At 39.7% G+C, this 121,085-nt stretch overlaps 3 protein-coding genes across 10 annotated transcripts; all 3 read right to left on the bottom strand.

Annotated features, from left to right (window-relative positions):
- Positions 1–8,129: 8,129 nt before the first annotated feature.
- On the bottom strand, positions 8,130–63,740 carry LOC149005472 (uncharacterized). 8 transcript variants are annotated; one of them, XR_016175455.1, is made up of 10 exons: positions 63,401–63,740; positions 63,195–63,302; positions 62,723–63,081; positions 21,808–21,867; positions 17,180–17,277; positions 16,632–17,076; positions 16,350–16,532; positions 16,137–16,229; positions 15,970–16,047; positions 8,130–9,786 (listed from the first exon to the last, which is right to left on the bottom strand). XR_016175455.1 is itself a non-coding variant. In XM_089167686.1 (4 exons), the coding sequence occupies exons 1-4, from the start codon at positions 63,725–63,727 to the stop codon at positions 21,810–21,812; spliced, it is 852 nt and encodes a 283-aa protein (XP_089023812.1). In that variant the 5' UTR covers positions 63,728–63,740; the 3' UTR covers positions 17,356–21,809. The 8 variants fall into 8 exon arrangements, 4 of the variants coding, with proteins under 4 accessions (XP_089023812.1, XP_089023813.1, XP_089023815.1 ...); XR_016175454.1 differs by having other exon boundaries at positions 16,350–16,550; XR_016175456.1 differs by having other exon boundaries at positions 8,130–9,331; positions 9,558–9,786; positions 16,350–17,076.
- A 33,729-nt stretch (positions 63,741–97,469) lies between these two features.
- Positions 97,470–99,397, bottom strand: LOC149005473 (uncharacterized). The gene is made up of 2 exons (XM_089135917.1): positions 98,725–99,397; positions 97,470–98,344 (listed from the first exon to the last, which is right to left on the bottom strand). The coding sequence occupies exons 1-2, from the start codon at positions 99,395–99,397 to the stop codon at positions 97,470–97,472; spliced, it is 1,548 nt and encodes a 515-aa protein (XP_088992043.1).
- An 18,910-nt stretch (positions 99,398–118,307) lies between these two features.
- LOC149005474 (uncharacterized) lies at positions 118,308–119,228 on the bottom strand. Its single transcript, XM_089135918.1, has one exon. The coding sequence runs from the start codon at positions 119,226–119,228 to the stop codon at positions 118,308–118,310; it is 921 nt and encodes a 306-aa protein (XP_088992044.1).
- Positions 119,229–121,085: the final 1,857 nt, after the last annotated feature.

Consider the following 121,085-nt stretch of genomic DNA (forward strand, 5'->3'; position numbering starts at 1 on the left):
TTCGTATTGGAATCGATGGTTCTTATCTATGGATGGTCGATCTACTATTTCAAAGATCATTGAAGCTCATTCAAATCAAAATCGAAGGCTGTTATATATGTTATGGTTCAAACCATCAAACCATAATGAACTATCCGAATCGAACTAAGGGTTTAAACTTGACCCCGAATAATTCACGTGACACTTCTCAGTTGGGAACTTCTCAAAAGGATGCTCGCTGAGAAGCGGGTATTGTGGTGACACCAATTGTCATAGTGGCACTTCTCGGCTAAAGTAACGTTGAGGGGAGATCCAACGTATCTCTGCCCAAATGTCAATCACAACATTAATTTCAGTATTGAATGCACCAAGAGTCATTAAGTGCTCATTGCTGGCAAGGAAGCTTCTCATTCGTCCAAAACCATCCTCGAGTGCAATGTCCTCACGTTTTGTCTCCTCAATTAGGGATTGATGTCACATTATTGTTAGTTTGATGTTGACCCTTTGATTCAATGGTGAAATCTCAAGCTGTCTAGTAGATCAATCGATTAGCTTGTTGATCAAGTTTCCATCAAGAGGCCATCTCCACCCTTCATTCAAATGCAAGGAGATCGTAGGGCTACGGGGTGTCTACTCTCCTCTGAGGTATGGAAAGCTATATATGTCATCATTATGCATGAGTGAAGGGTAAGACTTGAATCTCCAACCATTACTCTTCTGCAATTACTCCAAAAGACATTCTCTTCCTTGTCTTCTTGGACATTTATTCCTCTAGAGGAGCACTCTGGTTTTTTGATTGAGTGACTTAATCATTGGAGGCGGCTTCCTGTCCCTAGAGGCAGCCCACTCTTACTCTTGTTTTGTCTCCAGGAGCCAAGTTTGGACTAAGAACGAACCAAGGTGCCTATAGTTCTCATTTGAAACAGCATTTGGTGTTGTCTATGGGAAACGCTAACAAAAAGCCATCAATAACTTTTCCCCCTGTTTCCATAAAAAAAATTGTTTAAAAAAGAAACATGGCAAGAGAAAACTCAGGTGATCAAGGTTCTAAATCCCAGAAGAACCCTGGTGTTAAGAAAAAGTGGGCTAACCACAAAGGAGGAACCTCAAAAGATACAAAGGTGCTTGTGGGGCATGAACGCCTACCAACAACTACAGAGTTGCATGCAAAACTCCCTACACAAGGGATTACTCCCACTTCCATCCCAGATCCTGTATAGTTGATGGTACTGCAACAAAAGATGTTAGAGGTGATGAGTTCCTTCCAATCAATGGTGAGCCAGTGGAGCCAGCTCTTGCTTCCTTCTGTCCCTGCTCTTGTCTTACCTGGAAAAGTGATTCCTTCCCCTGTCAGTCATAATGACAAGGCTCAAGGAAATGAAGCAAATGCGCTTCTCGCTCAACAGGCAAAGCGCAAAAGCAAGGGAAAGGCCAAGGCGGTGGAGGAAGGAGGAAACAGATTTGTCTATGACAAATTAGGGATTCATGTAGACAAACATTCTTTACCTAGAACCGGGACAAAGCTACCTCATACTTTGAAACCTTGACGAGCATTAAAGGAGCGTGTAGCTGAGTCCGAAGGTCCCTCACTTGACGATAGGATCTCCAAAGCTTCAACATTTGATTGAGATGAGAGTTTATATCGTCAGGTCCAGGACATGAACAAACGTCTATTTCAACTAGACAAGAAAGTCCCTAATGAAGTTTAGCTTGTGCTAAGTCAAGATCCGTTTTTACTAGAGATTATGGTAGCACCTTTACCAATAGGCTTTCGTACTCCCTTTTTTACAGTTTATAATGGGACCACAAATCCCATGGCACATATCAGTCACTTCACATCTATCATGGCTATGTCTGGAGGAGGGGACGCCGTCAAATGTAGATGTTTCCCTGCTTTATTGACTGGACTAGCTACAATATGATTTTTTCGGCTATCCGAACATTCCATCCACAACTTTACGGAACTGGGATATGCCTTTGTGGCCAGATTCAAAAGTGGAATTAAGAAGAATAAGACAGAAGACAACTTGCTAGCTCTTAAGCAAGGACATTCAGAGTCTATCCGAGACTTCATCACTAGCTTCAATAACATCTCTATCCTTATTAAGGATCTGGACAGTAAAGTGACTTTCACGAACTTCAAAAGAGCTGTAATTAACGAACAGTTGGTTGCCTTTATTGTCGAGAAGAAACCCAAGACATTAGCTGAGTTGTTGGACTTAGGGTATGAGATGGCCACGGTAGAAGAGGTTTTGGAAGCAAATCGAAGCCATTATAGGGATCAAGATAGGCCTATCGTCTGAAAGACCCTTGAGTTGAATTCTAGGCCAAGTTTTCAAAACAAAGATCCAAAGCCTAGGTAGGAATGACGTGCCAAACAAGTGATGGAGGAGGATGAAGAAGCCTTTACCCCTTTAAACAAGTCATGATCTGTTGTCCTAATGCAGATCCGAGATTCTAAAGATTCTGGGTTGTTGAAAACCCCTAATAATACATGCATGCCCCCAAAATAGGGCTGACATGTAAAAATACTTTCAATACCACAAAGACAAAGGGCATCAACTAATGACTGCCGCATGTTGAAGGTGGAAATTAAAAATTTGATTGCCAGAGGACACTTGAATTAGCATGTGAAGGCACTCCTCGTGGGGAAGTGTGAAATCCAGCCCAAAACCTAAATTAAACACCCTAGTTGTTTTGGATGAAGAAGAACTTGTTTGATGTTTGACCTTGAAGTTGGACCTTGAGTATGGTGTTGATATGTTTAGAAGGTCCTAGGAAGTCAAGTCGGACCTCTCCCTTAGTGTAGATTCGAAAACCCATAGAAAATTGATGATGGAATTCCCTACTTGAAGAGCTTGGTTGATTTAGAAAAGAGAATGCACCTTGATGAAGAGAAGATTGGTTGATGACCTTAGAGCATGGTTAGATATGATTTAAAGCCATTTTCCTATGCTAGGTAAGTTATAGTTGTTGTGTAGAAAGTTTTGTTTGATTCCGATAAGAGAAAGGCCCTCAAATCCCTGTTTTTGGCTATGTTGTCAACCTGGGTCGACTGGCTGGGTCGACTGGGCCATGCTACCCACCCACTCGACTCAAGCAAACAGAATTCGAGCAGAATCTTCTGTTTAGGTCCTTATTGCTATATATACCTCATAATTTTGTGTTTTTAGTATCCCTAGCCTCCAAAACACCTAGAGAACGAAGAAAACTCATCTCCAAGCCTCCATTGGTGTGGAAGAAGATCTACATTCAGCTCTCAAGCTTTCTCTCTTGTTCTTCAATCAAAGGTTAGTATTCAATCTATTATGCTATTGATTCATTCTTACTAGAATCATTCTCTTCTCTGATCTGAGATTATGAGGAAGATATTGCATCTCTGCAATCATATCTTCTACAATCTCTTCTCATTCTATATGCTATGATTTCATATTCATTCTCTACATGATTTCTTCTTAAACTATGATCATGTTCTTATTTTGATTTCTTCTAGCATATTAGATGCATCTCTATGATCATTCTTACTCTTGATTTACTGTATTCATGTACTAGAATGAGATCTCATCATCTCTAGTTCATCTCTTTCATTCATAGCTTGTTTTCAATGAAAACCATGTTGTTTTCCAAATTAGAAAGTCTTGTTTTCCAAAATAGAAACTATGATTCTAAATTAGTAAGTAATGGTTTTAATGGTGGTTTGATGTCTAAATTATGCTTTTTAGTCTTAGACTACTGTGTTAGACAATCTCTCCAAGTTTTGTCGCATTCCGGTTTGTGTAGCATAGGTTTCGGATCAAGATTCTCTTTTTATTTTCGGATTTGCTTTTGGGCAGATTGCCTGGGTCAAATGGAGTAGTCAACCCAGCCAATCAACCCGCATTGACAGCAACTCTGTTTTTGATCCGTTTTGACTCCAATCTTTTGGAATCACTTCTTATGACCTATACATGTTTTGTCAAGCTTGTCTAGGTGATTTTGGATCTGTTCTCTGATTTCTTATTTGAAGACTATAAGTTCGGATTACGAGGTGAGTATTCCAACTCACAATATGCCTATTTACATGTCTTTATGTATTATGACATGAATGCATGATTTAGCTACTGTTATGTTAGTTTCCATTATGATATGAATGTTGTAAGTACAGTAGGATCTTATTTCCTTATTTACTTTATGTACTTGATCATGAATGAATACTTATTCATGTATGTTTCTTATTCATTTAATCTTGTCTTATTATACTCTTCTATTTGATGAGATATCTGTCGTGGATGATATGACTGAATTATGATTGTGATTGTTTAGGTATGATTTGGGATTGGGGAATGTCCTTTTGACATTTCTGTCCTTGGACATCATTGGGGATAGTATGGGATATTTCCAATGTTGCCCTTTGACACTTTCCCGGATTATTGGTTGTCATACCTAGGACTTGTCTAGCAGTGTTTGGCTAGGATATTCCCTGTTATATCAGACCCGATTCGAAAGGGTATTGAGACCGAACGACCCATGGTAGCAATGGGGATTCATGGGTGCTCAAGACCGGTAACCAACCCATGAGGGGACATGAATCACATTGTGGGGGCCATTTATGGGTAGGGTTGCATATGGATAGACTTGGGCTCATGGGCACTTAAGACCGAAGACCGGTAACCAACCCGTGAGAGGACATGAGAGCTTCTCGTTTACTATATGTGGATGACCTATAGGGTTGATGAGTCCGTAGTCTGGGACTATGCTGACTCTAGTGTGAAGGATACTGGAAAGGATCGCCAGGGGTGAGGAATGGACGTATCCGGATCTGAGTTGATATGACTAAGTAGAAGACTTGCATTGGGCTAGGCTTTACCTTGACATGCGCCAATACTTAGATCAAACGGTTATGTGAGAGAGCGGTGACTTAACCCCCAGCCATGGATTGTCCAAGATGGATGAAGGACCCTTTGCCAACCGGCGTTGTGAGATGAGACCTACCCAAAGAAGTATGGTGCTATGACTTAAAGCATGTCTGCCAATAGAGATCAGCATACATATATAGAGTTAGAAGCATATTTGCATATATTGTTTCATATCATTTCATATATGTTTGTTTGTGAATGCATGTGAAGATGCTTATTGTGTTTGGATTACTTACTAAGTTCTTTTGAGCTTAGCCTTCGGGGGACTTGTTTTTAGATGACATTGTAGGTATGAAAGAGAACCCGTACACCAGCACGGAGAACCTTTTTGTACATGGTACAGCTCCAGATGTCCTTGGACAAGGTAATGAACAGCGAGGCAGCCAACACTCGGATTTGGGCTGCACTGACGACTCCTATTGATGGCAGCCGGCATCGTCTTATTCGTCGATGGGATCGTGCGCTAGATGCTGATCTGAAGCTTCAAGAGCATGACCCTAAAGTGAAGAGGATGAAGACTGAAGAAGAAGAAGAGCCGACTGAAGATGTTGATTAGATTCTCTTGTTTCTTCTAGGCTTTTATTTTACTTGTATTAGCTTAAAGCTTGCTTTAGATTTCGATCTACCTTTTGCATATGTTGTGGGGTATATTTCCGCTATACTCTACAGTTGTCTTTTGATTTGGTATCTTGTTATTCCGCACTCTGATATTCTTTAGTGATCTTTCTGTGATCCTTTCTTGACTTTTATTGTTAACTTTTTAGAATACAATGATTTGTTCTTGCTTTTGATTATGTTATTGTGCTAAATGGATATGATCGTTCATAAACTTGATCTTTTGGGCTGTGGATCACTCCCCCCGGGTAACCCAGATAGGGTATAGGCTGGGTGTATTTGGGCGGGATGTGACAGGAAGCCTCCCCTCTCCCAAGAAGACGTAGTAGGACTCCTCCTCAAGATAGGACCGAGTCAAGAGGAAAAACACTTGTCTTCTAGGGACAAGGACCTTCCCAGAATTAATACTATATTCGAAAGGCCCACTCCCAAGTCATTAAGACAAATCAAACAAGGAATATGTGTCATAAGCATTGTTAAGCCCCCAACAATGACATGCTTTGTTTAAAGTGAACCGACCACTTTTGCTGAGAAGGAGCTAATTGATGTCCACACCCCTTATGAAGATGCCAATGTAATCAATGTTAGGTTGGCAAATCACATGATATATAGAGTCCTGGTTGATATTGGATCGTCAACAGACATTTTGTCTCTAGATGGTTTCCGACTGCTTAAGATTGACTAGGAGGCACTCCAACCAACTGCAACCTTGCTCTATGGTTTTCTTGGAAGTTCCACAACCATAGAAGGTAACATACAATTAGATCTGGCGGTGGGATCGTTCCCCTAACAAATGACTTGGCCCACCATGTTTATGGTCGTACGCAACTTGTCAGCTTATAACATCATTTTGGGGCGCCCAACACTAACGGCAATGGGAGCTGTAATCTCTCCCAGGCACATGATGTTTAAGTTTCCAACCGCTGAAGGCATTGGGGTCTTGAAGATTGACCAAAGGCAATCTAGGACATGTTATGTTAATTTCATTAGAAAGCAACCGACAACTCCAGTTGTAGGAATGACTCTCACTGTTGAAGTGCATGATGACAGAGACGAGAGCCTAATGCAACGAGGAGAACCAATTGAGAGATTGCAGAAGGTCCCCTTGAACCTCATTCATCCAGAACGTGGAACCAATATTGGTTCGGAGCAGCAAGAAAGCTTTAAGCAAGAGCTAACAACCTTTTTAACCCAAAATACAAATGTCTTTGCATGGTCAGCTGAAGACATGCCATGGATTGACCACAACATTGTTGAGCATAGCTTGTGGATCAACGAAGGAGTTGCTTTGGTGGTTCAAAAAAGAAGGAATTTCTCTACTAAGAAGCAGTAGGCTATCCAACTGGAGGCCAAGAAGCTAGCAAGGTCTGGTTTCATCTGTCCAATCGAATGCCCTAAGTTGTTGGCAAATGTGGTAATGGTGAAGAAAGCCAATAGAAAGTGGAGAATTTATACAAATTATACAGATCTTAAAAAGGCTTGTCTAAAGAACTGTTATCCACTACCTCGCATTGATATGTTGATAGTTTTTGGGGGTTTTTTTATATATTTTTTTATATCTAGAATGAATTAGATCAAATTGAAGGTACTTTTAGGACCCTGTTGCTACCAATTAGATATTCCCAAAGTTTCATTTCAATTCGACTTCGAATCGATGGTGAAATATTAATTTTTGCCGAAACTATGTTGAAAACAGCAGGTTTGAACCTAGTTGACAGATTAGGCTTTTGGGTGATTTTAGGAACTCTATTAAAATCCAATTGATTTCTAATTTGCGTCTATTAATCTTTTACCATGATTAGGTTTATTTTGATTACAACCATCGACTCGTGAGTGTGACTTTGTGGAACTTTGGAGAGCTTATACTAACTAGAAATGTGAGGAATATACTTAACATTATCTTGCATGTTTAATTATGTTAATTAATTTTCATTATTGATATCTTGCCTTACTTTAACATTTATTATCTTGTGATTATGTGTGGGACTTTACACTAATGAGAGGTAAGAAAATATGTTTACTTCTATTTTTCAATATTCTTTGAATGGTGATATGAGAATGTATGAGATGGATAAGATTGGATGGATTGAGTTTTTCTTTTATTTTTTAAATCTTAAATTATTGATATGAACGTATATAGATGATGTTGATAGATTACTCCTTTTATTTTATGTTGCTAACTAGGGTTGTGGGTTTGCCCATTACCCTAGTGACCTTATGTGATTGCCTAGATTGTGATTTAGGAATAGGGAATGCCCTTTTGGTGTTTTTGTCATTAGACACCAGAGGAGGTGGTATGGGACACACATTCCTATGGTGCCTCTCAAAAATAATTTTTTAAACTTTATTTATTTATTTTAACATTAATTATTATTTGACAACATTCAATATTTCTCTTTTTAGGGGGTAAAAATATGATATTTTTGTCTTCCTCATATATTTATTCCTAATTCATTAAATTACCAAGGCTTCTCTTGTGCTAACCATGCCATAATTTAGGGGGACTAAATGAGTTAACAAAAACCAACATTGAGCCATTTTCATAATAACACACTTAACTAATTCTAGGTCCCTTGATGCATATCAATTTATCTTGATTGCATTCCCAATCAGTGGATTCCAACGTTGTGGATTCTCATTCTTGCTTGGCTCCTCCTCTTTGTAGGTTTTTTGGATACAATGAACTCCTTGGAAACTTGGGTTGCCAGCTTTGTAAAGTTAAACACGATGTTACATATATATATTTTTTTAAAACTAAAGAACAATCGGTAAAATTTTTTAACCTTGTGAATTTTCCTATTTTATTTTTTCGGTCCATAATAGTGTTAGAAGCAAGTACAGGAATAAATAATAAGCTACAAGAAAATCGTTTGAAGTGACACAGTTACATTCATCGAAGGCCTGTAAATGCATGGTTTTGTAGGAAAAAACAATTCAATATAAAATTAGAAGAATTAGGGACAGACTTAAAATAGCTTAAGAGAAGTGGTAAAAAAAGACACGTATAGCTTAGGCCTTCTATCTAGCATGGCTTAAAATAGAGGTTATTAGAAGACAAGGATGCATGTAATCAACCCTGTTTACTTGGAACAAGGTTTGTCATTGTAATTGTTGTAATAATATTAAAAGCAATTAATTATGTGCCAAGGATCTTATGCATAGGATATTAGAAAATGAACGATGTTTCATGTAATTATATAATTATTAAGGGAGTTTTTTTGTGATTTATATACAGATAATTAATTAACTAATTTTTTTACACATCTAATTCAACTGGCTATCAATGTAAAGTGCTCTCTCTCTATGAACGATTAACATAGATATAGATACACCATTAGATATGCATTGGTGTTTTACTTATTGGAGTTTGGTTACATATTTGTGAATTCAAAGAACATTAGAGGCATTCAAGTAAAAGAAGAATCACAATATAAAAATTCGAAAGGAAAATCTTTTACTTGTACATCTCTTTCTCATTAAAATGGAATACATGTGTTTTCTATTATCTAATCAAACAATGAATTGAATCAAAAAGTAAAAAGAGATCCCATTGATCCCAGTTAACTGGTTATAATCCACAATTGTTTCTTTATGACCAACAATAGTTATACTCTTGGCATTGTCATCCTTGGAGTAGCTATTTGGATTTCAGTTGCTCGACCCATATTTGATATCATTGTCTTGTTCATAAGCCCTTTTGTGGAAGGCCTAACAAACTCCTTCATGACAGCTCCTTTCCCCATTGCTAACACAGTATATCTTGGATGCGCTTACCCCCATCAGCTGTGTTTTCTCATCTTCTGAGCATTTATTACATTCAATTTCTGGTGTGTCCCTGCATACTGAAAGAAAAAGTAACACACCAGAGTTCCCAGGATGAAGAGAAGTAGACCGTAGGCCATTCACATATGCATCTAAAATGATGAACCAATTTGACCACACTCGAAGAACCTTAAAATGATGAACCAATTTGACCACACTCGAAGAACCTTCAGAACCAGGCAAAGAAAATGTTGGCACAAAAACAAGCAGACCAGCAAGTTCAGACATAATTTCCAAGGAATATACCTTAAGAGCCTTGGAGTGATCCTTCCTGAGATGCTATAGTACAGATCATTGAAGCACTCTATCATTGTCTTGTTCATAAGCTGTTTGTGGAAGGCCTAACAAACTCCTTCATGACATCTCCTTTCCCCATTGCTAACACAGTATATCTTGGATGCGCTTACCCCCATCAGCTATGTTTTCTCATCTTCTGAGCATTTATTACATTCAATTTTTGGTGTGTCCCTGCATACTGAAAGAAAAAGTAACACACCAGAGTTCCCAGGCTGAAGAGAAGTAGACTGTAGGCCATTCACATATGCATCTAAAATGATGAACCAATCTGACCACACTCGAAGAACCTTCAGAACCAGGCAAACAAAATGTTGGCACAAAAACAAGCAGACCAGCAAGTCCAGACATAATTTCCAAGGAATATTACCTTAAGAGCCTTGGAGTGATCCTTCCTGAGATGCTATAGTACAGATCATTGAAGCACTCTATCATGTCAGGTAAGATTGCCTCCTAGTTTTGTATGGTATGCAGATGCATTCCTTTTGGGAGTACTACTTTTATGGAATATATTAGAAACAAGAATGGGTATGGCAAACTTTGTAGGGATTGGGGTCTCCTTATGTGTCAAGGATTCAATAAACAAATATAGGAACCAAGATAAAAACATAAATCCTAACAACGTAACTAGTAGGGGAAAAATAAATGCACTAAGCATTACCGAGAGCAAATCCATTACTAACAGGAGTCAAACCAAGCACCATGAAATCCAAGCTTTAATTGGAAAACAATACCTCGCATGCAACATCAACATTACCGAGAGCAAATCCATGGCTCTTGACTTTTCCCCCTTGCTCACCCACCACCCTCCCCCAGCACCTCCGTCCATGAAACCCTTACCTTCGACAACCACTACAACTCCCCTATCCCTCAACCTCCACCACTACCTTTAACGCCCTATTTTCCCATCCTTCTCCATCCACTGCCGAATGTACCCTATCCTACATCCCTCACTCCACCTCCGCTCCTTACGCCCTCGTCCATTGCCCCTCTGCTGCAACCAAATCAGGCATTCTCCATTGGAAGTTGTCTGTGATCGGCCAATTTCTTGGTCCTTGTCCCCCTCTCAACATTGTCAAGACCTCTCTCTCCAAGAAATGGAATGCTCAAGGCTCTCTTGAAGTTTATTCCATTGATTTTGGCCTTTTCCTGTTCAAACTCCCCTCCGCCTCTTGCCAAGCAAAAGCCCTTGATGGATAACCTTGGTTAGTCGGTAAGTCTCTTGTATTTACCAAGTCTTAGGAACCTTCTAAGCCCTTTCACATAGTCGACTTCATCTCCATTCCCCTGTAGATCAACCTCCCTGTGCTCCCCTTGGAATTATGAAACCTTGACTGTCTTAGCCACATTGGCTCTGCTCTTGGTCGCCCTCTCCGTGCTGACCCAAAAACCCTAAACCTACAACGCCTCTCTTATGCTCGCATTTGTGTGGAAATCTCTGCTGACAAGCCCTTACCCCCCTGTATTTTTCCATTGAAGATGACCTTGGTCTCCACTATGATCAACTTCTTGTTAACGACTGGATACCCAATTGATGCAATACCTACTCCTTTTTTGGACATGAAGACTCGAACTGCTTTGCAACCTATCAAGTTTATGCAACTCCTTCCCCTATTTTGCCGCTATCGTCACCGTCATCAAAAGTGTTCATTCATGTGCCATCTCAGTCTGCGCCGAAGCCAATGGATAAAGACTTTATGGATTCCCCTGTTCCCAGTGCCTCGCATCTCATCATCGATAGACTGGATCTTTGCTCAATCAATGTTGTTGATAGCTCTCTTGTGCCGCCTCCGGTAGCGAAAACCTTACCAGGGAAATAGAAGACATTAGAAAAAGCTTTTGATCTCGTCGATGCCGCCAGTAAAGCAGATGATTACTCCTATTTCTTTTGTGTTGTTGCTGCCGTCGACGTCAAAACCCAATAAAAAAAAGTCTGTGTTGCCTCTCACTATAAGAAAATGGAGCTATGGGGCGTTTCCAAAACACCGCCATAAGTCTAAAAATGCTGTTGTAAACCTTTCCCAGCGCTTCAAAAACGCCACAAAAAACACCGGCAAAAGCACTACCGTATTGTTATGACTGCACTGAATGCAAACGCCAGTGATGGTCACTTACGACAGCACATTTACTAGTGTTTAGGAAGTGCCATTATGGGGTTCTATTTGTGACATTTATTAACCATTGCAAATGAAAAGGAAATGCCATTATATTGCCGGCATTTCCGAGAAACGCCGGTAAAAGGAATTTATTGCGGCGTTTATGAAATGCCACTGTATGCATTTTTGCCGGCATTTTCTAAAAACACCATTAAAAGTCACTTATTGTGGCGTTTGTAGACTTTTTCCAGCGTTTATAATAAACACCACCATATGTGACATATGCTGGCGTTTACAAAATGTCGGGATAAGTTTTTTAAATTAATTTTTTTTTTTGGTTTCCAAAAAGCCAAATTCAGTTTTGGTGAATTTTCTATTTCAATAGTATTTAAACCAAAACTCGCCAAATTTCGACAAAATGTTTTACCGTAACTGCACCTGATAAAAGAAATATCTCTTAAATTCAGTGGAGGAGTTGAGTATTTAAAATTTGAAAAATCTCATGATTGTCATTTCAGCCAATCCAGATTCAGGAAGCTCCTTCATATCCAATACACACAACAAATGTGATCTTGACATCCCAAAGAACTAAAGTGAGAAATTGAGAGTCGATAACACTTATAAGCTTTCACTGGGAAATGCAACAAAGAATGAAGAACCATAGCCAGAACATTTAGATGGATTATAATCTGAGAGTTTCAACAAACTAAACTGCTTGTTAATCATTAACTCATTAACTTGTAGTTAGGATAACAAGAGTTTGCACCTGAGTGTCAATCAATGACATACTGATTGGACTAGATCCATGAAGAACCACAAGTAGTCCTTGGGGCTTTTTACTCTTCTACTAATAAACAATTCCTCTAGAAAATAAATTTCACCAAAGTTGCAGGCCAATCCAAATGCAGAACTACCTCAGCACTCCTTTTTTCTCTTCCTCCAAGCTGAGCACCTTATTTTCTTTCTCTGTGTGTCCTGGATTCTCTTTTTGAATTCCCATTAACTGTTTGACGGTTTGACCCTGACTCTCTACCATGGCAACAACCTTCTCTAATTCTGACTTATGCTTTTCCTGGGGCTTTTTATGACTAGCTTCCACTTTTTCCAACCTTGTTTCAAATTCACAGATTATTTGGTTTATAAATCTTACTTTTCTGTTCTCTCACTCAGGTTCCCTTCTCAGACACTCATTTATCTCATCTTTGATAGCTATGTCACTCAGGTACAATTCTTCCACATGTTTGATCATTTTGTCCACATCCTGAATATTACTAAGTGATTCCTGGTTCAGATCTTCAGTTGTTTATATTCTAAAGTTAACTTGCAGATTTCATCCTCATGTTCTTTCAGCAAATTCTGCATAATATCTGAAACCATCCTAGTAAATTCTATGTTCTTATTCTCCTGAGTCTGTCTCCCTGCAGCTTCTTGTCTTTCTCCTGCAACCTGCAATTCCAACGGGATTTTCTGGGAGTGTGAGGACTCCAACTCCTGCATAACCTTAACTAGTGCTGTTAAAGCCATAGTTCGAGCTAACTCTTCATTCCTGTTATCTTCCAGTCTCTTTAAGATATTAGAAATCTCATATCGTACTTTTCATTCTCATTGAGAAGGTCCGTCAGATCCTGTTGAATAACCCCACATTAACTCATTATCTCTTAAATAGGACCAGAGCTCTAAATAATTTAAAATAGGCATACCCAATGCATGACACTTCCACCATCGTGGTGTCTGGTAAGGTCCTAATGTAATGCAGCATTACCCCTGCAGGCTGTTCCCATGCTCAAACCCATAACCAGGAGATAACCCCAAAAGGACTTTTGATCATGAAAACTATACAATAACTGATGCGAGAAGGAAAGTAACCATCCCACATAAATAATGGAAATAAGGTGCATATTATATTTAACACAATACTCTTTAACTATTGTTATTCTTCCAACACAATTTCAACCAGAAAGGCCAGCAAGCCTGCTGCTAGAGTACCAAGCCCTCTATTCAATCCTTTACAAATGAAAGAAAACTATTAAGATGAAACAATTTAGTCTAATACAAGGTTAATCAACATGAAAATCAAATAAATAAACAAAACAAATAGAAAGAAAAATAAAGGTGTCCTCTTAGATTGACAAAAACAAAGTGAATGTCTTGCACCAAGAACCAGCTGAACTAAGTTACGCAAGCATATGAAGAGAGTTCTGCATTGGCAACAACATTTGATTGCATTCTAAAGCAATAAAGTCTTGATAGGATTTGAAGCCTAAGTACGTAGACTTGTCTTTAACCATACAACTGAAATCAAATAATTAAACAAAGCATGTTGGAAACCTAAGCACCATAAACTTGTCTTTAAACAACTGATACCTAAGTAAACAATGCACACCAATATCCTTCACTTGGGGATTTCATTAAGAGAAAATACATATGCTGAAGTGTCTTTAATCTTACCATTGATATCTACTTTACAGTATTGATGAAGGTGTCTGTAAATACTCATTTTCAAATGAACCATCTCATAAGCCAAAAGAAAAATGAAGGAAACACCCATATAGCACTATAATGAGAATGAAATTCTCTATGGAAGTGCAACAAGTAATTGAAGGAAGCAGTGCTAGAACAGGGAAAACACCAAATGTGATTCTCTGCTTCACAATGTAGACGTTCACCACATCCAAAAGCAGAAACTAATTTTCAATTAGAAAAACATTACATTAACAAGAAGATACTAGCATCAATTATAGTTGGAAAAACCAAATTTATTTACTCAAGTAGTTTTTTAGAAACTCAGTTACTTGGTCTGGTCAAACCTGGTTTGATAGAGTCATGTTTTTATTTCTTGACAATATAAAACCTCCTGTGACAAGCTTCTCAGCAAACTAAGAGAGACCAGGCATATATTTCAGACAAGTTCAGGGAACCCTTACCAAATTTGAGGATTTAAGGATATAAAATAGCTCTGACCATGCTCTGTTCTTATCAAATTACATAGTTTAGGCTGGGCAAAGAGTGTTCCAGAATAGAGGAATAGTTTACTCAAGTTTCAGCACTTCTTCTGTGTAAATCAATAAATACTTAAGAATCCAAGTTGGAGCAAGATAACTCAGCCATAATAGGATTCAACTCTGCACTGAGCAGAGTCAATGGTATGAATACAAAAATGATTGATCAGCAAACTAACAGAAAACAATTGCTTACCGAAAAATGTAATGTTAAAACATAAACCAAAACAGAAAATGTATAAAAGAACTGACCTGAAAACTGAAAATTAAAACCAGAAGTTGAGAAGATAGGAAGGAGAATATGACTCTGAAATCAACACCAGTCAACCAACTAATCACACCATAAAGTCTAGACTGAATAACAAGAGAAAATTACTCTGGATCATCATAGAATCATAAGACAAAGATGCAAATATTATTCAACAAAACACGGGGCAGGCAAGAGCCTCACAACAATAACAACTTCTTAGCATCTTAAAGATCATAAAGAAGCATCACATGGCATTGTAAGGCCTCAGTAGGCAAAATGACTAAAAGATCAAATACTCAAAAATTCAGATCATAAAATAATTACCACATTTCTTATTGTTTGGACTTTGGATGTTGTCAGACAAAACTAACTGAAAAGAACAGATGCAAAGCAGGTAACAAAAAGAAGAGGGCTCAGGCAGACAGTGCATGGGAATTTTCTATCAGGTTGGGGTCCTATATTGCCAAGAATTCAGCCCATATAAGGTCACAATGCAAGTCAAAGAAAGCATTAGGATTGAACAAGACACCAATTCCCTTCTCATTTCTCTATGCTTCCCAGCCTACTACCAAAAAAAAAAAAAGAATCATTAATTAGTTCTTACTATTCATATACAAGATGGAACCAAACTACTTACCAAATAGGATGTTCTTCCATCTCAAGGGAATACTCATGTATTCAGTCATATCAATTTTATTAAGCTTTTCATTTGTCCTTATTTTTATTTGTTCATTCATTCTCTTGTTACTAATGTCTCTAATGGTGAATGGCAAATGTATTCTGGATTTTAATGAATGGCAAGACCCAGGGAATGTTGGATTCCCCACAGCTTCTGCAAAACTTATACCAAACCAAATCAAATACTATTTATTAGTTACTAACTTGTCTTCTCTCTTTATGCCCATTCTTCTCAACGATGGCATCAACATACAAGCTCGATTTAGACAAGAGGAATAAATTGAAAGACTTAAGGTACAAAGAAGAGACAAGAGGAAGAAGTTTATGAAGATGCAAATAACCTTCAAATTTCTGTGGATTCCGCAGTCCAACTCTAGAAAGGACCTCAATGGTCTAGTAACATCCTCACTGTCAGCCCTCTAAACAACCAAACATGACAAAAGGAAAATGAATTCACATCTATTGATGATATTATTGAATTTTCACAAGATGTGAATAAGAAACTTACCATCTCATGTGCAAGTTGTGCAAAACTCTTCCGACCAGTTGTATGAGATACATTTTGTTTCTCTCTTCTGCTTTTATTCTTTGCAGATATTTCCTACCATATATCAAACTCATGATTGTCATATATTTTATAAGTAAATGGGTAAAGGAAAAATAGAATTCTATTATGATAAAAAAAGATTAAAATCACAGGACTACTTAAAAAATTGTATACCTTCCACTCTTCAGATGTCCACCTAACTTTGAGGTACTCCCATTGATTTGCTGAAACCTCTGTGGGACTAGTAGGACGAGGAGCATCATAAATGTTCGCGTAATTTTCGTTTGTCTCTCAATAATTTTACCTTAAAATCCCACCATGCATGGCCTAACTTCAAAAAAATGTGTCGACCTTCATCTGACACATTAAATTTATCTTAATAAAGAAGATACATTAGTAGATGTCAAACCCCATGAATTAATAACATAAATAAGATAACAAAGGATGTCATTGTACCTTAAGTCTGGCCCCACGCATCTAATTTGTGATGTAATGGAACCTTTCTCCAATCTGGATAGTTCAATGGTAACCTGATTGGATCCCTAGCAAGTATCTTTAAGCAAGGTTTAAAGTATCGGTATCGAGTATCGTGTCGGTCAGGTGATTTTAAAAGACGTATCGTCCTGTATTGAGTATTGTATCACTTTGGCTAATGTATTTTAGTGTAATTCAATGGAGAGACGTATCGAGATGTATCGTATCGGTTGGGTCAAATATGGATACGTATCGGCAAGTACCGTATCGTATCGTGGGATACTTTAAACCTTGTCCCTAAGTACGTGGACGCCTCACTGTTATTTTTCCCAACCATAACTTTGTCTTCATCTAGACCCACATCTTTCTTCTCGACACTTTCATTGATTTTTTTTTCCTGTGGTACGCCCTCGCCCTCTTTTATGCCCTACATTTGAAAAATGTGACAACATTAGTGTCTATCCCAATACAAGTTACAACAATCATTTTAAGTATGCTTGAAATTGAAAAGTAAAAATCAAATATTGTACCTGAAGAGGATGCAACCATACCATGGTCATCGTCGCTTTGGTGTCGTGGTCCAAAGCATTTTTATAATCAGAATCTTCATAATTCTCATCCATCCTCACTTAAATTAACATACATTGGAACAACATTAATAATCATGAACATTTCAAAAAAATAGAAAATATAAACACAATCTCAATACAAGGAATAATCAATAAGTCATCATTTAACAAGAGTCTATGTATCCAAACAATAATCAGTTATAAGACCATCAATATCCAACACAAAATATAATACATGTTAAGAATTATAGATCCTCACACTAAGAAATGAAACTAGCTAGAACAAAACCATGAAGGGAATATATGAAACATACATGGAAAACCAATTTTACAGCCTTGCTCAAACCAATCATACGAATGAAACACTTAGTTGTGTTTTAGTATACATTTCATTCCAACAGGGAAACTAGATAAATGATCTGAATGAGCGAAGTTGGGAACAAGTTCAACATATCAATAAGAGAATGTCTGCTGAAAATTATAATCTAATCCGATGGCTATATCAGCACATATACACTAATCCTAGTACTAGGAGAAATGTAAAACAGTAAATTCACGGGTTTAAGGTTGTGAAAATACTGGAAGGGGAAAGGAAAACAAGAAAAAAGACTCATCAGAGATAAATGGAACAGCTAAAGACTCATATTTGTTTTTGTAGGTCTTTGGTTGTAAATTGCAAATTCTGTGGAGAAATCAGGAAGAGAAATAGCAGAACTACATAGATATGACCTCTGAGAAGGATATCTTCGGCCTTTCAGGACCTTGTTACCTTACTACTGTTGATTGGTAAAACATTTTCCTTACACAAATGGCTTCTCATTTAGGACTAAAATGAGGTGACAACTCTTTTACTTCTCTTTGAGTCACTGCTGCTAACAGGAAAATATATGTTTAAGTAGTGCAGCTGGAGCTTTGAATGTTTGGTTGCTTACAGGAAATTTTTTTGGTTTCGAAGGCATGATATCTGTTTAGAAAAAATCTTTCTTAGTACTAACGCAGTTGCGTTTCACTAGAAAGGCTTTTCTTAGCTGTTAAGGCAGGGACCCAACTGCTTGCCTGGTTCATGATCCTTCTGCTTGATGTCTTTTTTAAGTATAAAACAGGAACCTGATGCTGACTCTTAGTTGGAAAAAGTTGGTTTTGAATTGAGATTTGATGATGACGACTGAAACCTAGCTCTCTTTTTTATGTTTTTGCAAGATAGGTACTCTTTTCCAATGGAATTGAAGATGAATGGTAGGTTATCTGGGTAAACATGTCAAAACCAAGAAGTGACTGGGCAGGCTCAAACTTTGCATAACTTTTCAAAGTTAATAATAGCTTCATCGATCTTCTTAGCTTTATATAAGGGATGAGATTAGTATACAAGAATATGACTCGGTTAAGTGGGTTAGGAGGATATCCCAGCTTTAGATTTTTAACTAGCAAAAAGCATGAAGCACAACATAATTTCTTAGTGGCCCAATTTATATCCAAGCACCTCCTCTTCACTCTATATATACACCATTAAACCTTCCTCCCCCAGTCTCAAGTTGCAGCCTAGGAGTCCCTCAAGATACCCAGTTCTTCCTGAAAACACATATCCAGCATCTCTTCTGCCCAGAATTAATGATTTAATAACTTAATGATTTAAATCATTTAATAACTTACTTGATAAAGTAAACGAATCATTATCTTATTCTTACCTTAATATTTGTCGGGATCAGTTCCTAATCTTGTTTATTCTAAACTCTGTCGATTAACTCATAACAGCTATTTAATGAGAGCTGATAAGGAGGATTCTCTGGGTGGGAGAGGTGAGATGGAAATTAAGGAACTAGATATATAGCTTTTAGGGCCAGCAACGGGCACCTGGGAATCTGGGATGGGATATTCAATTTATATCAATCTAGGGAACCCAGATCGAGGAAGATGGAACTTCCTGCTGGGTCTCCATGTTGATACGGATGGATATACAGAATATATGGATGGCTTAATTATGTTTGGAACTGTAGATATCTCATGTTATACTGCTACCATTTATATACATATATAACTTTCATCCAAGGATTAATGATGTTGTCTTGTCTTTCGGAGCTAACTAGCTAGCTAGCTTCATGACATATATATAGTAATTGGCAATAGTTTAGTTGGAATGTAGTGTAGCAGCTGTTGATTCCTTTTCAAGTCTGAGAGGGAAGAGGGGATCTATACAGGGGTCGTGGGGTTATGATTACAGGGGTCGTGGGGTTATGATTACAGAAGCACTGTTAACATCTTTGGTGGTCATTGAAGGGAATGTACAGAGAGAGAACTGATCGTTTGAATTCAGAACAAAAGTTCTGATTATTCCTCTTCATTATTTGTACAGTTTTCATGCTTTTTCTCCTTGTATGAATGTGGATGCCAATGGGTGAATGGGTAGGTGGAGATTGAATACTCTAAACCCCCGAACCAAATCATGAATGCAAATTTCAACTGAATTTCCAAAGACGGATGTAACAAACAGAAGATATGCAAAATGAGATATAGTGAAATAAACAGCAAGCCATGCGTTTATGCATACATTTTATTAGATAGCTGTCCAATGTTGAATCAATGACTGTTTCCATACTACAACAAGATTGGCAGTATAAAAACAAATCACCAAGTTTCATATGCCACAAATGCATAAGCAATTATGATCATTCGGATTGAAAAATTAGGAAGGGATAAAATTCACACCTAATATATAATATATGCCAAAAGATATTAAAAATACTCAAATTTCCAGAGTCTAAGCAAAAATGGCTATTCTAAATGTTATCCCTCAAGCCTAAGCCATGCATAATTTTTCTAGCTGAAGTGTAATAGTCATACAAACTTGAAGGGGTTGTAATCCTCTTCAAATTTCTTCACTTGTTTCTGGATATCATTTGACAGAACAGAATTGAAGAAACAGAACTACTAAACACATGGTTGTACTGAGAGAAGACTGGAATTCATTTAGTTCAAGTAATCAAACAGTTAGATTAGTTTTCATATTCCGAGAAACCAAACAGTTTTACCAGACCAGATTGTAGAAGTTCAATCAGGAAGTGTCAGTTTGTAGTCAACAAGGAGAAGAAATACTGCTCCATATTTGGTTCAGCTCTAAAAACTTTTTAAAAAACTTCATTATTATTCTAGGCTATGAATGGCAAGTTACATATTCACAGATTAATGGTTTTCTCAACAAAAATGGGAGCTCTAAAATATTAAAATAGGAACTAACCTACACTGAGTTATTTAGCCAATGTTCTTAGCAATAAAAGATAGAAACTTCCTAATCTGAAATTAGAAACCAAGAGTAATGGAAACTACTAAACTCTATAATCCAGCCACGTGCATGAATAACTAAAATAGAATCTAACTTTTAGAATTAGGAATGACATAGAACTTGTAAATGGGGGTTCTAAGGGCCTTCAGGGGCAAGGTTTTGGATCAATGGTAGGTACAGTAGGGAGGGTGATTCCCTTAAAAGCTTATTAAATTTTGATGGACAGAATGGGACAACACCATACTTGCAGGTGTTAGGCAGTTGGAGCTTAGAGTTTAGGACTTTACAAAAGACTAGGACTAGTATGGGGTTCGTATTGGTCTGCTGTGTGGGGGATTGGTTGCTGGGTTTGGGGAAAAATCTAATGGCCAACAAGGCTAATTAATAAACTAAGGTTCAAATGGGTAGCTGTAAACAGTAAATGAGAAGGGGAAAAGGAAGAGGTAAGAGAGAAGGATGGAGTGAGGACTGTCTACGTGGTCAAGTTACTCAACCCTGACCCAACTTCAGCAGCTTGGATATGACTCACCAAGGAGTGTTACTTGGATATTTGTTCACCAAGTCAGTCTGGATATTACACAAAACCAGTCCCACAATGAAGGCAGCATCAACAGTAAAAGCAGCAGCTCTGGCAAACGGCAATAATTCTACTATTCTTCTGTCCTTTACCCGACCATGATAGGGGTTGAATAGGGCCCCTGAGAGCCAATTACAACTTACAAGAGTCCAGTAATACAAATTTTTAACTCTTGCCTAGGACTGAGAAGCTAACATTCAGGGAATTAAAACCAACTCAAAACAGAACATAACTCCAGCTACATGCATGAAGCATGAAGGGTCCTAACACAAACTAAGAAATATTATTAACCAAGTCTGGACATTACACACCACACCAGTCCCATAATAGAGAAGAAGGCACCAACAGCAGCAGCTCTGGCAAACAGCAATAATTCTAATATTTCAAGTCTTTTAAATAAGGGCTTCGAAAGCCAAATTACAAGCAAAACTCCAGTAGTAGGAACTTTTAACTCTTAACAACCTAGGATTCACAAGGTAACATTTAGGGAATTAAAACTAACACAAAACAGAACATAACTCCAGCTATATGTATAAGCATGAAGGGTCCTAATACACACTAATAGGCATACTGCCCTTGGCTTACATTTAGGGAATTAAAACTAACACAAAACAGAACATAACTCCAGCTATATGTATAAACAGAAGATTGCAATCACAGATTTCTGGTAATTCTGCCATTTCCTTACTTCGAACAGAGAGTAAATTAGATGAAAAGAGAAAATGAATTCCATACCTTTACGAACTAGTAGATCTTCTCTCCTCCGTATACTTGGTCAGGCTTCCACCCCGATCTCTTTGTAATCAGATAAACGAAAACTTAGCAACAACACCAAAGAAAACCATAAGCAGAAGAGAGATGACCAAATGAAAGCAAACTATCTTCTGATTCAGCGAACAAAAGAGTCAAGCAAATTAAAACTATCTTCTGATTGACCAAATGAAACCTCTGAACAAGTTCAGTGATCCAATCACTGATTTCAACCTCGAGAGAGATTGCAAGCTGGTATGCTAACTCACACATCTCTTTTAAACCAGAGGGATTGCGAGAGAGAGCGCAAGATAGAGGGATTGTGAGGGATTGAGAGAGAGGGCGAGAGAGCTAGAGGTTGGGCAAGAGCAGCCTTTTCGTTTTTCGACTCAGTCTATCTTCCCCAAAGTGAAATGTAGGCACGGGCTTAGGCAGGAGGAATTAGGGAAACGGCGCTAAAAGAGAAACAAACGCAGTGAAATGTGAAATGCCAGGGAAGGAAGTGAAAGGGACATACAACGGCATTTGTAAAAAACGCCGTTACAAGTGTCATAGGACGGGGTTTCCATAAAACGACGTTACGAAGTCCTATGCAATGCGAAATGCCAGGGACGGAAGTGAAAAGGATATACAATTACAAACGCCGTTACAAAGTCCTATGCAATAGGAAATGCCAAGAAAGGAAATGAAAGAGACATACAACGGCATTTGTAAAAAACGCCGTTAAAAGTATTGTACGACGGCGTTTCCAAAAAATGCTGTTACAAACTCTCATACGACGGAGTTTCTAAAAAACTCCATTACAAAGTATTATATGACGGCGTTTCTAAAAAACGCCGTTACAAAGTGTTACGACGGTGTTTTCAAAAAACACCTACAAAATCCTATAAAATGCGTTACAAAGTCCTATACAATGCCTTACTAACTGACACCATAGGACGGCGTTTACAAAAAAACGCCGTGACAAAGCAATATACAACGGTGTTTCAATCAAACGCCACTATATGTAACCATACAACAGCATTTTTATAAAAACGCCATTATATGTTCACATACTACGGCATTTCCTTAAAACACCGCTATATCTTTACTCAAAGTGCCACTGTTCATCCCTTTTCTTGTAGTGTCTTTTAGTGCAGATTCCTAGTGAAGCTTCTATTTCGTCTTCTCCAGTGTTGTCTGCCTCTGAAAGCCCCTCTGATCTGCTACTACCATCACAAAAGCCCTCTTTGCCGCTGGATTCTTCGCTGCCATCTAACATCGCTGCAATTGCTGTGCCTCATCGCCAAAATGAAGGGTCTTTGCCTCCTTGGTCGTTGAATCCCTCTGAGCATCTGAGTTCAAACTCTCTTGCTATCCAGGTAAGTATCCCTCAGAGCGAAATATTAGGTGTTTCACCTCCAAATCTAGATCCCTTGACTCGATTTGGAAGGCTATTTGTTTTGAGGTCTCATCTAAGCTGCTATCTCTTCCCCATTCCCCGGTGATTGACTCTCCTAGGAATAGGCTGATTGTTAGTTCTTAGAGTCTCACCTCCCCTTTTAGGCCTCCCTCTCCTTAGGCTGTGGCCCTACCCCCCCCCCCCCTCTCTTCCCCTTGTATTTTGCGTTGTTGTCTTTATCTAATTATTTATTCATCCAAAAAAAAAAAAACATATTTGTTGTAGAATTTCCCATGTTCTCTACACCTCCATTATTTCCTCCTCCAATATTCATCATCAATCTTGCAATACCAAAATCAGAAACCAAAGTAGTCATTTCATCATTAAGGAAAACATTACTTGGCTTCAGATCACAGTGTATAACTTTAATTGGTAAGTGGTGGTACAAATAAGCAATTCCTTCAGCAATATCACTACAAATATTTACCCTCTGTATCAAACTCAAATCTGAAGAGCCTGAACACAAACCTGTTCCTCCAACTGAATTTGGTGGATAAAGATGGCTCTCCAGGGTCCCATTTGCCATATAAGGAAGAACAAAAGCCTTAAAATTTGGTAAATTGCAAGCAGTTATGATCCTCATCGGGTTCTTGTGACGAATCCTCTTCAGGACTTGGCATTCTCTGTTGAAGCTCTCTGTAGAATCTCCTGTTTGCAACTTTAGCACTTTGACTGCTACAAGAGTCCCATCGCCAAGAACTCCTTTATAGACATGTCCATAGCTACCTGATCCTAATTGCCTCTCCTCATCAAACCCTTTAGTAGCCTCTGACAGTTCTCTATAAGTCATTCTAGGGAATTTAGATCTCAGTTCTGGGGTGGAGTCCCTGAAAGGTTGTTGTTTACTATAGTACAGCATTCTTGTGATCCGCCTCAATCCAATCACACAACCTACTATGGCTAGGAATGCAGAAGCAGATATGATGATACAAATCATGATCAGCTTCTTACGCGAATGGACTAGTAATTTTTCTTTGTACGGAAAATGCGAAAGCCTGGAGCTGATCCACAAAGATGTTTGCTGCCTAAGAAAGAAAGATTTGTGACCTTGTTGAAGACTCCACCAGTAGTAGGTATTGAGCCATCAAAGTCATTATATGAGAGATTCAATAGTGTGAGACTAGGACATCTACAGAGGCTTTTCGGAATCCTACCAGATAAGCTATTGTTTGAAACATCAAGTACCACAATGTTTTGAGATTACCTAAAGATTCAGGAAGCTGACCTTCAAAATAATTATAGGACAAATTGACTAGGGAAACAGCAAACAGTTTGACAATTGAGGGAAGATGTTCCCAGACAGATTGTTTGCTGACAAATCTATCTCTTAAACTGATTCCATCTTGCTGATTTCAAGTGGCAAGTTCCCTTCAGTGGCAATCTGTATACTTCATGCTTGTTACCGAACAACTCAAAACGTTCAGTTAAGCCTGGTTCAGATCTGTTCCACTTTGCCAATGGGCTCATAATCTCTGGGTGGTCAGTGATGAAAGTAGGATTAACAAATGACTCCTCCAAGAAATGGCCTACAAGCTGCCAATCGATAAGAAACATTGTCATTCATTAACTGAAGTACCAGTAACGGAATTGAAAGAACATCGCACATGTTTTACAATAATGGGCACCCAACCAGAATCATCAAAGAATTGGTTGTGAACCAAAATAGAAGGAATAGTCTGCAACATTTCTTTCGTAGAGCAATTCACAAAATGTGGCTCAGAAATGAAGCTTACTGAAATGCAGATTAGCCAGATGTCTTTCATGGCAGATTAACTAAATTTTGGATCACATCTTTATGGTGAAAACTTGGTTCTGCATATTCAGTAGACAAAGAAAGTGGCAACACTTGGTTGATGATGGTAGTTGTGCAGGCAACCTAGGGCTTGGTATTCTATAAAGAACCAACAAGGGAACTATCCTGTCAGAATTCCTTGGTTCATTTTGGAACAGTGGGTTCAATGATGGCTGAAATCAAAAGAATAAAAAATCTCCTTATCCAAGGTAGGTTGAAAATCATTATGATGGGAATTCAATCATAGCAGAAGATGGCTGCATTATCCCTTTGGTGGTTCTTTTTAAATGAAAAATCACCCCTTGGGTAGATCTTGTTAGTACTTATGGTGAAGCTAGGTTCTTACAATTTTATGGAACACAAACGAGTAGTAGTCTGAGGTGGGGCGCATTTGACATCAAACTCTGTGCATGTATCCAGCAAATATTTGTTGGTTTCCTCACTGGAAAGGTCTTTTGGTATGCTGAGGTTGGCCATCTTCTCCAATTCTATTATCATGTTAATCCTTCTGAACTGGTTCAAAAACTAGATAATTTATTCCTACCTCAAATTTTTGTTCCAAATATGAACTGCATAAAATTAAAGGTTCACTAAACTGACTTCCCAAGAAATCAGCCCAAATACCTGAAACGTGGAGTAAGTAAAGTCAATTTCTATTGGATCATAGTCCAACCCATTTGCATGGTATCGAATTTTATAGCCCCCTGTCAGCTCCTTGACCATCCCTATCTCCATTCAGTTGAACTGAAATGAAAAGCCGAAAAAGAAAAGTTGACAGACAAAACAAACCAAATAGTTTTAAATCACTAATGTATTTACACTTATGCCTCACTTTCCACTTCAACATTTTCTCAGTTAGGTCCATCAAATCATTGTAATCTGCATAAGCCGTATAAAACTCACATGTAGTGAATTCAGGATTATGGGTCAAATCTATCCCCTCATTTCTAAATTGTTTTCCTATCTCATATACACGATCTAATCCACCAACAACCATCTGTTTTATATACAGCTCAGGGGCAATGCGCATGTACAGCTTCATGTTCAGATCATTGTGATGGGTAACAAATGGCCGAGCTGCTGCTCCACCCGCAATCATGTTCATCACTGGGGTTTCAACCTACGGTAATACTCTGAAAGATAAAGAACAGTAAGATCCCAAAAAGAAGAAAAAGAAAGAAATAAATAATTCAGAACAATGACATAAAAGAGAACAAGAACCTGCGAGTTGGGTATATCTGCTATTCCACAATCCTAAAAGTTGGTTAACCCTTTGGGTGGTCGCATGTAGTTTGTTTCATTACCAAAATCAGGGGAGACAAAAAAAAGAAGAGTTTTTCTTCTTCTTTTTTTATTCTTTTTTATTTGGTGGGGCAGGGGGGGCGTGGGGGAGCAGAGACCAAATACAAACCTCCAGGAATACACAATGATCAAGAAATTTTCTAATATATGAAATAATCTTAATCGGGTCCTAAATATCTGTCGAACCTCTGCATTCAGCATTGAATCCAAATACCGTTGACGGTATTGACTTTCCTACATTGGTGTGGGGGGGGACTGAATTGACAGCTGACATAAAATTTTTATTTGATTCCATAGCATCCATAACTGAAATCATTAGGGATACACATGCAAGAGGAAATAAATCCTTTGATGCAGCAAATGGAACAGTAGAACATGAAATAAATGTAAGCCACACTTTAAATAGCTTACTCAGCCATGCAGGAGAAATTAGTTTGGTATCAAGAGGCTGTCATCATTTTAAAAAAATAAAAAAATAGACTTTCATTTGTCTCTAGTCATTCTACTTGGAATAGGATACATAACAACAAGCCTTGTTCCAACTACATGGGGTTGGCTACATGGATTCTTGCCTTCCAGTTAGCTTTGTTTGAGGTCATGCTAGATACAAGGCCTAAGTTATGCATAACCTTTCTCACCACTTCTTAAAGATTATCTTAGGTCTGCCCCCAGCTCTTCTAATTCCTTCAACTTGGATTACATGACTTCTCTGTCAGGGGGATCTATAGGCCTCCGTTGAATGTGGCGGTGCCACCTTAAACAACTTTATTGTAGCTTATCACTTATCGAAGCTACTCCCAGGCCAACTCTAATATGATCATTCTTGTTGTTATCCTTCCTAGTTTTTCCACTCATCCATCTTAACATCTTCATTTCTACTACATTGAGTTTATCTATATGATGCTTTTTAATAGCCCAACACTCTGCACCATATACCATAGCCTGTCCAATGACAGTCCTATAGAATGATCCTATCATTTTTCTCTAGTCTTTCCATTTAGAATAGGATACGTAAATGCCCAAAAAAATCTGGCCTTGGCACAAATAATTTTGAGCCCCAGTGAGAGAATATAGATCACTATATTGGTCCAAAGTTAAGTGTTTTCTAATGCACAGCAACCCCATGGCAACCCTTTGCTATGATTGAAAACCATTGAGTCTTAACAGTAAAAATTCCAGTCAATTAAGTTAAGATTAAAATCAGAGTTTCCACTTATACCTCACTGCGCAACAGGAGAGGTTTATTGACGAAGTAATTAAGATTTATTTGCTAATAAACATGAGCAATCAAGTGGTCAATTGCTACTCATCTGGTTTATTTTTCCCATTGGATAGGCAAGGTAATATAACAAATAAGACTGCAGCGTCTTTTTACATAATTCTGCAAGAGGGAGAACAATTTAGTCTCAAAAAATAGAATGAAGATCACCACCAGAGCCATCATTTCACCAAAGTCTCTCCAGATCAAGATCATAAAGGAGCTGTCATGATGAAATAATATTCAGTGGTGTACTCTTCCACTTGAAGATATTTTATAAGCATTTTTAGGAACAAAAAATAGGTGTAAACTTTCACCAACCACCAAGGACCACACAACCCCCTTGACTTCCCTCTCCTATAAATTCTTCTTCTTCAATTAAATTTTTTTTTTGGGAGGGTGGGGGGAGAGGTGGTTGGGATGGGTACAGTCCTTAATATATTTTACTAGTGCGAATGCAAAGATTAATGAAAACATCCTTTAATTTTTCTCTCAAATAACCAAACTAGAAAAAGCATCAATTAAAGGTTAAACTAAACTAAATACTCAAACTGCTGATGTAGAGGGAGCTATTTTGGGAAATTCTTATTAGTAGATTTATTCTCCTTATAACATTTTTTCAAGATAAGGAGCACTAATTGCAATAATGTAAATTATTTAATGCATAAATAAGATTGAAACGGAATAGATCCTAGCAGAATGAGACGCACCGTCAAGATAGGAATTTAATTTCTAGAAGCGCTAAGGTAAACTAGATACCGGATCCTGTAAAATATATTTTTCAAGATTTCTGACATGTCTTGGGATCCAAACATCAGTTTTCTGTAGACAATTGAACAAACAATCAATACCAACAATGTCAAACTACTAGCAAGCACGACATCAGCGTACAAAAAAGAAGTAATTTTCTTTGAAGCTTTGTTCACCTGCACATCAGGATTATCAGCACCAGGACCCGCTTTTTGTCTTGGCATCATATGAAGACAATGGGATAGGACAGTAAATGACCCAGGGAAAATACTCAACTCTCCTATGTTACTCTTTCCTGAAGGAAATTAGCCAAATAGATGTAACCACTTCCCAAAAGCAAAAATATGTCTAAACTTCACAGTGACAACAACCGCCGATAATAATCAGATGATTATTGCAAGATGCAGCCAAAGAATGCAATAATCCATGAAACACTAGAAGGAAACAGAAGGCCAGCCTCAGTTGAAGGTTTAGAGTATGGGGGAATATCTAATAAGGGGGACAAGGAAGAGACAAGGAAAGAGTCAACTCGTCTAGACGACTTGACAAGGCAAGCAAATAAAAAAAGAGGACATTGGACCTGTGTTACACATAAATCCATCTCCAGGGCAATGTGTTTGTTGCTGTAATGGACTTCTTAATGGGCATAGTTGTCATGGTGATTAAGCATTCTGAAGTGATGGAGAGGGTAACAAAAATTCTAGTCAACACCAACAAGGCATCAACTCACCCAAGTCATGCATCTCCTTTGTAACCATGACTGAATGTCTTCCACAAAACAACGAACCAAATTGACTCTCATGGATCTAGTGACTGTTGCATAAACTTAACTTGGGTCTTCATAATTCAGTTGGACCACTATCTCTTTCCCATTATAAAAGTCAGTGAGAGGTAAACATCTAAAACTATTATTAAGAACTAAGAGAATGTATAAGAGAATTTGAGGATAACAACCAAGAGACTTTATGTTCTACTCTTGGATGTGTTGGGAAAAAATCTTCAGGATTAAGCTGTAATCTACAGACCTGGAAATCCAGAGACACCAGCAATTAGGGGTGCAAGTTTGGCCCTGGCGGCCTTGACCCGCCTAAGCCAGCCCTGACCCGCCTAAGCCAGCCCTGAGCCCGAATAGGGCTTGGGCTAAAGATTTTGGCCCTAAGGGCGGGTGAGGGCCAAAATATTCTGGCCCTGAACTAGGGCCAAGGGCTGGCCTGGGATTACTCTCTGGCCCGCCCAGCCCATCCCAGCTCGTACCTGATTTTGGCCCTAATCTTGGCCCTGATTCTGGCCCCGATCTTGGCCCCGATTCTACCCCTGATTTTGACCCTGATCTTGGCCCTGATTCTTGCCCTGATTCTGGCCCTGATTCTGACCCTGATCTTGGCCCTGATTCTGACCCTAATCCTAGCCCTGATCTTGGCCTTAATTTTAGCCCTAATCTTGGCCTTGATCTAGGCCCTGATTTGAGTTTGGACCCTCCACCCATATGGAAAGGAATTAATTATAATCCACATGGGTGAATATTTGACACCTGTCAAATTTTAAAAACATGATCATGTTTTGTAAAAAAATTAATAAAAATAAATTATTTCTTCATTACCAATGTAGTAAGCATCCACCTGATTTTGGCCTGATCCTGACCCTAATTTTGGCTCTAATCTTAATGTTAATTTGACCCTGATCATGTATTAGATTTTTACCCTAATCTCAATTAACATTGATATAACTATAAGTCTTGACTTTGAACTTTAGTCATTTTGATAATATTAGACTATGAGTTAACTTTTTATATTATTTTTAAGATAATTTTTATTTTTCGAATTAAGTCATTTTTAGTTCCAAAAAATCATTTTGGACTAAGGCCAGATAATATATTATAAATAATAAAAGTTAGTATATAGAGAATTAATATCTAACAAATCCACAACCCAACTTCTCATCATGAATATTGACATCTTTCTTTTGCCTCCAATGTGATATTTCAAAGAAAGGAAAAAAAAAACTTATTAAGGACAGATAGTTATGTTTGTAACTAAAATATAATTTTCTTTAACTACGAAAAAAATATCAATACTAAATTATCGTTGATTTACTTTGAAAGACCATAACGGATCTGTTATGGTTTGAATTTGATTTTTGAATTCAAGTTTTTGAATTCAAGTTTTTTATTTTGAATTCTAATTTGAATATTGTAAACGAATCTTGTACAACAGCTATGTTTATTTATAAATACATAAGACTTACCCATCAAGGTAAGCAACTTACTTATCAAAATTAGAGTTTTTCTTTGCATTCTTTCATGGTATTAGAGCTAAGGTTTTGAGATTTTTTTTTTCCTTCCCCCAAAACACTATATTTTCAATGGCCACTGCTAACACTCCATTCCCCATTACCAATCTCTCCAACCTTGTATCTGTCAAGCTTAATGGAGCAAATTATCTCATGTGGAGAGAACAATTAGAATCCATTTTTATTACCTGTGATCTTATGCATCATCTTGATGGTACTAGATCAATGCCAAATCAAACTGTCACTAGTGGAGAAACTCAAATGCCGAATCCAGCATTTCAAACCTGGAGAAAGAATGATCATTTTGTTCGAGCATGCATCAATGCCACCCTCACACTGTCTCTTTCTTCTCATATTCTTGGCTTTCAAACTACGAAAGATGTATGGGATTCTCTTAAACAACTTTTTCAACAACAGTCCACTGCTCGAAGGACTTATCTTCGCAGTGAATTGTAGATGATCAATAAAGGAACGAGCACAATTACGGACTATCTTCACAAAATTAAGTCCATCGCTGATTCCTTAGCGGCAATCAATGACAAGGTAAATGATTCTGACTTGGTAGCATATACATTAAATGGTCTTGGTTCGGATTATCTCACTTTCATCATCACTATGGAAAATATTACCCCACCCGTTACCTTTACCGACCTAAGGGCCAAACTACTTACTCATGAGCAACGGTTACGCCGCAGCTATGGGAACAGCCAATTAATCTTAACTGATTACCATTCCCCTACTGCATTACTTGTTACAGATCAGCCTAAATTTAATCGGCCTAATAATAGTACTAATTCCTATCCACCCAACAACCGAAACCCACCTAGATCTGACTTCCAAAATTCATCAAATGGCCCTCCAAGATCTCAAAATTCCTATAACCGACCAAATCGAAACACCTTTAATACTAATTCCTTCAAATGTCAAATATGTGCTAAGCAAGGCCATTTGGCCAATAGATGCTATTTTCGTTATGCCCAAAGCCGAAATAAGTATAATCCACCACCTCACATTCCTTATGCTGGCTTGCATGGTACCCAAAATACCCAACACATTACACCACAGAATGATGCACAGTGGATACCGGATTCAGGTGCTACCAACCATATGTCATTTGATCCAGCCATGCTACATCGATCTACCACTTACAAATGAGAAGACCAAGTTTCAATTGGTGATGGTAAGAAACTCCCTATAACTCATATAGGCTCCTCAATTTTGAAAACAAATTCAAGTTATTTATCTCTTAATGACATACTAATAGTTCCCCAATTGTCAAAGAATTTAATTTCCATTTCTCAACTTACGTCTAACAATAATAGTTCTGTTGAATTTTCTCCATGGGGTTTCAGTGTTAAGGATTTGAAGTCAGGCATCACTCTACTGAAGGGTCCAGTCAAAAGATAAATTGTATTCTTTATCGACCAATGCTGTGCCTCCTTTGGCTCTTTATGGAAATAAAGCTCCTTCTGATATTTGGCATCACCGGCTTGGTCATCCTTCTTCTACAGTACTTACTCATTTGAGAAATAGTGTCTTATTTAATTCCTTTGAAACACTTGGATCCAATAAAATTTGTGACGCTTACCAACTTGGCAAACATCACAAATTACCATTTTCTATTTCAGTTAGTCGAACTACTCAACCATTACAGCTCATTCATTGTGATTTGTGGGGTCCCACTAAAACTTTGTCAATTAGTGGATTCAATTCATATATTATTTTTGTTGATGATTTCAGTCGATTTACTTGGTTTTATCCTATACAATTTAAATTTGATGCAATTGATTGTTTCAAGCATTTTAAAAATATGGCTGAAAACTTGCTTTCTACTTCTATTAAATTTTTTCAAAGTGATGGAGCCTTAGAGTTAACAAGGGGAGCTTTCAAAAACTATCTTGATGAATGTGGCATTGTATCCAGGATTTCAAGGCTTCATACTCCAAAACAAAATGGAGTTTCAGAAAGAAAACACAGACAAATTACAAAGATGGGTTTATCCCTTCTATTCCAAGCTCACATGCCCAAAGAATATTGGTTAGAAGCCTTTACTCTTACTGTCTATTTAATAAACCGGTTACCTACACCGGTATTGCGAGGAAAATCTCCTCATGAAGCATTGTTTGGCTTAAAACCAGATTATTGTTTATTGAGAGTTTTTGGTTGCCTTTGTTACCCCAACTTGACACCCTACAGAGAAGACAAATTATCGCCAAAGTCCAAGGTTTGTGTCTTTCTTGTTTATAGTCTTTATCACAAGGGTTATAGATGCTTAGATAAGGACACTGTTAAGGTATATTTATCTAGACATGTTATTTTTGAAGAAAAGGAATTTTCCTTTTCAAATTCCCTATCACACCAATCATCAAACAAACCACTAGTCGAACTTATTTCTCTACCTGTTTTCATCCACACAACCCACCAAATGTACCTCCACTCACTTCACATTCTTCTTCACCTATTTCAACAACCAACCATCACAAACAGACCCTACAACATCCTTACCAGCCATATCAATGGCAAATCCAACCCAAAATGTTAATCAATCCCCACCAACAATAGACCACCCACAGCCCCAACCATCTCATCCTATGATTACTATGAGTAAAACCAATTCTGCCAAACCAAAAACCCATCTCTCTTTACTCACTATTAGACACCCAATACCTCAAACCTTTCTTACCACCATCTCCAACATCCCAACAGAACCTAAAACCTACAAATCAGCCTCAAAAGACCCAAAGTGGATTGATGCAATGCAAAAAGAATACAAAGCCTTGATAGACAATCAGACTTGGAACTTGGTGCCTTACTCTAAGGGTATAAATATTGTAGGTTGTAAGTGGGTGTACAGGATCAAGACAAAAAGCGATGGTTCCATTGAGAGATACAAGGCACAATTAGTTGCCAAGGGGTTCAACCAGTAAGCAGGAGTGGACTTTCATGAAACATTTAGTCCAGTTGTAAAGCCAGCCACCATTCAAACAGTATTAACCGTTGCACTATCAAAGTCATGGCCAATACATCAACTTGATGTGAAAAATGCCTTCTTGAATGGCAACTTAGCAGAAGATGTTTACATGGAACAACCACAGGGGTTTGTTTCCACATCTAAACCAACACATGTTTGTCATCTACAAAAAGCAATTTATGGTCTCAAGCAAGCTCCACGAGCTTGGTTTCACAAATTCAAAACATACTTACAAGGAGAAGGTTTCAAACAAAGCGTGGCAGATTCTTCCATGTTTACACGCAACACCCAAGGTACAATGACAGTATTGTTGTTATATGTAGATGATATGATATTGACAGGAGCCAATAACGCTGCAATTCAAGAGGTTATTCAAAGCCTAAGCAAAGAATTTGCAATGACAGATTTGGGACACTTGCATTACTTCTTGGGAATTGAGGCTAATCGAAGTTCAGATGGTCTTTTACTCACTCAAAGTAAATACTCCATCGATTTATTAAAGTCTACAGGAATGGAGACTTCAAAGCCATGCACAACCCCAATTGCAGTTGGAACAAAGTTATCATCAACAACAGGTTATCCCCTACCTGATCCAACACCATATAGACAATCAGTAGGAGCCTTACAATATTTGACGATCACTAGACCAGATATCTCCTATGCAGTCAATCAAGTGTATCAGTTAATGCAATCTCCCACAGAAGATCATCTGCAAGCAGCAAAACGTATTTTACGTTATGTCAAGCATACTATTGGTGCTGGTGTTCTCTTGAAACCAACCCAACTTTCTTTCATAGCTGCTTATACTGATGCAAATTGGGCAGGATGTCCAGACACACGCCAATCAACTAGTGGGTTTTGCACTTTTCTTGGGGATAATTTATTATCATGGTCTTCCAAGAAACAACCTACAGTATCTAGATCAAGTATGGAAGCTGAGTACAAATCCCTTGCCATCACAACATCTGAGTTACTATGGCTTTCTTATGTTCTACGTGATTTGCAGATGTGTTTACTTAGGGCTTAACATCACAAGCTTTCTTCAAGCATAAAGACAAACTCTTGCACCTGCCAATGCAGATTTTGAGGGGGGATGAAAGACCATAACGGATCTGTTATGGTTTGAATTTGATTTTTGAATTTAAGTTTTTTAATTCAATTTTTGAATTCAAGTTTTTAATTTTGAATTCAAATTTGAATATTGTAAACGAATCTTGTACAACAGCTATGTTTATTTATAAATACATAAGACTTACCCATCAAGGTAAGCAACCTACTTATCAAAATTAGAGTTTTTCTTTGCATTCTTTCATATTTGTTAACAAAGTTTTGAATATGATTTTTTTTTTTTTTTTTTTTGAATAAGGATATCAATGGGAGGGGTTTTCAATTTCCATCACCAAAGTAATGGGAGTGGTTTTCAATTTCCATCATCAAAGCAATGAGAGACTTTCAAAGATCAATATAGAATTATGGAGTATGAACTTATTTATGTTTAAAGCAACACTATCAACTTGTTGACTATTTTATCATTTTGTATGAGCTTGAATCATCTTATATTTCTATGAATTTTATTTTTAGTTTACTTATGATACTTTTATTTTTATTTTTATTATTATTATTTTATGAATTTACATTTGTTATTTTAGGTCAAAGAATATGACCAATTAAGGCTAGGGCCAAGATAGGGTCAATCAGGGCCAAAGACAAGGCTAATTAGGGTCAAGGTCAATTAGGGTCAGGGACAGAGTCAATCAAGGCCAATTAGGGCTAGGGACAGGGCCAATCAGGGCTAATTAGCGTTAGGGCCATTCAGGGTCAGGGCCAGGGCCAACCCATCCCAACCCATCCCAATTAGGGCCAATTAGGGCGAGAATGGGCTTGGCTTGGCCCTGTAAGGCTTAGGGCTAGGGACAATAATCCTTGGCCCTGAACTAGGGTCAGGGAGGGAATGGGCTCAGATTATAACATATAGGGTTGGGCTTGGGATTGCAAAAGCCCGGCCCAGTTGCAGCCCTACCAGCAATGTCACCACGCATCACACCAGAATGAAATCTAGAAAATTCCACTTCGTCCATATCTGAGTACCTGTTTAACAGCACAACAACAACAACAATAATAATTAAATAAAATTCCACTTCAGAGATGACTGCTTATTTGCAACAAAGTTACAATTTGATAACCAAGAGACATGACAACTCTAGACATTAAGATGAATATGCCATTCCCTAATGTTCCCTAACACAATGGGGCCTAATTAGGAAAAAAGCTAAATCTCGGGGGGGGAAATCCCCTTCATTATGAAGCATATTCAAGCATCAAGCCTAGGCGTCCTTAAAGGGGTCATGATCAACTTCCGATTTTTTTAACAAAAATATTTGTCTCCTGAAGGTACAATATTTCCTATGCAGTGGCCAATGATGTATGCAAATTATATCATTTATTCCCATTTTTTTTCAAAGTTCAAAAGAAACAAAATTCTTCAAGACAGAGAAGTAAGAAATTTGTCTATCTCCAGCTCAGCCAGGAATTGCTTCATGCTTTGCTCATTTTTCGTGTCCGTTGTTTTTAGAACAACTTAGACTATTAAAGACTTAAGAGTAGCTTGTTTTATTGTTCATAATACTACAAGAATAGTATTGAAGTTTTTAATCACTAGAACTTGCACGGTTTTTAACTATTGATTAGCACCAAGCAAGTTGGTATATGCTTGAAGTCTTCTTAGGTTCCTTATGTTCCCTATTTCTTGGGAACTAGCGAGGAAAAAGTAGGCTGATTGCGATGTTGAACCCTTTGATACCTCAACAGAACAAACTGAATTAAATGATGCAAACTCCTTCAGTATCTGGTTGTAAAGTTGTGTATAACTAGGAACAAAAACATGCATCAAGATTTCCACACCTCAAATCCATTCCTTGATCATGCATTCCACATTACTCAATTCCATCCTTAGCATATCCTCATAACTCAGTTTCTCTACTTCAAGAATGAACAAGAACTCATCCACAACATCTTTTATGCTAAAGTGAGCCTCTCAACACTCTTGATCGTATTTTGCTATGACTGTTGAACTGGCAATGCATATTAGGTCAGGAATTAAAGACAGATGGACGAAATCTATGATAAATTCCTCGAAACCCTTGGAAGTACTTGTTCTTCAGCGTGAGTAATTGACCAAGTTATCTTCCACTGAGATGTCAAATTACATATGCAAAATCTGCTTCACAAAAACAGAAGGGTTTATAGTCACAATCAAAGGTTTGTCTCTTCTGCAAAAGAATGCAACTGGCCCATCGTCATGTTAGCCATCACCATTTGCAAAACTGTGATCCGAGTTAATAAGCTACATTGCTTTATCTTCAATCAACGCTATAGCCCCCCTCACTTTCCCTCAATCTTCAGACTTCCTCCCAAGCTCAAATATAATCAGAAGATTCTCTTGGACTGGATTTCCATATAAACTGATAAGACTCCTAAGTTCCAACTAGCAATCTTCTCCTGAACAGTCAAGACACTTTCCAATCTCATTATCTCCCCTCTTGCTTTATGACAGCAGTGTCATTGTAGAAAATCAATAATCTTTTTCTTTTTATGAGAGAAAATCAATAAGTTGTTCCAAAATTTTCTTCACATAATCAGTTGAGTTCCCTAGATCATACCACATGCCCTTACAATTTGATGTGTCACTGCAATGCATCATCATCCACTATTAAGTAGGCATGATGAAGTTTCTTTTTGGGGTGGGGGAGGGGGTTGGTTAAAAAAGAACATCCCACTACAGAAGGCAGTTCAAGATTGATCATACATCTCCTTTTGAAAAGTTGATCCAAGACTGGGAGTGAAGGATTACTTCCTGCTGAGAGCAACCTTCTGAACTCTCAGTCCAACTTAGAACCAATCGATCAAGACATTTAAACAAACTTCTTTCAATTTTTAGATTCCCAAATCAGAATATCCAATTTGTAGGGTATTTAAACTCTCAAACAATCCTAACACTTGTCAAAGCCTAAATGGACTCTATCAGTCTATCTTCAACTCAATTGAAACATACTCTATTCTATCTTAAATCAAAACAGAAAAACAACTCCAACTCCAATAGGACTCCACCTTCCTACGACTAACCATCAATAGAAGAAAAATTGAATCCTTTTCCCACATGTAACTACATCAACCTGCATCACACCAGAGGTTGTTTTCAAGCTCTAAACCCATAGCCAACAGGTTGCAGAGCAACCAAACCATTGTGCAAAGGCTCATGCATAAAACTGACAGCATAGAAATAGAAATAAGTTGACCCATTCAAAATAGATCCTCCCCCCCCCCCCCCCCCATTAGCATGCATATTGAGAGGAACCCCAGTGAGGTGTTCGGGATCCATTTCACAGTATTAATGAGTGACAAATAGTAACAGAGAAAACTTTGAGGGACGTCTCTTTTCCAATCCCAAATCAGTGAAAGAATGGTATATGGAAATGGACCATGGGGAAAGAAAGTGTGCAGAAATAAAATCAGTAGCCTAGAAAAAAGTGTCAAGGAGAGGAGGAAAAAAGAAAGAAAGATGGGACCTGAACCTAAAACCCTCTTCAGACACCAAGCGTAAAGCTGAACCTGATGCTCTCTTCCTCTATACTCCCTTGCCATCTATGGCTTTCTGAATATGGTCTGGTGAGGAGGGTGGAGCATGACAGCGGGTGATGCAGAGGTTGCAGACATCATCGTCTTCTTCCTTTAAAAGACTTGTTCGAATGGTGAGCTTTTCCTTCATTAGGGATTTTTGGGGGGAAACTACATTGGTACCTGATATGACCCGATATCAACAGAAGTGTAATGGAAAAATTATCACACCATGATAATAGCTATCTCCAAAAGAATCTCAAACAAAACACTCTACTAGCAGTAGGTGAATCCTACGGCTACCCCAGAGCAAGAACTCTCACTCAACTTCCCAATTAACTCCCAAAAACATGTCTCTTCTACTCTTCCTTCCCCCTATTTATAGCAATTAAGTTCCTATAGTATTATTTAACAAAATCATCCCAATTTGAATAGGACTCTTCAAAAGTAACCTAAATTCGAATAGGACTCTTCAAAAGTAACCTGAATGTAATATGACTCTTCAAATCTAATCCTAAAAAGTAACCTGAATGCAATAGGACTCTTCAAATCTGCCAATCATTTCCTTCCTAGAATTTAGGGATTTGCTTTCCCTGTCGAGTGTAGACTCGTGATACCAGGGGCTTATCAATACTTCCCTCCAATAGTTTCACCTTGTCCTCAAGGTGAAAATCTGGAAAGTGGGACTGCATTTCATCATAAGATTCCCAAGTATTTTCACAATGAGGCAGTCCTTTCCATTGAATCAAAACCTCCAGCATCCCTTGAGTAGAGAAACGAATGTTGAGCAAGGCTTCGGGTGTGAGCTGCAACTCGTTGTTTCCCTGCAAACAAGTTGGAAGCGGTTGTGGAGTAATATGCTGCCCAAGTGCCTGCTTCAACTATGAAACGTGAAACACCGGGTGGATCCTTGAATCATCAGGTAAACGTAGACGATAGGCAAACTGGTCCTACTTGCTCAATGATCTGGTACGGCCCATAGAAGCGATGGCTGAGTTTCTCATTGGGCCGTTTGGCGAGTTTTTGGAAGCGATAAGGTTGTAGCTTAAGAAAAACTTCATCCCCCACTTGATAATGCACCTCCTTACGCTTGGAATTTGCTGAAACGCACATTCAATCTTGGGCCACCCGCAGATTTGTTTTGAGGTCATCTAACACTCGATTACGCTCCCGAAGGAACACACCAACCTCATCAACTTTAGAACGACCATCCTCCCAACGCAAAAGAGAAGGGGGGTCTTGCCCGTACACAATCTGAAAAGAGAGTCATTTTAGTGGCTGAATGAAATGTTGTATTGTACCAATACTCTGCCCACGGCAACCAATTAATCCAGTCCTTCGGTTGGCGAGCGCAGAAACATCGTAGGTAAATCTCAAGACTGCGACTTACCAGCTCCGTTTGACCATCCTTTTGGGGATGGTAGGCACTGCTGAGCTTGAGGTTGGTGCCCGCCAATTTGAAAAGCTCCATCCAAAAATTACTGAGGAAGATGCAATCTCGGTCAGAGACAATGGTTCGAGGGAACCCATGTAAGCGGATAACCTCCTTGCTAAATGAGGTAGCCACATCCTTGGAGGAATAAGGGTGTGAAAGAGCAATGAAGTGAGCGTACTTGGATAACCGGTCAACTACAACAAGCACGGTATCTCCACCCTTAGTCCTGGGTAACCCCCCAATAAAATCCATGCTAATATCCTCCCAAATGCGATCCGGAATTGGCAGTGGTTGAAGGAGTTCAATGGGTTTCATGGCTTGATATTTACTGCGTTGACAAGCATCACAGCTCGCCACAATATCGCGGACAACAGCCTTCATTCCTACCCAGTATACCACCGCTACTAATCGCCTGTAGGTCCTAAAAAACCCTGAATGTCCACCCAATGGGGTAGAATGATACTTGGACAATAATTTAGGAATTAGGGGGGATCCTTCAAGGATGACTAACCTGTTTTTATAGAGTAATGTTCCTTGTTGGAGATGATAGTTAGGATAGTGTTAGGATCCTTTCATCAATGCCTGAATAATCTTCTGGTAACGCTCTGAGGCGTGAACTACCGCATCTAAACCCTCACTTTCCTGCCAATTTGTTGTTGTCATAGAGAAAAGTTGCTTGTCACCCTCTGAGCGTCGCAAGAGAGCGTCGGCGGCTTTGTTTTCGCTGCCCGGACGATACAGTATCTCAAAATCAAATCCCAAAAGCTTCAAGACCCACTTCTGTTGATCAGTAGCCACAATGCGTTGTTCCAGCAAATACTTCAAACTTTTCTAATCAGTTCGTACTTTGAAATGTCTCCCCATCAAGTAATGACACCATTTCTGGATAGCTAGCACAATTGCCATTAGTTCTTTCTTATAGACAGACTTGGTTTGTGCGCAAGGGGACAACACTTGGCTCCAGTAGGCAATAGGATGGCCATCTTGCATTGAGACCGCACCTAGCCCAAAATCTGAAGCATCAGTCTCCACCAAAAACTCCTTCGTAAAATCTGGCATACCCAATACTGGAACGGTTGTCATAGCTGTCTTGAGGGCGTTAAAAGCCATGGTTGCCTCGTTACCCCACTGAAATGCATCTTTCTTCAATAAGTTACTGAGCGAAGTGGCAATCTTACAATAATCTTGGACGAATCTGCGGTAATACCCGGTTAAACCTAAAAACCCTCGTAAGGCTTTAAGATTGGCGGGTTGGGGCCACTCCACTATGCACTTGATCTTCCGTGGATCCGCCGCAACTCCGTCTTTAGATATGATGTGCCTTAAATATTCCAATGTAGTAACTCCAAACATGCATTTTTTTCGGTTGACGACGAGGTGGTGTTGTGTGAGGAGTATAAAGGTGGTTCACAAATGACCCACATGTTCTTCCATGGTCCTGCTATACACCAAAATATCGTCAAAGAACACCAAAATAAATTTTCGCAAGTGTTCTCAAAATACCTCATTCATAAGTGACTGAAATGTGGCCTGAGCATTCGAAAGCCCAAATGGCATCACCAAGAACTCGTAATACCCATTATGGGTACAAAAAGCTATCTTTTCCTCATCACCTTTCGCCATTCTGATTTGGTGGTATTCTGCTTTTAGATCAAGCTTGGTGAACACCGTGGCTCCGCCTAACTCATCCAACAGTTCGTCAATTGCAGGAATGGGGAACTTGTCAAGAACTGTGAGTTTATTTAAGGCACGATAATCCACGCAGAAACGCCACCCGCCATCTTTTTTTCAAACCAACAATATTGGGCTGGAGTAAGGACTCACACTATGCCGTACCAATCCTGCTGTTAACATTTCCTGTACCAACCTTTCGACTTTGTTCTTTTGAGTGTGGGTAACGATAAGGTCGAATATTAGGTGGAGTACTTTTCTCGGCTAGCCATATCCGGTGGTCATACTTCCTTCTTGGTGGCAGTTCAGTGGGTTCAGCAAACAGTTGAACAAATTCGGATAATAAATTTGATACTGTTGTACTCTCATGTAGTCGGATCCCCCTTCAATTTCACGGGTCGTCCCTGCCATTCAAAGCTCATGGTCCTCAAACGCCAATTATTGCGTACCTCCCAGAGTGTTTGCAACCATTTAACGCCCAAAATAACATCAATACTGCCCAAATTGAAAGGTGATCAACGCCTCTTGGGGGGTCTTCATCTGCGTCGAACTAAACCTCTGAATCATTGCTTCTTTCAGTCCTTTCCATGATAGCAACGGTTGTTGAAGTTCTCGGAAATGTATCCATCCCAATGCTGCTCCTTCACAACATAGTGTTGCAGTTCGTAGTTTTTCTCCTTCGCTCAATTTATACAGATCGAAGTATCGCTCAGCCCTTACGATCCATCCTATAGGGTCTTCTCCCAAAAAAAAATCGGCATTTCAATTTGCCTGGGAAGAAAATCTCTCGATTTTTCTGCTGTACCCATTCGAGTGATGTGATCTGGTGTGCCTTTAATTTCTATTTCTTCTGCAATTAAATTATCAACTAACTTCCCTTTTGAAAACATCAATCGCAATTCTTCACGAAATTCATCGTTGGCTTTTTCTCCCTTTTCTATCTGTTGTGCTAAGCTTACTACCTGCCCTTGTATCTCCTTCACGATCGTTTCCAGATCTTCTACCCGCTGCTCCATTCTGCTTTTTGCCATTCCCTTGGAATCTATTAGCTCTGATGCCAAATTGATACGACCCGATATCAACAGAAGTGTAATGGAAAAATTATCACACCACGATTGTCACATCCCCCCAGCCGGTACCCTAACTGGCATACCCGGGTGTGTGATCCACAGCCCTGAAGATCAAGTATCGAGGAAATCATCCTCCCACATATGCAATAACATAATCATGAACAGATAAAATCAAGTGTAATATTATAAATAAAGGATCAAATCAGGAAATGTATATCAGTATAATCAGAGTGCGGAAATGATACCAGATGTAAGCACATCAAAAAGAAGTAGAGTGAGGCGGAAACTCACTCCACAGTTACAGCGGAAATGTAGCACGTAAGTCTAAAAAGAATTACAACTGGTTCTAAAGAAAAATAAGGAAAGAAAATCAAACTGAACTACGAGTTTTCTATCCTATAGATAACATCTTCAAAGTAATGGACTTCATCATCTAACAGAGATGTTCCAACTCTACGTTACGCCTAATGGTAGTACGCAACTTGATCGCTCGAGGGATCATCAGTGTGATCTTCATAGTTGCCAGTACTTTGCGTGTAGTACGCTTCATCAGCTTGCACTTCATTGTATTGTCCTTCATAGTAATCAATACCTGCGGAATAATCTAACCAAAAAGATTGCACAAAAAGGAGTGAGTTCGAATGAACTCAGCAAGGCAAGTTAAATCATAACAACATAAATAACATATAGCAGATCATAACAAGATGCAATGCAATATGAAACAGATAATGTATGTATGCATCTAAACTCTATGTATGTTGGTCTCTATTGGCAGACATGCTTTAAGTCATAGCACCATACTTCTTTAAAAAGGTCTCAGTCACTCGGCTCAGTTGGTAATGGGTCCTTCATCCCTCTCGGACAATCCATGGCTGGGGTTAAGTCACCGCTCTCTCACATCACCATTGGTCTAAGTACTGGTGCATGCCAGGGTTAAGCCTAGCCCAATGCAAGTCATCTATTCAGTTACATCAACTCAGTTTCAGATACGTCCATTCCTCCCCTCTCGGGATCCTTTCTGGTATCTTTCACACTAGAGTCAGCGTATTCCCTCTCGGACTACGGACTCATCAACCCTATAGGTCATCCACATATAGTAAACGGGAAGCTCTCATGTCCTCTCACGGATATAACTCACCGGTCTTGAGCGCCCATAAGCCCAAGTCTATCAATATGCAACCCTTCCCATACATGGCCCCCACAATGTGATTCTTGTCTTCTCACGGATATAACTCACCGGTCTCGAGCACCCGTGAATCCCCATTGCTGCCACGGATCTTTCGGTCTCAATAACCTTCCGAATCGAGTCTGATATAACGGGGACATCCTAGCCAAACACTGCTAGACAGCCCTAGGTATGACAACCAATGATTCGGGAAAGCGTCGATGGGCATCTTCGGAGAATATCCCATACTATTCCCTCCGATGTCCAAGGACAGAAGTGTCAAAAGGACACCTCTCAATCCCAAACCATACTTAATCAAACACATTCTCAGATCAGTCATGACATACAAAATCAACAACTCATCATACAAAGAGAATGTAAGAGGATAATCCAATCATTAAACAATATGCAGTAATAAGCATTTCATATAATCTTGAATAATGAAAAAGAAGACACAAGTGATGTGCTACTGTACTTACAATAGTACATCAGAAGTATAAAATACAAGAACAGTAAATAAACTCAGAGTTTCTTAAGTTAGAAACCAAAGCATACGCGATCTATGTTATTATGAAATAACTGTCCTTACCTTAATTATCGTCGAAGATAATCCAAAGATCAAAGAGAGAGGCTCCAAACTTAGTAAGTAAACCCCTAACAATCATAGATATAACACTAGGAAAGATGCCTAGAAGATCAGAGAGCAAACGAATCAAACTGAGCGAAAAACAAAGCTACTGACTTCATTGGTCAATTGATTGGTCTACTAACCCAATCGACCAACAGAGTCAGTACGAAGCAAATACGAGAATTTTGATCCAAAACTCAATCTACAAGGTTCGGAACTTCACGAAACTTGGATGAAAACTATATAATACTATTCTAACACTAAAGGAGTAAAGATCGGGCACTAATAAGGATTAAAAACATTACCTTCAATTTAAAATCATGGTTTCCCCAATTGGGTGAAAACCCTAGAATTCGATAAAAAAAAATACTATGGAAATCACAGCAGAGACAAGGATGATTTAGATCTCATCCAAGAAAAAGGTAATCAAAATCAAGTACAAGTACGTCATGAAAATTAGATTTAAATGGTTACGAAATCAGATCCATAAGAAGAAGTAGGGTTTCAAACGGATCTTACAAGAATTAGGGTTGAGATCTCTATGCTGATCATAAACCCTAAAGAAAAGAATAAGATTATGGAAGAGATGGTTGCAAGAATGTAGCATCTTCTTCCCAATCTTAATCAAGAACAAGATCGAAAAAAGAATAAATTATAATACAGAAGAGATACTAACCTTAGCCTAACAGATCGGAGATGAGAGACTTTAGATCTTGCAGAGGAATCTTTGAAATCACCGAAAAGAGTTTCAAACAAGTCTTCTCACGTTCTCAAAGTGTTTTGGAGGCAGAGGATACTAAGAAACACGAAGTGTGTTTAAATAGAGAGTGAAAAACCCTAAAATTGGAGTTTCTCAAATTTAACACACCATTGGTCGATTGATTGGTCTACTGACCCAGTCAACCAATCAGGTCAGCAAAGTTCAAACAGGGAATTAAAGGATCAAATGGACACTAAACCTCAAGGGCTTTTGCACACACATCAAGTGACATACCTAGTGTGTAGAAATGCCTTCAAACCAAGTCAGATAATACTCCAAGTTCTTCAACTAATCTCATCTTCAGACAGGTGCAGCTTCCTTTCTAAATTTGCACAGACTTCCAAGATTAGAACACCAACATCAACATCCATGGGTTCAAAGTCAAACACCATGTCTTCTACTGAGATGGCCCAAAGCTGGCTTCTTCCTTTACTCCGAGTCTTCTGACCTAAAAACAATCGGGTTTCCGGTTCAGGGTTAGGGTTAGGATAGGGCTGGATTTCACAACGATAATAGCTATCTCCAATATAATCAAAAGAATCTCACACAAAACACTCTACTAGCAGTAGGTGAATCTTACGGCTACCCCAGAGCAAAAACTCTCACTCAACTTCCAAATTAACTCCCAAAAACATGTCTCTTCTACTCTTCCTTCCCCCTATATATAGCAATTACGTTCCTACAGTATTAATTAACAAAATCATCCCAATTTGAATAAGAATCTTCAAAAGTAACCTAAATTCGAATAGGACTCTTCAAAAGTAACCTGAATGTAATATGACTCTAACTTGAATAAATATGACTTTTCAAATCTAATCCTAAAAAGTAACCTGAATGCAATAGGACTCTTCAAATCTGCCAATCGTTTCCTTCCCTAGAATTTAGGGATTTGCTTTCCCTATCAAGTGTAGACTCGTGATACCAGGGGCTTATCAGTACCCATATTGGAACAATTGTACCCAACTTGGTTGTTCTTTTCCCTCTTTTGGTTGGGTAAATAAGAGCTTTACTGAGAATAATGGGGGTTTGTAAAGCCAACAGTATCATGCACAAGTACAACAAGCTCGTGAAGCCATCTAGAGAATGGAATTTGGCCACTTTGTCACACACACAATTGACAAGGCCTTCCACGCTAGGGCATTTACAACCAAGTTAATAGCTCGTGAAATAAAAACAAACTCAATAGCAATAAAGGACATAGAAAGTCTACTTATTTCTGAGATCAGTGGATCCAAAAGCAACGGTGGGCTTGACCCAAAACTTGCCGATTAAAGTGGAATATATGTAAACTGAAATAGATCCTCAGCTATTTCACTATTTCTGATTAAATTGATCTCATTTTTGCTGAAACTTAATGAGTAAAAGTTACACTTTGATTTAACTTTCCTGTGAAATACTTCTCAAAATCAAAGAAAGAGACTAAGCCACTCAATCTTAAGTTCTTAACCTACCTACTTCAATGCAACAACACCCTAACCCAACTAAATGGGGTTTGCGAGATCCTTGCCCTCCAATTAGGTTTTCTGAGGAGACAGTACAAGAAAAAGGGCCTACGGCGGCACTTTGAGTAAGGATATAGCGGCATTTTTAGAAATTGCTGTAGTATGTTAACATATAGCGGAGTTTTTATATTATGGTAATATACAGCGGCATTTGCATAAAGTGCCATCGTAAGTCATTTTATCACGGCGTTTTGAAGAAACACCGTCATATATTGCTTTGTCACGGCGTTTTTCATAAACACCGTCCTATGTTGTCACTTTGTCGCCCTTTTCTCGGCATTTCTTTCAAATGTCCCCGTTGACCTAATTCTATGTCAATTTTTTTGCGGCATTTCAAAGTAATGCCGTCGTTGCCCAAATTCTAGGTCACTTTTTTAGCGGCCATCATTGCCTTAATACTGTCATTTTTTTAGCAGTCGTTGCCCTAATTCTATGTCACTTTTTTAGCGGCATTTCAGAGAAATGCCGTCATTGCCCTAATTCTGTCATTTTTTTAGCGGCATTTCCTGGTTACCCTAATTCTATCAATTTTTTAGCGTCGTGGTTACCCTAGTCCTGTTACTTTTTTAGCGGCATTTCTTGGAAATGTCGTGGTTACCCTAGTTCTGTCACTTTTTTAGCAGCATTTCTAGGAAATGTAGTGGTTACCCTAATTCTATCACTTTTTTAGCGGCATTTCTAGTTCTGTCACTTTTTTAGTAGCATTTCTAGGAAATGCAGTGGTTACCCTAATTCTATCACTTTTTTAGCGGCATTTCCTAGAAATGCCGTGGTTACCCTAGTTCTGTCACTTTTTTAGCAGCATTTCTAGGAAATGCCGTGGTACCCTAATTCTGTCACTTTTTTAGCGGCATTTCCTAGGAAATGCCGTGGTTACCCTAGTTCTGTCACTTTTTTAGCGGCATTTCTGAAATGCCGTGGTTACCCTAGTTTTATTACTTTTTTAGCGGCATTTCTAGGAAATGCCATGGTTACCCTAGTTCTGTCACTTTTTTAGCGGCATTTCTAGGAAATGTCGTGGTTACCCTAATTATGTCACATTTTTAGCGGCATTTCTAGGAAATGCCGTGGTTACCCTAGTTCTGTCACTTTTTTAGCGGCATTTCAAGGAAATGCCGTGGTTACCCTAATTCTGTCACTTTTTTAGAAGCATTTCTAGGAAATGCCGTGGTTACCCTAGTTCTGTCACTTTTTTAACGGCATTTCTAGGAAATTTCATGGTTACCCTAGTTCTGTCACTTTTTTAGCAGCATTTCTAGGAAATGCCGTGGTACCCTAATTCTGTCACTTTTTTAGCGGCATTTCCTAGAAATGCCGTGGTTACCCTAGTTCTGTCACTTTTTTAGCGGCATTTCTGAAATGCCGTGGTTACCCTAGTTTTATTACTTTTTTAGCAGCATTTCTAGGAAATGCCATGGTTACCCTAGTTTTGTCCCTTTTTTAGCGGCATTTCTAGGAAATGCCGTGGTTACCCTAATTATGTCACATTTTTAGCGGCATTTCTAGGAAATGCCGTGGTTACCCTAGTTCAGTCTCTTTTTTAGCGGCATTTCCTTGAAATGCCATGGTTACCCTAATTCTGTCACTTTTTTAGAAGCATTTCTAGGAAATGCCATGGTTACCCTAGTTCTGTCATTTTTTTAACGGCATTTCTAGGAAATTTCATGGTTACCCTAGTTCTGTCACTTTTTTAGCAGCATTTCTAGGAAATGTCGTGGTTACCCTAATTCTGTCACTTTTTTAGCGGCATTTCCAAGAAATACCGTGGTTACCCTAGTTCTGTCACTTTTTTAGCGGAAATGCCATGGTTACCCTAGGTCCTCCCGCCCAATCCCATGCCCATATTTCATTTTTGGGAAGACTCTGGAGTCGAAAAACAAAAAGCCCCAAGCCCGCGCCTATATTCTCTTGCCCAACCCTCTGGTTCTCTCGCTCTCTCTCTCAATCCCTCGCACCTATAGAAGTTATTCAACATTTCTCAACATTTTCCCTCTGGTTCTCTCGCTCTCTCTCTCTCAATCTCTTCATTAATATCTTGGTCATTGGAGGGACTCGCAGAGCAGAAGCCTTTGAAGAGAAGAAGGAGAAGAATCTGAATCCTGAAGGAAACTACGTTTGGGAACAACTTCGCTGCTTCTCTGATTCGACCTCAGAGTCCTGAAGCTGCTGCTGCTGCTCAAGTAAACAGAGGCCGGAAACCACAGTCAAAGCCCAACTTCTCTGCTTCTCTGCTGCATTTCCCAGCTGTGTTCTCATTCTGGCAGAACTTGAAGAAGAAGAAAAGAAGAAGCTAGATCTGGAATCGTGAACTTGAAGAATATTGAAAACTGATAATCTATTTGAATAGTTTTAGTTTGCTTGACTCTTTGAATACTACTGCGTCTCCTCTATCGTCAGATCCTAGCGGTGAGTTTTCTCCTTTCAGTTTCATGAAACCCTAGCTCGCTTATTCTTCTACGTCATCTTTTTAACTGAAATTCATTATTAATCTGCTCGTCCCTTTAATCCTTAATCTTCTGTTCTTTGATTTTCACTTTTGTTGCTCTCTGGTGCAGTTCCAAGAGAAGTCTTCTTCTCCCTGTAAGAAACTCAACCTAAGAACTCATTTCACTCGATTTAGTTGAAGAATTATTGGTTTGATATTAAGCCAAGGTGAGTTCTTAATCTATCTGATGTAGGAGAAACCCTAGAAACTAGGGGACCTACAAAGTGGCTACTAGACCCTTAGAATTAACGCCTATTCTTGACAAGATAGTAAAGAAATGAATTTTGCAGCACTTGTAATCTGATTTATCATGCATGTAAGACAGTTAACGTAGAGAAATAAACACGATAAGTCTTACTGGTAAGCACAACTAAACAAGAATCGATAGGGAAACAAGGGGATGGGGATCTTAGCACCATAATACTAAATTGAATGCAACACTATTAAGAAACTTAAAGAAAAATAGAACTATCCTAATCAATATCAGATTTCTAACAAGGAATTCAACAATTAACAATGTAAAGGGAGTCTTAGGAAGTTTTTGTTTTAAACAAATAATTGAGAAATATTTTAGGAGAGCTAATATTACCTGCTGATCCTGGCTGCAAAACAGGGGTTAGAAAACATCTACGAACATAAATAATAGAAAGAAAAAAATATTTTGAAAAAGTGGAAATCTTAAGAAAGGAGAAAATAATATTCTAAAGTAATGGCGTATCCTAGGAAAGAGAGTAGGTGATAAGAGAGAGGGAGAGAAAGAAAAGAAACAAAGAGAAGGGAAAGGAGACTAACAAAAGACAACTAGACTAGCAAAGAAGGAAGAAAAAAAAGAATAAGGTTTTTTATTTTATTTTATTTTATTCTGCCAGAAAAACAGAACCGTGGGTTTGGGAAAAAAGAAGAAGGTTTCCAGGAAAGAAACTAGGTCTTTTTTGAGAAAAAGAAGAGTAGATCTTTGTAGAGGAGAGCAAGGAGAAGTTTTCTAGTGGGAAACAAAGGTGAAAGGAGGAGAGAAAACTTACCTGGAGAGAGGAGAGAAAACCAGCACCGCCAGGAGAGAGAGAGCAGCGTGAGCTTTTTTCTAATTCTTTTCTTTCATTCAAAATTGCCAAAAACGAATTTGATACAAGGTTTAAATAAAAGAATTGATTCCTCACAACCCTACATGTTTAATTCCCAAAATAACCCCAACTTAAGTTGTATATATAACCCAAACTCAAAATAATTCAAAATTGGGCCCAAACAGACTCTAGGCCTAGCCCATAAAGACTAACAATGAAATCAAAATATTTAAATAGTAAACTACTACCCAACCCACTAAGACTAAGAAAAATAACATGACAAACTGCCTATGAGCAGTGTTTCTCATCGTCCATCCACATAGATGCTGTCGTGGGATGATCTCTACGTCGCGTCGCCGGTAAACTCGAAACTGCTCACTGATGTCTTCATCAATTCTCCCCGACTTTGAAGAATTCACCTCCGGTGAATAAAGGCTCTGGTATTACTCTAGCATGTCTGGGTCAAGTCGTTGTAGCTCTGCCATCGTGATTCAAGTGTTGTCAATCTCAGGATGCCCCCACCATTTAACTAGGAATTCTCTATAAACTCCCTCTTTTGTAGTTGTAACTCTCTCATCAAGAATCTCTTCAACTGCCTCAACTTTGTTGTGAAATTTAGGCATAGGTGGTACTGAAGTAGTAGGGAGTGAAGGGGTCATACCAGCAGGGTCATCAAAGACAAAAGGAAGGGTGTCAAGGTCATCTGGATAGAAAAATGCAGTAGTAGGAGTGCCATGGAAGGGGACAAGGTCCTCCACATTGAAAATATTGTTGATTCCCATTTTAGTTGGTAGATTAAGAACATAGGCATTAGCTCCTATTTTCTTCAGAATCTCAAATGGTCCTGCACTACGAGCATGTAGTTTGCTCGTTTTACCTTTAGTGAAACGCTGCGGTCTAATCCTAACCATCACCATATCTCCTTCTTGAAACTCTTGCAGTTGTCGATGCACATCAGCTTTGGACTTATATTGATCATTACTCAGTGTTATTCGTTGTCTTATACTTGCATGTAAATCAAATATGTGCTGCGCAAAAGACTCGGCTGATGGGGAAGTCCTAGAGCTGGACACAGCTGGAATAAGGTCTATAGGAGCCTTGGGCTGGTATCCTAGACAAACCTCAAAAGGTGACAGATCAGTGGTTCGGTTCTTAGAGCTATTATAGGCAAACTTGGCTTGGGTAAGGACCCGGTCCCAACTAGTAAGGTACTCTCCTATAAGACAACGCAACAAGTTCCCTAGACTTCTATTAACAAAATTGTCTGATGTGTGATGTGTATCTGGATTACTTTGCGAGGCAACTAGAGCATAAACAACTCTTGACTCTTTACACTCAACTTCAATTTCTTGCTGATTTAGTATGCCAAGTGCTTTAGAGCAAGTTTCTTTGATGGTGCTGCCTTTATGCTCCACAACCTTAAGCTCTTTTGGGGCACTAGGGGTCAATCGGGTCTTTTTCCCTTTATATTCAAAGATACAAATGTTAGATTTCCCATAGGTAGTGACATCCCTATCATATAACCATGGTCTCCCTAGAATGATGTGAGCAACATGCATCTCTAGGACATCACACCACACACTATCCTCATAACCAGCAAAATGTAAGGGAACTAAACACCTAAGGGTTACAGGGATAGTAGACTGATCGACCCAAGCAACGTTGTACGGTTTGGGGTGAGCCTCTGGTTTGAGCCCCATTCTGGAAACAGCACTTTGAGCAATTACATTCATGCAGCTACCACTATCTATGGCGACTCGACAGTTCTTACCTTGATGGCAAGTGTAGGTAATAAAAATATTAGTCCGTCGCCAATCATCAATTGGGTTGTGATACCATACAACGCACAACTCCAAGCTTAGACCCATATACCATATCAAGATCCTCATCAGATATGTCTTCATCTGGTCTATGGTCTTCATACTCAGGCTCCTGATCGTCATCCTGATCTAAATCCACATGGTTTTGCCCTCCAACATAAAGGTTTCTATTAGGGCATTCCCTAGCAACATGCCCAAATCCTTGGCATTTGAAACACTGGAGGTGACCAGCTTTCATGGGGGGAGTTCCCAAAATGCCTTTACCCTTGTTATCAATTGGGTGTTGTGGATTAACAGGGGGTCTTTGGAAATTGGTAGTGTTAGGGGTAAACCTTCGAAAACTAGATTCTCCGGGCTGAAAGCTATTCTTTTGAGGAAAAGTCTTCATGGACTTCTCAAGTTCTAGAGCAATCCTAAAGGCTTGAGGGACATCTCGCACTAAGTGGGGTGCAAGTCGTGACCGGATATCGGAGTTAAGTCCAGTAATAAACCTAGAAAGTGTTTGCTCAACATCCTCACGAGTACGGCTTCTAATCTTAAGTTCATTGAATTTGGCCATATACTCAGTCATAGTTAATTTCCCTTGCTTTAGGGTGTTCATTTCATTCAACAAATTCAGCCTATAGGTGATAGGTAAAAACTCCCTTTTAAGCCTTTCTTGCATCTCAACCCAAGTGGTCACTGGCTCAAGTCCTAGATTGTTCTCTTGGTACTCTAATTCTGTCAAAAAAACTTGGGCAGCCCCAGTAAGCTTAATCTTAGCAAACCTAAAGCGAACCTCTTCCGACATATTATAAAAATCAAAGTACCTGTCCATTTGTCTAATCCAATCTAGTAAGACTTTCGCATCTATTTGGCCATCATAAGATGGGGCCTCTACCTTGACTATCCTCCTAATATCGAACCCTCTATCATGGGTGTCAAGAGCATTTTCATGCTCATAGGTTCCATGATGCATAGGACCAAGATGTCCACGTGCTCCACGACCTCTACCTCTACCTCTTCCATTACCTTGGAAATTATCTCCAGTTCAATCAAGATCCTCGAGGCGGTAGTCAAAGTTTTGGAGGTCCACTTGGTAGTTTTCATTCCTAGGTCCATTGGCTTGAGTATTATGTTCATGCTGCTCTTGCTGTCCCTCTATGGCTGTAAGTTGTGTTGCAAGGGTCCGAACATTACATTCTATGGCCTGAATGGTGGTGGCTTGGGCTGCTTGTGATGCCCTTTGGTTATTTAACTCTTCTTGAGTTGTTTGAATGGCCTTTAAGATCTCTCCATTTTGTTGGAGCAACTGAGTCAATTGGTCAGGGGTCAATTGGGCACTTGATGAACTAGTCATATTGGAATATTCGTTTCCACTTCGGGTTACTACCATACACAGTCTGACCTAAAGACGCCTAAACTAAAACCAGCAATTCTAACAACTCGACACCTAAAAGTCCAGCAGTACTGAAACTCTAAACTTGGCTCTGATACCAGAATTGATGTAGGAGAAACCCTAGAAACTAGGGGACCTACAAAGTGGCTACTAGACCCTTAGAATTAACGCCTATTCTTGACAAGATAGTAAAGAAATGAATTTTGCAACACTTGTAATCTGATTTATCATGCATGTAAGACAGTTAACGTAGAGAAATAAACACGATAAGTCTTACTGGTAAGCACAACTAAACAAGAATCGATAGGGAAACAAGGGGATGGGGATCTTAGCACCATAATACTAAATTGAATGCAACACTATTAAGAAACTTAAAGAAAAATAGAACTATCCTAATCAATATCAGATTTCTAACAAGGAATTCAACAATTAACAATGTAAAGGGAGTCTTAGGAAGTTTTTGTTTTAAACAAATAATTGAGAAATATTTTAGGAGAGCTAATGTTACCTGCTGATCCTGGCTGCAAAACAGGGGTTAGAAAACATCTACGAACATTAATAATAGAAAGAAAATTATATTTTGAAAAAGGGGGAATCCTAGGAAAGGAGAAAATAATATTCTGAAGTAATGGCGTATCCTAGGAAAGAGAGTAGGTGATAAGAGAAAGGGAGAGAAAGAAAAGAAACAAAGAGAAGGGAAAGGAGCCTAACAAAAGACAACTAGACTAACAAAGAAGGAAGAAAAAAAAGAAGAAGGTTTTTTATTTTATTTTATTTTATTCTACTAGAAAAACAGAACCGTGGGTTTGGGAAAAAGAAGAAGGTTTCCAGGAAAGAAACTAGGTCTTTTTTGAGAAAAAGAAGAGTAGATCTTTGCAGAGGAGAGCAAGGAGAAGTTTTCTAGTGGGAACCAAAGGTGAAAGGAGGAGAGAAAACTTACCTGGAGAGAGGAGAGAAAACCAGCACCGCCAGGAGAGAGAGAGAGAGAGAGAGAGAGAGCAGCGTGAGCTTTTTTCTAATTCTTTTCTTTCATTCAAAATTGCCAAAAACGAATTTGATACAAGGTTTAAATAAAAGAATTGATTCCTCACAACCCTACATGTTTAATTCCCAAAATAACCCCAACTTAAGTTGTATATATAACACAAACTCAAAATAATTCAAAATTGGGCCCAAACAGACTCTAGGCCCAGCCCATAAAGACTAACAATGAAATCAAAATATTTAGGGTAATTTTCATCTGGACCCCCTGAGGTTTGGTCCATGTCATTTTTAGTCCAAAAAAATGGACACTTTGCATCTGCCTTCCCTGAGGTATTCAATAAGATCAACTAAGGACAATTTGTGATTTTTATGACCAAAATACCTTCACATCTATTTTATCGTAAGATTTGCATATTTTTTTCACAATTAAATCCAACGGTGAAAATCAAAAGAGTGGGGTACTGACACCTTCCCATTACCTTCAGTTGGCCGTTAGATTTTAGACACGTGGATCATTCTAATCGAATGAACATAAATCCATCTGAAAAAATAAACATTTTTGAGTCCCCAATTCTCTCTCATCTCCTTCATCGTCCCCATTTCGGTCCGACGTCCATCTCTGGCTTTTTTCCTCTTCAACTCCGGCAGTCGTCTCCAAGATTTTAAGTTGTTCATGTTCTTTCGTTGGGTTTCAACCCTGCAAACAAAGATAACTTCTACGTTTCCAAAATTTTTGTTTGGTTTTTATTGGTAGAGATCTTCCAAAATTTATATGTTCCAGATTTTGGTTATTCATTGTTCCTCTGTTTTGTTTGAGCGCATCCTCAAGATCCCCAAATTTCTCTAAATTTTCTTTTTGGGTTACTCGTGTTATCTCGCAAAATTTATAGATTGTTTTGACATCATGATAGATTCTTTAAAAATTTCTGCAGTTGTTGGGTGTTCTTCTTAATAATTTCCTATTTGCTGAATTTTTTTCTGTTGATTTCATGGAAAACTTTGCCTTTCTGTCAATATTCTGGTGGTCCCAGTGTTAACCTCTTTTAACAGGAAACAGAGGCTACAAAGATTCAGTTGCAGAGAACAAAACAGAGAAGATCGATGTTCAAAGCTGAAGTCCGGTATAATTATTTTTTCCCCTTCACTTGTTTCTAGGGTTTAAGATTTAAAACTTGGGTTAGCATTACTGGTTTTCCCCCTAACCTCTTGTATTTTTTATATCAGATTCTTGAGGAGGTGAAGAGGGAAAAAGCCAGAGATGACGCCGGACAGAAATGGAGACGATGAAGGAGATGAGAGAGAATTGGAGACTCAAAAATGTTTATTTTTTCAGATGGATTTATGTTCATTCGATTGGAATGATCCACGTGTCTAAAATCTAACGGCCAACTGGAGGTAATGGGAAGGTGTCAGTACCCCCAATCTTTTGATTTTCACCGTTGGATTTAATTGTGAAAAAATTATGCAAATCTTACAGTAAAATAGATGTGAGGGTATTTTGGTCATAAAAATCACAAATTGTCCTTAGTTGATCTTATTGAATACCTCAGGGGAGGCAGATGCAAAGTGTCCATTTTTTTGGACTAAAAATAACATGGACCAAAGCTCAGGGGGTCCAGATGAAAATTACCCAAATATTTAAATAGTAAACTACTACCCAACCCACTAAGACTAAGAAAAATAACATGACAAACTGCCTATAAGCAGTGTTTCTCATCGTCCATCCACATAGATGCTGTCGTGGGATGATCTCTATGTCAGCGTCGCCGGTAAACTCGAAACTGCTCACTGATGTCTTCATCACTATCACTTACAAATAATAAGTTACGATATCTTGTAAGAATTCTATGAGATTAATTGAATTAATTGGATTTGGATGAATTTGTAGAGATTTTTTTGTTTCGAATTTGATGAATTCGGTACTGTTCATTCAATTTTCCCGAAAATTAGGAACTGGAAAAGATTTAAACACAGTGAACCGAGTAAATTCGTAATTATGATTTAATTAATTTTCTCTATCCATCAATTATGGTTTCATTTCTTCTAAGATTCTCAGTGCTTATTGTGTTATATGACCAACTCCGAAGAGGCTTGTCTTCAAGATCTTACCTGGAATGTACCCTAGTCTGTGTCCTCCCCCCCCCCCCACCACAACACTAAAGACTATTCTGCTTGTGTCAGAATTTTATCTCGGTTGGATTGACCTTTTGAGTTGCAGCTTGTGATTTGTTAATTGTATTTGCATTTGCATTTTCATTAGTACTATGCTATGTTGTATCTATGCATTTTCTTTTATATGTTGTTTGTGTATGAGATGGAAGAGTTTATTTAAGGAGTCGTAGCGGCTGTTTGGCAGGTGTAGGTTTTATGTACCTAATAAATGCAAACTCAGGTGAGATTATATTGAATAGATATAAACTGAATGCTAGTTCCTCGGTTGGCATTATGATAAGTGGGAATATTTGGACTGTACCAAAAAAATTCTGGTGTTTTTGTGCTTTTCTGGAACATGTATAGTTCCTCTGTTCCTTTGATTTTCTTAAGTATCTTTCTTTAGGATTTGTTAAACTTCAATCCTTACCCGCTTGGCTGTTGGAGGTTTGACCACTTTTACTTTTAGAACAAAACAGTGAATTATTAGTCAGACATGATACTCAGTGAAGCAAGATCTTTGTGTACCAGTTAGTTTTAAAATTTTAAATTGCATGCAGACCAAATGGGTTGTTAGAGGCTGCTTATATTTGAACTAGAGTTGTTTCAGAAGATTTTTGAGACAAGCACACTTTCATCCACCTTCCCCTTACCAAATATTCTGAAAAGGCCCATGTGATTTCTTTCAAATAAGTGACCTTTTTGCTAGTTTATTCCTGATGAAGCAGACTTTTGGGTTTCCCAAACCTGCTCTAACTGCTGCATGAAGTCTATAGTAGAGGAGGAAGATAAAACTCTCATGGAGTTTTCTCTGATTTCTTTTATGAAAATGTCTTCCTTACATGCTTTGTTACAGATTTAAATGCACACCAGGCTGCAGCAATGTGCTTAAGATCAATCTCTTATAACCATTTGAAATAGTAGAATCTTGTAATTTGAAGGGATTCTATTCAAGATGTTGCCTACATTTTCATTAAAATTCAGAGAGTCCTTTACTGATCCTATAGAGTTAGAAGGTTCCTCAAAGGTTTTTGTGGCTGCAAAGTTCTTTTCATCAAAGGTTTAGAGAGTTAGAAGGATCCTCAAGAGTACCATTTCTTCTATCTCCTAAAGTGATCTTACTAGCTTATTTCAAGAGGCAGGTAGTTGACTTTTAGGGTGTACATTGTAATACTCTTCTGTAGATGTGAAAAAGGTAATGTGAGAAAACAAACTCATCGTTCCTTACCTTGTTTGAGTTTTGTTTTTTAGAAGACAACACAAAATCTATTTCTATTGCAGAAATTCATGTTTAAATGACAGTTAAAGTGAATTATGTGTGGCTGCGACTCATTTTAGTTTGTTAAGGGAGGGGGAGGGCTGTGAGAGTGATAGGAGGCAAGGATTGTGGGTGGGGGAATTCTCTGCTTACTTGGCTGCTGCTAGAGTGACTAAAGGCTTCTTGTTGAATGCTTGAAGATTGCTCAAATGAAGAAGAAGAAGTTGAAATCGATGCTAGAATGCTGATCCTTAGACAAAACTTTTCACTCAACCATGGCCCCCTCAACTAGGAAACCATGATCCTCGAACTCAATCAATTTTATTCAATAAATCAGACTTGAAACTTACAAAGAAATAATAGGCTTATTTATTTCCTAGTAAAAGACACTAACACTATGTGGGAATCCCTAACAAACAAGGATCCCACAACCTAACTTGGACTCTTGATTTGAAATCTAAATAACTAAAGACACATGCTGTTAGGACCCTAGGATGAGAGGCCATGTGGAATGAGGGTTAGTTAGGGTTATTTGAAATTATAAATAGAGGGATAATTGAGGGTTATAAAAGGAGGGACAAGTGAGTGGAGAGGGGATCGAATGTTTTATGAGAGTTCTTGGGACACCACTGTGAGGTGTGGGGGTGACTGGCACCATAGAAACCAGTGTTATCTTGTTATTTCTTGCATTCTTGTATGAATTTTGGGAAATATTATTAGGGTTTTATCAATTGGCATCAGAGCTGTAACGATCCAGGGAGGTGATATGGCTTTATCTCTGTTTTTTGGTGATGGAAAAGCGCATGAGTGGTTAATAGAAGTCGAGCAATTTTTCCGGCAACACCAAATTGAGTGTGAATATTGGCTCGGAATAGCTCTCGAGCATTTGGATGGCGATGCACTTGATTGGGTATACGCAAGGTCTTGGCAGAAGTTGGATTGGGTAAGTTTCAGAGAAGCCCTGCAGATTGAGTTTGGTGATGACCAGGTGACAGATGTGTGTGTGACTTTGGAAAACAACCAGGAAGAAGTTATGGGAGCTATGGTCAAGATGGGAGACCAAGCACATCCGATGGAAAGGCTGCCGAATGAAATCGCCGAAAGAGATCAAACGAGTACTGCGGTGGTTGCAAGCCATATTTGGAGAAGAGAGAAGAAGAGAATGAGAGAAATCGTTGTTGAAACCTACCGGATTAATTCCGCAATGAGGGAAGATGTCGCTCGATCACCGGTTTGCAAGAAAGCAGGGGATCGAAAGACGCCAGAGGCCATCGCTGGAAACCAGCAAGTGGTGGCAAGAGTTGTTGTTCGTAGGAGAGGAAAACGAAGATGGAGATTTAAGGTTTTGGGGTTTGGTTTGGTTCACACCATAATGGTTTATGGGTTTGGTTCACTACTTAAGAGCCACAGTTCCTCTAATTTGGGCCACATTCAGGTACGATTGTTCTCACTCATAGGGCCCAAACAAACTCCATTTAAAGATTGGGCCGCTTGGTTCCCAAAGAAACCCCCTTGGGCCCAACCTATTTCATTCATCCCAACCCCAACCTACCTTATTAGCCCAATCTCCAGCCCAATTCTCTTAACCCATGGTCTGCCTTTAGACACTACCCATTTAAAAGACCCACCTTGGGCCCAACATATTTCCTTAACCCCCAGCCCATCCTATCTCAGTAGCCCAATCTCAGACCCATTATACCCTAGCCCATCGTATTTTATTAACCAAATACCCAACCCATTTCTCTTCACCCTTGGGTTTAAATATTTGGACCCCACCCACCTCAAACATTTAATATGGGCCTGGCCCAAATCGTTGCACCAACACCCATTGCTTTTCATTACCATTAAAGTCAACAAACCAAACCCAAACCAACCCGAACCAAATACTGACCGGACCAAACCAGCAATTCATCTTCTTCAACCTCTGAACTTCAGAATCGAAAGGGAGGCGGCAACGTTGGGGCTGCAGCGACTAAGGAAAACCCATCGTCTTCCAACAGCTGCACGCAGGCTCCTTGAGATGCAGCGGTGTGATGGGTATTAAAGTCTGATTTTGAGCAGTGGGTGTGTTATTCAGCCTGGGAGGATGATTTTGATTTACTACGATTATGCGGCACCATCACATGACTAAACTTCAACAATTCCATCACCTTGAGGACAAGGTGATTTTCGAGGGGCCGGTAGTGTTAGGACCCTAGGATGAGAGGCCATGTGGAATGAGGGTTAGTTAGGGTTATTTGAAATTATAAATAGAGGGATAATTGAGGGTTATAAAAGGAGGGACAAGTGAGTGGAGAGGGGATCGAATGTTTTATGAGAGTTCTTGGGACACCACTGTGAGGTGTGGGGGTGACTGGCACCATAGAAACCAGTGTTATCTTGTTATTTCTTGCATTCTTGTATGAATTTTGGGAAATATTATTAGGGTTTTATCACATGCTGATATCTATATATCTAAATAATTTGTTATTTAAGACTTTAAATAACTGTTTCATTGGTATGATTGGTTTGAGCAGGGCTAAACTGACCCAATTAACTCAATTTGTAATGGATAGGTTTGGTTCACAAGGTTCAACTCACTTATGTAAGTGTGAAATGTCTTTATGAATTTTATTGGTTTCTTTATGTTATAAATTATTGACATTTTATTTGTACAGCTGATAATGGAAGTCATTGAGGTCCTTGCTAGAGTTGGACTGCGGAATCCACAGAAATTTGAAGGTTATTTGCATCTTGCTAAACTTTTCCTCTTGTCTCTTCTCTGTACCTTAGTCTTTCAGCTTCTTCCTCTTGTCTTCAGCTTCCCAAGTTCTGATTTAGTTAAGGGGTAAACATAATAGTTGCTTTATAAAAACTATTAAGAAAATACAGTTGCAGATATGTGTTTTGAAGCAAGTCCTGCTTCTTCCATCTGATCTTTTGGTGAACCATAATCAATGTATCTGTCAGGTAGCACCAATGATCTCAACTGCAAACATTCAAAGAAGCTCCATAGAATCAGCAAGGTTCAGGGGTGGCATTTCTGTAAGGGATTTGAAAGGCTATGTGAAAGCTAGGGAGATTAATACCTTGATTTATTTAAGATAAGATCATGGCAATATTGTGTTAATGTTAATATACGTCCATGCATGACTAGATTATCTTTGATTGGAACAAGTTAAACCTATTGAGCAAATGGTATTCTGGATATGTCATATGCAAATTTCAAGCTATAACTATGACTTGATTCAAAGATTGAGCAATGTCATAGATGAGAAGAAAGATTTGATCGGAAAGATTGTTATTTGGATGTGTAGTCGTGCACCAGCATAGTGATGATGATGCATCATGCATGAGAACTCATATAAAGAAATTTCTAAATGAAATTCTTTTTTAATTTTTTTTCAGAGTTTAGCAGTAATTTCCTATGAGTTCACAGTTAACTGCTTTTGATCCAAAGAGATGGTCCTTATTTGCTGACACAGTTTCACTGTATTATGTGCGCTTGATATTGATTCTAAAACTTCTTTTTTTCACTTGAGATTAAAACTAGGGAAATCAATAGGACTATTTGTTTTCTTTATGTTTTCTTTATGCCTAGATCTCTATTTGTAATCACTGCAGCTCAAGTATTTCTTTAGCCCTGCCCCATGAGAGACAATACAGTTGCAGATATGTGTTTTGAAGTAAGTCCTGCTTCTTCCATCTGATATTTTGGTGAACTCATTTCTGTTTGGTGTCTTTTGATGTGTTTCTTTTCTTTTAATACGTACTCTTCCAACTTTTCTTGCAGTGATGCCTTCAGAAATGTTGTTACTACACCATTGAGAGCAGTGGTGGAAGCTTTGATTGATGCCATTTGGTTACAAACAGGAGGCAATGCTTCAATAGGAATTCCTCTGGCCAAGCTGTTGCCAAGAGTGGCACAGATGGGTCCTTTTCTTGCTGATTTGGTTCTAAGAAGAGGCCTGCTAGTGATCTCTATAGCCCATAGGTGTCTCTATTAGCATTAGACTGATTTCTTGTTGGACAACAACCGGGAAGGTGCGATTTTGAAATTTTGGATCCATGAGACTTCCTGTTTTTGAACCTGACACTGGATTTATCTTTTAAGTTTAATAACTGACATGTGATTTTGTAAAGATGTGTAATTTGGATCCATGAGACTTCCTGTTTTTGAACCTCCATATGCACGAGATTAGGGTCTTTTGTGAAGCCAAGCAGGGTTTCCTCTATTGTAGTCAATTCAACCTTCAGTCAAGTCATTCCATCTCCTCCACAATTCAAGACAAGACCCCCATATCCAGTAAGTAGCAGCCAGCATACCTCGTCCCCCTTCCCTCTCACTTTCTTACTCTACTTTTCTTGAATTTCGGATTCCCTTGCCCATAAAATTTCCAAGTCAAGGTCTAGACTAGTCTGACAATTGGAGTTGACTCAAACTTGGAGGAACCTTTCCCCATATGAGGTCTACACTCTCCCCAAGTAACAGCTCCATTCAAGTCCTCTAGAATGTTAACAGTAAAGTCCTACTAGGATTCAAACTCCTACCAAATTTAGGACTCTCACACCAGCCATCAGATTTAGTCAATTTTCACACTCCTCTTTAGCACCCACATACTAATCCTTCAGCATTTTATTCAAATCCAACCATTTGAAATACCCAAAATCCCCCTATAGCATAGTTCAGAAGGGTTGAGTCATTGAGGATCTTGGAAGAACTGACCCTCATTCGATTGTGGCTACATCAACAATATTCTACTGTTGAGAAGTAGCAGATAGTTGAAGGTTTATATTAGCAGAAAAGGTGATGTTTTAAATGTTTTGTTCTGTTAAGGCAATATCAAGTTTCCCACGCAAAGTAACCTATTACTGGATCGTCCAACAGAAAAATCTCTGCCTTAACATGCCAATTAATTTATACAGCAAATGGACATTCCCACAGATAAAATGTCTTGAAGTAAATCAATGATCTAGGAAACCTGGACAGGAATGAATGTTTCAAACAGAACCAAAAGATTCAGTAAGCAAATTAAAATGTAATGAGTCGAATGGTCCCATCAGTAGATAAATTGGGAGACATTCATCAGCTTGAATTATTTTCCTTTATCTTGAAGATAATCTTTCTTCCCTTACCGATTATCAAGCAGAACTGTATCGAACGCACGCATTGAAGGATTCACTGGATCAGACACCTCCATCTCCTCCGGTAGTAAGTTGAGATCTGGGGTACGCAACACCTTCATCCCAGTGTGATTTGACATCTTTGAATCAATAACTGGATTCAACCCAGATAATCTTTTTTCATTTGGTTCGGAGGAACTGCAGCTTGTGGACGTTCCAAAATTGGATGCCACACGCTCCACATCCACTCCTGCCTTCTCGTAAACGCCGTCAATGACTGTTTCTTCAGATGCAGCAGCCTTTATTGGTGTTGCTGGACTGGATTTCAAATCCGTCTTCTTTGGTGCCTTCAAAGAACCTAAATTTTTCAACTGCAACAGAAATCAGACAAAAAATTAGGGTTACAAGAAAAGGAAATGACATTGAATAGGATTTTATCCCTTTTTTTTTTTTTCGGTAGAACCAAAAAAAAAAAAAAAATTACCTTCGTTTGCAAATCCTTCAACAACCGATATCTTGTATCTCTCTGTTGCAGCTTTTCCTCCTTTTTTGTTTGAAGCAGTTCCAGCAGAGTATCCATCATCTCCTCTGTCTGCAACATTTAAAGGATGTATAAGTATGTAGAACAAGAAGCAGAAAAAATTGAATCAAACCCACTCTCATTAACCTGAGACTAATACATTTACTTACCAATTCTTCAGTCTGAGATTCTGTATCCTTGGAGTGACGAACAGGACTCGATTTGGGTTTACATTCCTCATTTTGATAACGACTTTTTCTGCAGCCCCAAGTTTCTGGAAAACTCGGGTAATTGGGATCACTACTGTCTCTCGCCTTCTTCATATTCTTCTTGTTTACCGATTCAGAGATTTTTGCACTTAGCTTCTTCTCTGTTGAATGCAGAGGCTTTTCACCTTCTTGGATTTGTTGAACGATTCGAGATACAGAAGAAAGAAGCTCGGTTTTAAGGATAGGAATTTCAGTTAGAGAACGATTTTGAGTTGGACTTCTTGACATAGCAGAGATATAATCGAAGTATGTTTCTAATTACGACTTTCTATATTCAATAAATTTATTTGTTAATATATAAACTAACTAGTTTAACCCTGATTTTCTCCCGCCAAATTAATTTTCAGAATATTTTTAATTTATCCTCCGAGAATACAAATTTAAATAATAATTTCTTTTTAAAGTATGTTTCTGAAAATAATTTTTAAACTTTATTTATTTATTTTAACATTAATTTTTTATTTGACAACATTCAATATTTCTATTTTTTTTGGGGGTAAAAATCTGATATTTTTGTCTTCCTCGTATATTTATTCCTAATTCATTGAATTACCAAGGCCTCTTGTGCTAACCATGTTGTAATGTAGGGGGACTAAATGAGTTAACATAAAACGACCTTTGAGCAATTTTCATAATAACACACTCAACTAATTCCAGGTCCCTTGATGCATATCAATTTATCTTGATTGCATTCCCAATCAGTGGAGTCCAGTGTTGTGGATTCTCATTCTTGCAGGCTCCTCTTTGTAGGTTTTTCTGGATACAATGAACTCCTTGGCAACTTGGTTGCTAGCTTTGTAAAGTTAAACACGATGTTACATATTTTTTTAAAACTAAAGAACAGTCGGTAAAAATATTTAACCTTGTGATTTTTCCTATTTTATTTTTTCAGTCCATATTAGTGTTAGAAGCAAGTATGGGTGTAAATCAAATAAATGATAAGCTACAAGAAAATCGTTTGAAGTGACACAGTCACACTCATTGAAGGCCTGTAAATGCTTTTGTACGGATAAACAATTCAATATAAAATTAGAAGATGTTGATGCAAAAAATATGATCTTAGCTCCATGGTTCGCTCCTGATCCAGCCCATGCTCCTGAGACCAAAAGGGAAGTGAAAGTGGGTCACCTCTGATGACGGGAAGCCACCTCCGACAATCAAGTTAGTCTAGGCCAATAAACCAGAGACTCCACTGAGGAGCCGAAAGCCCCAAGAGATGACGAAGATCATGCTCTTAAGGGTTTGAAAGCAGATTAATGCAAGCTGGAATGTCTAGAGCTTACCCTTGTTCCTACTTACTGATTGGATATATAATGGATTCATACCTTCGAAGATGGCCTGCCTATCCCGATGGAAGGAGGAGGTGACCTCTGATCTCTAGAGACTCCAGGTGCCGTCAAGATGGTTGCTCAGTCCTCAAGAATGTCCAATCAATGCGCCCTGTCCCTGTTTACGATGTGTGGGAGCCTCCTGAGAGGAACAGAGATACTGTTGTCCCAAGGCTCAAGGACATCTTTGATCATACAGCGTCTTTGGTATAATCAAATTCCCACACGGGAATTGGATATAAGTATGCTGGCCTTATGACACCTAGATCGTCCCTGCCTTGCTGGAGATGATGAGCTGGCCTGGGCCCTTAGACCTACTTCCCGACAGGTGAAATCCTGGTATGAAGATAGATTAAAGGAAAACCCAGACCCTACAGCCATTTTGGGTCCAAACCAGAAATAATCTGTCAGGGCCGATACGGACACAACCGTAACATTGGCCCCCTAATCTTTATGACAAACTTTTGGCATGGGGATTACTCGCTTCCCGCCTTAATGTGCCCTTGAAACCTGGGAGAGTCTTCTTGGGAGAGCAAAACAACTTCCCACTACGCGGTCCTCTTCTTCGACAATTTCCAAGCATGATGAATTATAACATTTAATGCTAGCCAGGAACCGCCGATTATGCCAACTACTCTCGCATTCATTGACAACATGTGTGTCTTCCCAAGACCTTAATTTGATCGCCAGGTATTTTGGTAATCCACCTCTTACTAGGGGCGAAGCGTCGTGATGATGAGATGCGAGAATCAAGAAAAAAACTCCAAGTGTTGCGCTTGGTTCCCAAAAAGGTGCGTCTTATAAATTAGACGTTCATGACCTTCCTTCGTCATTATTCATAATGCAACTTTTACCGCTCTTCTTTGAATCCTGGCGAACAAGATTGAGCGCATCCATCGATCCCTAGAGAGGTCTATTAGCATCTTTTTAGACGAAATGGGGAAGAAGAGCGCGAGAAAAACCAGCGCTGCAAACCCTCTGAGTCCTTCGACCGAGAAGAAAGAAGAAGAGGGATGCGTTGCCCTAGAAGTCAGTGGTTCCTCCTCGGCCGTTCCGTCCACCGCCCAACAAAGTGCTCCTCTCAACCGCGCTGGTATGGCTACTGTAGCCTATCTTCGGCTTCTACCTTTTGTATAACAACATTCTTCTGAACCCAAACTAGGGCCTTTGGACTACCCCAGCCTTCTCCACCCGTCACACGTGGCGTTGATGAAGGCCACCTTCCAAATCCCTGAAGATTTTCAAGTTAGGCTCCCTGGTCCTTGTGAAAGGGCAAACTTTCTTGCAGAGGGTGAAATCCCTCTGTATTTCGATTCTTTGCTGGGTGGCCTGAGACTCCCATTGTGCTCCTTTGTTAAATAGACTTTAGAGTATTATAGGCTCAATCCAGGTATGTTGGCCCCCAATAGGTGGAGATACCTTATTGGCTTCATGGGGTGTTGCCACTGTTTTGGTGTAGAATGTAGTTTAGACCTTTTCAGGAGTCTTACTTCTGTTAGGGCTGTTGGCGGAGTCGGCTGGTACAGCTTCAGTAAGCGTGGTACAGCCACTCGCAAATTCATGGTTTTGGAAGAAGGAACTCTGCCTCAGACCCACAAGAGATGGAAGGAGAGGTATATAGCATGCAAAGTCCCACCAGGATACATCTCCTGTGCTTGGTCGTCCATCTTCCCGCAAGATATTAAGAGGTTGAATGATAAGCCCTCTTTAGGAAAGGAAGAAGAACATTTTTTCAACATTTTCCTAAAAGGAGAGGGGGGGCCCATTCATGGTTGTGAGATGGACTATAAAGCTTCCCTTATTATGTGGGGGGTGATGACTAGTGAGCCCCCTAATCCCTTTTTCTTTCCCAATGGCCAAGATCGATACTATATATCCACTTTCTAAGAAGTTTTTGTCTTTTGTAGTTCATGCCATGCAGATTGACAGGGAAGCCCTCCTCCAGAGGTACAATCTCTCTCGAACGGCTGCCGATTGGAACATGAAAAAGTCCCAGGAATCAAAGAATGATTCCCCAACCCCTTCCACCACGCTCCCTCAGCCGGTGTTGAAGATCCCTATCGACTAAGAGTTGAAAACCTTGGAGGAGGTTCTCCAAGAAGTGAAAAAGGAGACTGGCCTCCCTGCCGCATGGGAAGAGGAAGACGCTATCACCATTTCAAGTGAGGACCGTGCATCCCCAGCCCCTACCAAGCATAGAGCAAGTAAGGACAAAGGTCGCAAACGATTGTCGTCGTCTCCTAGGACGAGAGGAAAAGAAAAAAGAACAAAGATTGGTGATGCTGGAAAGGGTCCGAAAAGTGATCCGGCCGGCATTCCAAGGTCATCCTCCGCAAGGAAGATGAGCAAGGAAAAAGTTATTCAAGGCACCCCTCCAAGAACCAGTAATGTCCCTCTTGGGCATGGGACCCCTGTGTCCTGTTTTCCTGAATCACAAGCTTTTGATGATTCTTCCCTTCATGCCGCCCCTGAGGCGGCACAAACAGCAATCCCCGAATCTTTTGATGATGTAGTTCCAGAGGCTCCTAGAGTCCGTATGTTTCGGCCACCCCCTAGAGTGCTAAGGTCCGCCTCCGTGTCATAGGGCACTTCAGGCTCACGATCTGCCGGCAAGACTCCAACCTCTGAGGGCCCATCTGAGTCACAACATGCCGCCTGGATTCCTCGGTGGAATATTTCGGCAGAAGGAGGCCTCTTCGGCCATCCTGCTAAGGCGAGAGAATGGATGGAACACAACGTGGCCTTAGATGATAAAATGGTGGCCAACAACCTTCCACTGCACCTTTTATCCTCTCATTTAGCTGAGTAAGGCTTTTCTTTTGTAATTTCGGACCAGCTTTTCTTTCTCCATAAAATCTTTCACACATTTTGCTTTTTGCTTCTCATAAATGTTTATGAGAATGCCTTCCTGACCGAAGGTATACTTCGTCGGAGCAAGTTTCTGTCTTCTGAAGTGTCGTTTCAAGTGAGAATTCCGCAGATCTCCAACATAAGAATACTGTTTTGGAGTCTGACTATACTGCTGTCGCAAAAGAGAAGGCCTCACTACTGAAGCAACTGGATGATGCAAAAGAGCGAGTCCAATAGGTAATCAATAGTAGTGCCCAGTGTTTGAAGTAGAGAGATGAGGCACTCAAGGGAAAGGAAGCGATGAACAAGCTGAATCAGCAATTGGTGGGAGATAATCTTTCCATTGAGTCAGAAAGATTTAAACTCCAACTACAGAACAAAGAACTAGAGAGTCTCCTGACCTCCTCCCAAAAAGAGATAGGAACCATAACATCCAAACTTCCAGGAGTGAGAAGCAGAACCAAGCTTTCCAAGTTGAGATCAGGAAGCTGTTTGCCAAATTGAAGGATGAGGGCGAGGAAGCTGTGGCTCCCTTCAAGAATTCGGGGAGTACCGAAAAGAGCTGATTGATGCTGTTGTGCCTGGTTTCGAGCACGATCTTGACCATGCATTTAAACTGATGGTCAACAAGCTCCAGGAAGACTTGCTAAAGGAAGTCTATAAAGGCTCCCTTTTAATGCCAGATACTTGCAAGCGCTTAAAGATCCCAGTGTTTAGCTAGATGCAATCTCCCCCAAAAGGTGTCGCACCACCTCCGACAAGCTCCTCAAACCCTACCCCTGAAGCCAGAAATTCTTCAACAGAGTCCAAACCAATCCCTCTTCAACAAGTTAACCCAGATGGATTTGTGATAGTGACTGTCCTAGAAGATGCTTAACTCTTTGTTAGTGAACCAACAGACCCCTTCCTTTTTATTTTTCAAGAACTCCCTTTTTTTTGTGATTCTCCTCTTTTTTGCAATCTTTAATTTTTCTACTGCCATATTTGTATTTGAGACTTATTACTCGTAAAACATCCGTCAGGCTTGTTTTGAATCATAACATATCTCTCTCAGGGAGCAAATCTTTCTTTTATCGTCATTAAGTCCCCCGTTCGTAAGATGAGATTCGTAGGAGGCGATATGTCACACCCCACCTGCCGGTCTCGGTTACCCACCCGACAACCTGTGGGAGTGATCCGTCACAAGATCCACGGTTTTAGTCTATCAACAATAATAAATACAAATAAAGACAATCAAGAGCAATAATAGTTCAATTACTGAATTTAAAGGATTACAGGAGTCCAACTACTCCAATAAAATAATCAATGCAAGAATAATAAATCAAAATGAATACAAGTTCAGCGGAAGCAATCAAAAGAGTTCAACTATTTTCTTTCCAGTTTCATTTTCTAAGGCTAAGTAATGTTTTTCATGAATTTCTAGAAAAGGGGTCCTCCAGTTCTTCTCCATTCGTTGAGCGAACTGTTTAACAACTTTTCTTCTCTGCCCATCAATGGGTGCGATAAGCGCATTCCATGCACTCGCAGGAGCTCTCGCACAGGCTATCTCCATTTCCCATTGTCGGTGCCACATCTTCTTCATACGGGAAGGTTCCTTCATAGGAAATCAGTCCATCTTCTGACACATTTCCTCCATCTGCGCAGACTAATAAAACATATACAAATAAAGGAGTGAGTTCTGGAGAACTCAGTAAGAACAATAACAATTCCCATCCATATATCCAACAAATCAAAAATGCATATACAATATGTATGAGTGCAAAGTATGAATGCTGCTAGATCTAACTATGCAAGTCTCCACCAGCTGACATGCTTTAAGATATAACACCAGCCCTCCTTTGGGTATGTCTAGTCACTCTGATCCGACAAGGACTGGTTACCTCTGTAGGGATCCTGGGTAAAATGGAAGGTCCACACCTGGCTTTTAAACCATGGCTGGGGTTAAGTCAACACTCTCTCACCACGACCATTGGGAATGAGTACTGGCGCATGTTGGGGTTTCTAATCCAATGCAAGGTCATACAGGTAACATGTCTACATGAAGTCCAAATACATCCCCTATGGCACCAACCAACTCGGTTCAGTATCCTTCGCAACCTAGGAATGAGAATCCTCACGGACTGGCTACCGCTATTGGACTTCATTCCATAACCCTATGGTCATCCACAAATTGTTGGGGGTGGAATGCTCTCATGACTCCTCAAGACGCCAGGTCCGTTCCTTGGACGTCCATGAGCCCAACCCTAACATATGCAACCCTACCATTTATATGACCAACAGTGGACCAACATCACATCACTGTCATCACGGGTCATCCGGTTTCAATTCCCCTACCGAAAGGGTAGTAGCATGTGGGGTACCTAGCCATTCAACTCTAGACTCTACCTAAGAATGTCATCCAATAGTTATAACAGTGTTGGAGACATCAGCAGGCATGTGTCCCATACCACAACCTTCTGATATCCCAAGCTAAGATATCCCAAAGGAATACCTCATCCATCAGAACCACATACTAACCATCATCAATATATCACATTCATAACCAACAAAGTATATATGTAAACAAGATAAACAACAGTAATATAACAAAATTAGCATGTGAGACATGATTACAGCAGCATATAAAATGAAAGGCTAATGCTAATAGACATTGGACTAGCATGTTCAAGTCTATTCATAAAGATAGGATTGTATGCCCTTACCTGCATATAAGTAATTCGTCCGTAAAAAGAAATCCGTAAACAATTATAAAACTTTCTCTTCAAACAGAGGACACCTATACACAGGGTTACAATAATGTATAAGTCAATTGAATCAAATCGGATCAAAACCAAAAGCCATTTGGTCACTGGAAACCAGCCAGTCGCTCATGCTGTCGCTTAGGTTGAGCGACCGCCACTAGTGACCACCCCAAAAACAGAGAGTTTCAATCCGAAACTCAGGGCTTCGATCATCCGTTTTCAATCCGAATTTTGGATGATCATAGTCCGAATCTCAAATCTATTACTCCCATAACCACTGGGTGAACGGAAATCTAACAATCATCAAAATTGGATTATCCAGAAACCTTCCCATGTTCAGATCAGCCCTTTTTACGAAAGCAGGGTTTCGTTTTCGGATCTGATCTAACCAAGATCATCAAAAGAATAGACAATGCAATGGAAGGATCATGAACAACCAAAGATGAATACTAATCTATTTTAATCATAGCAAGTGATGGAGCATAAGTGAACAGGAAATCATTTACCTCAACCAAAACAACTATGGAAGTCAGTAGAACCTTCTAGGACTCCAACAGCACTTCAGATCTGCTTTCGGCACTTCTCCGCAGCTGTCTAACCTCCAAAACCGGTAACCACGAATAAAATATTCGTAAATTAGTCAAGGGTTACTATTTATAGAAGTCAGGGAGCAAAATAGGGGAAAACCCCAAAAACAGAACTAGGCGGTCGCTCCAGGCTGTCTCTTGGTTCAATCGACTGCCACTAGCAACCGCCCCCATGTATTTTGCTATACAAGGGTGCTTTTGCCAGGGGGTTGATGTCCAAGTACAACCTAGCCCTAAAGAAGAGATGGGAGAGATCTTACCTTCATTCCGGACATCTCCAGACATCACTTGCCTTCCAGAAGTCCAACTAACAAGTAAGGCAGGCTCTTTAGATAGAGGATCCAGATCCATGGGCTCAGGGTATGGATCATGGACTTCTATCTTGACACTCCACAAATTTACCTGACTAGACCTTCGGGTTCTCGGAACTGCAATACGAATCCCGGGTTAGAAATACAGGGGTTGTTACACGATACCTCGTAGATATTCCAAATTTGAAAGGGTAAAAAGACACTGCAGGATGTAGGAAAGCTTTTCAATAAAGTCGTAGATATTACCAATGCTTCTCGGCAAAGTTGTAGACGTCACTCAACGAAACTTGCAGGGAAGTCGTCTACAGGAAAGTCATCTGTGAAGCTTACAGGGAAGTCATCTGCGAAGTCGTAGGGAAGCCATTTGCGAAACTGGCAGGAAAGCCATTTGAGAAGCTTGCAGGAAAGTCATCTGTGAAGCTTGCAGGAAAGTCATCTGCGAAGCTGCAGGGAAGCCATCTACGAAGCTGCAGGGAAGCCATCTGCGAGGCTTGCAGCAAAGTCATCCGTGAAGCTTGCAAGAAAGTCATCTGCGAAGCTACAGGGAAGCCATCTGCAAAGCTTGCAGGGAAGTCATCCGCGAAGCTGTAGGGAAGCCATCTACGAAGCTTGCAGGAAAGCCATCTGTGAAGCTTGCAGGAAAGTCATCTGTGAAGCTGCAGGGAAGCCATCTACGATGCTTGTAGGAAAGTCATCTGAGAAGCTGCAGGGAAGTCATATGCGAAGCTTGCAGGAAAATCATCTGTGAAGCTTGCAGGAAAGTCATTTGTGAAGCTTGTAGGAACGTCATCTACGAAGTTGCAGGGAAGTCATCTGCGAAGCTTGCAGGAAAGGCATCTGCGAAGCCGCAGGGAAGTCATCTACAAAGCTTGCAGGAAAGTCATTTGCGAAGCTGCTAGGAAGCCATCTGCAAAGCTTGCAAGGAAGCCATCTGTGAAGCTTGCAGGGAAGTCATCTGTGAAGCTTGCATGGAAGTCATCTGCGAAGTTTGCAGGGAGGTCATCTGCGAAGCTTGCAGGAAAGTCATCTGCGAAGCTTGGAGGAAAGTCATCTGCGAAGCTTGCAAGGAAGTCATCTGAGAAGTTTGCAGGAAAGTCATCTGCGAAGCTTGCAGGAAAGTTATCTGCAAAGCTGCAGGGAAGTCATCTGCGAAGCTTGCAGGAAAGTCATCTGCAAAGCCGCAAGGAAGTCATCTGTGAAGCTATTATTTACGGCAATTTTAAGGGTGACTCTTTCACAAGTGTCGCAAACCTTTGTTTAACAGTAGTCTTCCCATGGACAGGTGTCCGAGACCCGTGAATCAGCCAAACATAGTTTCGCAGAAGCTCATCAAGGGATACTTTGAGTATTTTCTTCCCTCCGAACCCATTCCTGACAATCCATCGACTCTTCTTCAGGTTTTGTAGCAGAGAAATGAGTGGAGGCGTCGTCAAAGATTTATTGAAATCTTACCCGTGGGGCCCAAGAGAAGAATCCGTCGCCAAGGACGTTCATTATAGATAGGTATGTCGGCACATAAGCAGGAGAGCCCTCCGTGATCAACCCCCCAATCCTGGTGGCTGATAAAGCTTTGTCTTTGAAGAAGTGGCGAACTACGCTAGCTCCTGAGTGAAAGAGATCAATACACAAGGAATAGATGGTTTGGCCTCCAAAAGAAGACCACAAACCAGCGTCCCTCTACTTTCTCCTCCCCTTAACTCCTAAGAGACTCGTTGTATAAAGATAACCTTGGAAGGTAATCACATGCATCTTGACGACGAGGCACGTTTGAGGATAACGCCATTTGATGAAAGCCAAAAAAGGGGTACATTGAACTTCAGATCTGGGAATCCCATCTGGTTCGTCAACCATCGAGTTAACCTCAAATCTGGGAATCAACAACCCTTAAGCTCCTCTTGCCCTCCTTGCTCATGTCCCCCAAAGGAATAGCAACTGAACTTTTTGTTGACTCTTCCCACAGACGGCGCCAAATGTTGATGCAAGAAATATGATCTTAGCTCCATGGTTCGCTCCTGATCCAACACATGCTCTTGAGACCAAAAGGGAAGTGAAGCTGGGCCGCCTCTAAGGACGGGAAGCCACCTCCAACGATCAAGTTAGTCCAGGACAATAAATCAGAGACTCCATTGAGGAGTCGAAAGCCCCAAGAGATAACAAAGATCATGCTCTTAAGGGTTTGAAAGCAGAAGAATGAAGGCTGGAATGTCTAGAGCTTACCCTTGTTCCTGCTTACTGATTGGATATATAATGGATTCATACCTTTGGAGATAACCTGCCAGTCTCGGTGGAAGGAGGAGGTGACCTTTGATCTCTAGGGACTCCAGGTGTCGTCAAGATGGTTGCTTCAGTCCTCAAGAATGTCCAATCGATGCGCCTTGTCCTTGTTTACGATGTGTCGAAGCCTCCTAAGAGGAATAGAGATAATGTCGTCCCAAGGCTTGAGGTTATCTTTGATCATGCAGCATCTTTGGTATAATCGAATTCCCACGCAGGAATTGGATATAAGTATGTTGGCCTTATGACACCTAGATCGTCCCTACCTTGCTGGAGATGATGAACTGGCCTGGGCCCTTAGACCTAGTGGGAATGTTGATGCAAGAAATATGATCTTATCTCCATGGTTCGCTCCTGATCCAGCCCATGCTCCTGAGACCAAAAAGGAAGTGAAAGTGGGCCGCCTCTGAGGATGGGAAGCCACCTCCGACGATCGAGTTAGTCCAGGCCAATAAACCAGAGACTCCACTGAGTAGCCGAAAGTCCCAAGAGATGATGAAGATCATGCTCTTAAGGGTTTGATCGCAAAAGAATGAAGGCTAGAATGTCTAAAGCTTACCCTTGTTCCTACTTACTAATTGGATATATAATGGATTCATACCTTCGGAGATGGCCTGCCTATCCCGGTGGAAGGAGGAGGTGACATCTGATCTCTAGGGACTCTAGGTGCCGTCAAGATGGTTGCTTCAGTCCTCAAGAATGTCCAATTGATGCCCCCTGTCCCTGTTTACGATGTGTCAGAGCCTCCTGAGAGGAACATAGATACTGTCGTCCCATGGCTCTAGGAGATCTTTGATCATGCATTGTCTTTGGTATAATCGAATTCCCACACGGGAATTGGATATAAGTATGCTAGTCTTATGACACCTAGATTGTCCCTGCCTTGCTGGAGATGATGAGCTGGCCTAGGCCCTTAGACCTACTTCCAGGTAGGTGAAATCCTAGTATGAAGATAGACTGAAGGAAAACCCAGACCTTACAGCCATTTCGGGTCCAAACCAGAAATTATCTGTCGAGGCCAATACAGACACAACCGTAACAAAAGAATTAGGAACAAACTTAAAATAGCTTAAGAGAAGTGGTAAAAAAATACATGTATAGCTTAGACCTTCTATCTAGCATGGCTTAAAATAGAGCTTATTATAATACAAAAATGCATGTAATCAACCCCATTTACTTGGGACAAGGTTGGTCATTGTGATTGTTGTAATAATGTTAAAAGCAATTAATTACATGCCTAGGATCTTATGCATAGGATATTAGAAAATGAACGATCTTTCATGTAATTATGGAGTTTTGTGTGATTTATATACAGATAATTAATTTACTAATTTTTTTTACACATCTAAGTCAACCCGCTATCAATGTAAGAAAAAAAGTCTCTCTCTCCCTCTCTCGATTAACATAGATATAGATACACCATTAGATATGCATTGGGTGTTTAACTTATTGGAGTTTGGTTACATATTTGTGAATTCAAAGAACATTAGAGGGATTCAAGAATCACAATATAAAAATTTGAAAGGAAAAGCTTTTACTCGTACATCTCTTTTCCATTAAAATGGAATACATGTGTTTTCTATTATCTAATCAAACAATGAATTGAATTAAAAATTAAAAAGAGACCACAAGTGTTACATCACCCAGCCGGTACCCTATTTGGCATACCTGAGTGTGTGATCCATAGCCCCAAAGATCAATTCGAGGAAATCAATTTCCCACATTTACAATAATATAATCAAGAACAAGACTAAAATCAATGTTTAACTATATTAATTGAATAATCAAGATAAGATTCAAAGAAAATTTACAATATAATTAGAGTGCGGAAAATGATACCAATAGAATAAATCAATGTAGAGTGTAGCGGAAAATCACTCTACAAAAGCAGCGAAAAAGTAGGTCAACACTAAACTAAGATTACAATCGATTTCCAAAAATGGAAAGAAAATAAGTAACTAGATTTAAACTAATGTTTCTTCAAACTTAAAAAGAACACTTCTAAAAAATAAAGGTCTCTATATCCAAGTATCGCTGTACTAGCACATGAATACGACTAATCCTGATACGCTCCTCTATCACCTTGGTAGTCTTCACAGTCGTAGTCACAATAGCTAACACCTTGGGTGTAGTATGAGTCATCTGGGGCAATCTCATATGCTTGTCTGTCATAATCATCAACACCTGTAGATAGATCTAACAAAGTTGTTGCAAAAAAGAGTGAGTTCAAAAGAACTCAGCAAGGCAGTTCATTCCACAATAACACAATATACCATGATAGCAAAACATAGAGGATGCAAGATGATATGAAACTGACATGCAAGTATGATTCTAACTCTATGTATGCTAGTCTCTATTGGCAGACTGCTTTAAGTCAAAGCACCATACTCCTTTGGGTAAGTCTCAAATCACTCTCCCTCAACCATCTCGGTATCTTGGGTTCTTCGGTGGTAATTTGGTCCTGCATCCCTCTCGGACATTCCATGGCTGGGGTTTAGGTCACCGCTCTCTCACATCACCATTGGTCTGAGTATTGGCGTATGTCAAGGTTAAACTTAGCCCAATGTAAGTCTTCTACTTAGTTATATCAAGTCAAAGTTAGATACTTCCATTCCTCACCTCTCGTGATCATTTCCGGTATTTTTCTCACTAGAGTCAGCGTCTTTTATGGTTACAACCAACTTGGACTATGGACTCATCAGCCCTATTGGTCATCCACAAATAGTAAACGAGAAGCTCTCATGTCCTCTCACTGGTTGGTTACCGGTCTTGAGCGCTCATGAGCCCAAGTCTACTACTGCAACCCTACCAATAAATGGCCCCCACAATGTGACTCATGTCCTCTCACGGGTTGGTTACCAGTCTTGAGCGCCCAAAAATCCCCATTGCTGCCACGGGTTACTCGGTCTCAATTCCCTTCCGAATTGGGTCTGATATAACAAAGTAATCCTAGCCAAACACTGTTAGACAAGCCCTAGGTATGTCAACTAGTAATCAGGGAAAGAGTCAAGGGGCATCATCGGAAAGTGTCCCATACCACCTCCACTAATGTCCAAAGACAGAAATGTCAAAAGGACATTCCCCATTCCCCAAGTACACTTAAGCAATCACATTCCATATCAGTCATTCATAAGCACAACTGACAAATCAAAACACAGGGAAATAACCATTCATACATGATCAAAATAATAATGGAATTACATGTGCAAGTCCTACTATAGTTACAATACTTACAGCAGCAATATAATTATAAGAATAGTAGTATGATCATGCAATCCGAATCAAATACAAGTAAATATGCATTTTAGGTTATTAGGGAACAACCGTCCTTACCTTAATTAACTTCGAAGTGTTCCAGAGAAAAGAATGAGGACAGGTCCAAAGTTAGCAAATAAACCCTAAACAAACATAGTTTAAGCATTAGGAACAAATCCTCGAAGATCAGAAGTGAAATGGATCAAAACATACCAAACTTGAAGCTACGACACCTGTGGGCAGCTCAGCTGGGTCGCTCTGGCTGATTGAACCTAGTGTTATGTACTTACAAAAACCTAAATTTTTTTATCCGAAACTGAACTTTCGGGATTTGAAACGCTCTGAAATTTTAAGGGAAACTCTAGAATAGTAGTCTAAGACTATCTAGCATAGATTAGACATCAACAATGATCAAAGAAATAGGATTCCAAATTAATCAAAAGTTAGGTTTTTATCGAGATCAATCTATGAATTCTATGGAGAGGCTAGAGAGAATGAGAATTCACTCTAGGAGAATAAGAACAATAGATCATAGTTAGAAACTAACATAGGAATGAATCTAGCATGCTTTAGAAATTAAAAACTTAATATGATCACACATTTATGAAGATCTCACAAGATCTCATACTAAAATCAAGTTGTGTAGATCATAGAAGCATTGGAGTGAATGGAGATTCACTCACAACTACAGAGATTGAGGAAGAGGTCTCTGCAATGATACAAAACCTTCTTTCGTACGTGCCTTCTTCTGATGACCGTTAGATCCAAATGATTAGACCCGTTGGTGGGGTAATGGATAACTTCCTCCGATCGCATGATCTTGATGCTATGATCATGGCCGTTATTCAAGCTGGCAAGATTTCCATTCCGTGAGAGTTGATAATCGTCGCTTTGACCTGTTATACGTCCCAGGAACCTTCGATTCGTGCATATCTACTGATAGCCGTTGTTTCTTCTTGAATACGCTATCTCTGAACTCGGTTGATTCGAGTCTGAATCGGTCGGTTCATTCCCGACCGGGGTTGATGGTTGAACCTCGGGCGGACCCGGATCAACAATATTTTCCCCATATCATGAGCCCCCCATACCAAGTGTTCGGGAACATCGAGGGCTTGGTATGATTTGAACTGAGGGTGGTAACTGAACAAGGAATCTAAACGATCGCTTGCTTTCATAAATGTCAAGTCGCATTTGATACGTCTGTATCAACACTCCCCTCGAGATACGCGAACGTCTTCAACTTTCACGTGGGAGTCGCCACGTGTCCGTCATAGCCGAAAACATCATTACTTTTAATTTAGAACGACGGTTCCTCAAAATGTCAGCTTTGATTCGATTCATTTTCGCCTTTTCAAACTGTCACCCCGATCGCAATCGCCAGACTGAATTGATCTTGATCATACACGTATCCCTAGACTGACCTATTTAAAAACCGCCTGTTGCTTTTTCAAATTTCACTCTTACCCTGCAACTTGAAAACTCCTCGTCATCTTCTCTGTGCCCTAGTTGTCTTTCTGCTTACAAGCTGTTTACTCCGGTGAACAAGTAAGTTTTAGTAACTTTCTTGCCCTCTTTTCTTGCTTTAACTACTCTTTTCACCTTCGCATTTGTTTCTTTTTTGATTTAAAAGTCACCACTAGACTCTTTGTGATGGGAAGTGGTAGAACTTCTGACGAGGACTCCCCTGAACGTTATGCCGATCAAGGTAGTTTTGGTGGAGAGACTACTATCTCTGCTACCGCTGAACATTCGTACAATGAGGAACAGAGACTGACTGAGGCTTGGCGTGAGTTTGATGAGGTGAGCCAAAGAAAGGAGATTGAAGTACCAACCCTTCCTCTCTATTCCAAACCCTCCAAACCCACGAAAGCTCCTGCCAAGGCCCCTCGGCAATCCAAAAGATCTGAAGAAAACCCTGGCTTTTATGTTTCCAAATACACCGATGTTGAATTGACTTCGGCAATCCAGCATTATGAGTTCCCCTTCGATTACTTTCTTCGACTTCCCAATTCTGATGAGAGGGCCGACTCAAACCTTTCTGGTGAATTCTCGCTGTATCTGGACACCCTAGAGAGTGGAGTCCGATTTCCTTTCTTCAATCCTTTATTTTCTGCTATTTTGAATCACTGGGAGATTTGTCCCGGAATGCTTCTCCCCAATAGCTGGCATCACATTGTCAGCTTCATTGGTTTATGCTTCGAACTTAGCATCGAACCTTCTCTTGCAAATTTTGTACAGTTCTATGCTTTGTCTCAATCCAACCCTCCAGGTTGGGTTTTTCTGTCCAAGTGTAACAAGACCGAGCTTGGATGGTTGGGCAGTATCCTAGCTAGAGGTACCTGTCCTTCCAATCATAAAAAGTGGTGTGAACGGTACTTTTTCTGCCGAGCGCCCCAAAAAGATTTGAATTTCCCTATCGGTTGGAATCCGGTTGATTTCTATGCCAATGCTAACCGTGTTCTTCCTTTAAATGACGCCGAACAAGCTGCTACCGAAAAGATCAAGTCAATTTGTGGTTCCACGAGATCCACGGTTTAGAGATGGAATACACTGCCATCCTTCAGTACTAGGGGCTGGCCAAGTGTGAGCTTCCTGATCTTCATGTTCTTCCTGATCGTTATATAATTCCTTTTAAGGTTTCTAATTCTATCTCTCCTGCAGTGCCTCCAAGGGTCAATACCAAGGCCATTTGGGCCAATGCCATCAAGGGGATCAAGGCTACTGAGAGAAGATCCCCTCGAGTAGTTACAGAGGCCCAGAGGGCTGCCGTTGAGAAAACTGCCTCCCCTACCTCTAAGCTGCTTGCCTAGAGCCTAAGAATACAAAGACCCACGGGTGAAGGTTCGGGGAAAGGGAAGAAGCATACCAAGGAGGATGAGGTCGTCCCTCCTCTTGTCCGAACCAAGAGGAGGCATGACCTGGTCGACGCAACTGTCCCAAGAAGCAAAAGAAGACCCAAGAATCGGAGGTCTTTATTCCCCAATGCGATCGACCCTAAGAAAGCTGCGGAGTGGAGCTCACTTTGCCTGATGCCAGCCGACCGTCAGGCTTTCGAAGCCCTTGAGGTGATGCGCTCATTCGTACTTCTACTAGGTAATTTCTTTTTTTGGGTTGTCATTTTTTTTATTATAGTATCTTTCAGAGTTTTTGTCAATTCTTCCTCTTACTAGGACTGCTGTGGAGAATTTCTATCAATAAATGGAGGCTTTAAACTGATTGGGCCGCACCTTCACCCGACTTCAATATTATGAGGAGCAGGCGAGGTCGGCGGACTCAGAGTTTGCCCGATTTAAGAAAGAGATGGCCGCGCTTGAAGAGGAAAACGCCTCAATCGGACGTCTTAAGAAAGATCTCGATCTAGCCAATAGCCGCATTGGAGCTTTAACTCGTGAGTCAAAGAAGTTTGAAGAGATCGCTACTGATCTTGACAAGAGGGTCGAAGTTCTAACCAAGGAGAAAGAAGATCTTGAGTCGATGATCATCCCCTCCAAGACTTAACATCTCTCTCAGGATCTCCGGAAAGCTTGCGTTCGAAATACTTGAAACAGTGTTCCCTTCAGCAAATTGATGATTCCCTTCAACACTCAAACCTATCGGGAGGGACAAAATGACGTGTGGGAGGCCATTCTGAAAGCTGATCCTTCATTTGACACTTCTCCTTTCAAGAAAGTCTGTCATTTTGAAGTTTTTGATAAGCTGAAGATGTCTCTTCCGCAATGGGCCCAAGAAGATGATGATCCCTATCCGTTCGATCCTGATATTGATGCCTACCTCAGTGACTCTCCACCCCTTCCCGAAAATGAGGCAGTCGGCAAAAACCAGGACCCTCGGGGACAAGCCTCAATAGCAAATCCTTCAACCACTCCAGTTCATCAACCTGCAGAAGAATGAAACATTTCCCTTTTTTTTTTTTTTTTTTACTTTTGTATAAGGGTTGGCCCCCTATGGCCATTTCATAAATATATGAATTGACCATAATTACTCGTCGTAAGAATTTCGTACTTACTATTATAATTGACTTGTGAGATTTCCCTCTCGGGAATATCTGGATAATATCAACCTGACTCCTCCGGGTCTAACTTGTGTCTCCTTTGGGAGCTTAGTTTAACTTTTAGATTTGCCACGTTAGGGATAAGCCTTGGCCACATCATTCGGGAGTCTCATTCGGTGTAGAACCGATGCTCCAGCCTTCAGAAGTCTTATTCAGTTTAGAACCGATGCTTCATTCGGGGATTCATTTGGTTTCCCAATGCCCTGCTTCAAGAAAATTTAGTTTCCTTAGTATCACGATTAGCTCTGTCTTTTGTCACTTGTGAATGCTGCCTTCGGCACAATCCTTCTGGAGAAAATCAAACGTTTTTTCTCGTAATTATTTCTAGGTTTTCCTTCCCAAGAAAAATTTTCCGTTCCATCACATTTATTGCAAAAGGGTGATGGTTTGTTTCTTGAGATGCACTCCTTCGTAACTGATGTTATCTCGCCACGTGGAAGCTTGTAGCAACTCGACTTCATTTATTTCAATTTTTGAAAGTCATTAGCTTGTAGCCGTTGATCTGGGATCCTGCGATTGGTACTCGAACCGTCGCTCTTTCTTGGCCTTTGATTTGCTAGAGTTACGTCCCTTCATATCACCTCAATGGGCTATTTAAACCCCTTCAACGTGCCTTGACACCTTACGAACGTTACAACAACAGAACTTTGCTGCTAAGCTTCTAACTCTCATAACCCTCGCTCTTTCTGTCTGAAGGTTCATAGTTTGAAGATTTGCAGCCAGGCTCTGAATGAGTAAGTTCTTCCTTTGCTCGTTCATTTCTTTCTTTCTGTTCTTCTCTCCTCGATGAACAATCCTCCCTGATGAACTCCGAAGTTACGAACTTTGGATTTTTACTTCATTGCCAACTTTTTGGCATTAGAAGCTTTTTTTTTGGATGTCAGAATGCATTTCTGATCGTTGTAAGGAGAAGACCACATACTTTGGTCTAGATTTCTTTCTCGATCACCTTGGATATTTCTAGGGTTTTAGGCCCCGGCATTCGATAAGTGTTCTTTTTATTTTTGCAGTGCCTCCAAAGTTCGACCCTAGTGCTGTTTGAGCAAGGGCTACTAAGAAGACTTCCTCAACAGAGAAAGATGCTGTCAAGTCTGAGAAGGTAGATGCCACTCCTTCCGAATTTGGACTCCCAAGGCATTGGCCATCGTCCCGTTAGCATCACCCTCAAAGAAAATGGCAAGTCGGCCTGAGGAGGAAATAGTGACTCCTCTGGGTGTCGCAGTCCCGGATCTCACAGCTGTTGCCTCATTGGCATTTTCCTCCAAGGCTCCTCTTCCTGGTGTCCCGATCCCGGATATCACAGCTGTTGCCTCCTGGGCATCTTCCTCCAAGGCTCCCTTGGTCACGGAGGCTGCTATCCCGCTGGTAGAGGATTGGGTCGTTTTTGAGGAAACCGAGGATGTTGCTTCTAAGAAAAAACGTCCTCGTTCCGATGATGAAATTTATAGGCCTACCTGGTCATTGAAGAGGTTTGACTTGGTGACGAGCAACTTTGACAAGGCATTGGAATGGTGCACCTTTGCCCAAATGCCCGCCGAGAGCAGAGCCTTCAATGTTGTTCCTGACGAGGCCTTCGTGAACTCATTTGTAATGTAAGTATTATTTCTTCCTCTGCCTTCCTCTTGGAGTATCTTCATTCTCTGAATAACTCTGATAATTCTGCAGGAGTACTACTGATAACTTCCACAAACAGGTGGAGTCAGCTTTCCGGATCGGGCGATTGCAGTCTGATCTTTTTAAGCTTCGTGAGGAAGTCAAAGCCAAAGATGCTGAGATCCAACGCCTTCAGGACGGGCTCTGGGAAGTAGCTAGAGTGAAGAACATGGAGATCTTGCAGCTTTCCTCTTCATGGACGTTGCTAACGAAAGCAATTGCAAGTTAGAACGTGAAGTTGAAAGGCTCTCGGGAGCATTGAAGGAATCCGATGCAAGACCAACCGAACCCCAAAGGCAAGCAGTTCCTTCTTTACCCGAACATATCCTTGTTGAGGTCCGGAAGGCTTGCATCTTCAAATACTTGCACAATAAGCCTTTTGATGAACTGTTGGATATTTTTCATCTATAGGGTTACCGGGAAGCGCAGAATGATGTTTGGAAATCGATCTTAAAGAGAGATCCAAGCTTTGATACGGCTCCTTACTAGCAACACTGCCACCCCGAAGTATTTGGAAAATTGGGACTTCCCCCTCCCGACTGGACCGAAGACTTGGAAGATATGTCGACTGAAGATCCGGATATATTGCTATATCTTAATGATTCTCCTCCTTAGACCCCTTTTAGGGACTTGGTCTATGGAGAAGCTGCCCCGAACGTCAACCAGGCTATAGATCAAGCTTCAGTATCGGTCGAAAAGGGCAAAGAGGGTGAAGCCTAGAGCTCGACATTCCTTTTGTTCTTCTTTCTACTTGTCTTTGCTAGGGGAAGCTTACGGAATTCTTCGCAACAGGATCCTAGAAAAGCTAGACAAAAAGTATGGAATTGCGGAGTTTTCCTCAAGCTTTTGTAGGTGGGAACTTATGAAACTCTTCGTAATCACCGAGGGTGAGGGTTCTTTCCTGGGTATGTCTTCCCGACTCTGTTTCGGCACATGAGGGCTTCTTCAACTTTTTCTTCTTGACTCTGTGTTGCTTCAAGAAAGCTGCTTTGGTCTTTCTTCTCGACTCTCCTTTGACAAATGGAAGCTTACGGAACTCTTCGCAATCACCGATGATGATACTTAGAATTCATTGTATTTCGACCGAATGAAGATTTAACCTTCAACACTTGTTGTCTCATATGTATTTATGAGAACTTTTTGATGTTGTAAAGGTTGGCCCCTTCTGGTCGTTAAAGAAATAAAGAATTAACTTTATCTTTAAACTTTGTCGATCGCCGAAGATATTCGGGTTTTTCACCAAAGTCTTCTTCTAAGTAATTCCTTAGAATTATTGGAAATGAGGCCTTTGCCTCCGAAGCCTTTGCCTTGGAAGGTCTTAGTCGGTCGGAACTGAAGCCTTTGCCTCCAAAGCCTTTGCCTTGGAAGGTCTTAGTCGGTCGGAACTGAAGCCTTTGCTTTGGAAGGTCTTAGTCGGTTGAAACCGAAGCCTTTGCCTTGGAAGGTCTTAGTCGGTCGGAATCGAAGCCTTTGCTTTGGAAGGTCTTAGTCGGTCGAAACCGAAACCTTTGCATTGGAAGGTCTTAGTCGGTCAGAACCAAAGCCTTTGCTTTGGAAGGTCTTAGTCGGTCAAAACCGAAGCCTTTGCCTTGGAAGGTCTTAGTCGGTCAGAACTGAAGCCTTTGCTTTGGAAGGTCTTAGTCGGTCGAAACCGAAGCCTTCACTTAGAGAATCCTGAAAATTCTACTAAGCTTTCGGAGGTACCACTCGGGTTTTAAACCGATGCCTCTTAGAAGGTCCCACTCGGGTTTTAAACCGATGCCTCTTAGAAGGTCCCACTCGAGTTTTAAACCGATGCCTTGTAGAAGGTCCCACTCGGGTTTTAAACCAATGCCTTGTAGAAGGTCCCACTCGGGTTTTAAACCGATGCCTTTTGATTCCTCATTTAAGTACTGATATATAGTAGCCCCCAATCAAAAGATTTGTTGTTTGAAACTTGAAATTGTATTGAATAAGGGAAATACTACATCAGAAACGAAAATGGTAAATCTTTAAGGATAGTACTTCTTCAAGTGCCTTCCATTCCACAATCGGTCTAGTTCTTGCCCGGTTGTCATATTCTTTAGCTTGTATGCTCCCAAACCGAGTGGCTTGACTATCATATATGGTCCTTCCCAAGAGGGATCCAACTTCTTTTGATTATGAGGATCTGAAGCCAGCGTGTTCCTTAGAACCAAATCTCTCGATCGGTATTTGTGAAACCCAGCCCTAACCTAACCCTGACCTTGACCCGGTAACCCGGTTGTTTTTAGGTCCGAAGACCCGGAGTAAAGAAAGAAGCCAACTATGGGCTATCTCAATAGAAGACATGGTGTTTGACTTTGAACCCATGGATGTTGTTGATGGAGTTCCATACTTGGATGTCTGTGTAGATTTGGAAAGGAAGCTACAGTTGTCTGAAGATGAGATTAGTTGAAGGACTTGGAGTATTATCTGACTTGGTTTGAAGGTATTTCTTCACACTTGACATGTTACTTGATGTGTGTGCAAAAGCCCATAAGGTTTAAAGCCCATTTGATCCTCCAAATCCCTGATTATTCCTTACTGTCTGCCTTGGTCGACTGACTGGTCGAGTGGGCCACTCGACCAAGCACTCGACCAAAAGAAGGTGAAATCCGAGAAATTGTAATTTTAGGGTTTTTCACTCCTATTTAAACCCTACTTCGTATTTCTTTGTTACGGCTGCCTCCTAAACACTTTGTGAACGTGAGAACACCTCTCCGAAACTCACTCTGGTTATTTCGAAGACTCCTCTGCAGATCTGAAGCCTCTTTTCTCTGTTCTTACAATTCAAGGTTAGTATCCCTTCTGAATTATTAAATTTTATTTCTTGATCTTGTTCTTGATTGAGATCAGGGAGTTGATGATGCATCCTTGCAACCATCCCTTCGTGATCTCCTTCGTTTCTTTGAGATCTATGATCATCATCATGATCTCAACCCTAGCCAAAGATTTTCTTGAAACCCTAACCCTAGTATGATCTTCTGGAAACTCTTGTTAACCTCCCATGCCAGGGAAACCTCATGGGCAATGTTTCTGTTAACCTAAATTAGCTTTCCTATGATTTTCTTATTGCTTTTGGCCAATTAATTATTTTTCTTTCATTCTGTGATCTCAACCTTTTTATGGGAACCATAAGGTTGAAACCCTGATTTCTTGGGTTAGATCAAGAACCCAAATTTTCCCCATGACTTGATGTTTTTATCTTACTATATGATCCTAATATACCTTAGGAAGTTCCCCTTTGAATTTCGAATCAATCCAACTTCAAATGAGGAAGTTATGGCCAAAGCAGTCTGTACAATTCCGTACTGACTTGCTTGGTCGACTCCTTGGTCGAGTGGGGCACTCGACCAAGCACTCGACCAAAGGAGTCAGTAGCTTCGTTTTTCGCCCAATTTGATACGTTTGCTCTCTGATCTTTTAGGCATTTTTCCTAATGTTGTATCTATGATTGTTAGGAGTCTATTTGTTAAGTTTGGAGTTGCACTCTTTGATTTTTGGATCATATTCTTCGATAATCAGGTAAGGACAGTTGATTCCTTAACTACATAGGTTGCTTGTTCTCTGGTCTCTACTTTGCGAAACTATGATTTTACATACTGTTATTGTATTTTAATTCTGATCCTACTGTGAGAACAGTAGCACTTGTTTATGTTATCCTTTTCATTATTCATATTATATGAGTTACTTATTACTGCTTAATCTGATTTTGCTTTTACATTCTCTTGTTTATGATGAACTGTTGGTTGTGTATGTCATGACTGATATGAGAATGTGTTTGCTTAAGTTTGGTTTGGGATTGGGGAGTGTCCTTTTGACGCTTCTGTCCTTGGACATTGGAGGGAATAGTATGGGATGTTCTTCGAAGATGCCCATCGACGCTTTCCTGAATCAATGGATGTCATACCTAGAATTGTCTAGGAGTGTTTGGCTAGGATGACCCCTGTTATATCAGACCCGATTTGGAAGGGTATTGAGACCGAACGACCCATGGTAGCGAATGTGATTCACGGGCGCTCAAGACCGGTAACCAACCCGTGAGAGGATGGGAATCATATTGTGGGGACCATTTATTGGAGGGTTGCATATGGCTAGACTTGGGCTCATGGGAGCTCAAGACCGGTAACCAACCCGTGAGAGGACATGAGAGCTTCCCGTTTACCATATGTGGATAATCGATAGGGTTGATGAGTCCGTAGTCCGAGTTGGTCGGTGCCATAGGATACGTGACTCTAGTGTGAAGGATACAGAACCGAGTTGGTCGGTGCCATAGGGAAAGTATCTGGATCTGACATGATATAACTGACTAGATGACTTGCATTGGGCGAGGCTTTTCCCTGACATGCGCCAGTACTTATGCCAAATTCTTGTGAGAGAGTGTGTTGATTTAACCCCTTACCATGGTTTGTCCTGAGGGATGCCCGGACCCACTGCCTACTGGAGCTGAGTGACTGACCTACCCAGAGTAGTATGGTGCTATGACTTAAAGCATGTCTGCCATAGAGACCAGCATACATAGAGTTTAGATGCATTCATACTTTATCTGTTCCATATTGCATTGCATCATGTTATGTTTTGCCACATGTTATCTATGATGTTATGGATTAACTTGCCTTACTGAGTTTCTTCGAAACTCATTCCTTTTTGTATATTTTCTTGTTAGATTATCCTGCAGGTACAGAGTATTATGACGAGCAGTACAATGAAGCACAAGCTGATGAAGTGTATTACACGCAAGGTGCTGGCGACGATCAAGCTTACTCTGATGATCCCTCGGAGGATCAAGCTGCGTACTACCTTTGAAGGCAGCGTAGAGTTAGAACAGATCCGTTGGATTGATGAAGGCCACACTTATGAAGACGTCATCTATAAACTTGAAGACTCATATTCTTAGTTTATTTATTAGTACATTGGTTTCAGTTGTATTTCATTTTAAACTTTCATTCTATGTTCCGCTATGTTTGTGAAGTGAGTTTCCGCCTCACTTTACTTATCTTGATATCTTCGTATATCTGGTATCTTTTCCGCACTCTGATTATATCATTTATTCTTTCTTGAGTTAAATATTTTGTTTATAATGTTTAAACCTTGATTATTTCTTGTTTATGATTATGTTATTGTATATGTGGGAGGATGATTTCCTCGATACTTGATCTTCAGGGCTGTGGATCACACTCCTGGGTATGCCAGTTAGGGTACCGGCTGGGGGGATGTGATAGAGTGGTATCAGAGCCCAAAGTTCAAGGAAATCCTAACCACAGAAAATAGTAACAAAACATTCCTGAGTCATAGATCCAGAAGTGACTCATCTACTCTTAGAAGTGAATAATAGAACACTTGGATTAGAAACTTGTTTAATGAAGCATAACAGAATACTTCTGAATAATGCACAATTATTATATTTGGACAAATGTCATATAAGCAATAAAAGAAAAGTTCATAATGTACAATAATAAAGTGAAACAAAAAGAACTTCATTAACTTTAAGAAAAGTTTACATCTGAAAAGCATAAAGGGAAATCCTAAGTACAATCTATCTAGGTGATCTCCTCTGATCTCTGAATGCTTTGAAGTCCTCGGCCATCTGAGTAACCTGATGCTCTATCCTATCTTGCCGTGACTCCATCCTCTCATACATCTGCTCCTGTTTGACCTCCATCCTCTCTTGCATGGAAGTCATCAATCTCATCTGAGCACCTAAATCAGTAGTCTCTGGAACTGTATGCGAAGGACCTCCTATCTCGAAGTGTGGTGACCTGGGAATCTCATGATGCTCAGGAACAGCCTTATGCATCTCTGTATCCTCTGCCTGATCATCGGAATCTGGACCAGCATCACCCTCATCTGCTGGAGCCTCCACCTCATCCTCATCCTCATCTGTATCCTCCTCACCATCTGGACCGGGGGATCTCACAGTCTGAGTGAGCCTCATCTGCCTGATTGTCCTAGTCCCAATGGCATATCTCAGTGATCTAGTAAGCTCCACTGTATCCTCCAAACTAACCCCGAAGTGTCAGATCAATGTCAGTAATATCCCGAAGCAAAGGTTCCTCATACCAGGACGTTCCACCAGATCTATCATGACCTGCTGGATGATCTAGGACAGGTCTATCTGAAAGCCCGTGTAGGTGCGATAGATGATTACGGCCTCCATCACTGAAACCTGATCGTGATGTCCGGCCTTCGGCATGATGTTTCGGCCAACGATGCGACAGATGATCCTAGCTGAATCTGTCATCTGTCCATTGTGTCTCGGAAGGAAGCACCCTATGTCATCCCAGAGAGTGGCGCATATCTCATGAAGCTCGTATGGAATCAAGAATCGGTCTATCTTTGCCCCGACAGGTATCCACAAGCACTATCATGGATAGTATGGTACGTGGAGAATGTGTGCCAGATCCCTAGTAGAGAAGCGAATCTGTGTATCTCTGACCCTACTCTCGATAATGAGTCTGAAAGGACGACCCTGTCCTCTAGCCTCCTCGATGGATGTAAGGTTGTTGAAGAACAGCCTTTCTAGCTTAGGATAGACGGGTAAGTCTGCCGTGAAGAGATGAGTCCATGCTTGAGTGTCGAATCGCTGTCGGATCCGGAAGACCTGAAGCTCTCACAAGTGAAGAAGTCTCCCGTACTCTATCTTGCAGTACTCGAAGTATGCCTCGTACAGGAACTCTGCCTATGGTGTGTCGAAGAGACCGAGTCGGTTAACCTCTGCTCTAGGCTGAGCTGGAACTCTGCCTCTGCCTCGCCTAGCTCCAACTATCCTGCCTCTGCCTCGTCCACCTCTCTGCATGGTGTGATGTCTGTTGAAAAAGATAAGAGACATTTCATGTTAGTATTATTTCGAAAATTCTGCTAGAAGGGCATTTTCGTAATTTTCATCAAAATTGGAAATTTGGGGAAAATGTAAATTGAGCATACTAGCATGTGCGCAATACTTGGAATTGCATGTCTATGAAGTTTATTTGAAGAAAATCGATCAAAATCTTGGTCTAAAGTTGAAAATTCAGCAAGAAGTAATTTGGGGATTTTGCATTCTAGGTCATATTGGATTTTTGAAAAATTTGAAATTGGTAAGATCAAAGTACATGTTCATATTCTCAGTATCATTTTGAGTGTGTAGCAATTGATTTCGTGCGAAAACTCCAAGCGGTTTGAAAGAAATCGAAGTTTTTCTAAAGTTAACGATTTCGGTACGAAAGCGATATGAGAAGTGCAAGATTGTTGTAGAACTTGTTGTTTAAGCATAGTATTGTGCTAAAAACTAGGGAACATGTTTCTAAGTGTTCCTAAGCATGATTCCTAGCATTAGACACAAGCAACACATGGTTTTTGAATAAATTTCAAGTTTGAGAAGATGAAAATGAGATGGGAATGAAGATTTACCTTGTGTGAAGTTGTTGAGTGTTGTAGTGTTGTTGTTGAAGCACCAAACTACTTGGAAAACACTTAGGAATGCCTTGGTACCTCTCCTCTTGTGAAACCCAGCCCTGACCCTAATCCGGAAACTTTGTTATTTGTAGGTCCAGTGACCCGAAGTAAGGCAAGAAGTCATCTTTGGGCCATTTCTGTTGAAGACTTGATGGCTGGATTGGAATCCATGAGTGTTGATGCTAGTGTTCCAATGGTGGAAACTGCACCCGGATGAAGATTGGACTAGTTGATGGTCTTGGAGTGGTCTCTGTATTGATTCGAAGGCATTTCTAACTCCTAGGTATGTCACTCTAGATGTGTGCAAAACCCCTTGATGTTTGGACTTGATCTGAGCCTTCAATTCCCTGTTTTGAAGTTGCTGTCTTGATTGGTCGACTCATCCAATCGACCAATTGATTCTATTTTTGAAATTTGAATCCTGTCTCTTCTATTTAAGTCTAATCTCGGGAATACTCTGCCTCCTCTGCCTCCTAAGCCTCTGGAACGAGTTAGAACCCTAATCTAACCCATTCCCTTGCATTCTTTGGTGATTTCTCGCAAAGACTTGAAGAATTCTTCATCTTCCTACGGCAAAGGTATGATTTCACTCACTCTTTCTTCTACCTTTGATTTTCTTTCTTTAATTCTGTTCTTCGTTGAGATCAGGAAGAAGATGATGCACTCTTGCAACCATCTATTCCATTATCTCATTGTGATCTTTAAGATCCATGATCATCATCATGATCTTAACCTCAGCCAGTGAAATTTTCGAAACCCTAACCCTAATCCTTTGAAACCCTAACCTGTGAGATCGTCTAGAGAGCTTTTGGTAACCTCCCTTGTGAAGGAAAATCTTCTTGAGTAATATTGTGTTAACCTAAACTTCATCATTGAATGACCCTTCTTGTTATTCTTGGCTAACAATTTATCTCCCTTCATCCAGATCTCACAATTATTTTCCGAGGGAACCAAAAAGGGTAAAACCCTAATTCTTGGGTAAGATCAAGAACCTCTAGTTTAATCATGGTAACCCAATCAATGTGTTTTCTTTACTATATCTGTAATCCTCATATCCTAATCTTGAATCTTTGATTATAATATTTTTCTCTCATAATCTATGTTTAACCTAGTAGGTTAACCTTTGTGTTCCTAAGTTATAATTTGGGAACTTGATTTGATTTATGATTTGATATCCTCTATACCCTAGAATACTACCATGATAATTCCCCTCTGATTTGTACCCTTTTGAACCATCGAATTCGGATTCTTGCAGGCCACTGTCTGCATTGGTCGACTCATTGGTCGACTGGTACAGCAGACCAATCAATTGACCAATGAGTACAGCAACCTCAATCTTGGTATGTTTTGATTGATTTATGATCTTTTCCTTTATGCATCTTTCCTAACATGTTGTGTGCACTTGTTTAGGACTGTCTTCTCAAGTTTAGTCAAGATCATACTTGATTCTTTAAGACTCCATCCAAGTTAGAAGGTAAGGACAATTAATTCCTAAACTACATAGATTGCTTGTTCTCTGGTTTCTACTTTATGAAACTATGAGATTACCTACTGTTATTGTATTTTAATACTGATCTCCTACTGTGGGAACAATAGCACTTGTTTATATTGTCTTTTTATTATTCATGATATATGAGTTACTGATTATTGCCTAATCTGATTTCTGCTTTTACATTCTCTTGTATATGATGAACTGTTGGTTGTGTATGTCATGACTGTTCTGAGAATGTGTTTGCTTAAGTTTGGTTTGGGATTGGGGAGTATCCTTTTGATGCTTCTGTCCTTGGACATCGGAGGGAATAGTATGGGATGTTCTCCGAAGATGCCCATCGACGCTTTCCCGAATCAATGGTTGTCATACCTAGGGATGTCTAGCAGGGTTTGGCTAGGATACACCCCTGTTATATTAGACCCAATTCGGAAGGGTATTGAGACCGAACGACCCGTGGTAGCAATGGGGATTCACGGGCGCTCAAGACCGGTGAGTTATATCCGTGAGAGGACGGGAATCACATTGTAGGGACCATTTATTGGAGGGTTGCATATGGCTAGACTTGGGCTCATGGGCGCTCGAGACCGGTGAGTTATATCCGTGAGGGGACATGAGAGCTTCCTGTTTACCATATGTGGATAACAAATAGGGTTGATGAGTCTGGTGAGTAATATCCGTGACTCTAGTGGAAAGGATACCGGAAAGGATCCCGAGAGGGGAGGAATGGAAGTATCTGGACCTGACTTGATGTAACTGACTAGATGACTTGCATTGGGCTAGGCTTTTCCTTGACATGCGCCAGTACTTATGCCAAATGGTTGTGAGAGAGTGTGTTGACTTAACCCCTACCATGATTTGTCCGAGAGGGATGCAGGACCCATTACCAGCCGGTTGCCTAAGATACCTTAAATGGTTGAGGGAACCCAAGATATCTTATATGGTTGAGGGTGTGAGCGGACTTTCCTTAAGAAGTACGGTGCTATGACTTAAAGCATGTCTGCCATAGAGACCAGCATACATAGAGTTAGATGCATTCACACTTTATCTGTTTCATATTGCATTGCATCTTGTTGTGGTTTGCCACATGTTATCTATGATGTTATGGATTAACTACCTTACTGAGTTTCTTCGAAACTCATTCCTTTTTGTACATTCTTTGTTTAGATTATCCTGCAGGTACATATTATTATGACGAGCAGTATAGTGAAGCACAAGCCAATGAAGCGTATTACACGCAAGGTGCTGGCGACGATCAAGATTACTTTGATGATCCCCCGGCGGATCAAGCTGTGTACTACTTTTGAAAACAACATAGAGTTAGAACGGATTCATTGGATTGACGAAGTCCATACTTATGAAGACGTTATCTATAAACTTGAAGACTCTTGATCTTAGTTTATTTCTTAGTACATTTGTTTCAGTTGTAATTCCTTTTGACTTTCATACAACGTTCCGCTATTTTGGTGAAGTGAGTTTCCGCCTCACTTTACTCCTCTTTGATATCATTGGATATCTGGTATCTTTTCCGCACTCTGATTATATTGATTATTAATTTTTGTTTTGAACCTTGTTTATAATATTAAAACTTGATTTATTTCCTGTTTATGATTATGTTGTTGTATATGTGGGAGGATGATTTCCTCGATACTTGATCTTCGGGGCTGTGGATCACACTCTCGGGTATGCCAGTTAGGGTACTGGCTGGGAGGATGTGACATAATGGTATCAGAGCCCAAAGTTCAAGGAAATCCTAACCACAGAAAACAGTAACAGAACATTCCTGAGTCATAGATCCAGAAGTGACTCATCTACTCTTAGAAGTGAATAATAGAACACTTGGACTAGAAACTATTAATGAAGCATAACAGAATGCTTCTGAATAATGCACAATAATTATATTTAAACAATTGTCACTTAATGCAATAAAAGAAAAGTGCATAATACACAATAATAAAGTGAAACAAAGAGAACTTCATTAACTTTAAGAAAAGTTTTACAACTACTACATCTGAAAAGCATAAAAGAAAATCCTAGTACAGTCTATCTAGGTGATCTCCTCTGATCTCTGTAAGCTCGGAACTCCTCTGAAAGCTGAGTCACCTGATACTCTATCTTATCCTGTTGTGACTCCATCCTCTCATATAGCTGCTCCTGTCTGACCTCCATCCTCTCCAGCATGGAAGTCATCGATCTCATCTGTGCATTGAGATCCGAAGTCTCTGGAACCGCATGAGAAGGACCACCTGTCTCGAAGTGCGAGGAAGGGAAATCGTGATGCTCCGGCACTGTCTCGTGCATCTCAGTATCATCCCCGGCTTGATCATCATCACTATCAGGACCGATATCCTCTCCACCATCCTCTGACTCCTGCTCATCCTCTGTCTCATCATCCTCCTCACCCTCTGGACCAGGAGATCTCACTGTCTGTGTCAGTCCCATCTGACGTACCATCCTAGTCCCCATGACGTATCCTCGTGGACCAGTGTCCACTGGTGTATCCTCGAAACTGACCCCGAAATGCCTGAAGATCAAAGTCAATAACCTCCCATAGCAAAGATTCCGCATGCTAGGCCGCAGAACCAGATCCAGCATGACCTGCTGTATGATGTAGGAAAGGTCAATCTCGAAGCCCATGTAAATCCGGTAGATGACTATGGCCTCCATCACTGTAATCCTATGGTGATGTCCAGCCTTCGGCATGATGTTTCGACCGACGATGTGACCGATAACTCGTGCAGAATCTGTCATCTGTCCGCTGTTCCTAGGAGTGAAGCACCGGCGGCTGTCCCACAGTGTGTTGCATTTCTCACGCAACTCGTATGGCATCAAGTAGCTATCTATATTTGCTCCTGCAGGTATCCATACACACTGATCCGGGTAGTGAGAGACCCGCAAGATCTCGGCTAACGATCTGGTGGAAAAGCGAATCTAAGTCTGAAGGACCCTGCTCCTGAGGACAAGTCTAAGTGGATGCCCTGGACCTCTAGCCTCCTCGATGTAAGTAAGGTTGCTGAAGAACAACCTCACTAGCTCAGGATATACAGGCAGATCCTCTGTGAAGAGATGAGTCCACTGCAAGGTGTCAAACCTCTTTTGTATCCTAAAGACTCGGAGCTGGCGTAGGTGTAATAGACGTCCTAGCTCGATCTGGCAGTAGCTGAAGTAGGCCTCATACAGGAACTCGGCCTGTGGAGTGTCGAAGCGCTCTGGTCTCCGGACATACTGTCTAGGCTCGAAGGAACCTGACCTCTACCCCTGAGTGCCCCTACTATGCGACCTCTACCTCGTCCGCGTACTCCTCTCGGCATAGTGAATATTTGAGGAAGAGACAATGACATTGTTGGTTAAGTGCTATTTCAAGATTTAAGCCAAAAGGGTATTTTCGTAATTTTTTGAAAATTTCAAATTTGGGGGAAATTTGATTTGAAGATACTAGCATGTGCATAATACTTGGAATTGCATGTCTATGAAATTCATTCGATGAAATTCGATCGAAAACTTGATCTAAAGCGAAAAATTCAGCAAGAAGGAATTTGGGGATTTTGCATTCATTCGATGAAATTCATTCTTCACACTTGACATGTTACTTGATGTGTATGCAAAAGCCCATAAGGTTTAAAGCCCATTTGATCCTCCAAATCCCTGATTATTCCTTACTGTCTGCCTTGGTCGACTGACTGGTCGAGTGGGCCACTCGACCAAAGGAAGGTGAAATCCGAGAAATTGTAATTTTAGGGTTTTTCACTCTTATTTAAACCCTACTTCGTATTTCTTTGTTACGGCTGCCTCCTAAACACTTTGTGAACGTGAGAACACCTCTCTGAAACTCACTCTGGTTATTTCGAAGACTCCTCTGCAGATCTGAAGCCTCTTTTCTCTGTTCTTACAAAATTCAAGGTTAGTATCCCTTCTGAATTATTAAATTTTATTTCTTGATCTTGTTCTTGATTGAGATCAGGGAGTTGATGATGCATCCTTGCAACCATCCCTTCATGATCTCCTTCGTTTCTTTGAGATCTATGATCATCATCATGATCTCAACCCTAGCCGAAGATTTTCTTGAAACCCTAACCCTAGTATGATCTTCTGGAAACTCTTGTTAACCTCCCGTGCAAGGGAAACCTCATGGGCAATGTTTCTGACATGATATAACTGACTAGATGACTTGCATTGGGCGAGGCTTTTCCCTGACATGCGCCAGTACTTATGCCAAATTCTTGTGAGAGAGTGTGTTGACTTAACCTCTTACCATGGTTTGTCCTGAGGGATGCCCGGACCCACTGCCTACTAGAGCCGAGTGACTGACCTACCTAGAGTAGTACGGTGCTATGACTTAAAGCATGTCTGCCATAGAGACCAGCATACATAGAGTTTAGATGCATTCATACTTTATCTGTTCCATATTGCATTGCATCATGTTATGTTTTGCCACATGTTATCTATGATGTTATGGATTAACTTGCCTTACTGAGTTTCTTCGAAACTCATTCCTTTTTGTATATTTTCTTGTTAGATTATCCTGCAGGTACAGAGTATTATGACGAGCAATACAATGAAGCACAAGCTGATGAAGCGTATTACACGCAAAGTGCTGGCGACGATCAAGCTTACTCTGATGATCCCTCGGCGGATCAAGCTGCGTACTACCTTTGAAGGCAGCGTAGAGTTAGAACAGATCCGTTGGATTGATGAAGTCCACACTTATGAAGACGTCATCTATAAACTTGAAGACTCATATTCTTAGTTTATTTATTGGTTTCAGTTGTATTTCATTTTAAACTTTCATTCTACGTTCCGCTATGTTTGTGAAGTGAGTTTCTGCCTCACTTTACTTATCTTGATATCTTCGGATATCTGGTATCTTTTCCGCACTCTGATTATATCATTTATTCTTTCTTGAGTTAAATATTTTGTTTATAATGTTTAAACCTTGATTATTTCTTGTTTATGATTATGTTATTGTATATGTGGGAGGATGATTTCCTCGATACTTGATCTTCGGGGCTGTGGATCACACTCCTAGGTATGCCAGTTAGGGTACCGGCTGGGGGGATGTGACAGTATTGGCGATGTCGAACTCGAGAGTTATAGTGAGATGCAATCCTTCGCTGGTATTGCTGAGTTCGGGCAACTGCTTTTGTGCGAACTTCATCCAGCAAGTCGAGACTGTCTGGTAAACCTTGTTCATTCGCTTTTTCTTTGAACTCTCTTTCTCGTAGTGTCCCTGCCATTACCTCCACGGGTGCTAATGCTTCAGATCAATAAGCCAGTTTGAATGGAGTTTCTCCTGTTGGGGTTTGAACCGTGGTTCAATATGCCCAAAGAACATTTTGCAGATCTTCGACCCACAGAGCTTTGTCTGACTCAAATCTTTTCTTTATTCTGCCTAACAACGTTCGGTTCGTGACTTCCACCAGACCGTTGCTCTGTGGGTATGCCATTGATGACATTCGGTGTTTGATCTGATAAGTGTTGCAGAATTGCTTGAATTGGGGATTGTGAAATTGTGTTTCGTGATCGGTAACAATGATCTTTGGCATCCCGAATCTATAGATTATAGACTCCAAGACGAACTTCTCTACCTTTTTCTCAGTGATAGTTGCCAAAGCGCTTGCTTCTACCCACTTGGTAAAATAGTCAATCGCCATAATAAGATATTCCCGTCCGCAAGATGCCTTGGTGAATTTTCCCATAATATCAATTCCCCACATTGCAAACGGGATAGGATCAAGAATTGACGTTAGGGTTTCAGTCGGTCTTTTTGATACCGTTGCATGAATTTGGCAATTGTTGCAGGCACGAATGTACTTCATTGTAGCTTCTTGGAGCTTTGGCCAATACAGCCCGAGCCTCAGGATTTTGTGAGCTAGGCACGGCCGCCCATATGCGCCCCACAAATTCCTTTGTGAACTTTGGCCAAAGCGGTTTGTGACCCTTCAGAACCTAAGCACCTAAGGAGTGGACCGGCATAAGATCTTCAGTACAATCTTCCATTTAACAAAGTAAACCTGATGCTCGTACTCGAATCTTTTGGGCCTCCTTCACATCCTCTAGTAGCTTGTCATCTCGAAGATACTCTACAATCGGGTCCATCCAGCAACGCTCAATCTTGATATAGGATATTTCTTTTTCTTGATTGCTCGGGACGGCCAACTCTTCTATGTAAACCGAAGGGTCGAGTGTCTTTTCTTTGGCGTTAGCCAATCTTGAGAGTTCGTCCGCCATCATATTCTCCTTCCTCGAAATCTGACACACCTTCAAATCTTTGAATTCTTTTTGTAATGCCCGCACAATTTCATGATACTTTTGTAATCGGGGCTCTTTCACGCCATACTCTCCTTGCACCCGATTAATTATCAGCTGCGAATCACTGTATATAGTGACATACACTATCGCCAAAGCTTTCGCCAAACGTAATCCGGCTATCAAGGCTTCATATTCGGCATTGTTGTTGCTAGCTTCAAATGCGAATCTCAATGCATACCAAATGATAAAACTTGCTGGACTCTTAAGTAGAATACCTGCTCCGGCTCTATGCTTATTGCTTGAACCGTCAATGTATACCTCCCACATGGTTAGAATACTCAATTCGATTTCTTCTTCTATTGGAGTCGTGGTTTCCACGACAAAATCTGCCAATGCCTGAGCCTTGATTGTTGTGCGAGATTTGAAATTCACTTGGAATTCACCAAGCTCAACCGACCATGCCACCATTGTTCTCGACAAATCGGGTTTATGAAGAACTTTTTTCAAAGGAAAATTTGTTAATATCTCAATCGGGTGTGCTTGGAAATATGGTCGAAGTTTTCTGCCCGCAATCATCAAAGCCAAAGCCTGTTTCTCAATTTGTGAATATCGCGTCTCTGCATCTAGGAGCACATGGCTAACATAATAGATAGGCCATTGTTTCCTTTCCTTCTCCCGAACTAGAACCGCACTTACAGCCGAGGCTGAAGTGGCCAAATAAACCTGTAAAGTTTCTTCTTTCTCTGGTCTGGACAACAAAGGTGGCTTTCCTAGAGTTTCCTTTAGACTTTCGAATGCTTTTTGGCATTCATCTGTCCATCAGGCTTCCTTGCTTCCTCTTAAATATTTCAAGGCTTTGAAGAAAGAAGACACTTTTCTCCTGACTGCGAGATGAAGTGATTCAGCACAACTACTCTTCCTGTCAAGCATTGCACATCCCAAACGGTTTTTGGAGGTTCCATGTTAATCAAAGCTTGTAGTTTGGCTGGGTTAGCCTCTATACCTCTTTGAGATACCATAAAACCCAAAAACTTTCCTGAAGACACACCGAACGCACACTTCTCCGGATTCAGCCTCATTTGGTAATTTTGTAATACTAAAAACACCTCTGCGAGATCAGCAATATGTCCCGAACGAGCAACGCTTTTGACCAGCATATCGTCAACATAAGCTTCCATATTCTTCCCAATCAGGTCTTTGAAAATTTTGTTCACTGCTCTCTGATAGGTTGCTCTAGCATTCTTTAAGCCGAACGGCATGACCTTGTAGTAGAAACTCTCACGATCGGTCATGAACGGAGTAAACTTTTCCATGATAATTTGGTTGTATCCCGAATATGCATCCATGAAACTTAGGGTCTCAGATCCGGTTGTAGCGTCTATCAACAGATCTATCCGAGGCAAGGGATAATAGTCTTTTGGGCAAGATTTATTGAGGTCCGTGTAGTCAGTACACATCTTCCACTTCCCAATAGCCTTCTTGACCATCACCATGTTGGCCAACCAAGTCGGGCATTCAATAGGCTCAATAAATCCTGAATTCTTCAATTTCTCGACTTCGTTTCTAATAGCTTCATGCTTTTCTATTGAAAATTTTCTTCTTCTCTGGATCACCCGCTTGGCTTTTGGGTCTATCCAAAGCTTTTGTTCCTCCACCTGTCGGTCTATCCCAGGCATGTCTTCAGTAGACCATGAGAATACATCTCTGTTTTCCTGAAGAAAAATCTTTAATTCTGACTTGAACTCCTCCAGTTGCTTAGATCCAATATGAGTTGTTTTCTTTTCATCCTCAGGATCCAGCTAGACTCGTTCCAATTTTTCTATTGGCTCAGGTCTTTGCATCACTTCCTCATCCCGATCATCACATATCTCAATTGGAAGTGCAGTAGCCTTCTTTGAGCCCTCCTTGTCCCTTAAGTAAGCTATGTAACACTGCCGAGAGATTCTCTGATCAAAAGACACCTGGCCGATTCCCTTATCAGTGGGGAACTTAATCTTCATATGCTTTTTTGAGACCACCGCTCCTAGCTTTGTCAAGGATGGTCTGCCAAGTATAACATTATACGCTGTAAGTTCCCGGACCACCAGGAAATTCACCCAAATAGTTGTTTCCTTGGGGAAATTTCCTACTGAAAGGTCTAGCTGAACCGATCCTTCCGCCACTGCAGATAATCCAGCAAATCCATACAAATGTGTGGATGATGGCTCCATCAAATCCTCTTCAATCTTCAATTTCTGATAAGCTTCGTAAGATAGAAGATCTACAGAAGAGCTGGTGTCAACCAATACTCTATGCACTTCCCGACGTCCAATCTCCACCTTGATGACTATGCCATCGTCGTGGGGTGTGCAAATACCTCTTTCGTCCTCATCATCGAAAGTGATAGAATTCTCACCGTTCGACCTTTTCCGCTTTTGCACCTCTCCAGTTCCAACGAACTTTGATTTGGACTTCAACTTACGAGGTGACTCCGGTTCGGGACCCCCAAAAATGGTTAAAATAGGAGATCGGCTAGTGCCGGCCACTTCCTTTCCCTTCTTTGACTTTGGAGGCTCGACCTGGCACTCTCGGATTCTCAAACGATCTCTCTTTTCGAACGCTATTCTTGGTTCTGGCGGTCGTCCCTTAATGAAACTTGAGAGATGTCCTTGAGAGATCAGTCTCTCAATGTCAGCCTTCAGATGTCTGCAATCATTAGTATAATGCCCATAGCCTTTATGAAACGGCAATACCTTTCCATGTTGCGCTCTCCAAGCTTGGACACTCCCTTGGGAGTCAGTTGGTTTGCTTAGGCTTTTGTTTCTTCTCAGGAGCCTTCTGCTCTTTGGTGGAGGCCTTCGTGTCCCCCTGATGCGCATCTAGAATCTCCGTCACCTCCGCTTGCTTTTGACACCTTTGCACCAGTTCAGCATAAGTGGTTGGCATATCTTGAAGTAATAACTCCAAGAGTCTCCGATTGGTGAGTCTAGTGAACAAAGCAGTTTTAGCTACTTGTTCGTCCAGATTCTCAATTCCATAGTAACTTTGTTGAATCTTTTCAGGTATTCCGAATTGATTCATTCTTCCCATGCTTGATAGTAAACATAGTTTCCTCCATCTTCTTAATCTGGATTCCACTTGAAAACGACCAATGAATTTTCCTGCCAATTCTTCAAAATCGGCAATTTTTCTCGAAGGAAGACTTGAAAACCATTTCTATGCTGCACCGGTCAGAGACGATCCGAATACCTTGCAAAGGATTTCGTCTGAATTACCAGCCACAACCATAGTTTGCTGATAATAACTTATATGAGCAACAGGATCTCCCGAACCATCGAATGCAGAGAAAGTTGGGAGTCGGAAATTGTGAGGAAACACAAATCCAGCAATTGCTTCCGCAAAAGGGGTTTTCCTGATGACCAAATAAATGTCATCGGCCATCTTCCCTTGGGCAAGCAATCCCAACCTTTGATTAATATCTGCCAACTCCTGGCCAATGTGGACTGGACGTCCATCACCGGTCTGATAACTTTCTTGACCCATTCGTCCTGAGGTCGCCGAGTGAGTATGTACTCCCCTGGCTAACCTTGTTGCGGACCCGGTTCGGCTTGATTGTGGTCAGACATATCGATCGTTTCTTCCGGGTAACTCCTCCATTTGCTGCTCTCTACCTCGTTCCCGAGAATTCCCACACATGTTCAGGCCATAATTTTGGCCGCCTGCCGTTTGCCGGTTGCCTGTCTCCATGTGGGGAATGCCCTTGCAGCGCCAATATAAGTGTTTCCGCTTCGCCTGCAAGCCTTCTGGCCTCCCTACGGTCAGGAGCCTGTGGAGCCACCATCTGCCTAGCCAAGGTGCGAAGCGTCTGATTCATCTCCAAGAATTGGAGCTGCATTTGATCCAACTGCTGCTGGAGAGGATTCTGAGGGTGTAATTGATCATTAACCCTTTGTCCTCCATCTTCTCGTACTTCCCGACCTCGGCTTCCTTTAGGGATATCTTCTGGATTGTTCCCTTCAGGAAGTTGAACGTCAACATCTCGCTGAGCCACCACAGCTGCTGCTGCTAATCTAGTAACCATGACTTTCTGAAGCGTTTCCCATAGACGGCGCCAAATGATGCATCCAAAATCTGCTCAGCCCTTAGATCATGTAAGGATGACCTGCAAAACAATCGTCAGATGTGGCCCGACTGTGGGGGTCGGGAGTCCACCTCTGATGGCTAAGTCAGTTTATGAACTGATCACAAAAGCTCTGACTAGATGCAGAGCGAAAGTAAGAATATAATAATTGGGAATACGATTTAGATACCTTCTTCGTACGTAGGTGATGTCTTATATAGAGTTTACCTTTGAATCCCATACGTTGAATTCGTACGTGCCTTCTTCTGATGACCATTAGATCCAAATGATTAGACCCGTTGGTGGGGTAACGAATAACTTCCTCCGATCGCACTATCTTGATGCTATGATCGTGGCCATTATTCAAGCTGGCACGATTTCCATTCCCACGAGAGTTGATAACCGTCGCTTTAATCAGTTATACGTCCCAGGAACCTTGGATTTGTGCATATCTACTGAAAGCCACTGTTTCTTCCTGAATACGCTATCTTTGAACCCGGTTGATTCGAGTCTGAATCGGTCGGTTCATTCCCAACCGGGGTCGAGGGTTGAACCTTGGGCGGACCCGGTTCAACGATATTTTTCCCATATCAGAAACAAGCATGGGTATTGCAAACTTTGTAGGGATTGGGGTCTCCTCATGTGTCAAGGATTCAATAAACAAATATAGGAACCAAGATAAAACATAAATCCTAACAACGTAACTAATAGGGGAGAAAGATATGCACTTTGCATATTTTGTGGAAATGGTAATATTAATCATTGTCAACAAAGCAATGTTAATTTAAAGTGTCAACAAAGATGAACAATAAATAGTACAAATTGAAAATTCAAAAACCTAATAATATGAGAATCCATTACTAACAGGAGTCAAACCAAGCACCATGAAATCCAAGCTTTAACTGGAAAACAATACCTCGCATGCAACATCAGCATTACCGAGAGCATATCCATGGCTTCTTTTTATCTGGCTCCTTTCTAATGATACAAACCTAAGCATTTCTTCGAACTCATTTTTCTGGGGTTCTGTCAATGTCCATTCAAGTTCTACACGCTGTCAAAGTTCATCATAAACAAAACAAGTGAAATAGAAAACTACTAGTAGAATTGAACGCTTTTGGATGATATGCTATTATATCTTACTCAAAAGCACACCCTCTGTCAAGAATCTACAAAGCCATTATATCAATTACATGATGGAGTTGATCAACCTCTAGAAGAACAATTGTAATATTAGGAACTTTTGGAGTAAGAAGCTGTAAATCAAAATCAATCCATCACAAACACATACATGCCATCAAAATCAAAATAAATAAAATTTGAGAAGATGAAGTAAAAACAAATTTTGATAAAATAAATTTAAATATTGAAATTGGAATTAAAAAATAAAAAATAAATAAATTCATGAGCTTGCTTCCTCTGTGAAACATTTTTCAAATCCTATCGTAGTCTTCATCAAAAGATTATTAGACAAAATAAGGTAATCAAAAACATTGAATTAGAATTAAAAAATCAAAATTAGAAAAATAAATTCATAAGCTTGCTTCCTTTGTGAAACATTTTTCAAATCCTACCATAATTTCATCAAAATATTTATTTGACAAAATAAGGTAATCAAACAGTTTTTAGAAAAGATCATCTAACAGAATTAAAATAACCATACCGACATACAGTTTTGTCATTGTTGATACGAAATCCTACTTGTCCTTCCCTATCAAGTCCCTGCAAAACACGTGCTCGACCTTGGGGGGTCGAGGTACGTCTTCGACGAGCAAGTTAGAACCAATGAGATATGATCACAACTACTCAATAGAGAATTCAAGTAATTGATCACACAGAATATGAATACATACTTTCTTATGCCTACTTGAGGTGCTTATATAGTTTTAAGTATCACAATTAGACCCAGAATATGACTCTAAGAAGAGTTATTTACCTGACTCATCCTTCTAGGTAGTAGACCTGTAATAGAAGTTTACCTTGACCGGACTCTCTTGACATGATGTTCAAACCGACCATTGATCAATATGGTAAAGACAATTCTATTGAACCCACTGGTCGGACCGGTTAGGGTAGAATGACTATTTTAGTCATTAACAAAAATAGTCATTAACATAAGCCCCCCAGTCCCTTGGAGTCGTGAGCTGTGTGTTCGACCCAAGGGATTATACTGCTACCGTGCATGATGTATTTGGTCGGTCCATTTAGGGCCCCTTTTTGAAAAATGTAACATCACATTGATGAGTAGCTGTCACTAATGCACTTTTATCGATGCACGTCCTTTGAGACTTACACGACAGTATGACACGTGTCATAATTGTCGTTTCTCATTAATTGCACGTTAGCATTATGAAAAGACTCTTCATCTTCAACCGTCCATTCGTTGCCTTGATGACCGTTGGATGCGAATCTGAAGAGTTTAAATCTAGACCTTTGATATTGATCTCACTACCATTCTTAGATTGGAATCTAACCTCTTTAAATACCTCCTTCTTCCTTCATTTTCATTTCTTCTTTTTCACTCTTTGCTTCTTCGTTTCTGTGACTCTGGTAAAAGGGAAGTGGTTGCTGCTGCTATAGAAGTTTCTTCCTGCTATTCTCACTTCGTGGCTTACCAACTCTTAAACTAGTAAGCTTTCTGCTCTTCTTTTCCTTTTCATAGTAATATATAGAACAAATGCTGTGCTATATTCTCCAAAAATCCTTACACGCTTTTTCTGTTTTTGTCTCTGTTTTGGGTGTGTTTTTCTTCTTTATTTATACAAACCTTCTCTTATTTGGTTAGAGAATCATGGTTGTGGTGAGGAAAACCTTTGATGCTAGAAAGCCTAGAAGAGACTTAGATGAACAACCTTCGGTTCAGCTTCTATGGTTTCGCAAGGAAACTGACCAACACAGAAATCCCAGTCATAGTTCAAGTGGTCGAACCGATGAGATATCTGAAACTCATTCTAGTCATGACCCTTCTAGTAATGATGGTGAGGAAGTCGATGTCGAGTCCCGACCTAGGGTAGTCACCCTAAGTGCTCGAGCTCGTTTTAAAGCTGAAAGAAAACAATGGAAAGATAGTCTGTCTTTAGAGGAATATACAATCGAGAAGAACAAAGATCTCACTCCTGACCATATAGATTACGATCCATATTCTACTGGTCCTGATTTCCTTCCTTCCTTGATGACCAAAGAGAGATTGGAATATCTTTGTCAAAAGTATGAGATACCCTCTAATTATATTCTACGTGTCTCGACGTCAGATGAAAGAGCAAATTCTCCTCGGCCCGAAGAGTTTGCCCTCTATGAAGCTGGTCTAAAGAGTGGCTTCCGTCTTCCCGTTCACACCCTCTTTAGACAGATAATGATTCACTTTAGGATGTGTCTGGGAATGTTTGTGCCGAACAGTTGGTGCAACGTTATATGTTTTTAGGGATTCTGCCAGGGTAAAGATGTTAGGGTTTGACCATCTCTTGTTCTATTTCTTCATTTTTTATGGCGAAGAAACAAGAGCAAGATGGATGGTTCTACCTATCCAAACAAACTTCTTCTCAATGTGCTTGGGATGGGAATTTTTTCGGGACTGGTACCCTCCCATCCAATACAAAAGGATGGCGCCCCAAATACTTCTTCGTCCGACCACCTTGCCAGCTCTATTTCCCCGTGTATTGGGTCCATGGACCAATTGAAGGATCCAATGATTTTCCAATTTTAATTGAAGCCGAGGAGCATGCCAAGGAGTGGATTCTTCGGCTTCCTTCCAAGGACAAGAATCTATTTGTCGTTCATGGTCATTGTCCAGAATATCCCAATGTGCTGCACCATTGGGGATTCCTCCCCAGTGAGTTACACTTCGTGCTTCCTTGATTTGTTGATATGTTATTTTGGTCAGAACTAATGATGTGCATATTTTGTTTCAGTGAGACTTGATCCTGAAGCATGTGCCCAAGCAGCTAAAGAGGAGGTCGAGGAGGCTGAAGCAAGGGTTCAAACCAAGGTGGAACGGAATCGTCCTGGCAAAGGTAAATAGCCTTTGGCTTCCTCGGTATCGAAGAGACCCAAAGACACCACTGATCTGCCTCCCCGGGCAACCAAGAAGAAAGCTCCATGTCCTTTATTGCTGGTTCAGGAGAAGATGTGAATGTTCTTCTTTCTTCTCCGTTGGGACCTTCTACTAGAGCCATGCCGAGCACTCCTTGTCCTGCTCTTCTCCCTTGCTAGTTGTTCAACGTTGACTCCCATGTTCTAAACAACCAGAAAGATGGGACTGATATAGCCAAGGAGTGGTTGCCGGGAGTTGTACTTCTTGCTGACCAGAAGTTTTTAACAGATATTGGTTCTTCTCGGATGCAAGATGTTATGACAAGGCAAATATTACTTTCTCTCGAGTAACTTTCCCTGTTATCTTTATTTACTTAGTTTCTCCCAAATAACTTTTCTTTTGCCAGGTTGGTATGTGCCTTGACTCAAGCATGGGCGGGAAACTTGGAGGTTGCTCGGAGAGATTTGTCTGCCATCCATATGCTTGAAGGGAAAGTTAAGGATATGGGTGCCAAACTAGAATGTCTGCTCGGGGAGAAAACTTCGATGCAAAGGAGAAGGCAATTTCAGATGCTCGAGCAAAGTTTGCTGAAGATCAAGCGTCCGCCCTCAGATCCGAGGTGAAAGAGCTTAAGAAGGCATTGAAGTGTAAAGACATAGCTCTTGCATCTATCGAGCAAGAGAAGATTGAGAAAGAACAGTTCATCAAAGATTTAACCGATCAACTTGACCACATTCGAAGATCTTTCCAACGACTTGCATCATGAAGTAATTCGGAGATGGGTCCGAACAAAGGGATGTCAACAATTTATGGCCAAGGTTTTTGCCCCCAGATTGAAGTATGGTCAACGTTGTGCTTTTGACAATGTCATCGGGGAGTTTTGAGGACTTGATCTTCAGAAGCTAGAGAAATTTATTGATCCGAGCATCTATGATGATTTGAAGATTCCTCGGCCAGCTTGGGGGGTTGGTAAGAACTCATTTTCTTTACCCAAGGAGGTGGATGTTCAGAATTTTTTGGACTTTGACTGGGAACCGGCCCCTAAGGAGGAAGATCAAGCCGGTCCTTCACCAAACACTGCTGATGTCGACCAGAAACCTTCTTAAGATGTGGCCACCGATTATCTACCGACCAACTTTCTCATTCAAGTCTTCTGTCTGTGGCAGTCTAAAACAATGATCTTTTTGTATGTAATATTTTTTGATACAATATCTTTTTCTCATGTTTTGATCAGAAATATAGTACAAGTATCTTTCTAAGTCATGATCTTTGTCTTGTGACGTTAAGTACCTTTGTTCGATACTGTGAAGTAATGTATACTGCTCGGTCGTAGTATGCTATCATACCATGTTGCCAGGCATACTGATCGGTAAAGAGATGTTCGGTCATGTGAAGTAATTGTTCATCATTCAAGACATACTGTTTGGTAAAGAGTTTGTTCGGTCATATGACCAAGTAATTGTTCGTCTACAATTGCTCAGTTATAACCAACTACCCCCCGGGCAGGGTAACTTGAGTATGATGAAAATTCGTTGAAGTTTGTATGCCCAAGTTGCTTAGGGCTTTTTTCATGCCTAAAGAACTTAGGGCTTTTTCATGCCTAAGGGACTTGGGGCTTTTTTCTGCTAAGGAACTTAGGGCTTTTTTTTGCCTTCTATATGGCCGGACAATTTGACGTTAAGATCATGTGGTAAATAACATGGTTCCTTTCATTCATTTGACGAAGTAAAATTGAAGTTGTTCTAGGGTTAGAACCTTCACATAGCAGCTATATACTAAAGTAAATAACAAAATTGGACGTGTCTGAGATGTTTGTGGAAACTATGCTTATTGATAGTATTTTTGAAGGTTGTTGGAATTCCAAGATCGAGGGATCTTATCATTCGTTTATGGATCTTGTAAGGATATGCTCCTGGAGCAACTTAATGTATGACTATGTATGTCCTTCCGAATTTGGGGAAAGTTTCCCTTGTTTGGTTGGATCTGAAGTGGCCGTTTGACGAAGTACAAGTTCGCCAGGAAAGTATTGTTTGTTCCGGACTTTTGCATTGTAATATGTTGCGATTCTTCGCTGATATTCTTTGAGTCAAAACTATGCTTCATCCCTTATTTCATCAATTAGATCCAGACTAGTTTTCATCCCTTCGATGTTTGCTTGTTCTTCGAATTCTTTTTCTTGAAGCGATCCGACTTAAACTTCCACCAGAATTCTTGCCTCTGCTCCATAGGCTAATCGGAATGGTGATTCTCCTATGGTCGTCCTAGGGGTTGTTCGGTACAACCAGAGCACATTGGGTAGTTCGTCCACCCATCTTCCTTTGAGCTGGTCGAGCCTTTTCTTAAGCCCGTCGAGCATAGTCCTGTTAGTGACTTCAACTTGGCCGTTACTTTCGGGATAGGCTATCAACGAGAATCGATGTTCGATCCGTTGTTCTTTACAAAATGCTGTGAAGGTTGCGTTTTCAAATTGTTTTCTGTGGTCGGCCACTAGGATCTTTCGAATCCCATACTTGTATAGTATGTTGTGCTTGATGAAGCGCTTCATTTGCTTGGTATTGATGGTTGCTAGGGGTTTTGCTTCTACCATTTTGTGAAATATTCCACTGCCACTACCAAGTATTCTCTTCCTCCTGATGCTTTTGGTAATTTTCCTACCAAATCTATTCCCCATCTTGTGAAAGGTATCGGGGATAAAACTGATGTCGGGGGGGGCTGCAGGTATGTGAGAGATGTTTGCATGTGCCTGGCACTTGTCACATTTCTTCACAAAGTCTTTCGCATCTTCTTCCAAGGTCGGCCAATAAAAACCTTGGCGTAGAATTGTGTTGGCCAGTGTCCGAGCTCCTACATGAGCACCGCAGATCCCTTTGTGTATTTCTCTTATAACTTATGTTGCTTCCAGTGGTCCTAGGCGTCTCAGAAGTGGTCTAGTGAAGGATCTTTTGTATAGTTGCCCCTCTTTGATCATGAATCGAGCTGCTCTTTGTTGTATTGATCGGGCTAACTTCTTGTCCTTTGGAAGTTGGTCGTTCTCCAGGTAGTGTACGATCGGTTCCATCCACCCTTGTTCGGTTGATATCTGCATGTGGTCGACCATTTTTATACTTGGGCTTGCAAGTTCTTCTAGGTAAACCACTGGCTTGTCAATATTCATGCCTTCCGTGGCTAGGCGAGATAATGAATCTGCCTAGTCATTCTCTACTCTTGGTACCTGAATAATTTCCAGGTCTTTGAAGTATTGTTTGTAACCATTGACCAGATTCAGGTATCTCTCCATCCTTCTTTCTTTGGCTCCGTAAACTCCTTTTACTTGATTCATGATCAATTGTGAATCGCTTTTGATTTCCAGATGTTGGATGCCTAGAGCTTTGGCCATTCTTAAGCCTACTAACATAGCTTCATATTCAACTTCATTGTTAGAAGCTTTGAATTTGAAGCGAAGAGCATATTTTATTTCAAATCCTCCTGGGCTCTTCTTTAATAAACCTGCTCCTCTTCCTTGCGCCTTGTTGGATCCGTCAACGAACAAGGTCCATCTTTTAATTGATTCAAGAACATGCTCAATTTATTTTTGATCGGACTCCAGTGTTTCAATAATAAAATCTGCCAGGGCTTGAGCTTTGATGCTTGATTGGGGTTTGAATTCTATTTGATGTTCACTCAATTCTACTGCCCAGGTCACCAATCTCCCTGCCAAGTCTGGTTGGTGTAGAATCTTTTTCAGAGGTAAATTTGTCATCACTGCAATGGGGTGAGATTGGAAGTACGGATGGAGCTTTCTAGCTACCATGACTAGTGCCAACGCTTGCTTATCCACTTTTGGGTAGCGAGTCTCTGCATCATTCAAAACATGGGTAACATAATAGACAAGTTTTTGTATATTACCTTCTTCTTGAACGAGTATTGCACTAACTGCAACCGATGATGCGGCCAAGTATATTTGTAGCTCCTTCTTGTTGGTCGGCATCACGAGCAGGGGTGGTTGTGACAATTTTGCCCGGCCATTTGAGAAACCCCTGATCCTTGATTTGCATCAAAATTTATGACATTCTTGTATTGAGGGGGTGGACAATTACCCTCTTGATGTTTGGTGGGTTTTGCTCAACCAGGTTTGGTCGAACTTAAACCTAGCATCCTGGTCGGCGAGATTCTTTCCCTGCTGTTTCTCCTTTCAATGATTGGCTCTGTCTTTCAAGATTCTAGGGTTTCGATATCTCTTGCTTGTTTGTGGCATCTCTCGACTAGAGCTGTATATGTTTTTGACATATCAAGCAAGAGCCATTCGAGTAGGCCTTCATGGCTGAGTCCCTGGTACAATGCATGGAAAGCAATCTTCTCATCCAAGTTTTCATTCTATGCACCTTCTATCTTGGGTGGCAATCTGTCTATCCTTTCATATCAAGATTATCTTATTGTGTGTGAGAATCATATATTGTATTTCTTTGTAGACTCTAATATTACAATATCAAAGAAGATGCTAGTTCCATTATAAATATGTAATGACTAACTCAATAGAAGAGCTGAACTAATCTTGTCTTTCTTCTTTGTATTATATATTTTCTCTTTATTTTATAACACGTTATCAGCAAGATTCCGCTCGAAGTAATTGTGAACGACTCCACTCGAAGTATTGCGTTTTGAGAAGAAAGACAACAGACTATGTATCATTATGTTTTCTATTCCAAAATGAAAAGTATGATCGACCTCCTCGCACGTTTTTGTAAACAATGAAGTTTACCTTGTCCATCTTGAAATGTAAGTGCATCATAATAAAAAGGTATGAGTTTTATTGAATCTAAGAATCAAACAAATACTAAGATATTAGATTGCCTTAACAATTGTAGTTTGTCATTAACAATTGGTTTTATTTATTGTATATAGTGGTTGCTAGCTTTGCACCACAAATATTGTTAAATGCACCTGAAGTTGCAAGATTTGAAATTGTAAATGAATACAATTCTGCAGATGCACTTGAAGTTGCAAAATTTAAAACTATAAATGAGTCCGGTTCTGCAGATGCACTTGGAGTTGCAAGATTTGAAACTGTAAATGAGTACAGTTCTGCAAATGCACTTGAAGTTTTAAGATTTGTACTGTAAATGAATACAATTCTGCAGATGCACATGAAGTTGCAAGATTTGAAACTGTAAATAAATACAGTTTTGCAGTTTTTTAAATTAATTCTACTATTGAAATTATGTGGAGAAAATATTATTGATGAAAATATGCCAAGCAGATTTTCAAACATCGATTTGTTTTTACAATAGCAATATTGTAAAAAGAGTTTTAAGAAATACTTTGATATCATGTTTATTTGTGGTTGAGTAAAATAATGGACTATTAATGAAAAGTCATGAAGCTTGTCTTATTAGTACTGCTCTATTCCCTGAAGTGAATGTAGCAATTCATGATATGTTTGAAAGAAGGCAAAATTATAATTATGGTCATAATTGTGGAAGATAACGAGGTAAAAGACGGAATAATTACCCTCATTATGATGGAAACAAATAAGAGAATAATAAAGATTCTCAATATAATTCTTTAAGGAGTGAAGATAATATTTGTTATCGATGTGGTATAAAAGCCATTAGACATGTATCTGTCATACTCCATAATATTTAATTAAGCTTTGTCAAGCCTTAATGTTGGGGTAATTGTATTACAAATTCTTCAAACATACAAAAATGAAATTGCAATACAATTGAGAGATGAAGATCTTTAGCAAATCCGAAGAGCTTGTAGTTGCAACCGAACGAACCACCGATCGATGATGTTGAGTCACACCTTGAGTGCTGTCTTTAAGGTTATTGATGCACCCTACTACCAAGGGTTCTTCGCACCACCACCTCCAAGATAAAGCAACCTCCAACTAGAAGATAAGGTAGTTCTTCTAGTCCCTTCAAGAAGCCAAAAGCCAGAGCACAACACTTAGACAACTCAATAAAGAAATGAACTTTGTAAAACAAATAATGTAAGTGAGGAGTGTCTCTACATGCACACCACATGCAAGGAAGGGTTGGGTTTATATAGGCCCAAACCACACCTCCTCACAAGGGGAGAATCAATTCTCCACTAATGGAGAATCAATGGTTTGTCCCTCCTCTACTAATGTGAATAAACCCCCTTGACCTAACCTCCCCACTACTTGGGGAAGTAACTCTCATATTCACTTCTTTGGAATGAATAGGATTTAACCCATTCAAAGACCTTAACCCCCACTCATGGTAATGGCCATGAATGGTCATGAAGTTGAAATGAGAAATGAAGGTCAAGAGTTAGAATTTGAGTAATTCCACCATTCAAGTTAGCCCACCTCATCACCATGATCAAGACCTTTAAGACCCATGACCAATGTCATGAAGAGCCTCATAACCAAGGTCATGAAGGGCCTCCTTTACTCATGGTGCTTCATTACCACCCTTACCTCATATGGGTCCCACACACAACAAAATAATTAAATAAAAGAAATACAAAAACCAATTTTGAAACTTAATGTATAAATAATATAGATTTTAATTAAAAACCTAACACTTAATTAAATAAATAAAAATAATGTGGAGATAAATTGGATTTTTCAAAATTATGATACTTACTCAATTTTTGCCTATAAAAGGAATGATTTTGATGGCCTCAAATATACTACACATCTAAATGCTGCAAACTCCTTTGAAGATAATAGTTGAATGCTGCAAACTCCTTTGAAGATAATAGTTGAAGATTTGATTATATTAGTCGAGTTCAAATAAAAATAAAAATAATATTATATTAGTTTGTAATTCTTTTCTTTTCAAATCTCATCTCATATGTTAGTTTATCTTAAATTCAATATTTTTCTTCCATAATTTTTTTTATTGATTTCCTATATATCTTTTGATTTTTTTTGTTTCATTTTGCTGAATAATGTGAATATTCTCTTAGATGCTACGACGCATATTATACTTAGAGAAAAAAAAATATTTATCTTATTTGATGATGCAGAAGCCAATGTTCATATAATAATCAATAGTACAACATTGATTGGAAGCTCTGGAAGAACTAATCTATTATTATCTGGGAGACAAAAATTGACAATAAATAATTTATTATTTTGTAGTAAGTCTCAAAGAAACTTGTTAAGTTTCGAAGCTATTTGCCAAAATGATCATCAGATTGAGACTACAAATAATGGTAAAAGTGAGTAACTATGTATTACTACAAAAGTGTTAGACATTTACTCCTAGTTTGTACTACACGAATATTCGCTTGGTTGAAACACATGCTTGGGTAAATCAAAAGAACATTGATTCTGATAGTTTTATTATTTGGCATGACCAGTTGGACCATCCCGGATCAAGTATGATGCAAAAAATTATTGAAAATTCAATTGTCATCTATTGAATAACCAAAAGATTATTCAATTGAATGAATTTTCTTATTCTGTTTGTTCCTAAGGAAAATCTATTATTAGATATTCACCAGCTAAAGTTGAGATTGAACATTCTATGTTTTTGAAAAGTATAGAGGGTAAAATATATGGGCCCATTCACCCATCATGTCAACTATTTAGATAATATATGATTTTAGTAGATGCATATGGTCATATGTATGTTCATTATGAACTCGCATTTGGTATTTACGAAGTTGTTTGCTCAAATAATTAAATTAAGAGCACAATTTATTGATTATAAGATAAAGATAGTTTGTCTTGATAATGCTGATGAATTTACATCTCAGACTTTATGATTATTGTATAACAACTGAGATAACAGTTGAATAGCATGTTGCTCATGTTTATATCCAAAATGGTTTGGTAAAATTATTTATTAAATGTTTCCAATTAATAGCTAAACCATTGTTTATGAGAACAAAGCATCATTTATACGCATCAGGCCAAAATGTTGTCATAAATTCTCCCTATTACAATTGGCTTATGGTCAAAAGCAAAAAATTTTGGATGTACGGCTTATGTTCTAATTGCTCCACCACAGCGCACAAAGATGAGTTCCCAAATAAAGTTGGGAATATATGTTGGATATGAATTTCCTTATATAATTCAATATCTAGCCAATGATAGGAGATTTATTTAAAGCAATACTTGCTGAGTATTATTTTGATGATTTAGTTTTTCCAACATGAGGGGGACGAATAAACAGTTGGAAAAAGATATTGATTGTATGCATTATCATTATCTCATTAGATTCTCGCACTGAGCACTGTGAACATGAAGTTCAAAAGATAATGCAATAAATATTATGAATCAACTGCCAGATTTGCTGACCTGCTAAGAGTTACTAAATCTCATATTCCTGCTGTAAATGCTCCAATTAGAATTGATATCCTAGTAGGACAATCTATCAGTGCAAATGAAATTAAATCACGTTTAAACATGGAAGATCAATCGGTTCCAAAGATAAAATTCTAGAAAAGGAAAAGAACAAATGAGCAAGATGGTCATAATATGGAGACAATTGATTATGAAGATCCTGAAGGCATAACTTAAAAACCCCAGAAGAGGTTCAGGTACCTGAAAATAATGAAGAGATCTCGATTAGTTATGTCATTGCAGGAAAAAGATGGAATCGAAAATATAAAGTTATCGACAACATTTTTGTATATTATATTATTGTTGAATAATGTAATAAGATGAGGATTTTGAACACAAATTTATTGATGAATGTAAATGAAGAAATGATTGGCCAAAACGTAAAGACGCAATTCAAGCAGTATGAATTCGCTTGAAAAATTAAAGTTTTTGGACTTGTAGTCCAACATCTGAAGATATAAAACCGGTGGGGGTACAAATGAGTTTTCGTGCGAAAAATAAAATGAGAAAAAGATGAAATTGGGATATATAAATCATGAATTATGGCACAAGAATTTTCGCAGAGGTCTGGCATTGATTACATGGAAATATGTTCTCTTGTGGTGGATGTAACTTCAGATATCTTATTAGTCTAGCAGTATATGAAAATTTTGACATTCGTCTATTAGATATTATTATAGCCTATTTATATGGCTCACTCGAGTATGAAATTTATACGAAAATCTCTGAAAGATTCAAAATGTCTGAAGCATATAAAAATTCCTAGGAAGTTTGTTTAATAAGACTTCAGAGATGATCATAACATATATAGTATAATCTCCTTAGAGGATATTTACTAAATGAATAATATACGATCCAATTTATTATTGTGTCTTTATTGAATTATATGGATCTAACTTTGTTATAATAAGTGTATATATTGATATCATCGAAACTCTTGAAGAGTTTTCAAAAGCATTAGATTATTTGAAGAAAGTTGAAATGAAAATTTTGAAAATACAATGTTTTGTCTTGACTTGTAAATTGAGCATTTGACGAATGAAATATTTGTTCATTAATCAACTTATATAGATAATATTTTGAAGCGATTTTTCATAGAAAAAGTACATCCATTGAATACCCCAATGGTTATGAGATCGCTCAATTTAAAAAAAAAGAAGATTCATTTCGACCCTAAGAAAACAGTGGAGAATTTCTTGGTTATGAAGTACCATACTTAGTGCAATTAAGGCATTAATGTATTTTGCTAATAGTATAAGACCAGATATATCATTTTCTATAAGTGTATTAGCAAGATTTATCTCTTCTCCAATATGAAGACACTGAAATGTTATAAAACATATATTTCAGTATATTCGAGAAATTATTGACATGATATTATTTTATGAATGTGGACATCAACTTACTTGTTATGCAGATGCAGGATTTTTATCTGATCTATATAAAACTATATCTCAAACAGACTATTTATTCACAAGTGAATGCTAGCTATTTTATATTTGGTTAAGATCAATGATACAACACATTTATGAAGCATACAGTCTTCTACTAAAAGAAGGAGTTTCAACAATATTATATGAAGATAATGCTGCATGCATAGCTCAATTGAAGAAATGATATATCAAAGGAGATAAAACAAAACATATTTCACCAAAATTCTTCTTCATTCATGGTCTTCAATGAAATGGTGAAATCGATGTTCAAAAAACTCGTTCAAGTGATAATTTGACAGATTTATCTACTGAGAAGATACATACTTCAAATCTTGAAAAGTTTGTATAAAATATTGGAATGTACATACTTAAAGATACTTAATGATGTTATCATCAGGGAAAGTAAAATACGTGCTGCACTCTTTTTCCCTTAACCAAGGTTTTCTCACTGGGTTTTCATGGTAAAGTTTTTAATGAGGCAGCTACTAATACGTATTATTTAGATATGTATACTCTTTTTCTTTCACTAATATTTTTTTTCCCACAGGGTTTTTCTTAGTAAGATTTTAACAAGGTACATTATCTATTGATGGACATCCAAGGGGGAGTATTATAAATAATATTTATTATGGATGTCCATTACCCCAAAGAGATTGTACTTCCAATTGAAGAGCTCAACTACATCAGGATACAATATTGGTGAAGATCACAACCATCTCATTACACAATGTTGGCAGTCAATATTTCCATTCTATGCACCTTCTATCTTGGGTGGCAATCTATCTATCATTTCATATCAAGATTATCTTATTCTGTGTGAGAATCATATATTATATTTCTTTGTAGACTCTAATATTACCATATCAGTATCAGAGAAGATGCTAGTTTCATTATAAATATGTAATGACTAACTCAATAGAAGAGCTGAACTGATCTTGTCTTTCTTCTTTGTATTATATATTTTCTCTTTATTTTATAATATAAGCAATAATATAACTAAATTTGAATTATTTTAATAATGCTATATATGATTATTGAATTTTAGCTAAAGAAATCCTCTCTTTTTTAACTTTTCTGTTATTTTTTTTATTTAGTTTTATTAGTTGAAGTCAATAATTCCCTTAATGCTAGAATTGGAATCTTCTATTCTCGTAACACTATTCTTAAACTCATTTCACCACACATTTAAAAGAAAAGCATAAGTGCATTGATAAGTTGTACTGAAGGTAGGCCTTGAATGTGTATAGGGAAGACGTGTCGAGCCAGCCAGGGGCGGATCTATGTAGGGGCCAAGGGGGCCATGGCCCCCCCCTCAAGATTTTTAAAATTTTTATATAAATTCCCTTAATTCCCTTGTTTTTCCCACTTTTTTCTCTTCCTATATGTGAAATGTCGCTATTTGGCCCCCAATATTGAGAACAAATTTTAAAGGTAAAATAATGGGCAAATATGTCATTCCTAATTAAAAACTAATTCCTCAATCCCTATTTATTCTGCTCACTATTCTCTCTTATCTTTTCTTCCTATTTATTCTCTTCTGTTTCTATAAACCTGGTTAAAGGAAATTTTCGAAAAAAACATCTTATTAGGCATTCAAAAATCAAAATGTCAATCATAATTAAAAGGTAACTCTTCAATCCCTATTTATTCTTTTCTATATCTCTCCTCTCTCCTCTCTCCTCTTTTTTTCTTATTTGTTCTCTTCTTTTTGTTTATTCTCTTCGCTTTCTATACGCGTGGGTTAAGAAAATTTGGAAAAAAAATCTACTCCACGATTAGGTACTCTTTCTCTTTCTCAATTTATTTATCATTTCTCTTTTTCTCCTTTTTTTTATTCTTTTTATTTTATTTTATATTCTATGTTTCTTTATTTCTTCTGCAATTTTTGTTATTTGATTTTGAATTTGAATAAAATATCTATGGTTAGTAGGTAACTAATTGCCATTGGTTTGCATCTCTTACCTTAAAAAAAATTTGGTTTACATCTCCTACCAAAGAAAATATTGGCTTGCATCTAACTTTTTAGGGTTGAAGTCATGTATATATATTTTTTTCTATATTGTTACTTTCATTTTACCTATATTTTGTCGGAAAAAAATATCATTATCAATAATTTATCTTTTTTTTCTTCAAATATGTGTGGGCCCCACAAAATATATGTGGGTCTATTCTTTAATATAATAAAATAATTTAGAAATGGACCTCAAATGAATCTTATAAGGGCCCACATAATATGTATGATAAAAAAGCATTAGTGCTTCCCTAACGGAAAGTTTATCTGGCTTTCGTTCTTCGGCCCCCCTCCCAATATTTCATCCTGGGTCCGCCCCGAGAGCAGCCCTTTACCCGCAAAAATGGAAGTTCCCAACTCAACTTGAATATTAATTCTTCTTCTTAAAGATGATTTTTGGTAAATCTTTATTGTTATTGTCATGGTCAAGAGAGTGAATGAATCAGATGTGAAAACATAAATATTGATAAGATTTATTATTGCTCTGATAAATACTTTTTCATAATGATAAGATGATAAAAATTTCTCACAACACCAAGCACAATGCCACCCTCACATGAACCATGAGCATACAATGAACACTGTTCTTGTGCCCATCTCAGGTGGCCTTCTTGCTCATGTTGTTTACAAGCTGACCTATCATCTTCTGAAACTTCCAAAGCAAGAAGTAACTAAGCCAAACGCATCAAAGCGAACAACCAAACAGTCCCTTCATAGTTCATACTTCTTCAACCTAGGCCACTCTATTTCTTCAATGCCAAACTCTTCAACATTCATGTTCCCAGCTATACCCTTGTTAACTTTCCCATATAAAACATAAGCCCTGTCATTCTCTCTCACAGTAACCGTAGTTGGGTACTTTTCTTCATCAAGGGCAATTTCGTCATATACCTCAGCCTCTCCCCAGCCATCCTCGCTCTTAAGCAACCACGCCGTCGTCTGGGAGACAACCACCACAGTGCCGTCACTTCTAACGGCGATGCCGTCATTCCCACCCATCAAGTCCTTCTTAATCTTCACCACCGAGGCAGTCCCGTTAACGGCGTCAACTCTGAAGACTTTTCCGGTGTTACACTGGCCCACTAGTAGATAACCATCGCTGACGTAAGCAATGCCGTTAAGGCCGAAGGGAGCGTAGGGTGTGTTTGGATGAATATATTGCAATGTGAGGACTGTGTCTCTTGAAAAGATCGACGGCTGTCCTTCGAGGTTGACCTTCCAGATGAAATTACCGACGGAGTTGGTGACGTAAGCGTTGCCTGCGGCGTCGACGGTGACGTCGTTTGCGATTTGGCGAGTGGAGGTGGTGGGGTCGGAGAGGTGGGCGAGGAAGACGCGCTGGCGCGTGTGGAGATCGTAGGAAGCAAGGGCGTTGAAAATGGGGTCAGGGGCTATGGCGTGGATAACGGCGAGGAGACGCTGGTTGACGGCGTCGACGGCGAGGCCAAGTATGGAAACGTTATGGGGAAGATCTGTGTCGTGGATAAACGTTTCGACGGTGGCTTTGTCGGAGACGGATTTGATGGATTGTTGGCGGAGAGAACCCACTAGGAAGTGTTGGGATATTGGGTCCCACACTATACCTTCTGGGAAAAGATTTGGTGATCGGAAGCTGATGGTGTGGCGGCCCATGGCGGCCATTAGATTCAGGGATAAGTAGTAGAAGAAGAAGAAGGAGAAGAGCTTCATCAATGAAGGGAAGGTCATCTCTCTGTATCTTCACTCCCTTGAGGATTGGAGAGATTGTATTTGCCGGAAGAGATAAAGATGCATTATGCAGCTTTAAACCCACTGGATGAAATAATAATATTTGCTTGTGGGGACTGGTAGCTACTGGGTACTAGCAACTCAGGAAATTGGCGGGGGGGGTTTTTTTAAAAATATTTTTATTTTTTTTTGGGGGGGGCCCCCCCCCCCCCCCCCCCCCCCCCCCCCGGGTCAAAGAAAGAAATTCGTCGTTCGCCCGGTCGCGGCAGCGACCGAGCGAAATGACGAATTTTCGCTTACATTTCGCCGAACTTGGGCTTTGAGATTTCGCCCAAAAAGGTTTTTTATTTTGAGTTCTGAGTCTTCTGACTTCCAAATACTGAGGTGAGATAAAGACAAAACAGCATTAAATGCTTGTCTCCCCATTAATGTAAATAAACAAAACCCTCTTCAACGTGATTTATTTTAAATAATAAACTCTATTCAACCTGCACTTCAGGAAATTTCAGGTTTTGTTTTCGTTTCTTTCTCATTTCTTTTTGTCGACGCCGCTGCAACTCTAATGGATCCCCGCCGCCCGCCCCCCTATTAGATTCTTTTGGTTGGGATTCCTTCACTCTTTCACGATCGGCAAAACAGGCCGGCGCCCCCCCCCCCCCCCCACTTGTGATATCTTGCCCCCAGTCTTTTCATGAGTCCGGATCTGCGACCACCCTAAAATACAGGGGCCCAGGGGTGGGTGATTGGAGTTATTTTTTTTTTAAAATATTTTTTAACTGTGGGACCCACCGCTTTTGTGGTGGTTAGGGGGTGATGATCCGGATTTCCTTTTCATGCCCCAAAACTCACTTGAGTGTGGTGATGACACATTCTCAGATGTGCTAGTGCCAAATCAGGCACTGTGGTCCTCACATTCATGTGAGTGTTAAGGCATAAGTGCGTAGTTAATTTGGGGGCAAAGAATCTAGATTTGATTCTAGAGAAGTGGATGACATGGCAATTAAACTATTTTCATGCCCTTTAGTTATACACCTAGAAGGGGATTCAACACTGATAAGGTGGACCTGTTCTCTTGCGGAGGGGGCAACCATGTTTTCACTCGTCTCAGATTTTATGGCAAAAGTCTACTTCATCAAACCTAGTCACACGACTCACACCTAGTCAAGTTTTTCTCTTTATTTTTAGTATCATAATAAATATTTTTAAATTAATAAAAATAAGCCAAGTATGAAAAATTGAAAAAAGAGAGTTAAAAATAAAGTAATAACTTATTTTAAGCTATTTGAGAACCCCTTGTATTTAATAAGATGGATTTATTATTTTATTCAACCCAATTCTATGCAAAAAATAGTGAACATTAACATGTGCAAATGAGAAAAAAATCCTCTGTTGTGCACAGCAGTGCGGCACCATAAATTGACACGTGGCATATTCCTATTAAACGGTTTAGATTAGAAGGAAGATTTTAAATGAAATTGACCCACCTTCTGACCCATTTTAAAGAAAAAAAAAATTAACCCGTTTTGTAACCCGTCTCTAAATATGATGCCGAGATTCTTTTCTATTCTAGTTGGAATGTTGCCGAGATTCTTTTCCATTCTAGTTGGAATGTTGCTGAGATTCTTTTCTATTCTAGTTGGAATGTTTTCCCACAATGCTCCCTCTCCTCCGTCTCTCTCGTCCCATGACCAGTTGCAGAGTTGAGGTAGAACAGGAGGCGTAGGGGAGAAAGCTAGACGGCTTTGTTTGTGGTTTGGAAAGATCATAAAACAGGTAGATTAT

This window comes from Hakea prostrata, chromosome 9, assembly GCF_041222555.1.
Source record: "Hakea prostrata isolate BN-2017 chromosome 9, UWA_Hpros_2, whole genome shotgun sequence".
In the NCBI taxonomy this organism is placed as follows: Eukaryota; Viridiplantae; Streptophyta; class Magnoliopsida; order Proteales; family Proteaceae; genus Hakea; species Hakea prostrata.

What these genes read in the sequence shown, in the direction of transcription:
- LOC149005472 (XM_089167686.1), bottom strand. Translation starts at nt 63,727, where the DNA reads ATGTCAAGAAGTCCAACTCAAAATCGTTCTCTAACTGAAATTCCTATC. An exon ending in AATCTCAGACTGAAGAATTG is followed by an intron (nt 63,303 to 63,400) that starts GTAAGTAAATGT and finishes TAAATGTTGCAG; the next exon opens with ACAGAGGAGATGATGGATAC. An exon ending in ACAGTTCTGCTTGATAATCG is followed by an intron (nt 21,868 to 62,722) that starts GTAAGGGAAGAA and finishes CTGATTACAAAG; the next exon opens with AGATCGGGGTGGAAGCCTGA.
- LOC149005473 (XM_089135917.1), bottom strand. Translation starts at nt 99,397, where the DNA reads ATGCCTGGGATAGACCGACAGGTGGAGGAACAAAAGCTTTGGATAGAC. An exon ending in TTTTATGGTATCTCAAAGAG is followed by an intron (nt 98,345 to 98,724) that starts GTATAGAGGCTA and finishes ATGTGCTCCTAG; the next exon opens with ATGCAGAGACGCGATATTCA.
- LOC149005474 (XM_089135918.1), bottom strand. Translation starts at nt 119,228, where the DNA reads ATGGGCCGCCACACCATCAGCTTCCGATCACCAAATCTTTTCCCAGAA.